This window comes from Hyperoodon ampullatus (assembly GCF_949752795.1).
Source record: "Hyperoodon ampullatus genome assembly, chromosome: 11".
In the NCBI taxonomy this organism is placed as follows: Eukaryota; Metazoa; Chordata; class Mammalia; order Artiodactyla; family Ziphiidae; genus Hyperoodon; species Hyperoodon ampullatus.
In genome coordinates this window covers 60197886-60336993 of record NC_136924.1, presented here as the reverse complement: position 1 = coordinate 60336993, position 139108 = coordinate 60197886, and the positions used below count along the sequence as shown (strand labels likewise).

The window sequence follows — 139108 nt, the reverse complement described above, 5'->3', positions numbered from 1 at the left end:
CTCCAAGTTTGTTTTCTTTTTCAAGATTGTTTCAGCTATTCAATGTCTCTTGAAATTTCATGTGAATTTTAGGATGGTTTTTCTGGTTTTGCAAAAAACATTACTGGGATTTTGGAAGAGATTGCATTAGATTTGTTAGTCTCTTTGGGTAGTATTGACATCTTAACAATGTTAAGTCTTCCAATCTATGGGTGTGATGTCTTTCCATTTATTTATGCCTTCTTTAATTTCTTTCAGCAATGTTTTGTAGTTTTCAATGTATAAGTCTTTTGCCACCTTGGTTAAGTTTATTCATAAGTATTTTATGCTTTTTGATGGTGTTGTAAAAAATTTTTCTTTCTTTATTTCTTTTTTCATATTTTTCACTGTTAGTGTATAGACATGCAGCTAATTTGGGGTGTTGATTTTTTATCCTGCAACTTTGCTTAATTTGTTTATTAATTCTAGCAGGTGTGTGTGTATGTGTGTGTATGTGTTGTGAATATTTAGGGTTTTCTACATATATGATCATGTCTTCTGCAAACAGAGATAATTTTGCTTTTTCCTTTCCAATTTGGATGTCTTTTTTCCTTTTTCTTGCCTAATTGCTCAACACTATGTTGAATAAAAGTGTTGAAAGCAAACATCTTTGTCTTGTTCCTGATCTTAGAGGAAAAGCTTTCAGTCTTTTACCATTGAATATGATGTTAGCTCTGGGTTTTTCATTTATGACCTTTATTATTAAGATAGCTTCTTCCTATTTCTATTTTGTTGATGTAAAATGCTTTTCTACATCAATTTAGATGATCATGTGATTTTTCTCTTTCATTCTGTTAATGTGGTGAATTACACTGATTGATTTTTCATATATTGAACCACTCTTACATTCTAGAAATAAATCCCACTATGCCATGGTGTATAATCCTTTTAATATGCTACCAAATTCAATTTGCTAGTATTTTGCATTAATATTCTCATGAGGTATAGGTCTGTAGTTTTCTTTCCTTGTAGGGTCATTGTCTAGCTTTGATATCAGGGTAATGCTGGTCTCGTAGAATTAGTTAGACATGTTCCTCCTCTTTGATATTTTAGAAGAGTCTGAGAAGGATTGGTATTAATTCTTCTTCAAATGTTTGGTAGGGAAAAAAAGAATATAAAAAATTAAAACAAAACTAAAAAAACCCACAAATATTTGGTAGAATTCACCAATAAGACCATTTTGTCCAGGGCTTTTCTTTATTGGGAAATTTTTGATTACTGACTCAATCTCCTTACTAATTATAGGTCTATTCATATTTTCTATTACTTCATGATTCAGTCTTGGTAGGTTGTATGTTTCTAAGAATTTGTCTATTTCATCTAGATTATCCAATTTATTGTCATACACCTATTCATAGTACTTTCAAAATCCTTTTTGTTTCTGTAAAACAAATAGTAATATCACTTTCATTTATTCTTTTTATTGAGATGTAATTGACATATTATATTAGTTTCCTTGGTGCAAATGTAAACTGGTGCAGCCACTGTAAAAAACAGTATGGAAGTTCCTCAAAAAATTAGGATTTTCTACATAAACAATCATGTTGTTTCTAAATAAATACCGTTCTAATTTCCTTTCTATTTTTTTATGCGATTAATTTTTTATTATTTCCTCATTACACTACTTAGGACTTCCAGTACAATGCTGAAAAAGTGATGAGTAGATATTCTTGCTTTTTGATAGATCTTAGGAAAAAAGGGTTAAATATTTTACCGTTTGTTATGTTACTACACAGAAATGGTATAGTCCTAGGTAGGGTTCTCTAGGGATTTAGCAACTATTAACTTCAGGTAGTGTTGGACCGCTTTGCACCTAGTTCTTGCTTCCTACGATTTTGGTAGTGCATCCTTACAGACCTACCCCTCTTCTTTCTTCTGTCTGCTGTTAGTTGTCAGGGGCCGCTGCTGGGAACTGAGGGAAGTGAAATAGAGGGAAGGACTCTGGGCCCCTCCCTCTGGCCTGTTCCTTTTGCTTGTCTGTCAGAAATGAGTGACAGTAACTATTGAGCCCATGCGCCACAACTACTGAAGCCGCGCACCTAGAGCCCATGCTCCTCAACAAGAGAAACCACTGCAATGAGAAGCCCTCGTACCAAAACAAAGAGTAGCCCCCGCTCGCCGCAACTAAAAGAAAGCCCGCGTGCAGCAACGAGGACCCAACGCAGCCCCCAAAAATTAATTAATTATTTATTTATTTTAAAAAAAGAAATGAGTGACAGCACCAAGGAAACTTTTTACCATAACAATATGTAGGTACCTGTAACAGTTTCAGAAGGCATCAGATATCTTCTTCCCCTAATTTTTGGACTGTAGTTATGCTAAACCCTAGATGAAGGCCAATGTTTGGAGTTTTGGTTAGATATGGAAAGAGTTACCACCCAGCTGATGAACACATTTTTTAAAAATAAATTTATTTATTTATTTATTTTTGGCTGCATTGGGTCTTCATTGCTGCGCGGGGGCTTTCTCTAGTTGCGGCGAGCGGGTGCTACTCTTCGTTGCGGTGCGTGGGCTTCTCATTGCGGTGGCTTCTCTTGTTGCAGAGCGCTGGCTCTAGGCGCGCAGGCTTCAGTTGTTGTGGCACGCGGGGTCAGTATTGTGGCTCACGGGCTCTAGAGCACAGGCTCAGTAGTTGTGGCACACGGGCTTAGTTGCTCTGCGGCATGTGGAATCTTCCCGGACCAGGGCTTGAACCGTGTCCCCTGCATTGGCAGGCGGATTCTTAACCACTATGCCACCAGGGAAGCCCCGAACACATTTTATTTGTGTTTTGCATTGGAATTAGAAAAGTGAGAAGTAGAAGTTGTACCGATTTCATTTAACTTACCAATATTTTCAGTTTCCCTGGACTTTCACCCAGTGTATACTTTTAATAAGAACTTATTAAACGTTTTGGGGGTCTCTTGCCAGAGGTCATCAGCCTTTTTGCCTTACCTCTTCTCCCTTTCAGAAGATGCAGGGGAACTTCTCCTCATCTCACGTATAGGTCCTGGGTAAAACCTTAGGACAATGGGGATATGGGGCAGGACTAGTAGGGTCAAAAAGGGAAAAGGCCTATTTGTCAGTATAGGACAAAGGTGAGGAGGACAAAGTCTGGGCTGGAGAGAGATGAATAAATATTTGCAAATGCTATGTCCTTCATTGTTTTGGACACTATCAGCATTCTGGCATCCTCGTGATTCTGGCTGGGGTAAAGGAGAAAGTGGGATACAACAAAAAAATCAAAACAGTCATTCCAGCCATGAAGATACCAAAGCAAAGGAGATGTTTGGATTTTCTTGTTCCTCTGGTTTGTTTCTTCCTCAAAACAGTGAGGATCTCCCATAGCCTTTAATAGTGGGCATGAGGTATGCCCAGGTAACCGAAGTTTCTAAGGGCCAAGACACTTCCTAGTTCTGACCAGTCTTAGTATCTCTTCATCCCAAGCCTTTCCCCACTTCCCAATCTGAGCACTGATTCTTTCCAGCAGGGCTGTTCTGCTGACCCACCATGATCCAGGCTGTGCTGCTCCTTTGCTGTGTCTTGCTGTCCCCAGTGGCTGCCTTCCCAAGAAATACCCAGGAAGGGGTTCTGACTTTCCAGCTGTTTTTCATAGAAACTGGGCATCCTCTGAACATGCTCTCCAACCAGATCCCTCTCCCAGATTCCAAGACCTGCCAGGTTCTCTTATGTACGGCCCCATCCTTAGCCCCTCTACTTGAGTACCTATCCAACTTAGCTCTGGAGGTGGCCCAGGAGGAGGATGTCAGCCCAGCTGAGGCCCACATTCTGTAGCTTCACCTTGTTAAGATAGGAGGAAAGGACACCACTGAAACCCTCATCCATGAGAGAGAGCAAAAAGCACAATGAGGAAGAAGGCATTGGCAATGCTAAAGCATTCTGAGGGATCTTGGGGGACCCACGGGGAGGCTTGGATAAATCCAAAACTCAGCTACTCACCCTGAGGAATGTATTAATGATGGCGAATATGCCCACTGGGGTGGTTGGTCTTCCAGTTAGCTTGGATGGTGATTGAGTTTGCTGAGAAGCCATCCCCCATGATGCTGGTGACACAATTCAGAGCTTTTGCTATCAACATCCCCTAGAACTGCAAGTATGAGTCTTGGGAACGTGTTGGAGAATTAGGTAAAAAGCTGAAGACACCCCCAAGTTAAGAGCCTCTCAGTGTCTATGGATGATGACAATATAATTTATCAAATGTTCCACAGTTATTCTGAAGTGCTTTATGGGGAAATTGATTCAGGAACTTGTCCAGATTCTTTACTTCAGATAGTCAGTGCCACCTAGGTGACAAGTCTGATTTCCCAGGACTGCTTTCTAGGATGGGACACAGTAAGTAGGCAGAAATGTTGGACACCACTTAGGATAGGTATAGGCTCTTCATTTCATCCCAGTGCTAAAAGACACAGGTGACTGGTGTTAGCCTTGCTTTTCTCCACTTAGTAGCTCTCAGTCCTTATTTCACATTCAATTTTCCACTTTTTCCTTCAGTTATCATATACTGTACCTGTAATATGTCTAAGCATGAGAAGCATTTTAACTTTCTTTTTCTGTTTTTATAATTTTTATTGACATATAGTTGATTTACAATGTTGTTAGTTTCAGGTGTACAGCAAACTGATTCAGTTATACTTATACATATAGCCATTTTTAGATTCTTTTCCATTGTAGGTTATTAAAATTTCTAATCATCTTATTTCTACTCTGCGCCCGCTAAGCTAATAGTCTCTTACAAGCTCTTATCAAACTCCACTCCACCCTTTCCTACTACCCTCTCTTTAAAAGTTCTCATTCTTCAAAGTCATTACAAAAAAGCATCAAAGTTATGAAAAGTAAACACAGGACTCAATGGTTCCTAACACTTTTTTTCCCGAACTTTGTCAATGTGTTGTAGAGCACAAAGTGTTACAAAGATCAAATGACTTAGAAGTTATTCTTTTGAAATCTTGAATTTCTTCTAAGAAGTATATGATTTCAATCCTCCAAGTGAACTTCCAGGCACCATTGAAGCTGACTTGCCCTAATGAAGTGTTAAAAACTAAATAGATAGGTTGCTTACACTTCTCTATGCCCATTTTGTTTCTTTGTTCATTCGTTTTTCTATTCTCCTCTTTTAAAAAATGATAATTTTATCTTTGGAATGCACGCAAAGAAACTTCATCATATTCTTTCTATTCTCCAGTCCCTCATATTTCCCTCCACATGTTGAAAAGTGTGCTATTGAAAACATTAGCTAGATAGAAAGACAGAGAAATAGATACATAGATAGACAGATTGATTTTTTTATTGATAATTACATTTATAATTCAAGGAAACTTCACATGTTCAGAACATTTACAATCTGATGAAAGCTTAAAGACACATATTGTTAACTAATAAAAATGGCTAAGCAATGATATCACAAATCTGTGATCCATTATTATATCCATTAGAATGACTGGATTAGTAAAAGAAACAAGTGGAAGTTGGGTGGATTATACTGGAGCTCAATCTCTCTCAGCATAGAGAACAGCTGATGGATAAACGATTGTTATCCACAATGGATGAGTCCAGCAGATTCTTACGGGCTGCATAATGTTATTTCTATCTTTGGAAAGGGAAGTTAGAAATAAGGCCAAAACTACAGAATAGAAACACGTAGAAGCATTTTAACTTTTTTCTCATTCATCTACCTTGTACTAAATCTCCAATGAGACACTGAAGCTTGCTAATTTAATTTTTAAACTGAAAAGAGAATCATAGACATCTAACCTCTTCTGATTCTGGGTTTCCCAGCTTCTATCACGAGCTAGAGTGTGAAAGTGACAGGGACCTGTAGGAAATGCCAAAGAACAGAGTTTTTAGGTATTGAGGTCGAGTGTGTGACAAGGGGACAAGGTTTGAGAAGCCAGTACAAATGGACAAATATTTGCAGAGATTACATCTCTTACTGATAATAGGGGAAAGCCAATATCTACTTTCTTCACCCGACAGAGGAGTAGGCAGAACAGGATTGAGGAGCTACCAAATCTATCAAAGTAGTCTTACTTCTTAATCACCAGACTTTGTGGTAATTTGGGGCTCCCTATTAAATAGGTGGAAATCAGGCAGAGGAAGACCTGAAGATGCAGAAGGCTGAGAGGGAACAATTGGGTTGCATTTCCTGTTTCTCAGTCCTTTAGCTAAAAAGAACAGAAGTTTGGAGGTGATAGATGAGGTTTGCCCTGAGTCCTGGGCTCCTTTTGGACAACAGTCCTTAGGGAAACGGTTTGTATGTTTCTGGTTTCTCCCGTCTCCAGTGCACTCTGCTCCGGACATGCGTGGTCTCAGACTCATCATGGTACCAGCCGAGTTACTTCTTTGCTGCTTCCTGCTGCACGCTGTGGATGCAATTTCATATGGAAATCAGACAGACGACTTGGTGCATCTTCGCTCATCCTTGGGATCCTGGCTACCTTCCTCAGCCCCCTTGTCTTGCCGGACCCTGCTCCCCAAATCCCTGCCTGGCTTCACCCACATGGCCCTTCTCCCCAAGTTCCTGGTAGGCCTGCCCCTGATGATTGCCTTGGAGAAAGCTGGCTGTCAAGCTGATGTACGGGTCCTGCAGCTTCAGCTCTACCGCCAGGGGAGTGTAAAGGCTACACAGATCCTCATCAGGTATCTTCAAGAGATCGAGAAAAGCAGAAGCACAGGGACGGGAGTGTCAGTGGATGCCCTGGCCTCTGCTCTGCAGCTGTTGGCCAGGGAGCACCCAGACCCAGAGAGGGCCCGACGATCCCTCTCCATCAAGGACTGCGAGCAGGAGCAGGAGCAGAGTGTGCACAATGTAGTCCAGCTGTTGCCAGGAGTGGGAACCTTCTACAACCTGGGCACAGCATTGTATTATGCTGTTCAGAACTGCTCGGACAAGGCCAAGGAACGAGGCCGAGACGGGGTCATAGATCTGGGTTATGAACTTCTGATGGCCATGGCTGGAGTGTCAGGGGGGCCCACGGGACTAATGATCAGTACTGCACTTAAACCTATAGTGAAGGCTGGGGTTCAGCAGGTGATCCAGTATTATAATGAGAGAGAGGTGAACAGCCCTCCACCAGAGACCAGCAAGGAGGTCTTGGGGGGCACCTCAAATTGAGTCACCTGGAAGAAACAGCTACCATGGCCCCTTTGGTATCAGAAGTAGTAAGTTCAGTTCCTTACTGGCAGTGGACCTTACTCTATGACTATGGCTTAGATCCTAGGGATGGGAATAGTACTGAGATATAAAAGAAGGCGGTACGGGGTGGGATGGGGAGGGTGGGAGGGGGGAGATGCGGGAGGGAGGGGATGTGGGAACAGATGTGTATGTATGACTGATTCACTTTGTTATAAAGCAGAAACTAATAAAAAAAAAAAAAAAAGAAGGTGGTATGGAATTCCTTGGCTGTCCAGTGGTTAGGACTCCACTCTTTCACTGCCAAAGGGGCCGGGTTCAATCCCTGGTCGGGGAACTAAGATCCCCGTAAGCTGCGCAGCAATCAATCAATCAAACAATCAATCAATTATAAAAGAAGGTGGTGGGACTTCCCTGGCGGCCCAGTGGTTAAGAATCCACGCTTCCACTGCAGGGGGTGTGGGTTTGATCGCTGGTGGGGAAACTAAGATCCTGCATGCCAGTGCAGTGCAGCCAAAAAAAAAAAAAAAAAAAAAAGGTGGTAAACATGATGACTAGATCTAATATTCTGACAAGTTGTACGTGTGTGTTCAAAATCCAAATCTCTGATTTTTTTATCAAGGAGGAAGGCAGTACTGTAAAATGTAGAAATTTTAAAGTTTGTGGTTTGGAATCAGAGGATTTGGCTTTGAATCCAGGCTCCACTTGTTAGAGCTTCAGCGACCACTGACTAGTACCTTCTTTCTCCAAACTCAGTTTTTTAAATTTCTAAAGAATAGTGATTTGCATCTCAGTGGGTTTCGTGGAAATTAAAAACGGTACATTGTCCTAATGCTTAGCACGGTACCAATAAAAAATAGGCTTTTGTTGTTTTTGTTGTTGTTGTTATTACTTAAGCCCTCCCCTTCCTGTCCCAATATGTCGAAATTCCGCCTCGCTTGTTAGCTCAGCGCCTTCAAGGTCCTGAGCCAGTCTCGGTTCCGCTGCGTAGGTGCGGGTTCTCGGAAATCAGCTGTTTCAGTCCTGAGCTCTTCTGTTCAGTGGATTCCTCCCTCCGCAGGCACGGGGCAGGGCTTACTTGAACTTTCCTACCAATCGCTGCAGCTAGAGGTGTGGTTTCGGCTCCGCTTATCCCGCCTCGCGGAGAAGGAGGAGTTGTGGTGGCGCCAATGAACTCACAGCCTGGGGAAGAGGTTGGCTGAATGGCAGCCAGTGTCGGGGCGCCTCTATGGGAATGGCGAGATCCGGGGTTCAGCCGCTCGCTCAAGCCTGTGGCAAGGGGGCGGGTTCGAGAGGCGGGCCGAAGCCGAGGGCGGTGCGGGAGGCCCTGGTGCTCGAGCTCTCTCTGGGGACCGGAAGCCTGGACCAGAGCTACTGCAGGGAGCTGGGCCTGAGACTCTAACCAGGTACCGGCCCTGAGAAGGCGCGGGGGCGGGTGTGGGTGGAGGCGCGAGTTTCTCTCTGAGAGGGCAGGCAGGCCCTGGGGGGTACGCCCCGGAGGGGTCAGACTCCGTCCCCAGGTTGAAACAGGAGCTGTCGCTTCCTTCATCCTCTTGTCCAACCTAGGTCCCCAACCGTAACGCCCCCCCCCTCCAGAAACACCCCTGCAACTTCCAAGACCCGAAACCTGGCATTGTTGCATTGGTTCAGTGTCTTGGACAACGCTCTTACCTTCCAGTCTGTTATTTTTGATCCTTACCAAAAAAAAAAAGAGAGAAAAAAATAGAGTTATTTTCAGAAAAGCTTATTGAGCACAAAATACGCGCTTAAAAGAGTGTTGGATAATTGGAGAAAAAAGAGTTTACAGCCCTTAACCTGCGTGCTTGCAATCTATTTAAGAAGGCCAGGTTTTTTGGTTTTGCTTTTCATATTTAAACCTCAGGGTTTACTTTGCCGCCTTGCTTTATTAATACCAGCCAATTAGTTCCTTAGGAACTGGGGCCTCGTCGTTTGTTTTTTAAAAGCAATACAAGTACATAGTGTAAAAAGTCAAGCACTACTAAAGGGTTAAAGTGAAAAGTAGGAGCCCCTGCCCAATTCTTTACTTCCCTTGTTCCTACTTCCCAGAGGTAGAAAGGCAGCTCGTGTACTGGTGGAGAAGAATCTTTCCCACCCCAAGCATTTGATTTGCAATAAAATCATGTGACCTTTTTTTAGACCACAGAAGTGGGTGTTAATTCTTTTTTGTTAGGCTCAGGCTGCAAGAAATTTTGATTTCCTAAGCAGACAGATGGCAGTGGGTGGGGAAAGGTAGGGAGAAGGGCTCCACCCAGCCTGCTTGGTGACAGGCAAAAACAAGTTTTGAGTGAATTTTCTCACAAACTTAGTAATCCACATGAAGAATCAGAGATTGACAGAGGTCATAAAAGTGTCACAATCTTAGGGATTGAGTGACCCCTTACACAGTATTTAAGTATCTTAAACATCTTCTAGAGAATGGAGCTCCTCTTTCCAACATGGAGAGCAGTTTATCTTCAAGGAGGTTCAGCCTCTGATAAAGCTTTGGGGCCAGCCGGGATAATGCTGAAATAAATACTTAAGACTGGGACTTCCCTGGTGGTCTAGTGGTTAAGACTCCACGCTTCCACTGCACTGGGTTCAATCCCTGGTGGGGGAACTAAAATCCTGCATGCCGTGCGGTGTGGCCAAAAATAAATAAATAATTTTAAAAAACCCCTTTTTTAAATACTTAAGACTGACCTTTAAATGCTCCAGCATAAGTGAATACAAACACAAACAAATAAATTTAAAATAAATTCATTGGGGGAGATAGATGAAATGAGATTGTGGAAGTATACACGTTTGTTGAAGCTGGATGATGGGTACATGGATGATCCTTGTACTACTCACTCTACTTTGTTGTGTGTTTGAAAATTACCATTGAAACAAAAAGGCCTACATATTGGAGCTCTTACATAGTACTCCCTGGAAGAATATATGCCAAACTGATAATATTGGTTACTTCTAGAGAGGAGGAAAAGGGACCAAGATTGGGAGTAGGGTCAATCTAGACTTTACTTTTTTTCTGTATTTTTTCTTACTTGTATAATTAAACATTTTTAAAAATTTGTACTAATAAACAATCACGAGACTGTGGATGGTTTAGTCCAGCAAAATTTCCAATTGGGAACCTGCATCCTTCAGGCTCAGACCCCAAATGGCGCAGTGGGAGATGCTGCAGAATCTTGACAGCCCATTTCAGGATCAGCTGCACCAGCTCTATTCAAATAGCCTCCTGCCGGTGGACATTCGACAGTACTTGTCTGTCTGGATTGAAGATCAGAACTGGTGAGGCCTTCAGGAAGTTGGGGGGATGAGGAAAATGATTTCTTTCTTCTGAGCCCCCAGGATCCTGGAGACACCAAGGGCAGGAAGGGGTTGGAAGGCCTCAAGATAGTAGCAACCCCACAGAGATACTAATCCTTGTCCTTCCTGGTCCCTAGGCAGGAAGCTGCACTGGGCAATGATGAGGCCAAGGCTAATATGCTGTTCTTCCACTTCTTGGACCAACTGAACTATGAGTGTAGCCGCTGCAGCCAGGACCCTGAGTGTTTGTTGCTACAGCACAACTTGCGAAAATTCTATCGGGACATTCAGGTACTTGGAGGAGCCAGGAATAACAAAGTAGGAACGGCAGCTGAGTGTAGAGGAGTACGTTTTAGGGTATGGAACATGGAACAGGACCTGGAGGTTCAAAGAACAGGGGAAGATCTGGGGAAAATGGGACAGAGTCTGGACTTGGGAGACCACTGGCAGAGAGAAGGACATAGATGACCTATTTGGAAAGAGGCTAGGTTTGGGGGACCAGTGGTGAAAAGGGGTAGGGCTTGGGACCCTGAAGAAGGGGAGAGAATACTGAGGTCACTGGTGGGGAGGGCCTGAGGTGGTAGTTCATTGATGGCAGTTAAGTTAAATCAATCCTTTCTCTTTTCCTACTGCAGGCCTTTCCCCAGGGTGCTACCCAGTTGGCTGAGATGATCTTTAATCTCCTTCTGGAAGAAAAAAGAATTCTGACCCAGGCTCAGAGGGCTCAGTCGGTGAGAACAATTTGGTGGTGATGTTGAAAGCTCCTGGAGTAGAGAGGGATCCTTCAAAGGACTCAGCAAATTTGCCTCAGAACAAGATTCCTCCACATCCTGTGGTTTCATTTCAGGCCTGGATTTCAGGGATGAAATGTCAGAGTTGAAATGTGCTCAGAGCCTCTTATTTCAGGAGCAAGGAGAACCAGCCCTTGCAGCACCTGGGGAGAGCCAGCAGCATGAGATTGAATCCCGGATCCTGGAATTAAAGGCTATGATGGAGGTTGGTAGATGGGGCAAGAGCCAGGGTGGGCAGGACTCAGCCTGCCTCCTCTCACAGAAGCAGCCTCATCAGGGTCTCATCTCCTCTGCAGAAGCTGGTGAAATCCATCAGCCAACTGAAAGACCAGCAGGATGTCTTCTGCTTCCGATATAAGATCCAGACCTCAGGTAGAAAGCACATTGAGGGGTGGGAGAAAGAAGCCTACTGGGAGGCCAAGGGTAGAATAGAGCAGAAGGGGAAAGCCCCAGTAAGCAATAATGACCTTCGGCTGCATCTTGCTGGTTACAGTCCTGCTGCCATTGCAAAGCTGGAGGTGCCAGGGTATGTTGTAGAGGTCAGGCTGGAGGTGTAGCTGAGGGACAGCTAGTGAATGTTGGAGGGGATGCTTGGGAAACTGCCTTAGCAGATTGAGTGGGCTTCTGGTTCTAGCAAGACCATTCAGAATTTGCATGAGGGCCCAGAGGTGCCTGTGCTTTGGTTGGTTCCCCTTCAGAACTCCCCACTCCTGACTCTGGCTGAGGTCTGGGCTGGGAAGGAGAGGGGGAGGAGCCCTAGGTCTGAGCATTTGTCTCACTCCTGCTCCTGCCATCCAGCAAGGACACCCTCTTTGGACCCCCATCAGACCAGACAGCAGGACATTCTGCAGGAAACGCTCAATGAACTGGACAGAAGGAGAAAGGTGGGTGGCAGAGGACAGAGGGAGTGGGCAGCAGGGAACTGGGGAAAATGAGGCATCAGGCGCCCTGGCCTCTAGCCTTGGCTTCTTTGTCTCTTCATCACTGGTTGAATGGTGGAGGGTGATGGTGAGAGGCTCTCAGCACTCACTTTATGTCTTTCATAGGAGGTGCTAGATGCCTCCAAAGCACTGCTAGGCCGATTAACTACCCTAATTGAGCTACTGCTGCCCAAGTTGGAGGAGTGGAAAGTTCAGCAGCAGAAAGCCTGCATTGGAGGCCCCCCGGCTGGAGGATTGGAGCAGTTGGAGAAGTGGTGAGAGGCACCTCCCACCCTCGTGCTCACCTGGCCCTAGTCCTAACTACCCACTGTGCTTTGTAGGTTATAATGCCCTGTGTATGACGAGATATTGCCCTCCTTAATCTCTGCTTCCCAGAATGATCCCAGCTCCCTTGTCTGACTGCAGCTATGCTCTGCTCTTCATTCTCACCACTCAGGGAGCCCAGAGCCCAGTCTTTGCTTTGGGGAAAGTAATGAATTGATCCACAATCCGATTTCTCCTTCCTGCTTAATCACCCGAGAAATATCGTTTTACCTTTTTTTAGTGCAATGAATATAATGCCAAAAAAAATTACCAGTTACCTTAATATCCAGATGTAGCTACTATAATATTATTAAACAAAAATTGAATCATACTGTTCATACTATTTTGAGGTCTGTGGGTTTGTTTTTTTTTTTTAACTTAGCAATATATCATATTTACCCATGCCCATGATACTTTTATTTTTTGCATCTTTTGGCCATGCCACATAGCATATGGGATGTGGGACTGTTCCCCAACTAGGGATCAGACCTGCACCCCCTACAGTGGAAGGGTGGAGTCTTAACCACTGGACCATGATGGAAGTCCCTACGCATGATACTTTTTTTTTTTTTCTTTTTTTGGCTGCCTTGGGTCTTCGTTGCTGAGTGCGGGCTTTTCTCTAGTTGTGGTGAACGGGGGCTACTCTTCATTGCGGTGCACAGGCTTCTCATTTTGGTGGCTTCTCTTGTTGCAGAGCACGGGCTCTAGGCGCACGGGCTTCAGTAGTTGTGGCACGTGGGCTCAGTAGTTGTGGCTCTTGGGCTCTAGAACGCAGGCTCAGCAGTTGTGGCTCACAGGCTTGGTTGCTCCACGGCATGTGGGATCTTCCCGGACCAGGGCTTGAACCTGTGTCCCCTGCATTTGCAGGCAGATTCTTAACCACTGCGCCACCAGGGAAGCCCTAAACAAATTTCTTTATGTGTTTTCCAGTAAGCTCCTTATTTTATATTAATTTTATTGTGATGTAGAAAAAAATAACTAATGTGTCCTTCAACATATTTGAAAGATACCTATTATTTAGATACTTTGTCATGAGAAAATTTATTATAATTTAAACTATTAAAAATATACCATGGTGGGGGCACCCGTGGAATGAACTGGGAGACTGGGATTGACATATATACACTATTGATACTATGTATAAAATAGATAACTAATGAGAACCTACTGTATAGCACAGGGAACTCTCTCCTCAGTGCTCTGTGGTGACCTAAATGGAAAGGAAATCCAAAAAATAGGGAATATATGTATACATGTAGCTGATTCACTTTGCTGTACAGCAGAAAGTAACACAACATTGTAAAGCAACTATTCTCCAATAAAAATTAATATAAAAAATTAAAAATATACCACTGTTCAGATAAATTGAAAACAGATATATAGGGCTTAGGGTACAGGGTAAGTATTTACATTACAGTTGCACGTGTATTCATCATTTTGTACAGGGGTTGGCAAATTATGGCCTGTGAGTGATTTCTTGCTATTTTAAACAGTGCTGCAGTAAATAACCTCATAGCTCCATCTTTATTTACATCTCCAATTATTTCTGTAATGTAAGTTATCAGAAATGATATTCCTGGGTTAAAGTATATATTGGGTTGGCCAGAAAGTTCGTTCGGTTAGTGAATGCGTTGTTTGATAAAATTCTTGGTGAAAATGAAAAATGTGTTTTTTGTTTTTACTTAAAACTGAACGAACTTTTTGGCCAACCCAATACCTTTTCTTGTTGGTGGTGCTGTTATTGTGTTGTTCTTTTGTTTCATTGTTTTTAATACAAAGAGCTTTATTTCTTTTTTTGATTGTAAATATAAAATATACTAATTGGAAAAATTTCAGAAAACTTAAAAGAGAAAAAAAGTAAAAATTACCCATGTGCATAATCTGATCGTTCAGAGGTAACCACTGTTAATGCATCAAAAAAAATTTTTTTTTTTTTTTTTTTTTTTTGCGGTACGCGGGCCTCTCACTGTTGTGGCCTCTCCCGTTGCGGAGCACAGGCTCCGGATGCGCAGGCTCAGCGGCCATGGCTCACGGGCCCAGCCGCTCCGCGGCATGTGGGATCTTCCCGGACCGGGGCACGAACCCATGTCCCCTGCATTGGCAGGCGGACTCTCAACCACTGCGCCACCAGGGAAGCCTAAAAAATTTTTTTGATGTGGACCATTTTTAAAGTTTTTATTGAATTTGTTACAGTATTGCTTCTGTTTTATGTTTTGGTTTTTTGGCCATGAGGCATGTGGGATCTTAGCTCCCCGACCAGGGATCGAACCTACACCCCCTGCATTGGAAGGTGAAGTCTTAACCATTGGACCACCAGGGAAGTCCCCTGTTAATGCTTTTGAATACATTTTTCCAGATTTTCCCTGTGCATATTCACAAATATACATCTATTTTAAACAGAACTCAGATTATATATATACTATCTTGTAATTTTTTAAATTTAATGTTTATGAAAATTTTTTCTTGTTAAAACTTTGTGTCTATATCATTATTTTTAATGGTTGCATAGTATTCCGTGATGTCAATATGCCATAATTTATATACCCAATACCAATTGTTTCTAATTTTTCTATTACAGAAAACAAAGCTACGAACTATGAACATCTGTCTTTGTCCATTTGTTTGTCTGATTATTTCCTTAGGATATATCTTAGAAATGGAATACTGTAAAATGTATATACATTTTTTGAAGCTTTTTATTTTTATTTTTTATATATTTTTTGGCCACACCACGCAACATGTGGGATCTTAGTTCCCCGACTAGGGATTGAACCCACGCCCCTTGCATTGGAAGCGTGGAGTCTTAACCACTGGACCACCAGGGAAGTACCCTGAAGCTTTTTAAAAAAATAGTTCCAAACTGCTATCCCAATGTTTGCTCTTATGTAGTGGATAATTGTTTTCCTGTTACCATATTGCCTTTTATTATTATTTCTTATTATATAGACAGTAAAACACATACAACTTCATCCCTTACTAGTTTTATGACCTTGAGCAAGTCACTTTACTCTTTCTATGCCTCAGCTTTACCATCTGTAAAATAGGGATAATAATAGTACCTACCTCATAGGGTTGTTGTAAGAATTAACCCTATGCATGAAGATGTATGAAGCACTTAGAACAAAAAGTACATATCAAGGGGGCTTCCCTGGTGGCGCAGTGGTTGAGAGTCCGCCTGCCGATGCAGGGGACATGGGTTCGTGCCCCAGTCCGGGAAGATCCCATATGCCGCGGAGCAGCTGGGCCCGTGAGCCATGGCCGCTGAGCCTGCACATCCAGAGCCTGTGCTCCGCAATGGGAGAGGCCACAACAGTGAGAGGCCCGCAAACCACAAAAAAAAAAAAAAAAAAGTACATATCAAGCATCATGTGAAAGTTAGCTTTATTATGTTAATAAATCTTTTATCAATTTTATATGTGAAAGTGGCTTTGATATTCATTCCTTAGGTTATGAAAAAAGTTGAAAAATCTTTCACATGCTTCCTGGATTCTTTTTTGTCCCAATCAGTTTCTGACTTTCCACATAGTTAAAGGGGAGCTCTTGGAGCCTGTTTGGGGATTCCAGGAAACTGATGGATTCTTTCTCCCTTGGATTCTGTCACCCAGGTTCACAGCTGGAGCAAAGCTGTTGTTTCATCTGCAGCAGCTGCTGAAGGAGCTAAAGGGATTGAGTCACATGGTCACCTATCAGGGGGACCCTCTGATCGAAGGGGTGGATCTGCGGAAGGCCCAGGTCACAGAGCTGCTACATCGCGTGCTCCACAGGTCTAGAGGCCAGGGAGGGACCTCGAGGGAGGCCAGAGGGAAGGGACAAGGGGAGCCATTCTTAGAGATACTGACCTCTATATATTCTCTCCACATCCCCCCAGAGCCTTTGTAGTAGAAACCCAGCCCTGCATGCCCCAAACTCCCCATCGACCCCTCATCCTCAAGACTGGGAGCAAGTTCACCGTCCGAACAAGGTTGGCATTTCAGAACTCATTCCTGCTTCCTTTTACCAGCCCTGGCACTGATGCTTTCTGGTTTTACAAATCTTCCCACTCTTGGCTGTTTCTTCTCTCTTTTCCCCTCAATCTCCTTACCTCTTCTAATCTCTTCCCTTGTTTTTTTTCAAACACCTGGTCTATCCAGGAGATTGGAGTTGACCACTTTCCCCCATCTGCCTCCCTCCCCTGCAGGCTGCTGGTGAGACTCCAGGAAGGCAATGAGTCACTGACTGTAGAAGTCTCCATTGACAGGTAAGTTGGGGCAGGTGAAGGGTGGGACCAAGGGGTGGCCAGGAAGTGGGGTGGTGGGGTGGAGGAGGCACCTACTCTTTACAACAGGGCCCTGGGACTGTGTTCTTTTCCCTTCCATTCCTACCTCATAGAAATGGCTCATCTCTTTTGTTGAGTGCTAACTATGTGACATGTAGCTTGTCAAGTACCCAATTTAAAATTGTCACAGGAACCCCATGAGTTAGATATTACCAATGCACTATTCAAATGAGGAAACAAGTTCAGATAATTTATGTCTCTAGTGCAAGGCCACATAGCTGGTGAGCTGCAGATTTGGGTTTGAACCCGGGTCTGTCTGATTCCACAGACCAAATTCCTAACTTCTACACTATTCTGCTTCCCAGTCATTTTTTTTTTTTCTTTACAGAAATCCTCCTGAATCACAAGGGTAGGTGCCTGACAAGGACACTGCAAACTTTTGTGCATTGCATCACCTGTATCATCACATGTGGCAGCCCTGATGGGGACACAAACAAGGAGGAGGTTGATTTGGGTGGTGTATGGACAGAGGGAGAAGGGGAGGTCTGAAATGAAGTGGAACTTTTGTTATTTTCCTGCTGAGTTTTTAGAATAACTCTGCTCCTGACCTGCATATATCTTCTTCCTCCTTGGAATAGCTTCCGGAAGTTCAACATTCTGACCTCAAACCAGAAAACTTTGACTCCTGAGAAAGGGCAGAGTCAGGGCTTAATTTGGGACTTCGGCTACCTGGTAAGAAGGGATGGTATCTTAAGGTTGTAGTCCAATCGAACAAGCTGGAGGAAGTTCCCAGGCCTTGGGAAGTCCTGAGGGCAAAGCAAGGGTTCCAGGGACCCTGGGGTCCTTGCTCTGGCATTCTCTCTCCCTCCCCTCAATTCACAGACACTGGTGGAGCAGCGTTCAGGTAGTTCAGGAAAGGGCAGCAATAAGGTGAGGCCTGGACAGGGGGTTGGGGGGCAGGAGGAACTTACCAAAGGGCACGCTGATCACTGTGTCTTCTGCTGTCCCAGGGGCTGCTAGCCGTGACAGAGGAACTGCATATTATCAGCTTCACAGTCAGATACACCTACCAGGGTCTGAAGCAGGAACTGAAAGTGAGTGAAAATGGAGTGCGTTTGTGGGAAGACCTAAGGAGGGGTTAAGCAGAAGCCTCTCAGGGTGGGATATTGTCTGGCCCTTACCAGATGTCTACAGCTGGAAACATCACATCCCTCTTCTGTGATTTCTGTCTCCTCCCCAGACGGACACCCTTCCTGTGGTGATTATTTCTAACATGAACCAACTCTCAATTGCCTGGGCCTCAGTTCTCTGGTTCAATCTGCTCAGCTCAGACCCCCAGGTAGAAGGTGGGGGCCAACAGGTGAAGGGTGGCAAGGAGGGGCGTGGAAGCTTGGTGGGAGGGCACTGCTTCTGAGGCACCCTGTCCCTTCCTACCTCTGCAGAATCAGCAGTTCTTCTCCAGCCCCGCCAAGGCCCCCTGGGACTTGCTGGGCCCTGCTCTCAGTTGGCAGTTCTCCTCCTACGTTGGCCGAGGCCTCGACTCAGCCCAGCTTGGCATGCTGCGGGACAAGCTGTTTGGTACAGACCTTCTTTTCTCTCAGCCTTTCCCTAGCCTTTGTCTGCCCCCGCCCTCCATCCTTACTGTCCCAGGACCCGTGGCCCTGCCTCTTCTGTCATCTGAACTGTCTGTCTGCCCACAGGGCAAAACTCCAAGACTGAGGGTGCCTTGTTGTCCTGGGCCCAGTTCATTAAGGTAACCCTCTGCATCCTGTGCAGCTAGACCTTGGCCCCCGTCCAATTACTAGTCCTTCCCCACACCCAGGGCAGCTCCACATCTCTTCCTGCCTTTCCATTCCTCCTTCAGCGAGAGAGCCCCCCTGGCAAGCTACCATTCTGGACATGGCTCGACAAAATTCTGGACCTGGTACATGACCACCTGAAGGATCTCTGGAACGATGGGTAAGGCCTTGGTCAGCCTCCCTCTCTTCCCTGCCGCCTTTCTGTGCTTGAGAGTGGACTCTGTGCGCCCTCATGTGGCAAATAGGGGGAGAGAGCAGAACCCGGTGCCAGGTCATACCCCCTCACGTTTGCAGTAATAGTCTCCTAGCCCGTATTTGTCTAGCATCCACTGTGTTCCAGAGCCTGCGGGGTGCTTTTTATGAATTCTCTCACGTAATCCTTATAACCCTGCTGGGCGATGGGTGTTGCCACCCTCAAGGGAGGAAATGAAAGCTCAAGAGAGGTTAAAGGACTTACACCAGGGGCAGAGTTGGGATTCAAACCGAGGCCTGTCTGACCTCACGCCTATGCTCTTTTCACCACACTGCCTGCCCATTTGTGTAGCACTTTGCCTTTTACAAGGTGCTTTTCATCTGTGTGACCTCACCGCAGCTTCACACCTCTTCCAACCCTGGCAGGTGGATATTGTCAGTAAAGTGAAATGACTTGGCCAACATGGAACAGTTTGTAACAAGGTGGCAGAGCCAGGGCCCAGACCTGGCAGTCTGTCCCTCTACAAGGGGAGCAGGAGGCGGGAGGGCCTCACAGTTGCTCTCTGTGCTGTAGACACATCATGGGCTTTGTAAGCCGGAGCCAGGAGCGCCGGCTGCTGAAGAAGACCATCTCCGGCACCTTTCTGCTGCGCTTCAGTGAAACGTTGGAAGGGGGCATTACCTGCTCCTGGGTGGAACACCAAGATGATGGTCAGCTGCCCTGCCCTCCTGTTTCCACAGCCTCTCTTGCTACCCCTCTGCCTGCCCTTGGCTTCCCTGGCTCTTTCCTGAATCCCTCAGCAGATTTGTGGTTGGGCAGCCAGGGTGGGGAGCTCCCAGGCCCAGCCTCTTCCCTCAAGCCTGCCTGTTCCTGCATCCACTCTCCAGATAAGGTGCTCATCTACTCTGTGCAGCCCTTCACCAAGGAGGTGCTGCAGTCACTCCCGCTGACCAAAATCATCAGCCAGTACCAGCTGCTCACTGAGGAGAACATACCTGAGAACCCACTGTGCTTCCTCTACCCACGAATCCCCCGGGATGAGGCTTTTGGATGCTACTCCCAGGAGAAAGGTGAGAAGCATTGATACACTTCACTGGTAGAGTGCAGGGATCCACAGGCATCCACAAATCCAACTCTTTCCTTTCAACGTGGGAAAACTGATATCCAAAGAAGTTAAGGGCTCTGTCTGTGGGACACTGCTAGTTAGTAGGGAGACATGACTGTCCGGACTCCTGCACTAGGGGACCCTGGGGCTCTGTGTCCAATCTATTGACCTCCCCTGCCTCCTGTGTCTGTCCCCCATAGTTAATCTCCAGGAACGGAAGAAATACCTGAAACGTAAGCTCATTGTGGTCTCTAACAGGTGAGATGTGAACTCTTTGCCCGTCTTCCCTAACTCTTTTTGGCTGATATAGTGACCCAAACCTGCCCAATTCCGGTCTCTCCAGCCTTCTTTTCTACTGACCCATACTCCCCAGCCCTCTAGGTTTGTTTCCTACTCTTTTAGTCTCTCTCCTCTCTGTTTAGGTTGTCTCCACAGGGGTTCCCTGATAATAATAGTCATAATCATTGATGTTAATGGACATCTACTTAATGCCAAGCATGGTACTAGATTTTTTTAGAACATTGTTTTGTTTGTTTGTTTGTTTGTTTTTGCTGTACGCGGGCCTCCCACCGCTGCGGCCCCTCCGGCTGCGGAGCACAGGCTCCGGACGCGCAGGCTCAGCGGCCATGGCTCACGGGCCCAGCTGCTCTGCGGCATGTGGGATCTTCCCGGACCGGGGCATGAACCCTGCATTGGCAGGCGGACTCTCAACCACTGCACCACCAGGGAAGCCCTAGAACATTTTTTAAATTTAATCCTTATGAGAACCCATTTGAGCCAGTAATGAATGATAACAGCCACATTTAATGAAAGTTTATTATGTTCCAGGCACTGGGCTAAATGCTTTGTGTTCATTTTCTCATTTATTGAATCTTCATAATTGTCCTATGAGGCAGAAGATACTGTTATTACTGTTTTCATCTGAGGAACCTGAGGTTTAGTGTGGTGAAGTGGCATGCCTAAGGTACATGGCTAATCAATGATCCGGGTCTGTCAAATTTCAAAGCCCTGCTTTTAACCATCTTACTGCCTCTCAAGTATTATGAGGTATTGTTGTTCCCTTTTTACAGATGATAAATCTGAGGCTCAGAGAGGTTAGGTCACTTTGCCTAAGGTCACCCAACTAGTAAATGATAGGATTTAAATCTCTGGTTAACCTTAAGCCCTCTGTTCTATTGCCTTTTAGACTAGAGAGATAGCCTCTGCTTTCTCTACCATTCCCCACTTTACCTAAACAACTGAGCCCTGCTCCTTTGTCTGTATTGGGGTATCCAGACAGGTGGATGAGCTGCAACAACTGCCGGAGCTTAAGCTGGAGCCAGAACTGGAGTCATTCGAGCTGGATCTGGGGCTGGCACCAGGGCCAGAGCCAGGGCCGGGCCTGGACTTAGAGCCACTGCTGGAGGCAGGGCTGGATCTGGGGCCAGCACTGGAGTCCACTCTGGAGCCCACTCTGGAGCCCGTGATGGAGTCTACTCTGGAGCCCGTGCTGGAGTCCACTCTGGAGCCTGTGCTGGAGTCCACTCTGGAGCCTGTGCTGGAGTCCACTCTGGAGTCCACTCTGGAGCCTGTGCTGGAGTCCACTCTGGAGCCCGTGCTGGAGCCCACACTAGGCGAGGTGTCACAGAGAGTCCCAGAGCCAAATCTGGGACCAGGACTGAAGCTGGAGCCTATTCCAGAGCCTATTTCACAGCCACTGCCAGAGCCGGATTTGCCCCATGATCTGAGACACTTGAACACTGAAGACATGGAAAGTAAGTGATGAGATGGGGCTAGGGAAGAGGGGACACATTCCCTTTCCCAGCTCCCCTCCCTCACCCACTACAGGAAAAGACTGAGTTCTGAGCTCCTCATTGGAGAAAGGCTTATTTCCCTGTGATTCCTTTTATTAGGAAATACACACGCCTCCCCCGCCCCACCTAAGTGCCCCCCTGAGGCCCTGTCTAGGCCTCTGCTGCCATCCTCTCTCACTTTACCTGCTGCTTTGGGAACTCCTTGCCTAAGATCAGGGCCTGACTTCTTTCTCTGGACTATCTAGTCTTCAGAAACAGCATGAAGATTGAAGAAATCATGCCAAATGGTGACCCACTGTTGGCTGGCCAGAACACCATGGATGAAGCTTACGTCTTCCCTTCCAGCCATTTCTACACAGATGGGCCCTTGATTCCTTCTGACTACTAGAAACTACATTTTCTCTGTTCTTTCCATATATTTTGCCCCTCCTACCTCTCACATCATGATGTTGCTCTCCAAGGATGGGAAATCAGGCATGTGCTTCTTCTAAACTGGGTTAACCGTGGGATTTGGAGTGAGAGATAGAAGCATAATATGGGTAAGGAACAGGCACCAATGAATCAGAACAGATGTTACCCATAGCTCCAGCTAGGAGCCTGGAGGCTGCCTGCTGTGCTGGGAGGTATAGGAACTTGAGAGCAGGCCAGAACAGTTAGGAGGTACTTGGAGGGCTCAGGGCAGTGGCTTCTTTCCAGTGTGGAAGGCTTTCAACATTTCAGTAGCTGATAAGACTAACCGGGTGCCTACTTCATGTTCCTGGAGTGCCCTTTCTGCTCAAAACAGCTCTGACTTCTGATCCTGCAGTGATTCAGAACTCCTGTCTTTGGCCAAATACACTCTTGGCCGGGAAAGCAGGGAAGGAAGCCCTGGGTCAGGGAGTAAGAGAGGGCCACACTTAGGACCCCCACTTCCTAATCACAGTCCCTTGTAATCTCATTCAGCTTGCTTAGCCATGTAGGGATTAAGGCCAAAAAGATCACGGTTACTCTATATACTAAGGGGTCAAGAGGAAAGATCCCTCTCCACTATAGCCCTGCAGAGTAGAAGGATGCATTTTGTAGTCCTTTGGCCCTACTTTTCCGTTCTGTTTCTTTTTACCAACAAGCCTAGAAATTAGACTTAGATATCCACATAAATAAGTCTTTATTGAAAAAAGTGCATAATTCAGTATAAATATAATAAATAATCCTCCTCCCCAAACTGCTGCCATGATGATAAATAATCCCAAAATTTCCCTTCCCATGTAATAAATATTCAACCTGTTCTAGGTCAGCATAAGTCAGTCAGTATTGGTAATTTTTCAACAGAGCAAGTCCTTTTAAAATTAATGGACTGATTAACTTGTTGGCTCACAGGTGTCTAGGCTGATAAATTCATCTTAGCATTGCTGAGCCGTGGAGGTCTGGGTGCCATCCTTAAGCTGCTGGCTTAGGGGCTCAGAGTTGCTGCTCCATGGGCAAAGACCCTGGCAGCTACAGCCACAAAGGCCTGGAGGCTGCGAAGGATCTTGAGGCGGAGAAGGAGGCGCTGCCACGGCTGGCTGGGACTGGGGCTTGGAGTCTGCTCAATCTCCCAGTGGTGACCCTCGGGCTGAAAGGACACAGGACACAATCAGAGAGGACTCTAGATCCTTCACTCCCCCGCCAGGCCCTGTCTCTGACACCTGCAAGCCCCACTTTTCCAGGCCCCTAGTTCATACCTGCAAGAGTTCCCTGAGGCCCAGTAGGGAGGCATGAAGCTGGCCCACAGGGCCATCGGGGAGTAGAGAAGGCTCCCCTGTGAAAATATCTGAGCCCAGCAGCTTCTCGTAAAAAACCAAGCCTTGGTGGATCCTTTGCAAGCAGGACTGGGGAGAAAAGAAAGCAGTGAAAGAAAACAGATACAGGGACTTCCCTGGTGGTCCAGTGGTTAAGACTCCATGCTTCCACTGTAGGGGGCATGGGTTTGATCCCAGGTTGGGGAACTAAGATCCCGCATGCCGCTCAGCGCAGCCAAAAAAAAACCACCAAAAACAAAAAAGAGGGAGAGGAAGAAAGAAAAAGAAAAAAGGAAGGAAAGAGAAAAAGAAGGGGAAAGAAAGGAAAGAGAAAAAAGGAAGGAAGGAAAGAAAAGAGAAAGGAAAAGAAAAGATACCTTCTAATTACTCCACCAAAGACCCACCTGATATTTGCCATTCTTAGAAACGGCTGTGATATGAATGTTTGCGTCCCCAGAAAATTCATATTTTGATACCCTGATCCCCATGTGACGGTATTAGGAAGTGGGACCCTTGGGAGGTTATTAGGTCATGAGGATGGAGCCCTCAAGAATGGGATTATTGCTCTTATAAAAGAGACCCACAGAACTCTGTAATCACTTCCACAATGTGAGGAGACAAGAAGTCTGCAACCTGAAGAGGGCCCTCACTCAACCATGCTGGCACCTTAATCTCAGACTTCCAGCCTCCAGAACTGTGAGAGAGAAATGTCTGTTGTGGGCTCCCTTGGTGGCACAGTGGTTAAGAATCCGCCTGCCAATGCAGGGGACACGGGTTCAAGCCCTGGTCCAGGAAGATCCCACATGCTGCGGAGCAGCTAAGCCTGTGTGCCACGACTACTGAAGCCCACGTGCCTAGAGCCCATACTCTGCAGCAAGAGAAGCCACCGCAATAGAGCCCACACACTGCAACGAAGAGTAGCCCCCGCTCACCGCAACTAGAGAAAGCCCACACGCAGCCACAAAGACCCAACACAGCCAAAAATAAATAAAACTTTTAAAAATAAATTTATTTTTTAAAATAAAAAATAAATGTCTGTTGTTTATAAGCTACTGAAGCTATGGTTTGTTGTTATAGCAGGCTGAATGGACAAGGACAGATAAACTTTTACTAATTCACCATGGTGTCCAGCTCTGTCCCCAGTGCCCTCTTCCTTGCGGCCCAGCCTCCTCTTAATACCTGACTGTTGTCCCTGAGTCCTTGTGGATCACAGCCATCCCCACACTGGATATGGGGGACATGATTTGTAGTCTCATCATCATCTTCTCTTGGTAAATCCTGGAATGGAGAAGGGGTGGGAAGAGTAAAGAAATAAGTACTTTCAAACCCCACCTGGATCCTCAGGCTGTGACTCTCCCTGGAACCCCACTCCCCTGTCCTCTCTTACCCTCTGATGGCTTTCAACCCTCCAGCTTCCACCCTAGGCCACAGAGTCTTCCACTGCAGCCTTGGAGGGCTTGGATAGGCTCCTGTTTGGTCCCAGAGGCTGCCACTCACCACATGTCCCATTGGTTGATGTGCACTCCAGGCCAGCATGCAGAGCTGCTGTGAGAGCTGCTGGCCCCGAGCCCAAGCAGGGCTGCTGCCCTCAGGCGCAGCCCGGCCCCCAGCAATCCAGGGCAGCAGCAGCAGCAGCAGCAGCAGCACAGCTCTGCTCCCCAGCATCTCGTTGCCTGCTTCTCAGATCTGGCTGGCTCTGTGCCTTGCAGTCCCTGTGGAATCTCTGTCCACTTCCCCTTGCTCTGAGCCTGATTCTCTCTGTTCTGTGCGTCTCTGGTTTGGTTCCCTCTGTCGTTCTCCGAGTTTCTGAGCTGCTTCCTGTAGATTTTCTCCCCTTGTCTCTGAGTCTCTTTTTAAGCTCCCTGCATTGTAAGACCCGCCCTTTATACTAGCAGGTGACTCACAGCAGGTGGGATTCCCCTCCCTGCATCATCTCCCTCCGTGGGGAGCCCAGGTAAGTAGCCTCAGTTCCAGGGGAAATGAGTCGTGTGGTTGCCGTGACTGGAGGCCTGGGATGGGACTTACGTGTAATGCTCTCCAGGAATCAAAGAGGCTGTAGAAGGGGGTGGGGTGGGAGTAACGAATATTTAAATGAATCTAGTCTCAAGTTCCTTCCTGCTTAACCTTTCCCTCATCTTTTTGCCTCTCTAAGCTATATCTTCCCTCCCTTCAAACCTAATTTCCTCACCCCCCACCGCCTGAGTAAAAATCAAAACAGAAGCATTCATTTATCTCCCAATAGGATGGCAAGCTCAGTTTGGAATGAAGTTTGGTTCCCACCTGATGCCCTCAGTCTAAGAATAAGGGGGCTTCTTAGTCTCTGTTGGGAACGGTGATATTTTCACTGGGAGACAATGGACATGAAGGCACTTTGTGAACTGGGAAACCACATAAGTTCGGTATAAGGTGTTATTGCTCCCTCACTTCAGGCCTCACTCTGGAGGCTAGGAGGGCTGTTAGAAGGAAAGAGCTGTTGCTAAGAACCATCTGATTCCTCAACCTTAGTGGCCCAAGTTTCTTGGGCTCTGTGAGTTTCAGGTGATTTGGGGGTGGGGGACACCAGTGTAAGCAAGGGCTAGAAATCCAACTGAGATATTCCAGCACCCAGCCCTTCACCATGGCTAGAAAGTCCAGGGTTCTGGGTAGTTGAAGGTGCACAGTGTCAATGACCCTGGCTGGTCCTTCAGCCTGTTGCATCCATGGGTAAAATCCGCTGACACTGATTTCATCACCATCCCTGATGCAACATTCAGTGAAACAGCTGAGACTGTGAAGTTGGGCGTGGGAGTGGAAGGTGGTCCAAATCTGGGACTGCCCCAACCCCAGTGGAGGGTCCCAGGACAATCTGGACGTCAGAATGAGGCCATGGATGACCACACAGATGGCTCCCAAAGCCTTTCCAAGAGGTTGACCCTTTTTCTCTGAGAAACACCCTCGATAGAGGTCTCCCTTCCCATAGGACTATTCAAAACTGCCCAATGAAACCTCTGATTCAAATATGACTCTACGGTAAATCCACCCTTTGGATAAAACATTTGCAGCATCAGAGAGGTTACCTCAGTTTGAGTGAGAAATGGTTTGCCTCTCCTTACACTGGTGAATACAAATGAAATAAGGAAATTGGGGGTGGGGTGGGGGTAGGGGAGCTCACCTCACTTTTGTATAATGTCTCCCATGCTTTTCCCGCCTCTGGTTCCCATTCTGGGAGCCCTTTAGGATAGGAGATGGAAGGTGAAAAGGAGGAGGAGGAAGTGGAACGCTGGGGGATGGGATGAGAGGGACAAGGGTGAGTTGGAGGCACGGGGCTTTGTTTCACTTCCTGGTGCTTCGGGAGTTGGGTAGGAAGCAAGGTTGTTGGGGCGATTGTGGGACTGTTGTGTGACAGGAACTACTTCCAGGACTAGATCTGACCTGGAGCTGCAAGGAGACCTTGACGTCAGCAGGACCTCAACCGTTAATGCAAATTATACTGACAAGCAGGCCTTTCCAGTTGGATGCCCAGACGCCAAATCCAGTTGAAGTTTCCCAAGGTGGTTAGTAATGATGGCTTATATCCAACTCTCACTTTACGCCAAGTACTTAGTTTAAGCACTTTTCATATATTAACCCATTTAATTCTCACAACAACACAATTAGATAGGTACTATCGTTATCACCATGTTACAGATGAGGAAACTGAGGTGCAGAGATAAGTAACTTGCCTAAGATCACTATTAAGTGGCCAGAATTACAGTGCAGACTCCAGATCCTGCATTCTCAGTCATTCCATTATATTGGACACTGAGGCAACACTAAGCATCTTAATAAAGTAGCTCATTTAGCCCAGGTATCTCTGGCATCTCAGGCCCTTTAATTCTCACTGTTAAGCCTTTCTTAGAGACCTCAATATGGAAATTTTTCAAGGGTAGGAACTGTCCCTGTCTCTCAGCACCCATCTTTTTACAAGATTTTAAATCTAGGGATCTCTGAAGTCAGATCAGTTTGAGAGACCCTCTGAGTTAAGGTGTTTTTCTCTCTGTCAATGACCTCTGACAAGTCTAGAACCCCTCTGAGTCCTGGAAAACTAAATTCTTGGGTTCTTTTATGAAGGTCTATTTACCAGTCTTTATTGAGAGAGAGAAACGCTTTAAAACTGTATCCTCTATGAGGAATTCCTTCCACCAGAGGCCCTCTATGTGGCCTTTAGAAACTGAGCTAAAATACCCCACAGACATCTAACAACCTGGATCTTTTCCAAAGCAGTTCAAGCTCAGAGTTGGACCCTAAGAATCCCTAAGTGCTGACGCTAAATCTGTAAGAGTTTGGGGAAGGCAAATGTCTCAATTTGCTATGCCCTGTCCCTCTGAGGAATAATGTCCAGCTCCACGAGCTAGGGGAATTTGATAGCTGAGGAGTCCTGTTCCCTGGAAATATTACCGGCGCCTCTGGGGAGAGAACAATCACAGATGGGAGTTTCAGACGGTTGCCTTTAGAATAGTAGAAGATGCAGCTACTTGGGCCGTGTTAGGAGGCTGCCTCCCGCTTCCTTTTTTCTCTCCCATGCCTGGAAATGATAGGAAATGCCAGCGAGTTTCGGGGGTAAAAGGGTCGGAGGTGGCGGAGTGCTCACAAGAGCACCACGGGAAGAGGGGGTGGACTGGGCCATACTGGGAATACCCAGCAATCGATTCCCAATGCTTTGCCTTGGGCGCCCCTTATTCTAGTTTCTGAAGCTATAGGGAGCATGAAGGTTCGATCTCCAAGCCTGGGGCTCTCTAATTTTGTTTAAAGAAGGCTTAAAAGAGGTTACTTTCTAACGACACCAAACAGGGACAAGGTCTGACTACGTTTGTCCCTACCCGCGCCCCGTAGCTCTTGCTTTTGCCCAGCTCCTGTGTCACACGTCTTATCGCGGGGCCGGCAGTACCTGGCTCCTTCCGATTGGCTGAGGTGAGCCCCTAGCCCTTCCTGATTGGAAGCGACGACTGGGAGTGCGCCGTCCTTTCCGTCGTGGAGTTTGGTTGAACCAGAGGCGCGGGGGAGAATTGGGGAAACTGGAATTTCCCGCGGAGCTGACGGCGCTTGTTCTCCCCCCTACTCGTTTTAATTCCACGCGCTCCAAAATATCCGCCATGGAGAAATCTTGGTAATGACCCAATCCCCGTAAGCATCCCGGGAACACATCTGACCCCTGCCCTAATCCCTCCCCTCCCCGCCGCCGGGGGAGAATTATGGGTAATTGATTTTTCTGGTTCCCCCAGAGAATTCTGGGTAACTAGTTATTTCCATCACGTACCCCTACCCCCGCCCCAATTGTGGGTAACTGGCCATTCTTATTTTCCCCTAGAGAATCCTGGGTAACATTGCAGAGGATTCTGGGAAATTGACTTCTCTTGTTCTCCCCTCTCAACCACCTACCCCCACCCCTAATTCTGGGAAACAAGCACGTTAGCCCCCTCTACCTAACCCCTACACCCGCAGTTGCTGCTCTTACCACTGATGGTTCAGAGATGAACCAGGCAAGTGAGCAGGCCTGAAGGGAGGTGAAAGGGAAGTCAGGGATTAAGTTAGTGGGGTGGTGGAGAGTACAGAGTGCCTAGAGGAGAAGAGGAAGGGACAGCACTTCTCCCACCTCTACCCCAGTGCCCATTCCCTTCCTGCTTGTTCATCCCATGCCTAGCATTCTCACATCTTCTGCCTGCATCATCTCCCTCCTGCCGGTAAAACTTGGAACACACTAAATACAAGTACCTGGGCCTACCCCTGACTCAGCTACCTCTTTCCCTTTGCAGGTCAGGTTGTCCATTCTAGGTCTACTGGTGTCATCCTGCTGAAGGCTGGGTCAGGCATCCAAAGGGGCTGTGGCAAGGGAGGGTGTGACACGGGTCTAATCTGCTGCCATCATCATCATCATCATCATGAACTTTGAGGTTCTGGACCCTGGACTGGCAGAGTATGCCCCAGCCATGCATTCTGCCCTGGATCCTGTCCTGGATGCCCACCTGAACCCAAGTCTGCTACAGAATGTGGAGCTCGACCCGGAGGGAGTGGCCTTAGAGGCTCTTCCCGTCCAGGAGTCAGTGCACATAATGGAAGGTGTCTACTCTGAGTTGCACAGTGTGGTGGCTGAAGTGGGTGTTCCTGTCTCCGTCTCCCACTTTGACTTGCACGAGGAGATGCTGTGGGTGGGAAGCCATGGGGTAAGAACTGTACTCCTTTGTAATGGCTGGATGGAGATGTTGGAGGTCTTTTATCTGGTTTTAACCCAAGAACAGATGCTTTGCAGGAAGCCAGAACTGAGTTGAGGTGATGAAAGTTAGCTGGGTCTCCAAGTCAAGCCAAGAGGAGGGGAGTGGAGGGAGAACGAAGGAGTCATAGGATCCAGAGATGGGTTACATAGGTGTTCTTTTTCAGAAGGCATCCCAATTCTACCACAATTTGCCCATTCCATGCTTTGATTAATCTTAATAACTGTACACATCAGTTAGCCTATAGCCATCTAAATATAGTCTCTAATGCTCCTTCTCTGTTTTCCATTTTTATAATTATAGAATATTTTCTTTTCTGGCCGTGCCACGTGGCTTGTGGGATCTTAGTACCCCCAACCAGGGATCAAACCCGGGCCCTGGCAGTGAAAGCGCCAAGTCCTAACCACTGGACCACCAGGGAATTCCCTAATTATAGAATGTTTAGTGCATGTTTCTGCATGTGTTACATGGAATCATTTTGTCTTTGGCTGATTTTAATCTCTCTGGGAGCAGTTATCATTGTTAATTTCTTAAAATGTATCCATATTGCCAATATGCTAGGGAGCCTAAGGATTTTTTAAGAAATAACATGGTATCCTTGGTTTACTAATTTACCTTCTATAGGGCGGGAATTGTTTTTCCATTGGAATGAGTGAATTTTTTTGGTAATACACTCATTTCAGTAGGCAGTGTCTACTGACAGGCTAGGCCCAGGGAATAAAGCTGAATAAAACATAATCCTTGCCCTGAAGGAGTTCACAGGACAACAAGGAAAACAAAAAAACATATGAACAGATAATTTTATGGCACTTTAAAAGAAACTAAAATATTTCACTTAATAATTATGAATTTAGGATATAAACTAATAAATGCCAGTGTGAAAATACGTACTGAGTGTTGGTGAGCAAAGAAGAGGATTAGAGGATCTCCAGAAGGAAGTGACACCTGCTCTGAGTCTTGAGAGATGAGTAGGAGTCAGGTGAAGAAGAGGGGGAAATGCTATCTTGGCAAAAGCAATGGGGTAAACAGTGATTCCCAAGATACTATATAGCATGATGATTGCAGAGTGCAGGAACTATAAGCAAGTAGGGTTTACTGGACTAGACGATGAAGCTGAAGAGTTAGACATTTCTTCAGCCAGTGTTTTTTGAGCACCTTTAAGGTGCCAGACCTTGCTCTGGGGTCTAAGTTTGGAATAAGCATTTTAAAAGGCAACATAAATATATTTATGACATATCAGGTGTTGCTTAGAATCCTTAAGAAAAATACAGTGGAATAAGGGAGTTGAGGTATCGAAGGGTGGGAGGTGTTGCTATTTTACATAGTTGGTCAAGAGAAGGGCTCTCTGATAAAGTCACATTTGAGTAGAGACCTGGATGCAGGCCAGGATGTCCATTCTAATCTCCCTAGAAGGGAGAGAGGGAGCCATGCAGATATCGGGGGGGAGAACATTCTAAAAAACCTCATATGCTATGTTAAAAGAGTTGGACTGATTCTTCAGTCCACTGAAGGTTTTTATCCAGAAAGACGAGGTCTGGTTTGCATCTAGGTGGAGTGCTGAGGTAGCAGTATAGAGTTTGATTTAAGGGGAATGGGGCAGGACTCAGTGAGGTCAGTGTGCAGTATGTTGTAGTAGTTCACATAAAATATCTTGAATGCCTGAATGAAGCACTGTAGAGATTTATACATGAGAACAGATTTGAGAAATATTTAGGAAGTAAAATAAATAAGATTTAAGTCAACTACCAGTGACTTACTCCACTGAGTAGATCATGGTACCATAGGGAATACAGTTAAGAGGAATTGAAATGGGGTAAAGATGGTGAATTTTTCTGATTAATTTATTTTTGGCTGCATTGGGTCTCCGTTGCTGCATGCGGGCTTTCTCTAGTTGTGGCCAGTGGGGGCTACTCTTTGTTGCGGTGTGCGGGCTTCTCACTGCTGTGGCTTCTCCTGTTGCAGAGCACGGGCTCTAGAGCGCAGGCTCAGTAGTTGTGTCGCACGGGCTTAGTTGCTCTGCGGCATGTGGGATCTTCCCGGACCAGGGCTCGAACCGATGTCCCCTGCATTGGCAGGTGGATTCTTAACCACTGCACCACCAGGGAAGCCCAAGGTGGTGAATTTGATTTAGGATGTAACAAGTTTGAGGTTCTTATGGGATATCTAAAGAGAGACATATAGTAGGTATTTGGGCATATAAGTCTGAAGCTTGAGGCAGTGGTCTGGGCTAGAGGAGAAAAGTAGGATTCAGCAACTTTAAAATGAATGGTTAAAACCTTAAGAGTGGGTGAGATTATCTAGGAAGAAAAGTAGAGTGAGAAGATAGTGGGCTGGGAATAGCCATGTTTCAAGAGTGGTCATAAGGGTTGCACATAAGGAGAAGATAGTGAGCTAAGAGTCAGGAGAGAAACCAGGAGTGGATGATGTCATAGGAGCCAAGGATGGCATGAGTTTCACATTCTCTCTATTCCAGCCTGTGACCCACAGTACACATTTCCCAGTTGGCTGGTAGAGATTATGACTTGACTGTGGGGACTTCCTTGGTGGCACAGTGATTAAGAATCCACCTGCCAATGCAGGGGACACAGGTTCGAGCCCTAGTCCGGGAAGATCCCACATCCCGCGGAGCAACTAAGCCCATGCGCCACAACTACTGAGCCTGCGCTCTAGAGCCCACGAGCCACAACTACTGAGCCCATGTGCTGCAACTACTGAAGCCCGTGAGCCTAGAGCCCATGCTCCACAACAAGAGAAGCCACCGCAGTGAGAAGGCCGTGCTCCACAATGAAGAGTAGCCCCCGTTCGCCACAACTAGAGAAAGCCCGCGCACATCAACGAAGACCCAAGGCAGGCAAAAATTAAATAAATAAATAAATAAATAAATGTATTTAAAAAAAAAAAAAAAGACTGTGGAACATAAGAAAGCCAGCTGGCCATTGGAGGATTAGACCCACGTCCCTGACCTTCTGAGCACTGTTCTAACCAACTGAGCCATTACCTATTCAGCAAGGACATTGTGAGTATAAAATTAGGTAGAGTTTATAGAACTACTTTGTAAAGCATTAAACAAACATAAGATAGTATTATCAGTGTTTTTATCACTAAGATTGGTGCTCAGCCTTATGCCTTAGTCACTGCTAGCCAGAAAGGCCAGGCAAGAATGGAGAAAAACTGAGCAATGTCCAGTCTCTGATTTGTATCTGGGATGGCCTTGTCCCTCCACTCAGGATGTTTCTCATCTTTTTGTCCATTACAGGGCCATGCCACGTCATTTTTCGGCCCAGCTTTGGAACGCTACTCATCATTTCAGGTCAATGGCAGTGATGACATTCGGCAGATCCAAAGCCTGGAGAATGGCATCCTTTTTCTTACCAAGAACAACCTGAAGTATATGGCCCGTGGAGGCCTCATTATATTTGATTACCTGTAAGTAGTTTCTCACCTCTGGACTGGGAAAGAGGGTCCCTCACAGAGTGGGAAGTCTAGAGAATTGGAAACTTTTGAGACCCTGGCCCCTTAGCTTTTCCTCTCTCACAGGCTGGATGAGAGTGAAGATATGCACAGTCTGCTGCTGACTGACAGCAGCACTCTGCTCGTTGGTGGGCTGCAGAACCACATATTGGAGATTGACCTTAACACTGTCCAGGAGACTCAGAAGGTACAAGCAGGACCTGAGGTTATTGGGGGGAGTATAAGCTGGAAATGCCTGTGATGTGTGCGACCTTTCTGTTCCTTTGGTCTGTGGGAAGAATCATTCTCACTGGTTTCTCCCGCTTCCCTCCACAGTATGCAGTTGAGACACCTGGAGTCACTATCATGAGACAGACGAATCGCTTCTTCTTCTGTGGCCACACATCTGGCAGGGTGACTGACTACGTTCCATTTTTCCTCCCACCATGGGGCCCTGTTTCACCAGATATGTGATTGGGCTCTGCCTTTTCCTCATTTCTGGGGCTGTAGTTGGAGGGTGGGAGGAATGGATTGAGTTCCTACTTAGCCGTGTTATACTATGAGATTATCTTTCAGCCTGATGTTTTCTGTTGTAAATGGGTATCTCAGAGGCAAAGGGGTAAACAAGAGCTCTCTTTGGGGTCCCATCCAACTCTTGGCGTCTCTTTTTGATTTTTTTTATGCTTTAATTGTCTGTATCCTAGAGCCGTAGTTCTTTGGGTAGGGGCCTCACAAGGTTGGGTAGGTGGCAGGTCCTCTTCCTGATAGCAGCGTTGGCAGATAACCAGGTTCTCTCTTCTTCAGGTTTCCCTGCGAGACCTCCGTACTTTTAAGGTGGAGCATGAGTTTGATGCCTTCTCAGGGAGTCTGTCGGATTTTGATGTGCACGGCAACCTGCTAGCCACTTGTGGTTTCTCCAGCCGCCTCACCGGCCTGGCCTGTGACCGTTTCCTCAAGGTGTATGATCTACGCATGATGCGTGCCATCACGCCACTTCAAGTTCATGTGGATCCTGCCTTCTTACGCTTCATCCCTACATATACTTCTCGTCTTGCTATCATCTCCCAGTCAGGTATGAAGGGGATGTAGGAGCGGGTAGGAGGAGTCGATGAGTGAAGGGGAACTAGGCACGAGAAGAAGTGTGCTCCCTGGAATTTCTTCGTTGGGGAAAAAGTAACCTTTCTGAGGGATCTCAGGGTCTCACTTAAGTTTGGTAAGAGATTAGAGCTTTTATTTTCTCCCTGAATGTGAAGAACACACATGCAAAAAATATAGGTAGAGCAGGCAAAACAACTTTAGAACTGTCCTTTGCTGGGTAGCAAACCTCCCTGTGGTTTATGGGAAGGCATCAGATGGTACTTTCTCTTATCTCTAGGAATGGATTTGGGGCCCATCTTTGCTTGATACCAGGGGAAGAGGGTGGGAAGGGCATAAAAGGATGGCTCCCTTTCATCTTCCAGGGCTCAGTGGGCTTCCTTCTCCCTCCTAGGGCAGTGCCAGTTTTGTGAGCCCACAGGCCTGGCCAACCCAGCAGACATCTTTCACGTGAATCCTGTGGGGCCTCTGCTAATGACGTTTGACGTGTCAGCCAGCAAGCAGGCCCTCGCCTTTGGGGATTCTGAGGGCTGTGTGCATCTCTGGACTGATTCCCCTGAGCCTTCCTTCAACCCCTACTCCCGTGAGACCGAGTTTGCTTTGCCCTGTCTCGTGGACTCACTGCCTCCTCTGGACTGGAGCCAGGACCTGCTGCCTCTTTCCCTCATCCCTGTCCCGCTCACCACTGACACGCTTCTCTCTGATTGGCCTGCTGCCAACTCCGCTCCAGCTCCCAGGTTGTATCTCACATCTGGGCCAAAAGGAGGGAGGGGGAAAGGGCCAATATACCAGGATTCTCTGCAAGCCCTGTTATTATTCTACTTCTTTTCTGATTTTTGTCTACTCTCAGTATTTTCTTTTTTTTTTCTGGTCCCTTGGGGATTGGGGCTGAATGGGCAGACACCAAAACCTTCAAGCCCTAGAACTATGCTACATTATAGGCGAGCACCCCCTGTGGATGCAGAGATTCTGCGCACCATGAAGAAGGTGGGCTTCATTGGCTATGCACCCAACCCCCGCACCAGGCTGCGCAATCAGGTATGTTCAGAGAGGAGAGGGTCAGCCCCCACCCCAGGCCATTGGTGTTTCTCCTGTCTTTTTCCTTTAGTAGTTCTCATTAGTTTTTTTAAAATAAAATTTATTTATTTATTTATTTTTGGCTGCGTTGGGTCTTCGTTGCCGCGTGCAGGCTTTCTCTAGTTGCACCGAGCAGGGGCTACTCTTCGTTGCGGTGTGCGGGCATCTCATTGCGGTGGCTTCTCGTTGTGGAGCGCAGGCTTCAGTAGTTGTGGCACGTGGGCTCAATAGTTGTGGCTCGCGGGCTCTAGAGCGCAGACTCAGTAGTTGTGGCGCACAGGCTTAGTTGCTCCGCGGCATGTGGGATCTTTCCGGACCAGGGCTCGAACCTGTGTCCCCTGCATTGGCAGGTGGATTCTTAACCACTGCACCACCAGGGAAGTCCCTTCTCATTAGTATTTGCTTTTAGTCAGTCAGTAAAGGTTTTTTGAAGCTTACTGAATTGAAGGTACTATACTAGGTGTTAGGGTTCAGAGACATAAAAGATAGGGTCCTTGCTCTTAAGAAGTTTAGTGTTCAGTTGGTGAAGGTAAGACCTGTGCATAGCAGAAATTATTTATGTTCTATCGTTAAATGCTAAAGGAATGTTAGAAGCATTCAGTGCGAAAGCTGTTTAGAGGGAAAACGGTACTCTGGCTAGAGTGGTCAGGGAAGGCAGTACTAAAAGAGGTGGATTTTGAGCTGGAAAGGTGAAAGACGGGCAAGTAGATGGTAACAGGGGAGGCTTTCAAGATGAGAGTACGGTGTTACTGAAGTCTCAGAAGGCCTGACAAGGACTATGCTGGAGCGGCTGTTAGTATTGGGAAACAGTGAGAGATGAAGTTTGGAAAGGGGCCAGTTGTGAAGCCTTGCATACCAGTGTATAGCAGAAGTGATGCACCGAAAGGGCCATTCTGGGTGGGGTAGTCTGGTGGCGGCATGCTGGACAGAGTGTACGTGGGGGAGGCCAGTGTGGAAGCCATCAGCATTGTCCAGCTGTGATGAGGTAGGGTGATAGCAGTGGGAATGAAAAGGAAGCAGTGGATGCTGAAAACCCCATGAAATTAGAAGGTTCAGGACTGGTGATGATAGCTTCAGTGTTGTAATAAAGGTAGGGGGAAACCAAAGATGATTATACACATCCAATGAGGCTACCTCTTTTTAAAAACCCTAGATTCCTTACCGACTCAAGGAGTCTGACAGTGAATTTGACAGCTTCAGCCAGGTCACCGAGTCACCAATAGGGCGGGAAGAGGAGCCACATCGCCACATGGTCTCTAAGAAATACCGCAAGGTGCTGGGGGATACCAAGGAAGGGGCCTTCTGGGATGTGGGGAAAGGTTCCCGGGGAAGGGGGTCATATGAGAAAGAATTGAAGGGTTCATTCAAGAAGCCTTCATCTATCACTCTGGACTCAGGAGGGAGGTTTTGGGGAAGGTTATGGCTACTGCAAAGATTTAGGGGACTCTGAGGGTGTCTTCCTCTTGCTCAGACTGTTTCTGCTTCAGGTGACCATCAAATACTCCAAGCTAGGGCTGGAGGACTTTGACTTCAAACACTACAATAAGACGCTGTTTGCTGGATTAGAGCCCCACATCCCCAATGCCTACTGTAACTGCATGATCCAGGTAAGGCTGGGTGTTCCTGCGATTTGAACATGGCTACTGCTTTTCTTTTTCTCTGTGGGCCCCCCAACCGCTCGTCTTTTTCCAGGTCTCCCCAGCCAAGTCCACTTTGACCTCCTCTACCATTCTTTCTTGCCCCTCAGCTTTCAGGTCTCCTCTGTGAGGTCTGCTTCTTCAGTGGACCCCAGCTCTGTATTCTCCACCATCTCTTAACCTTCCGATCTCTCTTCCTCCCTGTACCAGTTGTCTGCATCATATCTCCTGCTCTTCCCTCCAGGTGCTCTACTTCCTGGAGCCTGTTCGCTGTCTAATCCAGAACCACCTCTGCCAGAAGGAGTTCTGCCTAGCATGTGAGCTGGGCTTCCTCTTCCACATGTTGGACCTCTCCCGAGGTGACCCTTGTCAGGTCAGTGCCTGGAGACCTGGGACAATAAAAGGGGAAGGGAGGTGGACAGTAGGCAGGGTCATCACTCTGCAGATGGCCACAAAAGAGAAAGTAACCCTTTTCCACCAACACACTTCCTGGATTCCAGGGCAGTAATTTTCTTCGGGCGTTCCGCACCATTCCTGAGGCCTCGGCCCTTGGTCTGATTTTGGCTGACTCGGATGAGGCTTCAGGCAAGGGCAATCTGGCCAGGCTCATTCAGAGGTGGAATCGCTTCATTCTCACTCAATTGCATCAAGATTTGCAGGAGCTGGAAGTACCCCAGGCTTATCGAGGTGCTGGAGGCAGGTATGGAATTGGGACAGGAATAGTTAAAGCCCCCACGATAAGCCCCACTGACTTAAAGGGTCTCCTAACTCCCTCAGTGTGCATATATTGCCCTCCCCACTCTTAGCAGCTTTTGCTCATCGGGAGACTCTGTCATTGGGCAGCTGTTCAGCTGTGAGATGGAAAACTGCAGCCTCTGCCGCTGTGGCAGTGAGACCGTGCGAGCCTCATCCACCCTGCTCTTCACGCTCTCCTACCCTGAGGGTAGCAACAGTGGTATACCCTGCAGCTGGGTTGGGGAGGCTCTCCCAGATGTCCTGTAACATCAAGGAGAGGGTGTTGGGGGGCTAACAGTGGGTACAGGGAGGACCTGGAGTGAAGCATCCAGTTTCCCCGCAGATAAAACCGGGAAGAACTGTGACTTTGCTCAGGTGCTGAAGCGAAGCATCTGCCTGGAGCAGAATACACAGGCCTGGTGTGACAACTGTGAAAAGTACCAGCCCACGGTGAGTGGGCTGTTGCACAGGACTAGAGTCCTGCCATGTTGGGGACTTGGCCATGGTATCATCTGGGGCTGGCTGGGTCAGCACCACCATCCAGCGATCTATAGGGAGTGGGAAGAACCCCAACTGGAGGATGCAGATCCAGGCTTAACTGTTCATGTCCAGGTTTCTCTCCCTGTAGGCTGCCTGCCATTCCTTGTTTGTTTTATCCTCTCAGATTCAGACCCGCAACATCTGCCATCTCCCAGATATTCTTGTCATCAATTGTGAGGTGAACAGCTTGAAAGAAGCTGATTTCTGGAGAATGCAGGCTGAGGTAAGGACTGAGTCTGGAAACAGGACTTTAGGAGTACTTTTTAGTTCTTCCCTCTTTTGACTTCCATATATGATTAATGTTCCTGAGGAATTGGATATTTTCTCCTTTGTGTTCAGGTTGCCTTCAAGATAGCAATAAAGAAGCATGGTGGGGAAATCTCCAAGAATAAGGAGTTTGCTTTGGCTGATTGGTAGGTATTGTCTGTAGAGTGGTCAAAGGATTGATCTACTCAGGGGCTCCTCTTGTCACTGGTCAGATCTCCTCAGAACAAATTTCCAATTCTCCTGTCCTGATAGGAAGGAACTAGGAAGTCCAGAGGGCATGCTGATGTGTCCCTCCATTGAGGAGTTGAAGAATGTCTGGCTTCCTTTCTCCATTCAAATGAAGATGACCAAGAACAAAGGGCTGGATGTTTGCAATTGGACTGATGGGGATGAGATGCAGGTTGTTGAAAAACTGGGAAGAGGAGGGGGAATAAGGGAGAGAATGTCCGGGAATTCCCTGGCTGTCCAGTGGTTAGGACTCGGCGCTCTCACTGCTGGGGCCCCAAGTTTGATCCCTGGTTGGGAACTAGAATCCCATAAGCCGCGTGGCGCGGCCCAAAAAAAAAAAAAAAAAAAAAAGAGAAGGTCGGGGCAGAAGCAAGGCAAGGGGAAGGTGGAATTTAGCATAGGGGAAAAAAGGGAATAAGGCCTAGTATTCACCAGTTGTGGGCTTTTCCAGAGTGACTCAGTTCAGTGTTGGGAGTCATAGATGGGCTAGGATGGAAAGAACCCACCCTCGTCCCCCATCCCTATACCCCAAACTCCCTGTCCTCTATCCCCATTCCCCTTCCTTCCTCATCCTTAAACTTAGCTTAGCAGCCTGGGTACCCCCCTCACAGTGGGGCCCAGCCAGGGCAGAGGAGGAGCATGGTGTCTATGTGTATGACCTGATGGCTACTGTGGTACACATCCTGGACTCACGCACAGGGGGCAGCCTGGTGGCTCACATCAAAGTTGGAGAGACCTACCACCAGCGCAAGGAGGTGAGTGAGGTAATACAGGGCAGGGACACTCCTGGTGGTGGCCATAGTGGAGTCCCAGGTCTGTCCTTATCTTAAGTCTGAGCCAGAATGCTCCAGCCATCACTTTGGCATCACTGTGTCTCTATCTCCACAGGGTGTTACCCACCAGCAGTGGTATCTCTTCAACGACTTTCTCATTGAACCTATTGATAAGGTTAGTTGTAATACATTCCGTTCCCCCTTTCATCTCCCTTTTTCTTAGCATCCTCATCCTCAGTGCCTGAGAGAGTGCCAGGCAGATTCAGAGGGAGGGATGGGGCCTTAATAATAAAAAGCAGAGCTAAAAATAGCACCTGAGTCCTGTCTTCTCTCTAACTTGGGATAAAGGGAAAAGGGGCATATATATAGGCCATTAAGTGCTTTTTCTTTTATAGCATGAAGCTGTGCAGTTTGACATGAATTGGAAAGTGCCTGCTATCCTTTATTACATCAAAAGGAATCTTAATTCCAAATACAACCTGAACAGTAAGTGGTACAGTGTAGATCCAAGGGTGTGGGCAATTTAGATTGGTCTTCAGGAAGAGATCTGGGAAATAGCTTGTTAAGATTAGGATTGGCGACCAGTGTTAATATTTCCAGGGACAGTAGAGCAATTCCTGCTCATCAGGCCTTAAATTTAGAATCTGGAGATACTGAGGGTGTCTAGGAAAGAGGTGATGGGGGGAAGTCTGATCAAAATGGCTAAGGTTATGATTTTGAGCCTAACCATTCTTATCCCCAAGTGAAGATCTCTTTTTTTGGTGATGAACTCCTTATTAAGTCCCTTTTTGATGCCTTTAAACCATAGTTTCTCTGTAACTTTATTTTTCTGGATTTACTAAGGTAAAGTCTAAAGTGAGAATCTTATTCCTTCCTCTCTGTTAACTTTTTTGGGTTTTTTTAGCATAGTTCCTGATAATTTTCTGATTTGACCTGTTCCGTCTACCTGCTCTGTCCATCAGACATGATCTTTTTACTCACATGCTTTGATTATTGGGATAACAGTGTAGACCTGGTCTCTGGTAGCCACCCTGGCTTCCCTCCCCTTGTCACTTCCCTCTCCCCAGCCATCTGTCTTCTGGATTCTCCCTTCCAGTTAAGAACCCTATCGAGGCAAGTGTTCTGCTGGCTGAGGCCTCATTAGCACGGAAGCAGCGGAAAACACATACGACCTTTATTCCCCTGATGCTGAATGAGATGCCACAGGTTGGGGACTTGGTGGGCCTGGACGCTGAGTTTGTCACCCTTAATGAGGTAACCAAGACCAAAAAGGGTGGGGTGTTAGAACAGAACTCTGGGGATATTAGGAGTCATAAGCATTTCTCTCATTTCCTTATGAACTCTTCTCATATAGGAAGAAGCAGAGCTGCGCAGCGATGGCACCAAGTCTACCATCAAACCAAGCCAGATGTCAGTAGCGAGGATTACCTGCGTTAGGGGCCAGGGACCCAATGAGGGTGTCCCCTTCATTGATGACTACATCTCTACCCAGGAGCAGGTAATAGGATGTGGAGATGCAAGTGAGAGAGACCCTGTGCTTATATAGAGTGCCTTAGAACCCAGGGAAGTGTGGCAGGGGGAACTGTGCACCTCATTTCCTGGGTCGCTTGACCTTTTCTCTATCCCTAGGTGGTGGATTACTTGACTCAGTACTCAGGGATAAAGCCAGGAGACCTTGATGCCAAGATTTCCTCTAAGCACCTCACAACTCTGAAGTCTACTTACTTAAAGCTTCGTTTTCTCATAGACATTGGAGTCAAGTTTGTGGGTCACGGTCTGCAGAAGGACTTCCGGGTCATCAACCTCATGGTTCGGGCAGGGCTCTTTTAAGAGTCTTTCTTTGTGTGTGGGCCCCCCCAGGGTATACATTGTGCTTTTGGAAAATGGGAAATTATGGATCCTTTACCTTCAGTCTCTCACTCTTTTATCCCTGGCAGGTGCCCAAGGACCAAGTCCTTGACACTGTTTATCTATTTCACATGCCCCGAAAACGAATGATATCCCTGCGATTCCTTGCTTGGTACTTTCTGGGTGAGTTGCTCTGCCTTGTAGCCCTTGCTGTGGTCAGCAAGAGCATGAAAATGTGTGAGAGGCCAAGGGGAGTAGGTACGACCCTGGGTTAGTGGTAAGAGTTACTGATGGATTTAATTAGCTTCAGTGTCCCTTCTGTGCACTAGGGTTGGTGTTTGGCTCTTTCCCTTAAGGGTAGTCAGGTTTTTGTTGTTGTTGTTTATTGGGAGTTGGGGGTGTGAGTAGAGGACATGTCCTTACCTCCCTTTGCTAGGCCCCAAACTATTCCACCTCTACTTCCCCCCAGACCTGAAGATTCAAGGGGAGACCCATGACAGTATTGAGGATGCCCGCACAGCCCTTCAGCTTTACCGAAAGTATCTGGAGCTAAGCAAAAATGGCACTGAGCCTGAGTCCTTCCACAAAGTGCTCAAGGGCCTTTACGAGAAAGGCCGAAAGATGGACTGGAAGGTGCCTGAGCCCGAGGGCCAGACAAGTCCCAAGAGTAAGGCCTGGGATGGGACAGGGGAAACTGGACTGGGTGGGTTTTGGTTGTATATGTGAAGATTATACCCACCATAATAAGAATGATGATGATGTTAGCAACAGTACCACCCCAACAGGTTGTAATATAAAGCACTTAACAGTTTACAAAGCACTTAATCCTCAAAACATTCAGTGAAATTGATTTTATTATTGAAACTCTCTATTGGTCCTAACCTCTTCTTGCCCAGTTCTAAAATGTTTGGGGCAGGTCCATGCCCTCTTTCCTCTTGCATTTTTCCTTCATAAGAAGTGTCCCAGGTGCTTTTTCTCCACTCATCTTAAGAGTCAATGCTCTTCATTTTGTCTCTGACAGATGCAGCTGTCTTCTCTTCAGTGCTGGCGCTCTGACCTCACCCTCTCCCAATGAACAATTCCCTCTCCCTTCAGTTTTCTGTGGCCCTAGGAGTGGGAGATGGCTTCCCAAGTTGGCTATACCCTGTCTACTTCCAGAATTGGACTTGCTCAGGGTCTACAGATGGTGCTATTAATAGAACTGGAATGCAGCAGAACTGTTGCAAAGGGTCTAGGAGCCAGATTCCTTTTTCATCCTTTGCAAAATAGTGGGCCAGAAACAGAGTCTAGAATTGACCCAGATGGAAAGTAATTCATGTTCTTAATAAATATCCTGGGTAATTAATGCCCAGGCAAAGAAGCTCCTGGAACCAAAACTCTCAGTTTCTAGTTGGCTAAGTACTGAAGTCCCGGACAATGACAGGATACAACAATAGCTCAAGACCTAGCTTAAGTCTGACTGCTTGGGGGTTGCCTGGAGGGGCCAGCATTTAGAGTCTGGTGGTCCCAAGCAAACCAGTGTTGCCAACATTATTATTGCCGAAAGGGCCTTTGGGTCCTAGACAAAGCTTCGCTGCTGGCTTCACTCCTGTTGACAGCTGAGAAGCATCTGTCTTCCATCCACTCTCCTGTCCCAGGTTTTGTTTTCTTGTTATTTTTTTAAAAATTTTGTCTTAAATTGCATGTTTTATAAAATAAAAACAAAAATCTAATTGTCATCTATCTCATTAGAAATGTGTGCGTGTGGGGTTCTCTGACTTCAGCTCTCCTCTCCTTTGTGTTTCTATTACAACTGGAAAAAACTAAGGCTTTCAAATTTCCACCCAGAAATGAAGGTAAAACTCTGGAGTCCAAAATTTAGGATATTGGAGGAGAATGCCTTTCCTGGGCAGTGTTAGGTCTTTGCTGTGGCTGCTTAGAACCCTAAGGTCGGGTTCTTTTAAGACGTACAGTATGGTTTCCCTGTTACGTGTAAAAGGGGAGTTGGAGAAACTGACAAACTACAGGTCCCAGGACATCTTAAAATCTGTAGCTACTAATAAAGTATCTGTGTGGTGCCGCAGTGCTTCCTGGGAGATGTAGTTTTCTGGGTATTGAAACCAGGGCTTCTCACTGGCTAGCAACACACCTTTCTTTTTGAAGGTCCGAGCCCACCTAGATTGGCACGCGCGAGCCTGACCGCCTCCGTGCACTACGTCAGGTTCTGACTCTGCTTCAAGCCACTCCTGTTCTTCGGCTGACCACCCCCCCAACCCGGTGGTCACGTGGAACCGCTCGCCACGCAAGTCTGGGTCCTGCGATCCACAGGGGTCCTTGCCGCCTGGGAGCCGCTCCTACGCTGCCTGTTCGCGCGAGAGTTTGGAGGGGCGGGTTTGGGGTTGGTCTCTAGTGTGGGACTCGTACCGTAGCGCATCTGAGACCTGCTTAGGCGTCCACTTAGGGCTCGAGGAGCTGGCTCAGGCAGTCGCCGGGGCACCCCGTGTCTGGAAAGCGCAGGAGCGCTCTGGAGAAGCCTGGACAGACCCGCTTCCCCGCAGCCAGGTGCTAGGGTCGGGAGCTAAAGTGAGAGTCCGGCTGTCTTCCAGTGCCTGGGCCACGGCGGCGGCCCTGGGAGCAGAGGTGGGACGGATGCAAGTGGCAGTAAGGGTCGGGGTTGCACTGGATCGAAGGCAGTGGTGGGGTCTTTAGAAAGGGGGCTGGCCCGCACGGGGAATAGCTTATAGGCTGGAGGTGGGGATGCAGCAGTCTTCGGTGCTGGGTCCAAATAGGCCCTAGTTATCGAGTGCTCCTCTCGCCAGCCAGCCACCTCGCTACCTCCTGGCCAGAATCAGCTACTCTCCTTGCCAGCAGCTCCTCTGTGCTTGTCGTCCTTGCTTAATCCTAGCCACCAACCCATGGCTGCCACATAGCCCTGTGAATCCTAGGCAGCGGACGCTTAAGTACCAACATCTAAGGCCTCACCTGTCGACGTAGTGTCTGGGGCTAAGCCCCAAGTTCCGAGCTCAGCGCTCTCACCCACCGCCCCGGAGCCTCCGGAGCCTCCGGAGCCTCGAGCGCCGGAACACAGGAGCCCCTTTGTGTCCGGACCATTTCCTGGAAAGTAGAGCCAGATCACACTGAGGCCTTTGTAGGCCTTGGGATGAAGGATTGGGTGGGGATGGGGCGGGGGGGGGCGAGGTGCAGGGGAGAATGGAGCGGGCTCCTCACACCTATGCTTTATTCCAATCCAAACCCAGGTGGAGCAACCCCATTGCGCTAAAGATGAAGGGCTGGGGTTTGCTGGCCCTGCTTCTGGGGGCCCTGCTGGGAGCTGTCTGGGCCCGGAGGAGCCAGGATCTACACTGTGGAGGTAAAGGCACAAAAGAAGAAATGGGAGGAAGAGTGGGTGGGGAAGATAGAGCCTTGGAAGGCATGGGATCCAAGGCCTGGGAGAAGGATGAGTGGAAGCCCCTGGGTTGATTCCTTTCTCTCCCCACCCCCTGCCCCCCCTTGCACCAGCTTGCAGGGCTCTGGTGGATGAACTAGAGTGGGAAATTGCCCAGGTGGATCCCAAGAAGACCATTCAGATGGGCTCTTTCCGAATCAATCCAGATGGCAGCCAGTCAGTGGTGGAGGTAACTGACTGTTCCCCCAAATAAAATAGCTCACTCTAATTAAGAAGGACCTTAGTTTAATAGAAATGTAGAAAACATTGACCCACATAGGTATCTAAAAGATTGGGCTGTCTTATTTGGAAGAGGATGGAGGCTTATACCCTATGCATTTGCTTCCTTGGCTCCAAACCCTAATACTTTATATCTGTTGTAGAAGTTGTTAGCAGACAGGGAGCCCTGATCAGCCCCCTTCTCCACATCCTTAATCCACGTGACTTATGTTTTCACTATGGCAGTATGGTATACAAAGAAACATTCATTCGAAAAAAATAGGTCTTATCCTTACATTTAGGAAATTTATTTCAGGTGGAAACATAACACAGACAGAGAGCTGTATCCATTGGGCATTTGGGAGATGTTAAGGTTATGATGCTTGTGAAATGCTTTAATAGTTGTTATCTTCAAAGCCCAAACTGCCTCGCTAATGCTCTCCTCCTATTAAGGGCAGGTATTAGCCTCATTTTAATACAAAAAAGAAAATCATTACCTTACAGCCATAAGAATTAAAAGAATTCAAAGGAAGAGAACACATAGTTGACTAAGGTTAATCAAAGAGGTTGTTTATCTATAATTTGGAGCTAATGACACCTATTTTATTTTTTAGGCTTGTATAATGAGGTAAATAAGATCACATATTTGAAAGGACTTTGGAACTACACAAATCATACTGGTTTTAAATTAGGGAAGGCTTTTTAGAATAGGTTGGTTGAGCTAGATTTGGAAGGAAAAGTAAGGATATAAATTACTAATGTACAGAGGTAGAAAAATGTGACCCAAGGCTGAGGACATTTCTAGGTGCCTTATGCTCGCTCAGAGGCCCACCTCACAGAGCTGCTAGAGGAGGTATGCGACCGGATGAAGGAGTATGGGGAACAGATTGACCCTTCCACCCACCGCAAGAACTACGTACGTGTAGTGGGCCGGAATGGAGAATCCAATGAACTGGACCAACAGGGGATCCGAATTGATTCAGACATCAGTGGCACCCTCAAGTTCGCGGTGAGCTATGGGAGTGGGTAGCCAGTTCTTGGAAACTAGGGGAATTATTGGAGAGCCCAAGTGGAAAGTTGGATTAATGTCCTTGTCCTCCTCTGTGGAGGTGGAGACCAGAGGCTTCCCTTGCTGTCTTCTCTCACTCCTTTCTCCCTTGGGTTGACAGTGTGAGAGCATTGTGGAGGAATACGAGGATGAACTCATTGAATTCTTTTCCCGAGAGGCTGACAATGTTAAAGACAAACTTTGTAGTAAGCGAACAGGTAAGCTATTCCCACTTTACCTCCTGTCCTCACATCCCTGTGGAACCTGGCACATTCTGTAGGGTGTGTCCCACCCCCGCTCCTCCAACACCCCCCAAATACCCGCTACTCCAACACCCCCCAAATACCCCCTCCTCCAACCTCTGATGTTAGCTCAAGAGTTGGCTTCCATTACTTATGGCTTAGGGACTTGGGTTGTTCCTCTCCATTCTTTTCCTGTTGGCTTTCAGAATTTGTGGCTCCCTCACCTGAGTGAGATACTGGTGAGAGGATGGTGGGAATGTTTTGTCATTTAAAAGCATATGCTCCGGGGACTTCCCTGGCAGTCCAGTGGTTAAGACTTCATCTTCCAGTGCAGGGGGTGCGGGTTCGATCCCTGGTCAGGGAGCAAAGATTCCCACATGCCTCAAGGCCAAAGAACGAAAACATGAAACAGAAACAATATTGTAACAAATTCAATAAAGACTTTAAAAAAATGGTCCACATCAAAAAATCTTGGGAAAAAAAGCAAAAAAAAGCATATGCTCTGAAAAATGGTGGTCGGTGTGTGTGTCAGTTTGTTTTGGGATATTTTCTTGATAGTGGCACATATCAGTATGAGGGTGGCATTTTCTTTGAAACTGTCATGTGCTATTTGCAGATCTATGTGACCATGCCCTGCACATATCGCATGATGAGCTATGAACCACTGGAGCGGCCCAGACTGACAAGCTTGATGGATCACCCCCAGGAGGGGAGAGGGTGGCAATGCCTTTTATATTATGTTTTTACTGAAATGAACTGAAAAAATATGAAACCAAAAGTATGAACCGTGTTGTCTTTTCATGCCCAGAATCGGCCCTTAAATTATGCTTGAAAATAGGAGATTCCAGACAGGAAAGAAAAGGGAAGGGAAGGAAGAGCTTTGGGAATGGTATAGCGCTAAGGTAGGAGGAGCCTGAAGCTTTCATTCTTCTGTTATCTGAGATTCCTGCTGGACTCACAAACTAGATAAGCATTTATTCAGTGCTTATTCAATATGATGTGTTTAGAGTCTAATTATAGTGAGAAGAGGAACCTCTATGAATAAGCTAGGGAACATGAATAATTGTATGGTAGTATAGGGTTCTAGAAATTACTTGTATTCATACTGATGAAACATAAAGTAAGATAGAGCTCAGTCCTGAAGGAAATGGATTTTTCTACCCTCCCTACCCTTCCAGATGGAGGGATCGGCGAGAGCATACAGGAAAGGGCGAATGGATGTGATCAGCTCAGCTGAAAAGTAAGGGCTTTATCAGATAGGGAGAAATGAGGTAAGGAATGTTATTTAAGGAAAGGCCTCGCTTGCTGGCCTATGCTTTCAGATTTGATGCCAAAGCAACAGTAAAGTATACCTTTATCATCTCTGTCACTAGCCATTGTCAATGCGGACCATAAGTGGGTCCCCATTTGCTGTGTGTAGAGATTCTGTACTGGGGCATAGGGATGAAAATATAAAGGATACCTTCTTTGAAGAGATTCTTAAACACACTAATCCTGAGGTGTGGCTGTCTCAGGGTTTCGAATGGAACATTTGTCCCAGGAATGCCTCAAGGAGAGAACACCTGTTATTCAGGTTTATTACATTTCAAAGACTTTCAGCACTTTAGAATCTAAAGGCCCTTGGAAGTCATCTAGTTCACCTTTGCAGGTGAAGTAACTGATTTTACAGATAAAGAAACCGAGGCCCAGAGAAACCACAGGTCCTCAAGTCCTGTATGTAGTGGCAAAACTGGATCTATAAGCTAATGTTCCCAAGTGTCAATCTGATCTAATATAGCTGTGAAGTAGCTTCCGTTTTACGTCTTTTTTTTTCTCTTAATACCTTACACTAAGCCTGGCACACGGAATGAATGTGTTCAGCAAAGCTTTCTTGTACCACAAATCCCTATGAAATCTAACAATTAACTAGCTCAGAGCAAGCACCCTGATATTAGTTGACAACTAAATTCAGGGTCTAGTGCTAATTCCTTCTTCTCTTGTCAGTCATAAGAAATGCTGTATCCTGTCAACTCAGTTTTCCAGACCAGCTGTTACTAAGCTTTATTTCTTCTGTGATGCACGTGAATGATGTTCACTTGCTTCATTCCCCTATGAGTATACCCAGGATTCTGTCTATTGCTGCTTGGTGTCTGTAAGTTCTTACTCTTCCACCAGAAAGCTTATCAGAAATGTAAGTGAGAGTACTCTTTAGGGAACTTGAAACTGTTGTAATTTACAAAACAAGTTATTTGCAAGTTTTAATAAATAAAACAAATTTAATGTTGATCAGTAACAAGTTACTTGTGATGTTCCTCACTAGTTTGTCAACAGCTGGAGAACAGCCGTTAAGAATTGTCCAGCCCAAGAGTCTTTGCCATTGGGACACAGGCATGTGTCTTACATAGGGAAGAGTGGACATTATCATCCTTGACTTGATCTTCAGGAGGATATACTTTGCATATGTCTTAAGTCATATCACAGGCTAGCACAAGGAAACCATGAATTTATCTGAACCTTTCTGGAGGCTACTAAAATTATTCTAGCCTAGTATTTGGTAGAGCATATACTCAACCTTGCATATCTGGCTACACCTTAAATTTTAGATACCTCGTAAATGAGTTTATCAGAAAAAATGTTAGCTTTTAAAGAAATATTCCCAAAGACAGTGTGACAGTGTTTTTTGGGGGTTTTTTTTGTTTGTTTTTTTGCCACACCATGAGGCTTATGGGATCTTAGTTCCCCAACCAACCCCGGGCCCTTGGGAGTGAAGGTGCAGAGTCCTAACCACTGGACCGCCAGGGAATTCCCAAAGACAGTGTTAAATGAGATCCAGGTGTGACCAGGAAAATGTATTATGTGAAAATGTAGTCCTTAAAAACAAGTTTTAGAGGATTTTTTTTTTTGCTGTGGAAAGGACTCCGAGCAAGAACAAGATTCCTTTAAACATAGGACAGAGATGAATAGCAAGGGGAAAAGAACTAGTATATGTTAAATACTCATATAAAAAGCGCATACACACACTTATTTAATCTTTACAGCTCTAACAAATACTAGATGTTACTCCCATTTGCAGAGGAAGAAACCAAGCTCAAAGAGGGGTGGGGGAGCCAAGGCTTCAGCCCTAGCAATCATCTTATCCCTAGGCCGATGGAGTCTCCATGTAGTCCCCAGTGGCTCTGTAAAGTACTACTTCTTTTATTTGTTTGAAAACTACCTTCAAGTTTGAACACATGCCCTCTGAGTCTAATAATCTACAGTGAAAAAGCACTATATCCTCTTTTCAGCCATTTCCCCAGCCTGATTATTCCTTGTAAGAAGCCCATTCTATCCCCCTGGTCTTTTTAGGTGCTAAATGTTTATCTCTCCTTACCTGTATTCTGGGAAGGTCGTCATTTATCATGTATTTCAGGTATCTTTTTTTTTTGGCTGCATCCCACGGCTTGCGGGATCTTAGTTCCCAGATCAAGGATCGAACACATGCCCCCTGCATTGGAAGCGAGGAGTCTTAACCACTGGACCACCAGGGAATTCCCTATAGTTCCTTATCTTTTCACTGAGCTAATGTGCCCAAGAAACTGTTAACAATTACTCAAAGTCCCCTTCCTGAGTTGCAGCTGATAATTTACAGTCAGCACCATATAAACAATACAGCTTAGTAGTTAAAATACAGCCTCTGGAGTGAGGCCAACCTAGGTCTGAATTCTAGCAATGCCAATCACAAGCTATGGTCCTGAGTAGGATACTTTATCTAAACCTTGGTTTCCTCCTCTGTAAAGCTACTACTATTACCTACTATCCCTTAGAGTTGTGAGGATTAATTAAGGTAATGCACGTACCACATTTAGATAGTTTCTGGAAATAGGAAGTACTCAATAAATTTTAGCTGCTACCCATTAAAAAAAGGAGTTTGGTTTACTGATAAGAGTTTTAAGTTCCATCTTCATTCTCCCACTTATCCTTGGCCACCAGGGGGCACCATTGCCTCTGTCCATTTTAAAGAGGTCATTCCAAACGTCAAGATGACCTCGATGCTCAGCCTTCTCTCCCTTGTCCCCTCCAGTTCTCAGGCACTTAGTTGTATTTGGACCTAGAGTTCGCTTGGCTCCTTTATTCATGCTAATCCTTCTCCCTTAACTTTCTTCCCACCTCCCCAGGTCCCAACCATGTTCAGAGAAAGGCTCTAAGCCAGCTCCTGGGAGATACCATTTAGTCCCTTTGAGTCCTGGGCTTTCCCATTGGCCTTATAGCAGTGGATGTCAGGACTGAACAGCTTCAAAATAAGTCCATAAAGTCCTCATGACACTAGGCTCCAGGACACTGTGAGCATTATTGTTCCCCACCCTTCCTCCAATCACTAGAGCTCCAAAATAGGTTACCCTTATGGCCACTCCGTAATTATCCCTTTGGTAGCCTCACCCCGAGAATGCCTCCTGCCACTTGGGGCACTGGAGCTCAGTCCTCTGGCCTGCGGGCTAGTCTCTATGGATAATTAACCAGAGAGAAGAAACCAGGTCATACTATTCTAGGGTTAGGAGGAAATCCTCTGTGAGATGCTAAATTGGGAGCAAATATTGATCAGTGGAGCTTTGAAGTCACCGAGGAGATAGCTGAGGTCAGTGCTCCCCTGGGGCACTGCTTGGCTTCTCTTTATGAAGTTCTTTCCTAAGATCTACCCATCTGATCCCCAAGCCAGAGAAGCATTGGTTGGTAGGTGTAAAGCTGAGTATAAGGAAACCTGGGAAGAGAAAATTGCATTTTTCTTTCTCTTTTTCCAAGTCCAAGCTATAAACTAGGTTCTTTATAAACAGGATCTATCTAAACCCGGCTTAGATGGTACTGAGACCTTTGAACTTTGTTACTTCTATGTGAGGAGATAAAAGGGCTGTCCACTTGGGCCTTGGGTCATTCCTCTCTGCCCTTGGGTCAATGACAATATCTTAGGAAGGTAGAAAGGTCCTAAGTTCTTGTCTACACAAAAGAATGAGTCAAGAATGATGTAGAAGATCACTTCAGTGCCATGGTTCATTTAATGGTCTCTGGGGAGCAGAAGATAAGAGTGTATAGAAGATAGCCAAGCAGGTATAAAGGTCCAGAGGCCCTATGGGAATGACGGGAGTGATGTGACAAAAAGGGAAGTGATTTTGGATGAGGGGTTGGTCTGCAGCTCCTGATCTTTTGGCTAGATGTGGGGTGGACTGTTTGTGTGGGGCTATGTGACTGGAGTGGCAGTGAGACTAATACCCAGGACCCAGAGGCTCTGGACTGCGCTGGAAAGCTTCATTTTAAGGGGGCGTTTGTAAGACGGGTTTCCTGGCATTAGTCACGGAACTGACAGCTGGCAAAGACCACTGGATATTCAGGCTCCTGCCTTTGCTTTCCTTCTCCACATTCTGGGTCTGTTGGTATCTATAATACCATGGCTTACCTCAAATGGTTTCCACCAAGTAGCTAACTCGGGCATCATAGCCTGTGTCCACATGATGTCACCTCTATGGCCATTAAGTCATTGACCAAAGACGTTGTTCAAGAAAGCACACCAAGGGATTAGAATCAGTTGTCGTGATAGTGTATTAAGGGGTTGGTTTCCGAGGACCTTCAAAGGTCGAAGTCCTTGGGGCTTTTCTCTAATAGCCACCTCACAATTAACCCCAAAGGTGTTAAGGATAAGGGGAAAAGCCTAAGTAAAGTTAACTGAGTTCTCAGGCACATACTTAACCACCTACACGCTTACCCCCTCCCATCCACCGTTAATTATCTTACCCCGGACGGTCCAATCCTCCCAGCCACAACTGCTGTTAACGGCTTAGGACCCGCCCCCCATGCACACTGGACCAATGGCTGAGCCCGGGGCGAATCCCTTGAGAGGGGGGGGGCGGGAGCGGGTTCCGGGCGGTAGGCGGAGCCTCACTGAGGACCCCGGGCTGGGCGCCGCCGCCGGCTCGTTTACCCTTTTCCTCAGCCGCCTCCTTTCAACCTTGTTCCCCTCGTCGGCGCGGCCTCTGGTGCAGCGGCGGCGGCGGCTCCCGTTCCTACCGCAGTTCTCTTCCCTCCTTCCCTCCCCGCCAGATCCCCAAGTTCGCCCACCATGGCTTTACTCACTGCGGCCGCCCGGCTCTTCGGAGCTAAGGTGAGCAACTAGGAGAGAGCGCGCCGTCCCAGGGTGGGGCTGAGGCGACTGCAGGCCCTCTAGCGCCGGGGTCTCCCTCCCCTACCCAGGCGCACCCCAGCGCATCTTAAAGGGGCCCTGCGCTTGGCTGGCCGCCAGCCCTGCGTGGCGCTCACAGGGTCATGTGCTTCGCTGGCCTCCCGGCCCCTGGGGGTGTTGAGCTCTGCACGCCCCGGCCTGCGGTCTTGGGCCGGTGGGGAGGCCGGACCCAGCTGTCACCCTGCCTGTCTGGGGTGGAAGAGGCGGGGATGCTTGGCCTTGGAAAAAGAACGAGTGGAGAACATAGGTGTTGTGTTCCATTGGAGTTAGGGAAAGAGCCTGTTTGGAGGAAGGGGCGGGGTAAGAGAAGTGGCAGGGGTGAGCAGGTGTGCTCACTCTACCCCTGGGCCAAAGCTGGAGCCTTGGCTAATTTCGGCTTCTGCTTTTGTAGAGAGGGCCTTGTCAGTTTCTGAACTGCCTACTTCCATTTCTCCAACCCAGTTATTTAAGCCTTTAGTGACCAAGCATAGCAGTTCCTGCTAGAGGAGTGCTACTCGGGTCCTCTTTGTCCTTGGGACTGTTGCACTTACTCTTTATATAGGAGGAGCTTGGGTGGGGTAGAGTGCTTGTGTGAAATCTGCATGATTATCACATATGATTGGGGGAAAAACCTTTCTGTTTTTTTCTCCAAACTGCAGGCTGATAAGTGAAGATATTGGGCAGGAAATAGTAATTCCAAGGTTACATGACTGGTCCTACTAGTTGCTCACTCAGGTTTTGCTGTTGCTCTTAAGTCTGCTCTACCCAGGAGAGACTCCTCTTATTCTTTGGGGCCCCTTACTTGACTTTTGCTGCCGTTGGAATCATAGGAATATTGTTGCAGGTAATGGTGCTTTCAATTTCATATTGCCAAAATTACTTTTGTCTCTGGGCAACTTGGCTCCTTAAACAGAGAAACTGGTGTGCTGAGGGAGTCCCAGCCTTCTAATCCAAGCAGGGACAGTCCCACAAGTGACCTTGGCTCCTGCAAAGAACTTATACTTTCTCTTCTGCATACAGATTAAAGTTGCCAGCACCTGAGGGGAGGAAGGGAAACCTTAGAATTGTTTTGGCTTACTGTGTTATCTTGCATGGTTGGTGATAAGGTGAAGCATGTAGGATTTACAGGTTTTTCCAAGTACTCAGCAGCAAGGTGGAGGCTGATCATTTGGGAGATACTTGTCTTACCTGACGGTAGTTCCTTCTGCTGCCAGGGAACAGGGTAAGGAAACCTCTTGGGAAATGAAGCAAGTTCTAGATAGTGTTTTGGCAGAATAGGGGACACTATAATTAGCTCATTCCAGAGCTGCTAACGCAGACCAGATAATCTAACCCTACAGTTCGCAAAAGCCTTTAGAATTTACATTCGAATTTATTTTGCCTCTTAAACCTCTGAGGAAACTCAGAAAGCTTCTGGGTTGACAGGGCTACCTAACTGTAGTGATCATTACTGTTTTGTTTACTTTCCTGTTAGAGACGGACCTGAGGATCCCAAAACCCTGTATATTGGAAGCCATTAGAAGGCTTTCGACCCTTAAAACTAACAAAGCCTAACAGATTGAGGAGTAGAAACTTTCTGAGATCTAAGCAGTTAACAGCTAGGATACCAAGAAGCCTTTCAGTTTGTCAGTATTGCTAGCACCTGCCTGAGCTTTCCAGATTAGTCTGCAGTTTAATGGTACTCAATTTTACTTTTGCTAGTAAGGTAGGCTTTAGAAGGCAAAAATAGTCTTCTAGCCTGCTACTGTGATTCTCAAGGTCAGGTGTAGTTCGCGTTTCTGAGAAATGTTTTTAACCTTGCTAAGAGACACAAATACTAGTCATTGTTCTGTTGCTCCACCCTACCCACTGTCAGGTAATTTAATGAACACCTGAGTTGGAGAGACCACCTCATTCAGAGCCTTGAGATTATTTTGACTTCTTGTTTACCTGAATGAATTTCTACTAAGCAGTGGCTTTAGTATTAGCTGTGGGTGCCTTAGCTTTGTGCTGTAAATACTGTCTTTTCATAGGTGATCTGGGTTGGGAATTAGAGTAGGGCCACCAGTTAACTTTTGGATTCATGCCAAAGTGACTTAACCAACCCTAGTTGCTTCTTGTATCATTGAGAATTGCTCCTCCAAGCTAGGATGTTTGATAACTTTGCGTGAATCAATCCAGAAGTGTTTCTAGATTATTCCTAGACTTTCTCAAGACTCTTAATACCTGTGATTCCTCTACAGCAGACGTACACCACTGCACATCTCTTCTATAAACCCTAGTCTGAAATTGGGTTCTACAAAACTGAGTCAGTTTTGTCCTGTGAAGTGTTAGTTAGGCTTAAAGCCCCAAACTTTTAAGGGCAAGCACTCAAATCTCTTTGCCTTCATTTTGATTATCAGCCAACCCAAAGTAATGGCAATTCCTTGACGCTTACTAGATGGACCAAAGATGAAAAATGGAGAATAAATCCTCATCATGTGCTAATGGTGGTATGATTGCATTTGTTCTTCCTAGTGGTCTTTAGCTTGGTAGCAGGTGAATGCATGGGTGTGGGGAGGCATTGAGGTGAGCCGTGGTGAAGTGGATAATCAGAGAAGGGAAGGCTGGCATTCCTAGTTCTTAGAGTCCAAGTGGGCAGAAGGCAGGAAACCAGACTTGGTGGATCTCCCTAAAGCCACAGAGTAATTCCTTCTGCCCTCTTTTCAGTGTCCTATGTGATAGAGTTGAATAGGATTTGAGTGAAATTAAAAAACAGTAGTGAGGCAGCTTTAGCAATGGCTCTTAGGATCTGACTGTCTTTCACTTCTCCCTCAACTTGCCTCAATTCCTATATTTCTTTTAACATGTTACCATTTTTTAAAAAATTAATTTTACTTATTTATTTTTGGCTGCATTGGGTCTTCATTGCTGTGTGTGGGCTTTCTCTAGTTGCAGCAGGAGGGGGCTACTCTTTGTTGTGGTGCGCAGGCTTCTCATTGCAGCGGCTTTTCTTGTTGCAGAGCATGGCCTCTAGGTATGCGGGCTTCAGTAGTTGCAGCACGTGGGCTCAGTAGTTGTGGCATACGGGCTGAGTTGCTATGCAACATGTGAGATCTTCCTGGACCAGGGCTCGAACCTGTGTCTCCTGCATTGGCAGGCAGATTCTTAACCACTGCGCCCCAGGGAAGTCCTTAACATGTTATCATTTAAAAAGCTCTGGGCTTCCCTGGTGGCGCAGTGGTTGAGAGTCCGACTGCCGATGCAGGGGACACGGGTTCGTGCCCCTGTCCGGGAAGATCCCACATGCCGTGGAGCGCTGGGCCCGTGAGCCATGGCCGCTGAGGCTGTGCGTCCGGAGCCTGTGCTCCGCAACGGGAGAGGCCACAGCAGTGAGAGGCCTGCGTACCGCAAAAAAAAAAGGCTCCGTAAGTAAGTTCACAGTGGGCATCATCACCTGAGGTGCTTCTTCACATTGCACATTCATGAATCCTACCTTCAGATTCTGATTCAGCAAAGGTGGGATGGATCTGGAAACTTGTATTTTTTCAAGTGTCTCATTTGACTGCTTGGTGATCCCCTCCAGTTGGGCCAGTAAAGCCACCAACTGTGTTTAATGTATATATGAAGCTTTGAGTGTCTTGGCTTTTTTTTTTTTTTTTTTTTAGTGATTATTTTTAAATGACTTTAGAAATAACTATTCTAAGAAATAGTCTGATTTAGACTATTTCTCTGGGTTTGTCTTCCTAGGCTTTTTTTTCAAATGCCTTAGGAAAAGTTTCTTGTAAATCCCTGAAACAAAGCATTGTAAGAACTAGTAGAAGTGAGGGAACAGTTTCTAGTCCCTGAAAAAGTAGTACAGTGACAGATCCTATATACGTTATTCAGTAGGGTACGCTTAGTGTGCACATAATAAGTAGATGTTCAGCAACTATTTGTTAAAGAACAGTAAAAATTTCTCTGAAAGGAAAATTAGGACTCGATTCTTTTCTGAGTCTGAATTGGTGTCCTTTCCCGTCTTCTTCACTGAATAATCAGCAAACCTTTAGCAAAGGGTCTGTTAGACAATGAGAGTTCAGAATTATTAAGGAAACTCTTGTGAGTATGAAGGGCATCACAGTATGAAATCTGAAGATTGCTCAGGCTATTAAGTGGCCTGACCCAAGTAGTGCAGGCAGACTTCCAGTATCACCATTGTGAAACACAGATGTTAAATGGCTTTAGTTCTCTGACCTGGTTCTGGGGAGAGAGGAGCCTTTGTCCTATGTGTGTTCTTTTTCACTTAATGCAAGTTGTTTCTTCTGCATTGGAAGCCTTTGCAGCACAAGATTTTTCCTACAGTTATCAGTGAATTATATTTGCTTCATCAACCAGTTCTGCTGGCTTGGCAAGCTCTGATCTTTTGTTGATGAAGGACAAGGCTCTAATAAAAACAGGAGCATCTCTCACAAGATTTTTTTTAATTTTTAAATTGAGGTATAGTTGATTTACAATATTATATTAGTTTCAGGTATACAACATAGTGATTCAACATTTTTTAGATTATACTCCATTTATAGCTGTTATAACGTATTGGCTATGTTCCCTGTGCTGTACAATATATTCTTGTAGCCTATTAATTTTATACACAGTAGTTTGTAATCTCACAAGTTTGTTGTTAGAGCTCCTGGATATGTGGCAGGATATGTTCTGAATGTGCCTAGGATAGGGAATCAAAGGAAATTTGGCTTTTCCCATGTAGAGTAAGGGTCCTAGATGTGGATCAATGATGATAATAGGCTAGGAGGAATAAGAGAGAAATAACCACATTATTGAGTAAGTGCTTATCCAAATGGTATTCTACTGTTCCCAGAGTTTGGGGGAGAAGGGAGTAGTTTTTTGGGGGGGGGGCTGTGCTGGGTCTTCCTTGCAGTGCTTGGGCTTCTCTACAGGCTCCACAGTGCGTGGGCTTCTCTCTAGTTTGGCTCTCTATTTGGGGTGCGCGGGCTGCAGAGCGCACGGGCTCAGCAGTTGCAGCACACGGGTTTAGTTGCCCTGTGGCATGTGGGATCTTAGTTCCCCGGCCAGGGATTGAACCCGCGTCCCCTGCATTGGAAGGCAGATTCTTAACCACTGGACCACCAGGGAAGTCCCGAGAAGGGAGTAGTTTTAACTGATTTTTGTTAAGTGATTTCGCCAATACCCTGTTCCAGAAATACCCTAAGTATTTTAAGCAAGTCTTTCGCAGAATTTCCTGCATGTATTATTTGTCCTTTTCCTTCCTTGGCCCTTTAAGATAGAGGTTCCTTTAATTATATTTTTCCATCCTAACATAGCACATTTGAGAGCTACAGCCCATTTCTATCAATAATAGCCAGCTCACTAAAAGAGTTATTGCAAGGGGTGGCAGCATATGAGGTTTGAAAATCCTTTTAGTGATTGTGATACCCCCATCCTGTAGAGAATCCTGGCTGTCAGACATTGCGAGCCAGGCCCTTATCCTTGGAAGTAGCTCTCTCCATCTCTCACCATGAAGGAGCTGACCTATTGAGTGAGGTGACTGCCTGATTCACCTGACAGGTGCTGTTCCAGTAGGATGACTTCACACGTGGCATGCAACCAGAAGCCAAAAGCCCCGCTGCCACACCTCCAGAACTGGGGGAGGAGCTGGGAGGTGAAAGTTCAGGGATGACTCAGAGATTTGTAATCTGCTTGTTGCATCTGTGAGTATAGCTTGGATGTACTATACAAAGCCATTTAGCAGCTTTCCTTGGCAGCCAGGAGTAGATGCAATGAGGTATATAGCCTAGGATATGACAGTCCTCTAACATCTCCTGTCTAGATTTGCTTGCTGGTGAGGATTATGGTTAGTTAAATTTGTTTCCTATCCTTGAGACTCTTCTCTTGGTCAGGAGGCCCTTAGGAAATTAGGGCTTTATTTCCTGTTCTACAGCTAGAGGGAATTATCCATTCTCCCCTTCCTCAGGCTTGACTGCCTCTTTCCTGGAATCCAACTCCACGAGAGAGTTGTGACACGAGTTGGTAGGTAATAGGCCAGCACATTTCTAAGAAACAAATATTTATTGATCTCAGCTATACAGAAGGCACTGTTCTAGATGCCTTCATGCAAATGATTTCATATAGTCTACTTGTCTACCCTGCAGTTGGCTTTGTTGTTACCAGTTTAGAGGTGTGAAAATTGAAACTAGAAGTTAGGTCATACAGCCATGGTAGCACAGCAGGATAGTGGCAGAACCTGGATTTAGGACTTGACCCTTGATAACACCATATTCCAGGCTCTTTATATTCTACCTTTCTGCTTCCTTGCTTAATGCTTTAAACCATGGATGTTTCTTAAACTTTATTGTTCATAGGAATCACTTAGTGAGTTTGTTAAACTGGAGATTTGGATTCAGTAGGTCTGAGGTGAGGCCCAAGATTCTGCATGTCTGACAAGCTCCAAGTAATGCTTATATTGCAGGCTAGGCATTCATATTTTAAATAGCAAGGCTTTTGAGTACCTTTACGTATATGTCCTTGTTGGAGCCTTAGAATCAGACTTTGAGCTAAGTAGCTTGAGTATTATCCTAAATGTGGAGAGGGAAAGGGAAACAGTAGTTAGTTGTTTGCTTTGGATGTCTCAGTTATTTAGTAATGGAGCTGGGACTAGAACCCAAATTTCCTTTCCTAATTCCAAGGCATGTGCTTTGTGCTCTGTCTTCTACATCATTAGATAAAGTTGTCCTAACTTGAATTTTTCCTATTCTAGCCTTTTGGGTGGTCATATCAATGAATTGCTGCTTTAAAAATCCTTCATATTTCTTTAGTTTTTTCCCTAGGCTGCAGGGTGAGCTAAAATATGACTAAATTTGACATTGAAGGGTGCTAGAAAGTGGCCATACTATTTAATTTTCTACACTTGTTATATAACAAAAAGAGAGCACTTGCTGTGAGTCAGGCATGGTTTTAAGTAAATATTGACCTAATTAATTCTCATAGCAATGCTTTGAGGTAGGTACTATTATTGTTCCCATTTTACAAATATTTTCTCAGGTCCTTTCTCTCTCTCTCTCTCCTTCTGGGACCCGTATAATGCGAATGTTGGTGCGTTAATGTTGTCCCAGAGGTCTCTGAGACTGTCCTCATTTCTTTTCATTCTGTTTTCTTTATTCTGTTCTGCGGCAGTGATTTCCACCATTTTGTCTTCCAGCTTGCTTATCCGTTCTTCTGTCTCACTTATTTTGCTACTGATTCCTTCTAGTGCATTTTTTATTTCAGTTATTGTATTGTTTATCTCTGTTTGTTCTTTAGTTCTTCTAGGTCTTTGTTAAACATTTCTTGTATCTTCTTGATCTGTGCCTCTATTCTTTTCCAAGATCTTGGATCATCTTTACTATCATTACTCTGAATTCTTTTTGGGTAGATTGTTCTCATTTTACAGATAAGGAAATTGAAGCACAGAAAGATTAAAGGACTTGGCTAGGGTCACACAGCCAGAAATCTAGTAGGAACATAATATACTAGCTTTATTCTATAGCTACATAGCCACGCTCTCCACAAACTAGCATTGCTTTGCAAATTGGAGATCTGGCTAAGAAGTGTTGCTGATGGAGGTTAGGGACAGTTGAGATCAGCTCTCCTTAAGTTACTTTTGAGATGCCTCATTAAATGGCAAAGACACTCTCTACAAAGGAAATTAAGACTTTGCTGGTGGTAGAAGTGGGGTGATAGTTTAGTTCCAAGTTCCTCTTCCCTAACCATTCCTTTAAAGTAGCATGCATATAAAAAGATCTGAGAATTGAGTATAACTAAGCAGCAGTCATGACCTATCTGACGCCTTTAAATGATGTTTCATTCTTACAGCCTTGTTAGGTGACCTTCCACCCTTTTCTTTCCAATTTCTTTTTTTCTTTTTTTACCTTAAATGAAGTAAAAGGAGAAGGAGGCTCATTGATTCTAGTAGTTCTCTCTCACAAGGGGAAAAAACTATTTTTGTCTGGCTCTCATTCTGTCTGCTGAGCTTGGATAGATTTTTTTCTTTTGCCTAAGATGTAACTTTAAACTATTCTTATAATCCTTCCTCTTGCCAATGAAGCAGCCAGCCATTACAGAAACTTCAGCATGGTTTAGAAGTGGAAAAATTATCATTATGGAGAGATTTCAACTTCTTTTTTCTCTATGATGGTATGTTTCCCTATAGCCTCTTTAAAAACAAAACAGAACCACAACAACCAACTACCCACAATTAAAAGGCCTGTTGAGTGCTGATGTGGTCTCTGGGAGATAGGGCCTCTATTATAGGGAATCTGTGGGACCATGGAGCATGGAATAGCTTGAACATGGTTAGCACTGTAGAACAATAGTTTGAATTTATTCACAAGTTTTCCCTTGTTCACTTTTTGGTGACTAGTAAGAAAAAGCAAAGTTCTTTCTTTTTTTTTAAAATTAATTAATTTATTTGGCTGCCTTGGATCTTCGTTGCAGCACACAGGATCTTCGTTGAGGCATGCGGGATCTTTAGTTGTGGCATGCAGACTCTTTTAGTTGCGGCATATGGGATCTAGTTCCCTGACCAGGGATTGAACCCAGGCCCCCTGCATTGGGAGCGTGGAGTCTTAGCCACTGGACCACCAGGGAAGTCCCCAGGAACGTTATTTCTTGAGTGCTGTGTCTGGCTCCCATGCTCGCTGTGTAAGATGAACAGCATAAAGGGCTGTTTGTGCTGCGTGCTTTCTGCCCAAATGGTCCTCAGTGAGCTAGAGGAGATTGTTTAGGAAGTTAATGAAAGGAGTTGCAGGCAACCCTGGTTAACAAGTTGAGGTGTTCTCCCTTTGTTTTAGGGCCATATTAGCTTGTTTTCTGCTCTCTAAATTTAGCTTTGGATTGATTCTTTCTAAAATAACATTTTCTGAAGGGTCTCTTCCCTTTTCATTTCTCCCTCCTGCCCCAACAGAAAGAGGGGTACTAACTTCTAAAAAGCCTCAGGCCCTACTAACTCTCACCTTAGGCATGTAGTGTTTTGGAATTTATACAGTAGCACTAGTTCAAATGATTTTCAGCACAACCAGACAGCAATGCAATACAGTCAGCTCTTTGTGGGTTCTGCATCTGCGGGTTCTGCATCCACAGGTTCTGCGTCTGTGGGTACAACCAACTGTGGATCAAAAATATTAAAAAAAAAATATTCCAGAGAGGTTTCCCTGGTGGCGCAGTGGTTAAGAATCCACCTGCCAATGCAGGGGACACGGGTTTGAGCCCTGGTCAGGGAAGATCCCACGTGCCGTGGAGCAACTAAGCCCGTGCACAACAGCTACTGAGCCTGCGCTCTAGAGCCCATGAGCCACAACTACTGAGCCCACGTGCCACAACTACTGAAGCCCACATTCCTAGAGCCCGTGCTCCGCAACAAGAGAAGCCACTGCAATGAGAAGCCCGCGCATTGCAACAAAGAGTAGCCCCCACTCGCCACAGCTAGGGAAAGCCTGCACGCAGCAGCAAAGACCCAATGCAGTCAAAAATAAATAAATAAAATAAATAAATTTAAAATTCCAGAAAGTTCCAAGAAGTAAAACTTGAATTTGCCACGTGCTGACAATGATTTGCATAACATTTACTTTGTATTTACAACTATATAGCATTTATAGTGCATTAGATATTGTAAGTAACTTAGAGGTGATTTAAAGTATATGGAAGGGGGGCTCCCCTGGTGGCTCAGTGGTTAAGAATCTGCCTGCCAATGCAGGGGACACGGGTTCAAGCCCTGCTCTGGGAAGATCCCACATGCCGCAGAGCAACTGGGCCCGTGAGCCACAATTACTGAGCCTGCGTGTCTGGAGCCTGTGCTCCGCAACAAGAGAGGCTGCGATAGTGAGAGGCCCGCGCACTGCGATGAAGAGTGGCCCCCGCTTGCCACAACTAGAGAAAGCCCTCACACAGAAACGAAGACCCAACACAGCCATAAATTAATTAATTAATTTAAAAATAATAATTAAATAAATAAATTAAAAAAAAAGAAAAATAAAGTATATGGAAGGGGACTTCCCTGGTGGTGCAGTGGTTAAGAATCCGCCTGCCACAAGCATGTACCATGGAGAAAAGACAGCCTCTTCAATAAGTGGTGCTGGGAAAACTGGATAGCTACATGTAAAAGAATGAAATTAGAATACTCCCTAACACCATACACAAAAAGAAAACTCAAAATGGATTAAAGACCTAAATGTAAGGCCAGGCACTATAAAACTCTTAGAGGAAAACATAGGCAGAACACTCTATGACATACATCACAGCAAGATCCTTTTTGACCCACCTCCTAGAGAAATGGAAATAAAAACAAAAATAAACAAATGGGACCTAATGAAACTTAAATGCTTTTGCACAGCAAAGGAAACCATAAACAAGACGAAAGACAACCCCCAGAATGGGAGAAAATATTTGCAAATGAAGCAACTGACAAAGGATTAATCTCCAAAATTTACAAGCAGCTCATGCAGTTCAATATCAGAACAACAAACAACCCAATCCAAAAAATGGTCAGAAGACCTAAATAGACATTTCTCCAAAGAAGATACACAGATTGCCAACAAACACACGAAAGGATGCTCAACATCACTAATCATTAGAGAAATGCAAATCAAAACTACAATGAGGTATCACCTCACACCAGTCAGAATGGTCATCATCAAAAAATCTACAAACAGGGCTTCCCTGGTGGCGCAGTGGTTGAGAGTCCGCCTGCCGATGCAGGGGACACGGGTTCGTACCCCGGTCCGGGAAGATCCCACATGTCGCGGAGCAGCTAGGCCCGTGAGCCATGGCAGCTGAGCCTGCGTGTCCGGAGCCTGTGCTCCGCAACGGGAGAGGCCACAACAGTGAGAGGCCCGCGTACTGCAAAAAAAAAAAAAAAAAATCTACAAACAATAAATGGTGGAGAGGGTGTGGAGAAAAGGGAACCCTCTTGCACTGTTGGTGGGAATGTAAATTGATACAGCCACTATGGAGAACAGTATGGAGGTTCCTTAAAAAACTAAAAACGGAACTACCGTACGACCCAGCAATCCCACTACTGGGCATATACCCTGAGAAAACCATAATTCAAAAAGAGTCATGTACTACCAGGTTCATTGCAGCTCCATTTACAATAGCCAGGACATGGGAGCAACCTAAGTGTCCATCGACAGATAAATGGATAAAGAAGATGAGGCACAGGGCTTCCCTGGTGGCGCAGTGGTTGAGAGTCCGCCTGCCGATGCAGGGGACGCGGGTTCGTGCCCCGGTCTGGGAAGATCCCACATGCCGCGGAGCGGCTGGGCCCGTGAGCCATGGCCATTGAGCCTGCGCGTCCGGAGCCTGTGCTCCGCAACGGGAGAGGCCACAACAGTGAGAGGCCCATGTAACGCAAAAAAAAAAAAAAAAAAAAAAAAAAGAAGATGAGGCACATATCTACAATGGAATATTACTTGGCCATAAAAAGAAATGAAATTGAGTGATTTGTAGTGAGGTGGATGGACCTAGAGTCTGTCATACAGAGTGGGGTAAGTCAGAAAGAGAAAAACAAATCCTGTATGTATTCCATATATATGGAATCTAAAAAAAAAAAATGGTTCTGAAGAACCTAGGGGCAGGACAGGAATAAAGATGCAGATGTAGAGAATGGACATGGGGACACGGGGAGGGGGAGGGGTAAGCTGGGACAAAGTGAGAGAGTGGCGTGGACTTACATATACTGCCGAATGTAAAATAGCTAGTGGGAAGCAGCCACAGGGAGATCAGCTCAGTGCTCTGTGACCACCTAGAGGGGTGGGATAGGGAGGGTGAGAGGGAGATGCAAGAGGGAGGTGACATGGGGATATATGTATATGTATAGCTGACTCACTTTGTTATAAAGCAGAAACTAACACGCCATTGTAAAGCAATTATACTCCAATAAAGATGTTTAAAAAAAAAAAAAAGAATCCGCCTGCCAGTGCGGGGGACACAGGTTCGAGCCCTGGTCTGGGAGGATCCCACATGCCGCGGAGCAACTAAGCCCGTGCGCCACAACTACTGAGCCTCCGCTCTAGAGCCCACGAGCCACAACTACTGAGCCTGCGTGCCACAGCTACTGAAGCCCGTGCGCCTAGAGCCCTGCTCTGCAACAAGAGAAGCCATCACAATTAGAAGCCCGTGCACCGCAACGAAGAGTAGCCCCCACTCACCCGCCACTAGAGAAAGCCCATGTGCAGCAACGAAGTATATGGAAGGATGTGCTTATTAGGTTATATGCAAATACTACAACATTTTATATAAAGAACTTGAGCTTCCTCGGATTTTGGTTATCTGTTGGGGGTAGGGATCCTGGAACCAATTCCCCCTTGAATACTGAGGGATGACTGTAGTTACTAGAAAAGGTGTCTCTGACCTTTTGGTGAAAGGAGGAGAGGTGTAGACTTTATTCACAGTGTGTGTGTGTGTGTGTGTGTGTGTGTGTGTGTAATCTTTAGTTTGCATGGTGCTTCCATATCCATTGTAATTTAATCATCACAAGGCAACCCTGTGAGATGTGTGGTAGATATCAGCACCATTTTATAGATGAGGACACTGGGGCTTATTTTGACAATCTCATTTTATCTTCAAAATAATCTTGTGGGGACTTCCCTGGTGGTCCAGTGCTTAAGACTCCGTGCTCTAATGCAGGGGGCACGGGTTCGATCCCTGGTCTGGGAACTAAGATCCCACGTGCCGTGCACAGCGAAAAAAGAAAAAAAATCTTGTGAAGAAAAGTCAACCTCCTTGCCTCAGTCCTTACAACTTGATAGTAGTATAACTGGTTGTCTTTTTCTTTTTTTTTAAACACTACAAGTTAGGTATTATTTTTATTTTTGTTTATTTATTTGGCTGTGCTCGGTCTTCATTACGGTGTGCAGGCTTCTCTAGTTGTGGTACATGGGCTCAGTAGTTGTGGTGTGCAGGCTCTCTAGTTGTGGCCTGAGGTCTTAGTTGCCCTGCAGCATGTGGGATCTTAGTTCCCCAACCAGGGATCGAACCCGTGTCCCCTGCATTGGAAGGTGGATTCTGGACCACCAGGGAAGTCCCTGGTTGTCTTTTTCAAAGGCAATGTTGAACTTTCTGTTGCAACTGAGCAATCTTCATAGAAAGGTGTTTTTCTTGTGGGGAAAAATTCATCTCTAAACATAGCCTAGCTACACTATTTATATTTACAATTGCCAAGATATGGAAGCAACCTAAGTGTCCATCAAGAGGTGAATGGATAGGGCTTCCCTGGTGGCGCAGTGGTTGAGAGTCCGCCTGCCGATGCAGGGGACACGGGTTCGTGCCCCGGTCCGGGAAGATCCCACGTGCTGCGGAGTGGTTAGGCCCGTGAGCCATGGCCGCGGAGCCGGTGCTCTGCAATGGGAGAGGCCACAACAGTGAGAGGCCTGCGTACCGCAAAAAAAAAAAAAAAAAAAAAAAAGAAGATGAATGGATAAAGAAGCTGTGTTGTATATATACAATGGAATACTACTCAGCCATAAAAAAGAGTGAAATTTTGCCATTTGCAGCAACGTGGATGGACTTGGAGTATATTATGTGAGTGAAATAAGTCAGAGAAAGACAGATACTAATTACTTATATGTGGAATCTAAAAAAGAAAACTAGTGACTATAACAAAAAAGTAAAAGACACTGATATAAAGAATAAACTATAGTGGTACAGTGTGGGGAGGGGAAAGATGGGGTAGGGGGTTAAGAGATCCAAACTACGTATAAAATAAACCATAAGGATATATTGTACAGCACAGGGAATATAGCCAGTATTGTATAATAACTATAAATGGAATATAACCTTTAAAAATTGTGAATCAAAAAAAAAAAATTGTGAATCAGGGCACTTCCCTGGTGGTCAGTGGTAAAGAATCCACCTCCAGTGCAGGGGACGTGGGTTCGATCCCTGGTCAGGGAACTAAGATCCCACATGCCGTGGGGCAACTAAGCCCACATGCCACAACTACTGAGCTCGCACGCCACAACTACTGAGCTCGCGCACCTCAACTAGAGCCCATGTGCCTCAAACTACAGAGCCCACGCGCCCTGGAGCCTGCGTGCCACAACTAGAGAAGAGAAAACCCACAGGCCACAGCTAGAGAGAAGCCCGCGCACCACAACAAAGAGCTCTGACGCCACAACGGAAGATCCTGGGTGCCACATCTAAGACCCAGTGCAGCCAAAAATAAATAAAATAAATAATAAATCTTTTAAAAAAATTGTGAATCACTATGTTGTATACCTGAAACTTATATAATACAGTACATCAACTATAGCTCAATTTAAAAAAAAATTCCTTTGGTACAGGTGTGTAGGTGATAAACTCTCAGCTTTTGTTTACCTGAAATGTCTTTATTTCACCCCCTTTAAGATTTCTTCCTCACCTGGGTACACAACTCTAGCTTAGTAATTATTTTCTCTCAATATTTTAAAGATAATTTACTAGTTTTCTAGTTTCCATTGCTGTTGTTGAGCAGTCTGTTGGTTGTTACTTTGTAGATATTCTGTTTTCTCTGTGCTTTTTCCAGGAGCATATCAGGTAGTGTTGTAAAAGGCTGCTTCCACCTGTGGGCTCTCCGAGACTGGAGAGGTTGAAGTGTTGCCAAAAGGCTAGGTGCTGAAGAAACCTTACCAGCTGGGTTAAGTAATTGATCAGTTTCCTCATTTGCTTTTCTCAGAGCTGTTGTCGACTAGAGTGGGATGGACTGGGTACTTTAACAACTGCCTCTCTGACGTTTCTTCTGTGCCTAACAAAGCCCAGCCATAGAACCCAGGTGATTGGAGAGTCTCTTCAGGGAATGCTAATGAAGCTGTTGCTTCCAGACTGGTAACTCTTTCCAGGTTGCTCAAGGCTTTATAGCTTTCTTATATCAAACTGTCCTTAGAGGCTAAAATGAAGAGAGGTTGAGTCACTGTAACTCCTTTCTAATACATAGGAGGGAGGACAACTGCATAAGGTTTTGTGTTTTCTTTGCAGAATGCATCCTGTCTTGTTCTTGCTGCCCGGCATGCCAGTGCTTCTTCCACGGTAAGGTTTGGAAAAGAGGACTGAGAATCATTGAGGCAGCTTGACCCTGGGATGGGGAGGGGTGGTGGGCTACTACCCAGCCTCTTATCATTATCCTGAGTATCTCCTGGAGGTTTCCAGTTGTTATTATTGTTACAAGTATTATCACTACTACTACTTTAAGATAGCTAAAGCACTGTGGACATGATAAGGACTGTGGGGTTTTGGCTGGGAAAAGTAGCTCTGTAATGTACTTCAACAAAAGTACCATTCTCTTCAGTGACTATCTTTCCCATACAACGAAATGTTGGAGCTTATGGTATTGGTTGGAAATTAGACTATTCTTAAGTTTATAATTTAATGGCAGTAAGTAATTCACATTATTGGGCAACCATCATCACTATTCATGGCCAAAAGTTTTTCATCTTCCCGAATTGAAACTGTACCCGTTAAACAACTCCCCATTCCCTTCTTGCTCTGCCTAATTCTTTTACCCTCATCTGTATAGAGAAGTTGACCAGACTTCGCTGGCAGGTAGAGAAAGCCAAATTCTAAAAAGCAGTCTTAACATACCTACTTTGCAGAAATCTAATCAATATTTTGATCATCACTTAGCCTCTCTACTTCTCATTTTAGAATTTGAAAGACATATTGGCTGATCTGATACCTAAGGAGCAGGCCAGAGTTAAGACCTTCAAGCAGCAACATGGCAAGACGGTGGTGGGCCAAATCACTGTGGACATGGTAAGGGTTGTAGTGTTTTGCCTGCAAAAAGTAGCTCTGTAATATGCTTCAACAAAAGTACCATCCTCTTCACTGATTGTTCAAAGCAGTCTGTCCCATATAAGGAAATGTTGAAGCTTATGGCGTTTGTTAGAAATTAGACTATTCTTTTCTATAAATTTAATAGTTGAGGCTAACCTAATTCATGTATGGGAGGGATAAATGAAGTTTTTATTCCTTTTCCCAACCCCTTAGCTTTTGGGCCCAAGGCTCTCTGTCTTTGAGTTGATGCTGTGCTGATCATCCAGTTAAACCACAGCTCTAGCAGGCCTTCTAGAACAGCTTTAGGATGGTTTCTTCTTCAGTCCTAAGAGTCTAAGCAGCTCAGATGATAATTTCACAGCAGTGTTTAGCCATTGGTCTCCATCTCCTTTCCCTACAGTCAATCCCATTCTGTTTACTTCGGTTGGTGGGAATGAGAGGATAAAAGTGGGCAGGAGAAAAAAAATAAGAAAAGGGAGCAGAGGCAAAAATACTAACTAAAGGTAGTGATTTCTCAACTTAAAAAATTCATTTCTAGTGTTAGCAGTCTTCCTTTCAAAGTTCCATTCTATAGTAAGTTAACTCCTCAGAAATCTTCCCCCAAATGAAGTCTAGCAAGTCAGAGAATAAATTTCCTCTCCCAGATCCCATGAAGCACTAACAAGCTCTAGCCTGAATTATTCAGACAACTGGTTACATCCTCTTCTTTTCTTTAGATGTATGGTGGCATGAGAGGCATGAAGGGATTGGTATATGAAACATCAGTTCTTGATCCTGATGAGGTAAGAGACCCTCATATCAATCACTAATAATCACTGATTTTACTGACCATTGTGCACACCATGGATTAGACCAGCGGTCCCCAACCTTTTTTTGCACCAGGGACCAGTTTTTTGGAAGACAGTTTTTCTGCGGATGGGTCAGGGGTGATGGTTTCTGGATGATTCACATGCATTACATTTATTGTGCACTTTATTTCTATTATTATTACATTGTAATATATAATGAAATAATTATTCAACTCACCATAATGCTGACAGGAGGCGGAGCTCAGGCAGTAATGCCAGTGATGGGGAGTGGCTGGAAATACCGGTGAAGCTTCACTCGCTCGCCTGCCGCTCACCCCCTGCTGTGCAACCTGGTTCCTAACAGGCCACAGACCAGAACCGGGGTTCCGGGGACCTCTGGCTTAGAGCACTAAGGGTGAGGAGAACAAAATTAAGCACCTACCTGTATATTTTGGAAGGTGAAAATAGGTATATATGGAATAACTGAAGAGCGAGTTTACCTTTTTAATATATCAACTAGTAAAACTAAAAGTACAAAGCAGGAGTAAGTTACCTAAAGATTTGCTCTTTAAAAGTTCTAACTTGTTGACAGGTCTGATGAAAGTGGGATCAGTCAATTATGTGACTTTGAGGCTAACAAACTTAAGATTTGTAATCCTTACTCTTCTCCCTCAAGGGCATCCGTTTTCGAGGCTACAGTATCCCTGAATGCCAGAAACTGCTGCCCAAGGCTAAGGGTGGGGAAGAACCCCTACCAGAGGGCTTATTTTGGCTGCTGGTAACTGGACAAATCCCAACAGAGGAACAGGTAAGCAGAAGGACACTAGCGCGTCTCATTCGCCTCCTTCTTTGCCTTTTTCTGATCTCAGACACTGAATCCTCATCTGGTTATTGGTGGTAGTTTATAGAGGGGAAGGAATCAGAGCAGAGTTCTGCTGTATAAGTGGACTGTATTGAATTCTCTTGGATTTTCTTTACTCAGAGGTCACTGTCTTTTTATTTTTTTATTTTTAATTTTGGCTGCACTGCACAGCTTGCAAGATCTTGTTTCCCCAGAATTGAACCTGGGCCCCCATCAGTGAGAGTGCCGAGTCCTAACCACCAGACCGCCAGGGAATTCCCATTGTTTTCTTATTTCTCTTCTTTTTCTTTTTTTCTTGCCTAGTGTTTTGAGCAATGTCTCCCTTTCACAGGTATCTTGGCTCTCAGAAGAGTGGGCAAAGAGGGCAGCTCTGCCTTCCCATGTGGTCACCATGCTGGACAACTTTCCCACTAATCTACACCCCATGTCTCAGCTCAGTGCAGCTATTACAGCTCTCAACAGTGAAAGCAACTTTGCCCGAGCATATGCAGAGGGTATCAACCGAGCCAAGTACTGGGAGGTAGGAAACTTTGCTGTGATGATTGATGTTTGATGGAGATTCAAAGGACTTGAGTGTGAAGGAAGAAAAAGGAATGTAGAGTCCTTAGGAAAATTACTACCCTGAGTTATGACAGAAACTCATTTAACAAAATTTTACTGTAGGCTTGCTTTTTATCCGTCTTTGGAATTACAAAGATAAATGAAGCATGCTTTCTATCACCAAGGTTATTGATTTAGTTAGGGTGATATACACATAAAAAAGAAACTACGGGCTTCCCTGGTGGCACAGTGGTTGAGAATCCGCCTGCCAATGCAGGGGACATGGGTTCGAGCCCTGGTCCAGGAGGATCCCACATGCCACGGAGCAACTGGGCCTGTGTGCCACAACTACTGAGTTGCGCACCACAGCTGCTGAGCCTGCATGTCACAACTACCGAGGCCCACGTGCCTAGAACCCATGCTCCACAACCGGAGAGGCTGCTGCAGAGAAGCCCGCACACCACAATGAAGAGTAGCCCCCGCTCGCCGCAGCTAGAGAGAGCCTGTGCACAGCGGTGAAGACCCAGTGCAGCCAAAAATAAATATAAATAAAATAAATCAATTTATTATAAAAAAAAAAAAAGAAACTACAATTCAGTAATCTTGCTGGAATAGAGGTGTGTACACTGTGCTGTTGGAACATTGAAAAAGATGTGACTTAACTGCAGAGCCCCCGAGGAAGGTTTTGCAGAGTAGTCTCACTCTGGCCCCAAAGGGTCCCTTCTTCTCTTCAAATAAGGAGAACCATTTATTTATGTATGTATGTATGTGTGTATGTATGTATTTATTTATTTATAGCTGCGTTGGGTCTTTGTTGCTGTGCACAGGGTTTCTCTAGTTGCAGTGAGCAGGGGCTACTCTTTGTTGTGGTGCACAGGCTTCTCATTGTGGTGACTTCTTGTTGCAGAGTACAGGGTCTAGGCGCTCGGGCTTCAGTACTTGTGGCATGCAGGCTCAGTAGTTGTGGCACATGGGCTTAGTTGCTCCGCAGCATGTGGGATCTTCCCAGACCAGAGCTCAAACCCGTGTCCCCTGCATTGGCAGGTGGATTCTTAACCACTGTGCCACCAGGGAAGTCCCCAGATAAGGAGAACCTTGAGAATTTAGAAGAATGGCAGCTAAGGCAACTCTGGAGGTTAGGAGGACTAATGCCAGTCAGCCACAGTTTGGACTAACCCACTCAAGATACCTGTCAGGAGTGGAAGGGTGGTTAGTATCCTGGAAGTAGGATCCAAAAAGCAAATGAGCTTTATTCTCTGAAAATGAAATGTGATCTTAATAGTTTGAACTCTGTGGTTAGAGTATGAGAAGATTGTTGGCCTTGTCCTAGCGCATAGGACATAATTCCTTCCATCCTCTTTCCAATACCCCACATACTCATAAACACTGGGTAAAGTACAATTTATCTGGCTAGGTTTACAGAAGGACATCTCATTTTCTTTTGTTTCTTATTTAGAGACAGGTAGTATAGGAACAGAAAAGTTCCTTTCTGCAAAGCAGATACACTAAAGGATTTTTGACCAGGAGAAGGTCCCCAAAGAGTTCACTATGAGGCAAGGCACAGAGTAGCATGGCCCACTGGTCTGATGAAATCTCCTTGGGGTTTTGGCAAATCCCACTTCACTGGATTGATCAATATTTATTCAGTGCCAACTGTGTATAGAGAATTGTGTTTGCTGTTGGGGGAAAGAGGGAAAGTTTGCAATTGATACTAGTCTGGTTGGCTTTGAGGAGGAAGGTATAGGAATGATGCAAACTAAACCTATTCACAAGCATTTATAAAGTCACACATCAGCAGGTTCAGAAGGTTGTATAACCTGAATATGTTGCTTTTCATTTTCTTTTTAAAATACTGTTCAAGTAATTGTTATCTGTGTAGGTCACCATAACAGAAAAGGTTAAATCAGGGCTTCCCTGGTGGCGCAGTAGTTGAGAGTCCGCCTGCCGATGCAGGGGACATGGGTTCATGCCCCGGTCTGGGAAGATCCCACATGCCGCGGAGCGGCTGGGCCCGTGAGCCATGGCCTCTGAGCCTGTGCGTCTGGAGCCTGTGCTCCGCAACGGGAGAGGCCACAACAGTGAGAGGCCCACATACCGCAAAAAAAAAAAAAAAAAAAGGTTAAATCAAGGCCAACAGTTCTTCTATTTTAAAACTTGTCTTTTAGAAATTGACCACTCAGAAGTGCCTGTTACTTCTTACAGTGCTGTTGTGTTGACTGTTGTAGAGTTCTTCATACTTTGCAATAAATACCTATATTTCCCAGGTATCCAAACATGCTGCATTGCTTCACACTGTCCTTTATTGAATCAGGAAAATGCATCTTGTTCTTCTCTGCTTGCTATGCCTCCATTTCAGTGTACAGCCATTGACTGGTTGTCCTGCCACCTCTTTGTGAGATATCATCTGAGGGTGGCTATCTTGAGGTGAACATTGTATTTCAGGACTTTGCCAACCTGGAGAGTGTTTCTAAGCAATACCGATATATCTGTCAGCCTCAGGATGTGCGTCTAATAAGTTCACACTGAACAAAAATTAGCACCAGTAACTGCTTTAGTGGAGCTTGGTGCTCTTTTGCTGCCATATCCTATCTCTCTCAAAGATCAGACATGCTATTTCAGTTTAGTTCTCTGTCTTGGTTAATTTAACCATGCTACTTTAGTAGAATTACCTGATAGCATTCAGCTGGTTATTTCTGTTTAAAATTTTATGTTAAGGAGTATATGTGATCTAATTCTCTACTAGAATCATCAGTTCATGCTGTTTTTTACATATACCTCAAGAGGATGATCTTCCTACAACTTTTCTTCCATAACAGTTTACATGACTTTAGATAAATAGTGTAATCTATTGAGGTGAAAAAGTTAGGTCTTTTACTAATTGACTTAACTTCACTCGTGACTAGGAGATTACTCTGATGAACCAGCGGTTTAATTTTGAAGTAGCCTTAAGATATTGTTGAATTGGGTAAAATTTGCAAAGTAGCTGACAGATGAGGTTTTTCTAGTAAGGCATATGAACAGTATATGTAGGTTTTGAAGCTGTTTAATCTATAATAAAATCATCATCCCAACACCTAACAACTCTTGAAAACATGCCAAATATTAGCTTAAATGTTTTATATTCATTATCTGATTTAATCATCAGAACAACCCAATGAGGTAGATGTCACTGATGTCATTTTACTGAATGGGAAAGCTGAAGATTAGAGAAAATAAGTAGCTTGCCCAGGGTCATGCAGCTAGTAACTGGTAGAGACCAGATTGAGACTTGAGTTTGCTTCACTCTAGGGTCTCTTCACCATTAATACTGGCTCTCCTCTTTTTCTGTGTCTTCTTTATAATGACTGATAGCTAACACAACATTGTAAATCAACTATACTACAATAAAAAAAATTTTTTTAAATGACTGATAGCTAAATACTTGGCCAGAATTTCTCTAGCACTAGAGATGCTAGCTCACAATGATGATTATGGTCAGTTTTGTTACCTTTATTCCAGGCAGTTGTGATGGTGGCGTGTTTTGTCTTTTTTTTTCTGAGAGTTTAAAGATGAAGAATGAGTTGGTACCAGTAGCTAAATAGCACCTCAGTCTTAGTTTATTAAAGAAGAAATAAGGAGGCGTTCTCTGTCAGTGTGTTTGTTTGTTTATTTAACCTCTTGACTGTACAGCTTTACCACTACAAAAAGCAGGGTAAAGATCCCACACTGTCATACCTGGTCTGATACTTGCTGCTTTATAAACTTCATCCTCAGTGGTAGAAGTTGAAACAGTCCTCTTTTTGTAGTTTCTTTATGTTGTGGTCATTCATACTTTACAAATGATTTTGAAAGTTAGTACATACTCCACAGATACCAGTTTGCCTGGCCCAGGATCTTGTTCTTGGCATTCTGCTAATGAATCCAGGTCCCTTAGAACTGCATATCCTTGATGCAGGCTTCTGGAAATAACCTACTTCCTTGGGGGATGTAAATCTGCAAGGAGGTATGGTTAATAGTATGATTATCATGTAAGTAATCTGAGAACTTGCAAGTGTTAGCTAAGTACTTCTTGCTTCAAGTAGCTTTTTAATTTTGGCAGTATTCTCATTGAATCTTGGTGGCATTGACAAAATTCACTGAGTACTCAAGTAACAGATGACTTCACAGAGATTATCTCATTTAGGCTAGTTATTATAGATTTTGTTCTTTGTTCCAAAAAAACTACCAAAACCTCATGACTTCTTACAGGAACATTTAGCCAGTTAGCTTGATAGGACAGCACTATGTAATGTCACTCAGCAAGTATTTTCTCCACACTTTCAATGTACTATGACTGAAAGTAGAAAATTTTTTTATTATTTTGTTTTGTTTTGTGTTTTTATTTTGGCCGCATTGCATGGCTTGCAGGATCTTTCCCAACCAGGAATTGAATCCAGGCCCTGGCAGTGAAAGCACCGAGTCCTAACCACTGGACCGCCAGGGAATTCCTGAATTTTTTTGTTATTAAAAGAAAAAACTTGGGGGGCTTCCCTGGTGGCGCAGTGGTTGAGAGTCCGCCTGCTGATGCAGGCAACACGGGTTCGTGCCCCGGTCCGGGAAGATCCCACATACCGCGGAACGGCTGGGCCCGTGAGCCATGGCCGCTGAGCTTGCGCGTCCGGAGCCTGTGCTCCACAACGGGAGAGGCCACAACAGTGAGAGGCCCGCGTACCGCAAAAAAAAAAAAAAAAAAAGTCTTGCTAAAGAAATTGAACATGAATCTGCTCAAACCTCTAGCTCTATCAGTCTGTCAGAAATACAGTGGACAGAGGAACATGTTAAATAACATCACAGGTATATAACTAGCAAAATCTAAACTGTGGGAAATTCTACAGGACAAATGATCTGATTTTCCACAAATAAACTGCAAAGTAAAAAAAGGACAGCATAAGAGGGAACTTAAATTAATTAAAAAGACTTCAGAGACATGTCAGACAATTGCAATGTGGGCTATTTTCAGTGAAATAGAAAATGAGGGGGAGCTTTATAATAAATGAATGAGGTAGGGGGGGACTTGAATACTGAGTAGATAGTTAATGATATTGAAGAATTGTTAAATTCTTTTCAGTAGGATAATGGTTTTGTGATTTTGATTATGAAGGACCTTTATCTTTTAGAGATACATGCTTAAATACTTACATGTTATATATGATATCTGGGATTCACTCAAAATAATTTGGGAGATGAGAGGGGAAAGTAAGGGTATAGATGAAACAAGCATGGCCATGAGTTAATAATTATTTAAGCTAGATGATGCTTATTAGCTGAGTGGGTAACCTTGTGCCCCCGTTTTTACAAATGAAGGCTATGTTACCTTACAGGACTATTGTAAGAAAAGAAAAAAATGAAAATAATATATCTAGCACAGTACCTGTTATATAGTAAGTGCTTAAAAAAATGGAAGCCTTTGTTAATAACTCACAATTGAATGCCACTGTTTGACCCTTGGCATATATGGTGAATTTTCCTTGAAAGATGGAACATAGAATTATTAAAACCTAGTGTCTTAGCACATTCTTTGAGTGCAAAGTCATGTAGTGGAAAAGATCATGGTTAAACATATAAGGGTTCAAAATCGGACTTTGGCATTTAACTGAATGCTCTGAGCCTCAGTTCCCTTTTCTGTAAAATGGAGGTCATTATATACTTTGTAGAATGGGAAAAAATTGGGAATAATGTTTTAATATACATGAGATAGTTTGTATAAATCCCTTAATGCGGTGCCTGGGTCATAAGTTATTCAGTTAAATGGTCATTGTTGTTATACTCCATTTATAATCACCCAGCATAGAATCATCAATCCAAATAGCCCAGTCCATAGAGAACAAACACCATCCCTGCCTAATTCTTCCTTGTTGATAATTCCTCTTCTTTTTTTCTCCATTTTCCTCTTCTCCCCATCAGTTGATTTATGAAGACTGTATGGATCTGATTGCAAAGCTACCTTGTGTTGCAGCAAAGATCTACCGGAATCTCTATCGAGAGGGCAGCAGTATTGGGGCCATTGATTCTAAGCTGGACTGGTCCCACAATTTCACCAACATGTTAGGCTATACTGACGCTCGGTTCACGGAGCTCATGCGCTTGTACCTCACCATCCACAGGTGAGGGAGACCCAGCAACCATAGCCACCAGGTGCCTGGATTGGTGGTGAATATTAAGAAAAACTCCTTGGGACTTCCCTGGCAGTCCAGTGGTTAAGACTCTGCGCTTCCACTGCAGGGGGGCATGGGTTCCATCCCTGGTCGGGGAATTAAGATCCTGTATGCCATGCAGCATGCCAAAAAAAACCCAAACTCCTTAACAGGTGGTAGGCAGCAAGGAGGTGGAAAAACAGCATATGGGATGGTACAAGGCAAGAACGGGGTCTGGTAAAGAAGGTCAGGAGGTCTAGAAAAATTACCATAACCACGCTAAGAGTAAGATAGTGCTTCTGGCTAGGAAAAGGTACTAGCTGCTCACGTTAGACAGGTCCTTTGGCTTTCCAGGAGCTCCCTCTTCTGGCCATTGCTGCAGTGAGAGTCAGGGAGCTTGGCACGCAGGCCAGGCATCATCAAGCAGTAACCTCTCCAGCCCTGTGGATTAGTGAACAAAGGCTGATAGTAAGATTGGGACATCTCTTACAAGAGCTTATGTATAAGTGACTAGCTATAGGCTGGTGTGAATCCATAGCTAGGCTAGTATGTGACAATAAGAGAACAGCAAGGACTGTGTTTCAATAATCTGCCCCTTTTTTCTCCTTTCTCTTGGCCTTGATTCTCCTTTCTTACTTCCCCACAGTGACCATGAGGGTGGCAATGTAAGTGCCCATACCAGCCACTTGGTGGGCAGTGCCCTTTCAGACCCCTACTTGTCCTTCGCAGCAGCCATGAATGGGCTGGCAGGGCCCCTGCATGGACTGGCAAATCAGGTAAGACTGTTTTTTTTCTTCTCCTGCTCCGTGTTTTTCTTACTCCTATGCTTTGTTTCTGATCCTGGCGTTCTCTCCTAGCATATGCATTGACACTCTTTTATTCTCCAAACCTTACCCACAGGAAGTACTTGTTTGGCTGACACAACTACAGAAGGAAGTTGGCAAAGATGTGTCAGATGAGAAGTTACGAGACTATATCTGGAACACACTCAACTCAGGACGGGTAAGCAGAGATGCTTAGCAACTAGGAAAGAAGCCAAGACTCAAGTTCTATAATTTGGAAGAATGAAGGAGAAAAGAATGAGATAACTCCCTAAATTAGAGGCGATTTTTTTCCCATTTGTCTACCCTAAAGAATTCAGAAGAGACAAAAATTTCTACCTGAGAATACAACTGGTTTTCCCCCCCTATCCTTTGCAGGTTGTCCCAGGCTATGGCCATGCAGTACTAAGGAAGACTGATCCACGATATACCTGTCAACGAGAGTTTGCTCTGAAACACCTGCCTCAGGACCCCATGTTTAAGCTGGTTGCTCAGCTGTACAAGATTGTGCCCAATGTCCTCCTAGAGCAAGGCAAGGCCAAGAATCCTTGGCCCAATGTAGATGCTCATAGTGGAGTACTGCTCCAGGTGAGTCCTTCTTTCCCTGCTTTCCTCTAATTTATACCAAACCTTACTGTTCTCTGCCATGCACAAAATCAACTCCCTAGTCAGAGCAAGGACTCTCACACCTCCTTCCTTACCCTTTTGTTAAAGTTGCCTATGGTGGGGGAGGTGTGGGCTGGAGGAAAGGGGTGCTTTCCTTTCAGAATCCAGTTGCTATACTTTTCCCAGTCATTTCTATTTAAGGCTAACTGGGTTAAGGTTTTTAATCAATCTGGACTTGTACATGCCACTACCTGTGGGCCTTTAACAAAACCTGTTTCTCTTTTACCTTACAGTACTATGGCATGACGGAGATGAATTACTACACAGTCCTGTTTGGGGTATCACGGGCACTGGGTGTATTAGCACAGCTTATCTGGAGCCGAGCCCTGGGCTTCCCTCTAGAGAGGCCCAAGTCCATGAGCACAGACGGTCTGATGAAGTTTGTGGACTCTAAGTCAGGGTGAAACTGAAGACTGGGAGGAAACTAGTTACCAGAAAGTGAGGGATCTTAAAGGAAAAAAAAGTATAATTTTGTTTCAGGGGGCTTTTAAAGACTTAAGATTAAATTGTATCTGAGGCACTGATGATAAGTTTGAGGTTAAGATATTAATTAAGATTTTAAAAGATGAAAAGTAACCCCTTCTTCCCTAACAAGCTCCTTTACCCGGCCTGGTATGAGTTGCCCATCAACTGTAGGATGACCAGGACTAATGCATGTGGTACGGGTTAGGTTTACCCGTGCCCCCACCCAATCTCCAGAGAGAGAATCTGGTTCCTCTTTCCCTAGGTCAAAGCTGGTTGCAGAGAATCTGCAGTCACTTCAGCCGAGCTTTTGGTTCTACTCTGCCCACCCCTTAATAGGCCAGCAAACCAGGACCCTGCCCCTTCTGTTTCCATAGGAATCATGTTGGATTGTCACCTGTACCAAGCCCCAGTAACCTCTCCCATGCACACAGACACTTCCTAGCAAGACCGATTGGTTATGCTTTGGCTTTTTTTGTTTGTTTTTAATGATACCAGGTGATCATAAAGGCCATGGTATTTGTTGTGACTGGCACCCAGTGTTTGATTTTTATTTCTCTTTTTTAAATTATCCCATTAAAATTAAGATCTGGGAGTGTTCTATTCCCTATTACTTGAATACTCACCTCTTTCCAGATTTTCTATACCTGCTGCACCTCAAGCCAAAGTTGCTCTGGACCTTCCCCTCTTGGTCCTACTAGAGACCTCTTTCAGCAGGTTGTATACAGCACTGTATGATACTGTGGTCTTTCCCATTATTTGGCTTTATCAGTGCTTAATATGAACTAAGCTTTTTACTTCCCTGGAACACAAGCCACTACCCTCTGACCTTTTTTCTTTCCCCTTTAATATGCTGTGGGCTATAGAACAGGGACTTGGGAATTACCAGCATGATATCTTCATGGCCTGATCCCAGGGGTACTAGCACCTCTTTCTGAACAGGGAAATGAGATTGGACATGGTCTCCTTTGAATATGAGGTACTGGGGCTGAGGGCATTAAAAATAGTAACCCTCCCTCTTCATCCCCTGCCACAAGCAAATATCCCTTTATTTATCAGGGTTCTTATCCTGCCCCTTCCCCAAGAACTCACAGTACAGTGTTTGTTTTAGAAGCCCCATATGCACAGGTTTCCAGTGACTCAGAATGCTCTACTGCCTTTTCTTTTCAAGAAAGGATTAAAAATACACTCCTGCTATGCCCCCTTCCTCCCTCGCAACTCCTGCCTGTGTTTGTGTGGATCCCAAATCCCCAGAACCACGCTGTTGAGATGGATAATACTGTCTGTAAACCCCTGGGTAACTGTCAAGTCATGATGCAGACTTCAGGTTGTTCTGTATAAAATGCAAAATAAATGTTTTTATTAACAATGCTTGAGCCTATTAAATAAGGCCTGGGAGAATCTCTGTTATGAGGTAAGGATTCTGGCTAGCAAGATCCTGGACTTGGTGGGTTATGTTATCCTGTGCATCTTTTTTATCTTGAGGTAGGTTTGGCATTCATTTACCCTAATCAGAAGACAGGTTCCCTATGAGATTTCCAAAGGAGATTGCCATCTGTCTTCATGGTTAGAAGTCTTTGATCTTCAGCCCCTGTCCTTCCTAAATTTGCCGTAAGGTAGAACACTCAAGGACTGTAGCTGAGACCTCACAACTGCTTATGTGACTAATCCAAGGAAGCTGGTCCAGCCCTTTGGGTGAAAGGAACAAACTATACCAAGGGCAGTTAAGGTAGGACTGCTGACTCAGGATCTGAGCCTCTAGAGGGCTCTGGTAGTTCGTGAAACGCCAGTTCTTTACAGCTTCCCTTAAGGATCCCCCAGAATAAGAGGTGGTCTGGAGGGCATCAGTTATATGGGAGGTCTGAGACCAGATTCCTCTGTCCTGAGACTCCTGCTGCAACTGACCTTCTGGAAAAGTCTATAAATAGGCAAGGGAGTGGGTACTAGGTCCTGGCTTGTAGAATGTGCTACTATAGTTAGCAGGGACACTGTGTCCAAGAGGACTTCTTGCACCTTCACTCCCCTAGGGAAGGAAGCCATGACTTTCTATTACTCTACTATATCTACATTATTCCCCTGAGAAGCAATATATAAAAGCCAAATTCATACTGTCACAATTTATTGAAATTTTATAAAAACTCAGGCCAAGTGGAAGAATAAGGTACAACCCAAGAGTATAACTGTTCAGTGCTCTTTTGCTCCTTTCCCCCTGTGGCAATGATGGGGAGAAAGCCCCTTGCTCTCCACTAGCCAGGTAGCATGGAACTATTCTTAAAGTGAGGTCATACAGATTTCAAGCTGGGGCGAGATCTCAGGCATCTCCTGAGGGGCTGAGGACATTAAAAATAGTAAACCTCCCTCCTCATCCCCTGCCACAAGCAAATATCCCTTTATTTATCAGGGTTCTTATCCTACCCCTTCCCCAAGAGCAGGCAAAGTTACTGACTACCCAGTAGCTCTGTGTCAGAGAAAGGAGTTCAATTTATTCAATCCTAAGAAAAGTTGCTGTCTTCCTCTGGTCAGACACTAAGGCACCTTGACAAGAGCTCAGAGACAACCATACAGTCCTGATCATAATTCAGTGTGAGAAGGTTGCAGGCATCAGGCATATGGGCTCTCAAGATGAGCCTGACCCTTTCCTAAGCATGTCTCCTTTCCATACCTCCCTGCCTTTTCTTTCCCCCAGCATTTCCAGCCAGCTTAGAGCCCAATTTGAGTGGGAGAACAGTATTATGAACATAGACTCTTCTCTCAGATTGGAGCAGGAGCTAAATGAAATAAATAAGAGAATTGGGTGAGGAGGGAGAGGAGAGGTGAGGCTAGGGAACAATCCTTTGCCTCAAGTTTGGTGCACCTCATGGAACATCAGTTCACGGGGGATGGCTGTTTCTGGACCAAACTTGGTTGCTGCCCGGCGCTCGAAGGCAGTGACATTCCGTTTGACAACCTCATCAAAAAACATGGTGGCCAGCTGGGAGTGCAGCAGAGAACGAAATTCAAAGGAAATCTGGGAATGGGTAAGAAACAGAAACTCTTCAAGACCATGTTGGATAGTCCCTGGCCAAACGCAAGGATACTATCCAGTGCCTTTTCCTCCCGCTCCAGTTCATTAGATCCCCTCAAAGGCCCTGAGACTGAGTATAAAGGACAAGTTTGATACAAGCTCAGACCTGTGAAGAGTGTCATTGACTTGTGAAATAACTGTCACAGTACCTCAGCTCAGCCCCCCACAACCCAGTTGTAGCCCTATGCTATACAGCCTCCTGACTCACCCAGAAGTCCACAGTGCAAGTTCGGGGATAGGCAGGAATACCAGGACTGAACCGCCAAATGGTCTCTAAGTGGTTGAAGAGCTTGCCGTCGGTGCAAACAGCCTAGAATAGGACAATCAGGTAGTTAAAACAACATTATGATGGAATTAAACCTGTATCAGGTATAGGATGCTATAAGAAGGAATTGAAAGCCATTTTCCTCTCCTAATATTTTATTAGGGAAATATTTGGCACATGGAGATAAAAAATCATTACAAGGAAAGCCACAATAGCCCTTAAACGTAAAAATGCCAGAGAACACAAAAAACTTCCTGATCAATCCCTCCCAGACAGGCCTCACCTTGACCATGTGAGGTTTGACCATGGAAACAGCAGAAGTATAACGTTCCATAACAGGTGGAAAGCCAACCTCCAACTGGGCCTTCAGGTGACCTTTGCGGCTGTATACCACCAAAGACTTCTTACACCAGGGCACAAACTCACGATACTCCTGGACATTGGCTACCACCTCGTACATCTCCTGCATTGAGTACCTAGGGGAAGGAATCAGAGAGAGACCAAGGAACTGCCAGATGGGTGACGTTCCTCCTTGCCCTGGGCACCCTCCCCCCATGCCCACTAATCATGCACCTTCAGGAACTAGAGATGCCAAATAAGCCTGGATGAATGACTGCGAAAGCAAATGTGCAAATTTCCATGACGTTAGTGTTACCTTAAGTTTTGCAGTTTACAGAGTGCTTTTGCATTTACTATTTTGATGCTAAGACCATCTAGGGAGAACAGAAGTCGATTTTACTGATGATTCACAAAAGGACTCAAATCCCAGCTCTACGACTTTTTGACAGTGTGGCCCTAGGTAAATTATTACTGTCTCCGTATCACCTCTGTGGATCATAGATAATAGTAATTGATTCATAAGTTTGTGGAAAGGATCAAATGAGAAAATCTATGGTAAAACACCTAAGCAGCCTAACTGCTAGCAGTAGTAAGTGCTCAGTAAGTGTTAACTCATATTGTGCTCAGAATACCTAAAGTCAGGTCAGCAGAGAAATAATATCCTGTTGTCTTATGTTATTGTCCAACTCTAGTCACGTTTCACAATGCACATGCACAGCAACCAGGAAGGGGGGAATTAAGGTTGGAAGGCTGGCAGAGGAGGATAAAGGATCAGTAATATAGCTGGGAAGCATGGGACGGCCAGGGATGAGTCTTGCCCACTATGGCTACCCTTACGTTCCAGCCTGTACATGCTTTTTGTTTGGCGAGAAAGTGAATGTGGAGGGCTGCTGGACAGGAGGGGATGCTCACCCTATGATCCTACGCTCGGAGTAAGACTTTCGCTTGTTGGTGAAGGGGGCAGCTAAGCCCATGAAGGAACGGCTGGGAGGTAAGCCAGCCTCAGCCGCTAAGACCTGGGCAGCCCGGGGCAAGAAGAGGCTGCAGGAGATCAGAAATCTAAGGCCAAAAGGAAAGAAGAGACACGTTATGATTCTTTCCTTGTGTTCCTCAACCATTCCCAGGTGAAGGGGAAGAGGGGCGCATCCCAGAGGAAGGTCGTCCAAATAAGTTTTTCGCCTAGCACCTGCTGCAGCCCGCCAGGCTCCCTTGGCCAGGCAGTCACGAGTGCGAAAGGTCGAGGGCGGCGGAGGACAGTGCCGGGGGAGGAGTTGGGGAAAAGCGGGATGCACGTGATGCGCCAGGTGCCTTTGACTGGAGGCTACCCTACTGCTGAAAGCGAGGACTCTCAGGAAGCATCATAGTCCCCGGGACCCCGCCAAGCCCACTGTTGCCAGGGCACCCGCGAGGGGCAAGAAGTGGTTGGGCACCCACCTCGAGGACTTTGCCTCGCGAATAACTTGCAAAAGCATTCCCTAAATCTCTACATTAGACCCCAAGGTATGACCGGAGCCGCCCTCCCGCCGTGCCTGCAGCCAGAGCTGCAACTTCGGGGTCCTGGGCGACCCCTTTAGCTCCAGCCCCGACGCCCGCATCTCCCACTCACCTCATTGGTCCCGGCGGTCGCGGAGGGACCGGGGGCGGGGCCGGGCGCAGCGAGAGGCCGCTGCAGCCCCTGGCCGCCGCGCGCGTCCCGGCCGGGAGTCGCCGCGCGCCTGCCGAGGCCATGCGCGCTGCCCTCCCTTGCCCTCTCGGCTCTGATACCAGCTGCGCACTCCTCACTCCAGAGGAAGAGCGGAGGTTAGCGGCAGCCGGGCGGGTTCAGGGCCCCCGAGCGTAGGGGCGGCGTGGGACGGTAGCTCCTCTCCCTCTGTTCCTGCCCGGGCGGCCGGGTAGCCTAGAACTGAAGCCGCTACCGCTGCTGCCACGGCTCCCAGTACCCCCACGTGACGCCGTTGCCATGGCTCGGGACCTGGAGAGGGGGGAAGGGAGGGGACCACGCGGCCTGTCGGGAGATGTAGTTTCACACCTCTGGCGAGAAAGGGCGCTGGAGGGGGTGTTTGAGAAGCTGCAGAGATGGCTCCGTGGAGCGAGCTCACCGGGCAAGCTACTTGCCGAGTCTGTAGTCACGGACCTGGTGCATAAGCACAGAAGCGACTTCTTGGTCATGTCAACAGCATATGCCGTTGGTCTTCTGAACGTCTCTCTTAGAGACTTTACTATATTCTGCCTTGTTTATAGTTAGAAGTTCCATTCGTCTTTGTAGCACATAGTACCTAGTGCTGTGCTTTGCATCTTTGAGAAAGGAAATTAATGTTCCAAGATCTGGGCTAAGACTTTGCATAGTTTCCCCTTTTAATATTTATAGAAAGAAGTCGGGGTGAGAAGAACCAGACTTACTTTTATGGTAGAGAACCATCTTTGCCTGGAAAATTGTGCACTTGACAGAGGTGAGACCTCATGGGCAGGAACCCGGACAAGGAAATGTCACTACACTGCTTTCAATCATGATACAAGGAGAAAAAAAGTGCCCTTGATAAAAGTGGGGAGAACAGAAGAGAGAGAGAGAGAGAGAGAAGAGAGAGAAATCAGCAATCAGAGACTGGATCTAGGTGGGTACAAGAGCTCTTGAAATTCTCCCACAGTGGAGTAGAGGAAGGACATTTTAAGAATGGTGGTGTCTGCTGTTGCATTTAAAGATGATTTTGTTATTACAGTGCAAGCCCCTCCTCCGCTTTAGTCTTTAGAGCATGCTCTCCACATTCAGGAAAGTTTTATCTGAGTAGTGTTGTGGGGGTTAGGGTGGGAGGATGAAATAATTTTTTGCCTTTAGGGTCTAATTGGTAGGGAAGAGAGACATCTTGTCCAGAAACAGGGGCCTGAAAACAGATGTAAACCTTCCAACTCTCCCCACTCCTTGAGGTTGGCATTCATTTGCAGAATTCCACTGGATATGGATTGATTTTTTTTTTTTTTTTTTTTTTTTGTGCGGTACGCAGGCCTCTCACTGTTGTGCCCTCTCCCGTTGCGGAGCACAGGCTCCGGACGCGCAGGCTCAGCGGCAATGGCTCACGGGCCCAGCTGCTCTGCGGCATGTGGGATGTGGGATCTTCCCGGACCGGGGCACGAACACGTGTCCCCTGCATCGGCAGGCGGACTCTCAACCACTGTGCCACCAGGGAAGCCCTATGGATTGATTTTTAAAGTTTGAGCCCATTTTGGGACTTCCCTGGTGGTCCAGTGGGTAAGACTCAGCTGTGCTCCTAATGCAGGGGGCCCGGGTTCAATCCCTGGTCGGGGAACTAGGTCCCGCATGCATGCTGCTACTAAGAGTCCACATGCTGCAACTAAGAAGTCTGTATGCTGCAGCTAAGACCCGGCGCAGCCAAAATAAACAAACAAATTAATAAATAAATAAAGTTTGAGCCCATTTTATCTGGATTTCAAGGAGCAAAACCCTCCCTTGAACTCTGGTTTACATTTGACATTTTTCAAGGAAGGCATTTCAATCCTTATGTTAAATTATTTATACATGAAGTCCCAGATTGGGGAATGATCTCACTTCTTTTTCTCTTTTAACATTTCTTCTTTTTCCCTCAGAACCCTCCCCTCAACAAGATACAGTATCTCCTTCCAGTTCGAAGATGATAATTGGGAGCCACTCTCAGAAGGGCGTATGATCTTGAGGGACAGATTTACTCTTTCCAACCCCACTCTCTTGTCCAGCCTCTCTGACCAAGTGCTTACACATGTGAGACAGCTGCTTAGAGTGAGGAGTAAGGATCTGACCAGATAAAAGACGGAAATTAAGACAGAAATTAACTGGGATACATAACTAAACTGTGACCTCATTAACACTATGCCTTAACCGAGTTAACTGCTGCAGAATCTCCAAGGTACAATAGGCCTGCCAAGCCAGTTTGCTTGTTGTCCCCCCCCACTAATTAGATTAGGTAATTATTGCCATTTAAGCTTTTCCTAGTTCATTCCCTGTACTTGAAACAACCAATTTCCTGCCATTTCCCTGTCATTCTACATCGATAACTTCCTTCAAGTACTGACTCAAAACACACCTCCTCCAGGAAGACCCTCTTGACTGAACCCGTCTCTCGACATTATTCTGAACACATAATGCCGCATAAAGTAGCATGAATCCTATATTCTCTAGTTGTTTCATGTGCATGTGGATGTTCTCCTAGGTTATAAAAATAGACACTATTACTTTTTTTTTAACCTACCATTATATATATATATATATATATTTTTTTTCTTTTTCTTTTTTTTGGCTGCACCTCGTGGCTTGTGGGCTCTTAGTTCCCGCCCTTGGCAGTGAAAGCACAGAGTCCCAACCACTGGACCACCAGGGAATTCCCGACACCATTACTTCTAAGTTTCTACCTCCAAACCAGTTAGTATAGGGCTGAATACAATGGTGAATCCTCAGTAGACATTTGTTAGAAGAATGAAAACTGAGGCTTAAAGACAGGCAGGCATCTGCCTAGAGTTATCCAAATATGAATTCAGTAGTGAAATCCAGAAGGACTATTTACATAAGAGGGCTTTGCCACCACTTCCGGCCTCCTCCTCCCCCACACTGTGCATCTCCCTGAGCCCTGGAAGTAACTGTGTTACCTATATCATATCCCTTTTTTCCCTCCTGGGAAATCCTCTTTCTGTGCTCTGAATAATATTAAAAATAACTCTTCTAGCCCTTCTTCCTCCTTCCAGCTGCCCAGAGAACCCGGCTGGCAAACTTCCTTGTTCACCTCCACCCAGGAGCCAGAACCAGGCACGTGACCCCAGCTCAACCCCTGACTCCAATTCCTCAGGTTACCAAAAGCTATTTCGGGCATTGGAGGCCATGTAGTCCTCTTCTCCCCATCCTCTGGGCCATATACTAGCTTAGCCCTTCCTGGAAGGTCCATCATACCCAATAGCCAAGTCAGCATATCCCAACACCCATATCCATCAGATCCCCAACTACCTTCAGTTTCTACTTCTTCAGCCTCCTCCTCATCATCATCAAATATTGTGTCTGTTCCCATGTGCTGCTCTGCTTGAGCATCCTTTTTTTTTTTCCATAGAAAACAAAACCAATAGGGGGCTTCCCTGATGTTGCAGTGGTTAAGAATCTGCCTGCCAATGCAGCGGACACGGACGGGTTCGAGCCCTGGTACTAGAAGATCCCACATGCCACGGAGCAACTAAGCCCATGGACCACAACTACTGAGCCTGCACTCTAGAGCCTGCGAGCCACAACTACTGAAGCCTGCGTGCCTAGAGCCCGTGCTCTGCAACAAGAGAAGCCACCAAGATGAGAAGCCCGCGCACCGCAACGAAGAGTAGCCCCCGCTCTCCACAACTAGAGAAAAGCCTGCACTCAGCAATGAAGACCCAACGCAGCCAAAAATAAATAAATAAATTTATAAAAAAACGCAAAAATCAAAAAACCAATAAACAGTCCTGTGTTGGAGGACTCTGACTAACAAAGGAGTTTAAAATCCCTTCTGCAACATTGGACTCCTGTATGTCAAAGATGTAAGGTGAAATGAACAACAAAGATGTGCAATTTAAACCTGATTGTGTCCACAACACAGAGAATATAGCCAGTATTTTATAATAACTATAAATGAAGTATAACCTTTAAAAATGTGAATCACTGTTGTACATCTGTAACATATAATATTGTACATCAACTATATCTCAATTTAAAAAAGTTAAAAAACAAACCCCAAAAAGAGCAACCTGATTGTGATAGTGTAAACTAAGTATGGAAGTGGTAAGGAGACCTAACAAAAGGGAAAGAACCTGTTAACCATGGAAGACTTCCTGGAAGAGGTAAGTTTTCAGTAAAACTGTGAATTTTATTTTCAAAATGGTAAAAATTCAAAAAATTTACAGGTATATAGTGATAGGTAATTTTTCCTCTCATTCCTTATTCCCTGTTCCCCAGTTTCTCTCTCCAAGAAAAACCACTGACACTTGTCTTGTGTATCTTTCCAGGGATCAAGATCCTGAAGGTAACGAGGGGCATAGATTGTTGACAGCAAAGGAGGGGGCTTTTATACCTCTGCCTTGAGAGGGGGCCATCCTGCTGTGCTCTTTCCTAAATGTGTTCCTTTCTTAGAACGCATATATTGAGTTGCTGAGCTCTGAACAGGACCCTGAATCACCTTGTATAAACTGTACCAATTTTTCAATATCCACTTTTCTTCTCTCTTTTTCCCTTTTTGGGATGGGATGAACTCCATCCAGATCTTGCCTGACTGGCCGCTCTCTGGCCTCTCCAATGGAGGAGGGGAAACACCCCGACCGTTTTCGGGGGAGAAACCCGATTGAGCCTTTTGAAGTGTAGCCACCCTACCACCTTAACCTGGCAATGGAGTAATTAGGGAATCGAAAAGCCCGCTTCTGTTGGCTTTGGAGTCCTCCTTCAACTACCAGCTAGCCTGTCCTCTCTGTGGGGTTTTTCTGCAGGTAAGAGTCCTTGTTTTTTTGTTTTGTTTTTTTTCTCCGCAGCTTGGGCACTTTTGCTCTTTCCTTTCTCCCCAGCTCTTGTCACCGCCAGTGGAGATACGCGCCTTCCCTCCCCTGGGGCTATTGCCATATATAACCCCCAGATCTCCACGCCCTGCTTCCCCAAGTCTGTGGGGGATTCTGAGGTGTGTAATCGTGGACGGGAGGCGTTAGCTCGGAGGAGGCATTTTGGGCTGGGTGAGATCTGGCTAGCCATTTGGTCCTCAGGTTGGAAGGCACCGCAGCAGGGCCAAGGCCTGAGTTGCCGCTAGGGTTTTGAGGAGAATCCCCCGGGTCGCCAGACTGGAGCGGAGAGCACGGCGCCGCTGGCCTGGGGAGCCGGGGAACCAGCGGCTGAGGTTGGGGGCACCCGAGCCGCTGGGACCGCCAAGGCGGGGCGGAGGGCGCCGCGGCCTGGGGCAGCCTGCGCCGCAAGCGCCCTGCGGCCGGGCCCAGAACGGCCGCCAGGGAGCGCTGCGGGCTCCCGCTCCCGCCCCCTGGTAGGCGGGGCTGCGCTCTCCCCGCAGCCGCCGCCGCAGCCGCCGCCTGGGCCGCCCCGTGTCCCCGGTGGAGCCGCCGCCGCCGCCGCCGGGAGCTCGATGCGGACGGAGCCCGGGCCGGGCCATGGGGATCCTCAGCATCACGGACCAGGTCAGCCCTCCCGCCCTTGCTCGCTTCCTCCTTCCAGGGCCCGACGCCGCCGCCACGCGAGCCCGGGGATGTGCGGCCTAGGCTGGGCCCGAGCCCGGGGCTCCCGCCCCGCCCCACGCCGCGCTCCCCTCAACCAAGCCGGTGTCCTTGGGGGCCTGGTGACCGGCGGAGACACCGCGGAAGCCCCCTGCGGCCAGGACCCCAGAGCGGAGCCCCTCCAGCGTCTCCCCCCGCCCAAACCCGGTGTCCCCCACCTCACTCCCCGGTTCCGCTCCGGCCCGCTCCCTGAAAACCGGTTCTCCCTGCAGCCGCCCCTGGTCCAGGCCATCTTTAGCCGAGATGTGGAGGAAGTGCGTTCCCTCCTCTCACAGAAGGAGAACATCAATGTGCTGGTGAGTTGAGACCAGGGAGGATGGCGAGCCGGTAATCTGGGCCCTGGTGTTCAGGACCCCTCCCCACCAATGGGGCGGCTCCGTGTTTCCTCGGCTCGGGTGAGGCCGCAGCTCTTTCCACCCTGGGATGGGCGACTGCTCTACATTTGGGGATGGAGAGCAGGTCAGGCTTAGAGCAGAGACCAGTAGGGCTGAGGATGCCCAGAAACGGTGTTCTCTTCTGAACCATCCGTGTCTGCAGCGCCTCCACCCCTCCTGGCAGAAGGAGACTGCTTCGCGGGCCCGTGGCGCCCACCCCCTGACTCCACCCTCCCTCGGTGCTTGCTTTGACCTAGGACTGGGGTTTAGGAGGCCGCAGAACCTGTGGGAAGAGGTTGTGGGGAGAGGCCTGGAGCACGAAGACTTGGGCTTGGGTCCTGGATCGTTCACCCCTACAGCTGCTCCTCTTCTCTGCCTTCCTAGGACCAAGAGAGGCGAACCCCACTTCATGCTGCTGCCTACGTAGGCGATGTCCCCATCCTCCAGTTGCTACTGATGTCAGGTGAAAGTGGGGAGCTGGAAGGTGTGGCAGCTAGGGAGGGGACCTGAGGGAGGAGCCTTTTTGTCGTATCCAAGGATTGTCCTCTGGTGCTTGGTCCAGGCAAGCTTCCGTCTCCATCCAGATTCTCTGGCCTGATTACTGGCTTTCTTCCCCACCTGCTCTCCACCTCCCACCAAAAGAGCATATTATATCCCCACAGGTGCTAACGTCAATGCTAAGGACACACTGTGGCTGACCCCTCTTCATCGTGCTGCTGCCTCCCGAAATGAGGTACTGGCCTCCCACCTCTTTTCTCCCTTCCAAAGAGGATGACTTGGTTAAAGGTTGGAAGATAAGGGTTGGAGAGCCTTAGTCCTCTGCGCTACAAGTTGGTCTATCCCCAGGCCCGGAGGAGACCAGACCTTGGCCCCTCCCTCCTACCCCTAGAACTGTCTGGTAAGGGGGGGCTGAGTGTTGGTAGCTGATGTGACGTCAGGGGAGAGCTTAACACTGGGCTGGCAGACTGCAGGGGCCCTGCTGCCAGGCCTTAGTGACTCATCCCTCCCTGGGGGGCCACCATGGAGTCTGATCCCCCTCTGGGCACTGAGATTTCTTTCCTTGTGATGGAGGGATGGGGGTAGTGATTTGTTGCATCCCTGCCCCTCAAGCAGCATGAAAGTTGACACCACGAGAATCAAACATGCCCCATCAGTTGGGTCCTTCAACCCTGAAGAGCGGGAAGAGATGACCTTCTTCTTGGCTTGGCAGTCACTTCCCTGGCTCCAGCCACCAGGGGGAGGGACTGAGGCCAATGGGAATGGGGTGGGTGGTGAATAGGAGGGGCGTTTTAGCCTGGGTTTTGGAGAGGAGCCAGTATCTGTTTGCTTACCTAGATAATGGAAATGATTCTGATGCATATGGAGGGGCTGAAGGGGGGTATCTGGGGAGCATTTATCTTTCCTAAAAATGGTGGGGGATTGGGATCCTCTACATGTGTGGATTTGCTTAGTAGTGGCTGTATATATGGGTGAAGATTTTCAGGGTTTGGGCTATGAACGATACCAGGTGGCTTGAGGAGATCCACGTTTTCCTCAGCAAGGGAGGGAAAATTTTAAGCTCTAAGAAGTTCCAGAAGATGGAAAGTAGGTACTGAAAGGCTAGGTATGTTGGAAAAAATGAGGAGAGACTCTGTGCTGGGGGAGTGGGGAGATGGGGTCACAGGTGCTGTGCTGACCTATTCGCCCCTCCATTTCCTGTTGGTTTACCTCCTGCTCCCCCTCTGTCTTCTCTCTTATCCCCTGCCCCTCAACAGAAGGTGCTGGGATTGCTGCTGGCACATTCAGCAGATGTGAATGCCCGGGACAAGCTGTGGCAGACACCATTGCATGTGGCTGCCGCCAACCGGGCCACCAAGTGTGCTGAGGCTCTGGCACCATTATTGAGCAGCCTCAACGTGGCTGACAGGAGCGGGCGCAGTGCCCTGCACCACGCAGTGCATAGTGGGCATCTGGAGGTGAGGACCGCTCCAGTCCACGCCCAGCCTCGTGCCTTCTTCCTTCCCTTCCTGCTCACCTTCTCCTGCCTCCAGGCCATTAGGCCTGGGGAGCAGCAGCCCAGATGATTATGTAAACACTTGGGCTCAAGCGCCAAATGAATGGTTGGGTTAGATGGAAATTCTTGACTTGGACCTCAGGAGGGTGATAAAGCCTCTGAAGTTGCATGGAAAATGTTTGCATACATGGTTTTTTCTGAAGTGAGAGTCCGTGTCTTTCGGCACATTTAGAAGACTTCAAAAGAGTTTAAAAACCACTGAATTACCTGAAGAGATTCCCTTAAGTTTACCTCAAACTTCCAGATGTATCTGGGATCTCCTTAGTGCCTGCTTTCTCTGTTCCCTCTAGTTCTCCAGATTGTTCTGCCCAAGAACAGAGACATTAGGCTGCCTCAGCCTTTTCAGGTGCTAAGGGCTCTGCTCTTAGGTATGTTGAAGGCATGAACCTGGCTCTAAACAGGTGTCTTTCATGTCCTGAAACAGACGGTGAACCTGCTTCTCAGTAAGGGAGCCAGCCTGAATGTCTGTGACAAAAAGGAGCGGCAGCCTCTGCACTGGGCGGCTTTTCTAGGTGAGAAGAGAATCACGGGGAGAGCAGGACTTGGGATTCCTAGGGCAGGGATGGAGAGAGGGGTGCTCGGGGCCCTAGAGTTCACCCTCCACCTCCTTGAGAGCATACTCTCTTTTCCCAGGGCATTTGGAGGTCCTGAAACTGCTGGTGGCACGGGGAGCAGACCTTGGCTGCAAGGACCGCAAGGGCTATGGGCTGCTCCATACAGCTGCTGCCAGTGGCCAGATTGAAGTGGTGAAGTACCTGCTACGGATGGGGGCTGAGGTCAGGGTGCTGAGCACGGGGGGGCGGCCTGGGGGTAAGGGCAGGGAGCTGGAGGTCGCAGTCTGTTAGGGAGATAGGAAGGCGCTGGGATTTTGGTGTGGTTTGGGGAGGTCGGGAAGATGTGGTGAGAGGATCTGAACAATGCTTATCTTAAGCAGTAGTGCCCCCAGTCTTTGGGTCCGGAACCTGAGGGGTCTGAGGCAGTCGTTGGATTTCTGGGATTCTCTAGGCTATCTGTGCTGGCTTCCACTTTGTTTAAACTGATGTCTCCCTTATCCCCTTACCCTCACCCCTGGAAATCCAGATTGATGAGCCCAACGCTTTTGGAAACACAGCTTTGCACATCGCCTGCTACCTGGGCCAGGATGCTGTGGCTATCGAGCTGGTGAACGCAGGAGCCAATGTCAACCAGCCAAATGACAAGGGCTTTACACCACTGCATGTGGCTGCGGTCTCCACCAATGGCGCGCTCTGCTTGGAGCTGTTGGTCAATAACGGGGCTGATGTCAACTACCAGGTGCCTGAAGGGATGAGTATGAGACCAGTGGGGAGAGGGGCCTGGCTCTGGGGGTGCTGACCGTACCTTTTGCTCTGGATAACTCTATGGGGAATGGTCTGCTTGCATCCTGGGTTGATCAGTCCTTCCCAGGGGCCCAGGAAAATGTGGGCTGAGAAGATGTCCATATGATCACCCCGTCCTCAGAGACGTGTCCTTTGGAAGGGGGAACAGGGCACTCTCCGTGCTTTGCACTAGGGGAAAAAAAAATGCCATGTTTCCACAGAGCAAAGAAGGGAAAAGTCCTCTGCACATGGCTGCCATCCATGGCCGTTTCACCCGCTCCCAGATCCTCATCCAGAATGGTATGGACCTGGAAGACGTTGTGATCTCTTCTCCCCCCTCAGAGAACTCATCCCTAGAAACACCTTTTCTTCCTCATTCCACCCCCCACCCCATCTTCCAATCAGGATGGGCACCTGAAGCTCTGAGCAAGGCACCTGTGGAAATGGCCCTGCTCTGCCTGCCCAGCCCCCTCAGGCTGACAAAAGAGATAACACGTGTAGAAGGCTTAGCCTGGCCCCTGGCACGTAACAAAGACTCAGACGGTAGCTAACTAGTGTGAGTGGTCTGAAGCCAAAGGTCTGAGTGTGTGGGTGTGCGTCCCCCCTTTCAGGCAGCGAGATTGATTGTGCCGACAAATTTGGGAACACGCCACTGCACGTGGCCGCTCGCTACGGACACGAGCTGCTCATCAGCACCCTCATGACCAACGGCGCGGATACCGCCCGGTGAGTCCGGACCCCTGACCCCACTTCCAGGCTGCCTCAGATCTAGGCTGGTGGTAGGCCACAGAAAAGAGGTCTGCATCTGGTCCCTCCTTGACCCGAGGACTGAGCCCCTCTCCTTCTCCCCAGGCGTGGCATCCACGACATGTTCCCCTTGCACTTAGCTGTTCTCTTTGGATTCTCTGACTGTTGTCGTAAGCTTCTTTCCTCAGGTATGAGCTGACTGGTTCGGGGGTTGGGCAGGTGGGCAGGAGAGCAGAGGCCTTTCCCGGCTCTGCTCAGAGCCCTCAGATGGGATCTGTGGCTGTTCTGCCCCTTCAGGTCAGCTGTACAGCATTGTATCCTCACTCAGCAATGAGCACGTGCTTTCAGCTGGGTTTGACATCAATACACCTGACAACCTTGGCCGTACCTGTCTTCATGCTGCTGCTTCTGGAGGGTGAGTTTTCTTCCCTCTGTCTCAGGCCTTGAGAAGGAGGCTGGGCCGGGGTCTGGGCCCCTTCTTCTTTCCTGCCCAGAGCTCCCCACCTCACAGTGAGAGCAGTGGCAGCAGAAAGGGCTGTCCAGTTCCATCCTCCTTCAGCCCCTCCCTGGGGAGAATCCTGTGGCTTCTCCTTGAGCCCTCTTTCTCCCCTTAACCTGCATCCTCCTTCCTTTTAGGAATGTTGAATGTCTTAATTTGCTGTTGAGCAGTGGAGCTGACTTGAGGAGGAGAGACAAATTTGGAAGGTGTGTTAATGTGCAGGAGTATATATACATAAGGAATATCCGATCAGAGAGACAAGTGATGGAGGGCGGGGTGGGGAGTTGGAGACTAAGTGAGGAGAATATTACCAAGCAGCTTTTGGCTGCACATCTGGTTGCATTTGGATCTGCCCCTGATTCTTTTACCCACCCTCCTTCACTTCTCCCCAGGACCCCACTGCACTATGCAGCCGCCAATGGCAGCTACCAGTGCGCCGTCACACTGGTGACCGCTGGGGCAGGCGTCAACGAGGCCGACTGTAAAGGCTGCTCTCCCCTCCATTACGCTGCCGCCTCCGACACCTACAGGAGGTGAGGCGCCCACTTTGCTCTTCTCAGCCCCACTCTCCTCCCTGAGCGCCCCCTAGACTTCTTCAATCTCCTCCCCCAGGGCGGAGCCCCACTCATCTTCCAGCCACGATGCTGAAGAGGACGAGCCACTGAAGGAGTCCCGCAGGAAGGAGGCCTTCTTGTGAGTAGTCGAGGAGACCCCCGGGGTGCGCTTTCCCAGCAGTGTCGACTCTGGTCCTGTTATTCTCCCACCATCACCCTGCTGCTGCTTTGCACCCTGAGTTTAGTCCTGGACCAAGCACTGTGGGTACAGACAGAAGCAGGAGACATAGTTCCTTCAAGGAATGGATGGTCTTCTTGAGGGAATCAGAAAAGCTAAACACAAATTCATTTGTTTATTCCACAAGCATTAATTGAGTATTTACTTAATAGGTACCAAGTAATGTGCTGGGTGGTAAGGATAAAAGATGAATTACCCCAAATTTCTGTATGTGTACATACATACATACATAACATCTAGTGTAAGATGTTAATAATAGGGGAAACTGGGTGAGGAATATATGGAAACTCTGTATTATCCTCACAATTTTTCTGTAAGTCTAATAAGACTGTTATAAATAAAGGGTTTATTTATTTATTTATTTATTTATTTTTGCGGTACGCGGGCCTCTCACTGTTGTGGCCTCTCCCGTTGCGGAGCACAGGCTCCGGACGTGCAGGCTCAGCGGCCATGGCTCACGGGCCCAGCTGCTCCGCGGCATGTGGGATGTTCCCGGACCGGGGCATGAACCCGTGTCCCCTGCATCAGCAGGCGGACCCTCAACCACTGTGCCACCAGGGAAGCCCAAGGGTTTATTTTTTTTAAAAAAAGATATTTAAAATCCAAGAGGCTCAACTGTGTGACCTTTGGCAAGTAACTTAACCTCTCTGTGCCTCAGTTTCCTCAACCATAGTAGGATAATAATAGCTATCTCAAAGGATCAGTATGAAGATTAAGTGATTTAATACACATGAAATGCTTAGAATAGTGTTTGACACGTTGTAAGTGTTAAATGCTGTATTAATATTTCTACTAGTACAACTACTACTGAGCTGTAAGAGTGGTGCCGGGGAATAGAGGGGAGGAGGCACCTAACTGGGAAGTTTGGGGAAGGCCTCCCAGAGAAGAGGATTCTGGGAGCGAGTATGAGATGAGTAGGCCTTTTCAGGTGGGCTGGGAGGAGAAGGCAGGGGTCAGTATGCCTGGAGGTGGGGTGAGAGTGTGTCGATCACAGGTTGGTAACTGATAACTGTGCTCCAGGTTCTCTAGGAGAGCATTCAGAGGATAGAGGAGGGCGTTGAAGCAAGAGTGGTTCAGGGCAGACCTGGAGGTGGTAGGTCTGGGTCTGGGCTTGAATGGTCAGGAGTTAGCCTACCAAGAGTGGGGGATGGGTGTTGGCCAGCTAGGCCTGGAGGGGCTCCCTTGCCCTCTCCTCTGCTCCTCCCGAACTGTGCCCTCCCTGGCTGGGCCTGTCCCCTCCTCACAGTCTACTCCTGTCCCCCAGCTGTTTGGAATTCTTACTGGATAACGGTGCAGACCCCTCCCTGCGGGACAGGCAGGGCTACACAGCCGTGCACTATGCAGCCGCCTATGGCAATAGACAGAACCTTGAACTGGTACGTGTGGGACCTGGCCTGGGGGAGAGGAGCAGGGCAGGGCGCAGCACACAGTCTACTTTTGTGTCTGTGGATTCTCAAACCACGGGGTGGTTGAATCAAATGTGGTCTCTAGATCCAGGGGCTTTGGGGGTTGCTGTGGGTGGGGTCAAGGGGTAATATCTTGGGAATACCAGAACCTCAGCACCTACTATTCTGTCCATTGCAGCTCTTAGAAATGTCCTTTAACTGCCTGGAGGATGTAGAGAGCACCATTCCAGTCAGCCCTTTGCACTTAGCTGTGAGTCCCAGGTCTTTTCCTCTTGCCTTCCTTGTCCCTACCTGCCCCAGGCTGGCACACAGGTATAAGCACGTGTGAATCCGTCCTTGCTTCTGCCTTCTTGTGGGGATGTCGCAAGCAGGCAGTGGTCTGGAGAGGGGCCCAAGGAGCTCACGGGGAGGCCTGTTGCCTGGAGTCTCCCTGTGGGCCCCAAGAACAGAGTGGGGACAGTGTCCCGAGCTGTATCCATTGGTTGCCTGCACCCCTCCAGGCCTACAACGGTCACTGTGAAGCCCTGAAGACACTGGCTGAGACGCTGGTGAATCTGGATGTAAGGGACCACAAGGGCCGGACCGCGCTCTTCCTGGCCACTGAGCGAGGCTCCACTGAGTGTGTGGAGGTGCTAACAGCCCATGGCGCCTCTGCCCTCATCAAGGAGCGCAAGCGCAAGTGGACACCCCTGCACGCTGCTGGTGGGTGCACCCTTTGGGCTGCTCCCTCCCCTTGCCACGCCAGGCCTCCTCCAAGACTGGTCCCCAGATCCCTCCTGAACCCTGCGGGGACTGGGGTTGGGATGGAGTAGGACGAGGAGGATGGAAACTGCAAGTCCTGATTCATAGCCTCCTATCCCCCAAGATTTCTCCCTGCCCCAGGTCTTCCCATAACCTCCACCCTTCACCTGGCCTTCTTGCCCCGACCATGCCCTGACACAGACCCCCTTTTCTTCTAGCTGCCTCTGGCCACACTGATTCCCTGCACTTGCTGATCGACAGTGGGGAGAGAGCTGACATCACGGATGTCATGGATGCCTATGGACAGTGAGTGTTGGCCAGGGGTGGGGTGCAGGGTTCCCATCCCTGCCAGGCCCTCACCCTTTTCTTGCCCCCTCTGTAGAACCCCACTGATGCTGGCCATCATGAATGGCCATGTGGACTGTGTACATCTGCTGCTAGAGAAAGGATCCACAGCTGATGCTGCTGACCTCCGGGGCCGCACTGCCCTCCACCGTGGGGTGAGTGAGCTCCTGGGTAGGGTCGCTCACAGAAGGGCCTGGACATGGGAGCACAACAGTAGGACATCAGATTGTCTAGCACGTGGGCCAGGATCTTGTGCCCAGGGTCTTAGTGGGCCTTACTGTATTTGCTCCAGGATGAGTATCTGACGTCCGCAGCTGATCTCCCTGATTACCTTGCTCTGTAATCACATACAGCCACCTGCTCACCACCCACGCTCTGCCCCAGGGTACCCAGCTGGCCCTGTCCTGTTGGATAATGATGCCACGACCTGGTCCTTCTCCACCATCACCTGTCTTAAAGCTGCCTCCTCCTCATCCCACGGGATTCTTTGACTCAGTGTCCCACTATAGAAGGCCAGGATTAACTCTCACCATCCTGATTGTCAGTTGGCATAGAGTCAGGGAAGGAGATGCTCATCCCTAACACTTAGAATCATTGTTGTAAAGACGAGGATTGGAGCCCTGGAATTGGTTCCTACTCCTGGGCCAGCCCCAGTGACTGGCCATTGGAAAGGGAGTTTCAGCTACACCCCCATGTCACCCACAGGCAGTGACTGGCTGTGAGGACTGCCTGGCTGCCCTGCTGGACCACGATGCGTTTGTGCTGTGCCGAGACTTCAAGGGCCGCACACCCATTCATCTGGCCTCAGCCTGTGGCCACACTGCAGTACTGCGGACCCTGCTGCAGGCTGCCCTTTCCACAGACCCCCTGGATACCGGGGTGGATTACAGCGGATACTCGCCCATGCACTGGGCCTCCTACACTGGTGTGGCTCTGGGGCCTTTGTAGGCACAGCTATGTGTGTGGGGTGTAGGGGAGGGCAGACAAGGACTAGTGGGTTGAGGGAGGGACCTGGGTTGCTCTGCATCTGGAAGTAGAATGGAGTGTTGAGAGATGGGACAGGACAGATGGAGGGGACCTTGTTGTCATTTCTCTCCATCACCACTCTTCCTTCCTCATACCCAGGACATGAAGATTGTCTGGAGTTGTTACTTGAACACAGCCCGTTTTCATACCTGGAAGGAAACCCCTTCACTCCTTTGCACTGTGCAGTGTAAGTCCCTTCCTACACCACAGCCCCACTCAGGGGTCTGTGACCTGGGCTTAGGACAGGCAGTCTATTTCCCCTGCCCCTCTTGCTGACCCTTCCTCTTCCCCCAGAATTAATAACCAGGACAGCACCACAGAGATGCTGCTGGGAGCTCTGGGTGCCAAGATTGTGAACAGCCGAGATGCCAAAGGACGGTGAGTGGCGGGAGGCTTGGGGAGAAGCCTCTGTTGCCTCTGGCTTCCTCTTGCTGCTCAGGAGAAAGGGCCTTCCCTGTTTCACTCTGCCCTGACCCCCTCCCCACAGGACCCCTCTTCACGCCGCTGCCTTCGCGGACAACGTCTCTGGGCTCCGGATGCTGCTGCAGCATCAAGCCGAGGTGAACGCCACTGACCACACTGGCCGCACTGCGCTCATGACGGCGGCTGAGAATGGGCAGACCGCTGCTGTGGGTGTGTAGGGGCCGCGTGTGGAAGGGAGGTGCTCCCCTGGGTTTTCGCAAGATGGGTCAGCCCTGCCTGTGGGGTTTAGGAGGCAGGAGGCATGTCTTTGGATGTTTCACCCTCTGCAGATGGGGTGCAAAGGGTATGCAGATAGGAGGGTGCAGAGCCAGGCCGGCACGGCTCTGGAAGGGAGCGCCAGCCCCCTCTGTCTCCTTTCTCTTGTAGAATTTCTGCTGTATCGAGGGAAGGCAGACCTTACTGTGCTGGATGAGAACAAGAACACTGCCCTCCACTTGGCCTGTAGCAAGGTACCGCCGGCAGTGCAGCTGGGGCTGTGTAAGGGGCAGGGCCTGATGAAGGGGCTGGGCCTGGTGATTGGAGAGAGGGCCCGGTGGAAGTCAGGATTGTCCAGACTGTCTGACTGGTGGGATAGCTTTCTGTCCTCCTGCTACCCACTCAGCTCCTATTGTCATGCTTCCACTTCACAAGTCTTCACTCTCTGTCCCTCTCCCTCAGGGCCACGAGAAATGTGCCCTCATGATCCTGGCAGAAACCCAAGACCTTGGCCTTATCAATGCTACCAACAGTGCGCTGCAGATGTGAGTGCCCTGGGGAGGGGGCTCTTGGCTGGGGGGCAGGGGGTGGGAGAGGTGGGTGAGGAAGTTGCGGCCCATGTTCCAGGGGCCCTCTGGAACTCACAGTGTTTGCTCAGCAGCACTGCGACTCTGGCTGAGGGTGGAAGTGCAGCTTGCCATTGCCCTGACTTCATGCTCCTTCTTCCTTTCTTCCAAGGCCCCTACACATTGCCGCCCGGAATGGTCTAGCTTCTGTGGTGCAGGCCCTGCTGAGTCGTGGGGCCACAGTGCTGGCTGTGGATGAAGAAGGTGGGTGGGGTCCAGAGGCCCCTGCCCCTCCGGGCTTTGGGATCAGGGACGTTCGTTCTTCCGGAGGTGACTTCTTAAGCTTGCTGGTTAATAAACTGGATTTTCTTCCCAAGGGAACTCTTCAGAGCAGGGACCCAACACCGATAAGCTAGAGTCTCTGAGGGGAGTCTGACGGAACTAGGTGGAGCCAGCAGGGTCCTCAGGAAGACCTCCTGCACACCTCAGCCTCCCAGCCTCCTGTCCCCCAGGCTGGCTCTGCTCTTTACCCCACACTGGGACAGTCTGCCTGTCAGCCTCCCTGGGCCTTTACAGCCCTTGAGTTCTGACCATGCTGGGTGCTTGCCTGCCTTGGCTCCCCTCCACAGATAAGAGAGCTCAGGGCCCAGGGGCAGGTGGATGGGGAGCCAGGGGTACAGGACCCTGGGGCTCAGTTCTCCCCTTTGCTCTGCAGGTCACACCCCGGCATTGGCCTGCGCCCCCAACAAAGATGTGGCAGACTGCCTGGCCTTGATCCTTTCCACCATGAAGCCTTTCCCACCCAAGGACGCTGTCAGTCCTTTCAGCTTCAGCCTGCTCAAGAACTGCGGCATCGCAGCAGCCAAGACGGTGGGTGGCTGCGGTGCCCTGCCCCACGGAGCCTCCTGCCCCTACAGCCAGGAGCGGCATGGCGCCATTGGGTTAGATGGTTGCTACTCCGAGTAGCCCCCTCCCGTGTCCCTCCCCCTGCCGGTGGCTTGATATCTTATTCTATTTATTTAGAAAAAGTCTATACATTTAGGGCACTTTAAAGGAGAACACGACTGGGTTGGGGGGCGGAGGGGGGAAAAAGCACTGGGGAGCAGCTGCTCACCCCTTTGCCACACTATCCTGGCCTGGCAGGGGTCTGGGACCAACAGGGAGCACCCCAGGCCCTTGGTACCCCCAGGGCAACCCCTTCTGCCAAGTGTCCCAAAATGATCGCTCGATGCCTGGCTCCCCCTCTCTTTTATCCCCTCTCTCCGTTCTCCCTTTCTGCTGCCAGCTGCCCCCACTCTTCCCGTTGACTCTCCTCTCTGTCCCCTTCCCCATGCTCCTGCCAGGCAGATCCCCAACTCTTCTTCCATACCCATCACTGCCTCCCTGCTTGGCCGGCCCCTCCATCCCCCCTCCATCCCCGCAGCAGTGAGAAGCCTTAATTTCTGGTACTGTGTGAGCACTCTGGGGGTGTCCCCCTCCCCCTTCAGGGGCAGCTAGCGGACGAGGGGGGAGGGTATTTAGCACTGGGGCCTGGAGCTTTTCCCCCACTTCTGTATCCCATCACCCCTAAAGTTCAAATGCAAAACACTTGAAGCAGCAACTACTGTACCTGGGCCCCAGTCCTGCACGCTCCCTGGCTCCTCATATGCAAATCAAGGGCTGGTTCTGCCCCCACAGCCTGCCCCGCCCTGCTTCCCTCCCCCTCCTGGCCTGGCCCCCTGACCACGCACTTTAACCTTGCTTCTTTCTTTTAACTTCTTTCCGGAGGGCAGAGCCTGTGGCCATTCCCTCTCTGGCTCTCCTCTCCCTTAACTTTGAGGCTTGTCATGAATTTTTAAGTAAGCATTTTATCCTTTAGGGGAAGAAACAAATTAATTTCCTGCCCATTTCAAAACCACAGCCCTAGTATGTCCTCTGTGTTTCAGGCATGTGTTTGCATGTGTGTGGAGGGAGGGACTGTGTTCTTCCTCCTGTGCCCCCCCATCCCACAGTTCCTCTGTGCCCCGCGTCTGCTGCCACCTTCTGTTATGTCCAAGAGTACCCACTGCCCCCAGTCACTCCTGATCTGAAGCCAAAGAGGGAGGGGCAGGGCAGACTAGGGACCGTGGCTACTCGGGGACCTAGGCTTCCCCTCCGGTGTGAGGATGAAGTTCTGATCTAGGGAGCGACAAGTAGATACTGAGGCTTGGTTCCTGCCTTCCCAGCAGCAGGGAGAGAAGGGATTGAGCTAAGGGCTGCACTGAGAAGATTCCGAGAAGTCGTACCCCAAAAGCCAAACTGGGCTGGAGTGAGGAGGGGGCAGTTTTCTCTCTAAATGTAGCATTGAATTTGGCCCTGGTCCCTTCAGACGCCCTGTCCATCCATCTCCTAGCTAAGCCTCCTGGACAGCTGGACCCACTCCCTCAGCCCAGTGTTCCCTTCCTCACACTCAATACCTCAGCCAGGGGCCAAGACACAGAACTTGAATAGAGGTCATGCTCCCTCCACCCCCCCAGCCCCCCACCCCCCAGTGCATCCTTGCCCAGTTTGGCTGCCATCAGTATTGTCCCCTGAGAACTGGACAGGCTTCGTTTACACAGTACAGGGCCTCCCCCTTGGGGGTCCCTCGGTCTCCTTCCCCCACCCGTGCTTGCTTTATTCATGATCTTACCCCCTTTTCAGTTGTGTCCGCTGCACGTCTTGCCACCCTTGCCAAGGGTGGGCTGAGGGGAGAGGGGCATCCCAGGGACTTCTCCCTCCCTAACAGATACCCTTAACCATACCTCATGCTGGTTTCCTGAAGCCTGGGGTGTTTGTCTAAGTCCTTATTCTTTTTGTCATGGTCCCATTTTTATCCCCTCCCTCTCTGTGTCTTGCTTCTCCCAACGCTCAGTTCCTAAACCATTTCAAAGCTTCCAGATGACCATTATTGATGAGAAGGATTGTGCAGCTTTTAGTTTTTAGTTTTGTTTTCAAAGCCAAAGGGCCTTGCAACGCCCCTCGCCCACCTCCCTTCGCACCCTGCCCTCCCCTGTACGACAATCAATGTGACCTCTCTTAAGGGCTGCAGCCCCCCACCGCCAGTCCTGCTGGTTCTGCAGAGCTTGCCCCCAACTTCAGTTGTCTCTCATAAAATCTTCCTGTTCCACCCCCTCCCTCTCATTTTGGTGCTGGGAATTAGGTGGCGGGGGGCAGAGGGAGCAGGGAGACGTGTCCTCCAGAGAAAACTCTTGGGGTTTCAGTCGTGTTCTCCTTTATCAATGTTCGGTGATGACAGGAAGAATCTGAGTATTTTGTCAGGAGCCCCATCGTTTTGCTAGATGAGATTTCTGGTGGCTGCCCATCCCCTGCGGCGCCTTCAGCACACCGTCAGCAGTGCTGGGGCAGGTTGCGGGGAGTCCTCTGTCCCTCCTCATGTGGCTGTGAGGAGGCCGGCAGGACGAGCAGCCTCCTCTCCTTATGCCAAAGGAAACCCCACACCCCACCCTGGGCTCCCCAGCCCCTAGTTTTTTTTTGAAGCATTTTGACCATTCTCATGGCCACTGCATATTTATTTTAATGTTAAGTTGTTGTTGTTGTTGTTTTTAAAAAGACCTCTTTGACTTAAACGGGTGTGGAGAAGTAAAGCAGGCAGAATGCCCCCGAATCTTAAGGGGGTAGGGTGGGGAGGAATCATCTCCTTCCCTTCGCCCTCCCTCTCCCCCTCCCCCTCTCCCCACTGCAGCTCTAAAGCACTTGCTTCAAGTAATAAGCACTTTTGAGAAAAGGCCTATTTTAAGTGAGGACCCTGGGAGCAGCCCCAGGTCCCAGCAAAGGAGACAGAGCGAGGGCTACATAGGAGACAGGGAAACAGATGTGTGAATCAGAGGGCGAGATGAAAAAGAGCCAGTTTTTAGTTTCTGATTTTGGGGGAGATGTTTCTGCTTGGCCGGTGGCTTTGGTAGGGTTGTGTACTATCCTTCAGAAAGACAAATGGCACAAACTGTGGGTCCCAGCACGGACCAACAGGCCCGGGTCACTGCCACTGTCCAGCGGAGACTGACGGGCCACCTCCCCACCCCGCGGCCCCCTGAGCCATAGGACTGCTGAGAACCACTGAATGTACAGCCCAGGTTGGGGTAGGGAGCAGCCCCTGGGGGAGGGGGCTTCTCCTTTTGTTTGGTGCTGTGGGGGTGGGAGAGGTGAGACTGAGGGACTGCCACCCACCTAGACATGTGTTCCTTGGGGTGGAGGGGCTGAGGAGGGCCTACCTCCCTCTCCATCCCCAGCCGTGGCCCCTCTTCCTTCCTCATCCCTATCCGTTTTGACTGTAAGTCCAGCTCACCTTTGCCTTCAATATGTAACCAAAGGAAAACTCAATACTGTTTCCACCGCTGTCTGCCCACCCAAGCACCTTCCGACTCCCTGGACCTAGAAGGGGAGAGGAGGCGGGGCTGGGCCGGGGGTCGTGGGGCCAGAGCGAACGGTTCTGCAGCTGTGTGCCCCCAAAACCTCCTCTGGGGTCTTGGAGGGCATCCTGGGAGGGGGCGTGGGGGCCAGGCAGGAGGGGCTGGGAGCAGGCGTGCTCGGGACCTCGTGCACATGAGTGTGACTTTGTCCGAGTGACGCTGCTGACTGCCCCAGGGGGAGGCCCCTTCCTCCTTCCCTCTCCGCCATTTCTCACCTCTCCCCACACCCAGCGTTCATTCCCCACCTCCCCTTCCTGCCGCAAAGGAAAATAGCCTTACAGACCCTAGCCCAGAACCCCTCCTCCTGGGGCACCCCAGTATGGGGCCCCAGCCCACCTAGTCTGAACCCCACCTTTTAAGAGGGAGGGATGAGGAGCAAAGCAGCCCCTTCCCCTCTAACCATGGTGGCTCCAGCCCTCCTCGGCCTTGACCCAGATTGGGCAAGGCCCGAGGTGAGGAATCTTTGAGGACCAAGCCCAGTGGTCTGGGAAGAGGGAGGTAGAGAGGGAAGGGCCTGACTTGGGGACCCCCTCCTCCCGACCCAACCCCTAGAGAAGCGACCAAATCCCAGAGATGGGAGGAAGCTGGGGTGGGGAGGGTCTGCTCCATGAATTACTTGAAGGTACTGACTCCGAGGCTGCTGTTGCCCACTGAGGTGTGAGGGGGACACTGTCACTGCGTTGGGGAGGGCAGAGGGTGGTGGCGACGAGAGGGTCCACCCTTGGCCCTCGCTCACCCCTGCTAGGCCGTTTCCCTGGGGAGCCTAGCCTGGCCCTCCTGCCTCCACCCCTCACTCTGGGCACCCTCTCCAATTGCACTAAAGTAGCTGTGTGCCAGTCTTACCCCACGCCAGGGTGGGGTCTCTGCTTCCAGTCCTTTCTCCCCACGGCCTCTGCTCCCATCCCGGACAATCTCCTTGTTCCCCTGTATTCCTGGATAGCTCAGCTTTGTGTGTGTGTGTTTGGGGGGTGGGGGTGGGTTCTGGCTGGAGTGGGTTTGGTAGGGGTTTGGGAAGGGCCGGGGGAAAGATGGCGGATGAAAGTCTCCTACCCCCTTCCTCCACTCCAAGCCACAGAAGCCTGGGAGGGAGGGTGCCTACTCTCGCTGCCGTGTGTCTTGCAGATGTGCCAAAACGGGGGTGGGTGGGAGGGGAGGGTGCCTGGCAGAGCAACCCCCAGGGTGGCTCTCTCAAAGCAATACAGTTCCTCCTGCCTGGGGGACGGCAAGACAGGGGAGAGGGTTGGGTTGGGGACCTGGGGGTTCCCTGTGTACAGCTGTGTATATTCAGGGGTGTTCTCTGTCTGGTACCCGCTGTGGGCGTCTACGTGTGTGTGAACCTCCCCTTCCCCGTGCCCTGCATGACCTGTGATGCTGCAGACACCACCATCCTGTGTGCAAGGGTGCGTTGGGGGCACTGAGGGGCATGTCCCATGTCCTGTTGCTCCCTCCACCTTGTGACCCATGTACTCGGTTGTAGGAAGTAAAGAGAACTGAGCACAATTCACTGGATTCTAGTTGAATCTTTCTCTAAGCAATGTTCCCCTTCCTGCCCTTCTCCCTGCCCTGGACTCACCTGTGGTGCTAGCGTTGGGGTCGGGGTGTGTTTCATGCTGGTGGGCAGCAATAAAGGGCAGACCTGCCCAGATGCCTGTACCCCCAGGGTGCTGAGGGCAGCAGGAAAAAGTGGGGACCTTGGTGCATTTGCCTCACCCCTCCCCTTCCTCTCTGGGCTAAAGCACAATGCTCTCCCTGCAGATGGATGCATCCTGCACCCTCCAGGCCCCTCCTCCCCATACCTGCTTTGAGCCCTCCTCCTGCCACATCCTGGTTTTCTATGCTGTTTTGGTGCAAGTACAACTGTCGTAGTCATGGCTTTGGGATGGGTTCTGTTTATTAAAATCCTGTTGCTCCTACTGGCCCTGTGTCCCGCCTCCATTCCTGTGGTTGGGGGGAAGGAAGGGCAACCTGGACGCCTTTCCACTGGCCCCCATCAGCCATCAGAGACCAGAGGCCACAGCTGCTCCTCCAGCAGGGCTATGGTGAGCATGAGGCCGCCCCCCAGCAGCAGCCCCAGCCCCTGCAGTAGCACACTGAGCGTAGGGAGGGGCCCAGGTGGACGAAGCAGGGCTGGTAGCTGAAAGAAAATAACAACATCAGGATGCTGGCCCTGTCTCTGCTCCTAAAACAGGAGGGGGAGATGTCAGCAGCTCTCCCCCACCCAAGCTCTTCCACACCCCTGTTTCTCAGACATAGTCCAGCCACCCTTCTGGGGGGCCACAGGGGGAAGCAGAGGGACTGATACTTCCCTCTCCTCTACACCCACCCCACTTCCCTTGGTTTCTCCGCACTACCCCACACCTCACCATGTCCACAAGGGCCACGTAGAGGAAGACCCCGGCAGTGACCCCAAACACCCAGGGAGTGAGGGGGACAGGGCCCAAACTGAGCCCCACCCCCAGGGCTGCACCCCCTAGTCCCAGGGCTCCAGACACCAGGCTCAGCAGCAGCAGCCGCCGGAAGGGCAGCCCTGCCTGGAGCAGCATCGCGAAGTCACCTGTGGGGAGAGAGGACAGGGTAGGAGGGAGTACGCCAGGGCTGCCCCTCACCCATGTCACCGCCAGCCTCCAAGTTCCACCCCTTGGAGGTCTCTCCTTTCTGGAGTCGACCCCACTCCACTCCTGCCACTCCTACCCAGTTCATGGGGCAGCTCGTGGCAGAAGACTGCTACGGTGGTGCTGAGGCCACTGGAGAAGCCATCAGAGAAGGCAGCGCCTGGGTGGGCAGGATGGGAGGTGGTCAGTCTGGAAGAAAGCTCTCCCCAGAGGAGGCTGGGGCCTGCATTCCCTCTGTGATCCTCCCATTCCCCGCCCCGCCCCCCTCCGCTTCCTGGTAGCTCTCTCCCTGCCCCATCCAGTAACTAGGAGGCCTACCCTCTCCCTCCCTCCCTCCCTCCCTCCTCCCTCCCCCCCTCACACCTATGGCCAGCCCATCAGTGAGGTTGTGCAGACCATCCCCCAGGAGGACCATCCACGTGATATTGGTGCCACCGCCACCCTGACATCCATGACTGTGGCCTTGGCACCCAGGTGGGGCCAGGACTGCTGGGGGCTGGCTGTCCTGCTCCCTCTGGCCCTGAGCCCCTGGCTCTGTGGGAAGGAGGAAAAGAGCAGTGTCGGTGGCTGCGAGTGAGAGCTGAGAGCCAGCGCCCGCTCTTCATGTCCTCCGGTCACCTGGAACTGCCTGCAGGGGACGAAGCGCCATCCCACTGCCATCCTCCGGGTCCAGGTTTGGAGTTCTGAGATCCTTTCTTTTTCGCCGGCAGCATCTCTGAAATGGCAGGGTGTCCCTCCTGAGGGAGGAGGCAGCAGAGCTGGGGGCTAAGGAGCGGCCAGGCTGCCAGCAGGGAAAGTGAACACCTGGTCCCCCCTCTGCCACTTGGGGATGTTCTCTGGCCTCTGCTCTCTTCCCAGGCTGGCACCTCTCTGTTTCTTGTTGACTTGAACTCAGGAGAGGAGGCCGTTGGGCCGGAAGTCCTGGGTCTATGCTGAGGAGCCCCAACCCACTCCCTGTTAGCTGTCAGGTCCTGCACAGTCAGGCAAACGTCAGAGCCAGGAGCGCACTTGGCCCCTCACCTCCTGGCTTGAGTGGCCAGTTCTTGGCTAGGGCTCTGTTCTCGGCAGGAAGAGGACAAAAGGGTGTCACTCACTGGCTTGAGCCCTCGGCGCCGCAAAAGCCCTAGCATGTTCTCCAGGACGAAGAGAAGAAAGAGACCGCCAAGCACCGACAGTCCTGGTCCCAGGTCCTCCTCTGGCTGCCCACCAGGTCCAGCATGCTGCCCTCCTTGCGCCTGACAGAGAGGCGGTCAGGGCAGACTCTGGAAGCCCCTGCACCCGACAGCATCCCCCTCCTGAGATGGCGGAGAGAGGTGGTGAGCCTTCACTCATACGCTCTACTAGAAGGCAGCTGTGGGCTGAAGCTGGGGTGGGAGAGAGGATGTCCTTTGACTGGGAACACACTGGCTCCATGGAGGCTCTCCACCCCTGGGGCAGGGGGACAGGAAAGGGGCTTCACGTACATGTGGCAGCAGGTGTAGCAGGGCGTCCCCACAAAGAGTGCCCACGGCCAGGGCCCCCAGAAAGCCCAGCAGGGGCTGCAACAGATGAGGTCCCAGGAGCCGCAGCAGCAGCAAGGAGAGGGGAGCAGGCAGGCTGAGCAGCAGGACTGCCAGGGCACTATGAACCAGGGCTGGGGAGAATCAGGGGCTGAAGTTAGGCACGGCTGAAAGGGAGGCCTTAAAGGAAATGCTGCAAGGGGAGGAGGGATCCCAACGAACCCCCTTCCTTGGCTTGGGCCCCACTCCCTACAGGATTCAGGTGCCCCACCACTTGCTCTCCCCCACTGACCAGATAGCAGATCCCGTGGGGGGGTTGGAGCTGGGGCCCGGATGCAGACACGGCTGTCAATCTGATAAAGCAGGGCTGGACACAGCAGAGCAAACTGACGAGGGGTCAGAGGAGCAGCAGGGCTCAAGCCAAAATTGACCAGCAGCTGGGAGCCATTCAGACACTAGGGAAGTGGAGTTGGAGGTCACACATTGGGGAATTGCTGAGAACTGTGACTCAGACCTTTAGTGTCCGCCCTTCCATTGCATGGGCTCCTGGGTCTCTCCCAGGGTCCCCTTTGCCCACACTGGCAGGTGCATCAGGGACTCGGGACAGTTAGGTATAACCAGTGTGTGTTAATTATTAGTGAATATTCAAACCAATGCAAATATTCAGTTCAGTACAGACTGGGCGCTAGTGAACATCGCCATCATCTCCCTCCCTCCCAAGCCCCTGACATCTCATTGATTTGGTGATGGAATTGGTTGGACAACTAGAGCCCTCCACTGCAGAATCTTAGAAGGGAAAAGAACCTAAAATGCCATCCAACCGTCCTCTCAGCAGCCCTGTCACTTGTTCAACCAGCCTTGGCTTGAATGCTTCCTGGGATGGGGTGCTCACCTCACCAGGCCTGTTTCAGGTTGGCTTTGGCTGCCCTCTGGTGTACATGGAACCAGTTCACCGACTTTCTGGATGAAGACAGCCATCTGCTGCCTGCAGGCCTCATTCTCCAGATAACCAGCCCCAGAGGCTACCCTGGGCTGCTTCTCTGAATTCTCTGCTTTGCCAAGTGTGGCCCCTAAACCAAGTCTTGGAGCTTGGGGTATGGGTTTATCTACTCTGAGTCCAGAGGGGACATATTTCACTACTGGAATAACATACCCTAAGATCACACCTGGATTTTTTTCTAAGTAACCATTTTAAATGACTGACTTTTTAAACATTTCAGGCCATCTAAATCCCATGGCTCCTTTCCCCTCGCTACAGATCATCAGACTCACATCCTCATTCAGATGGTCAGCCAGTGAATGGTCCAGCAGCAGAAGCCTGTGAAAGAGGCCCAGGCCCGATGGGGCTGGCCCATGGGGTGGTGCTGGGGCCTCGGTCTCCTCCAGGTCACCCCGCCCAGACGGGTGCAGAGGCAGCCCTGCCCAGACGTCCACACTCAGCTCGGGGTCCTGGGGCCTAGAGTGGATGGATAGCAAAGTCAGACTTACTCATGTTCTCTCAGAAAGGGGCCTTGAAAGGATATAATGAGTCAGGTTCTGAAAAATCGGTAATTCCAGGAATCTGATTTTAGGAAGCCAGAGCCGGAGGGGACTGATCCAAGTACTGAGAAGAGCTGGGGTGTGACGTTTTGGGGCGGGGAGAGGGGTTAGTACCTGTGCGTGGAATTGTCTCCAGCTGGGGGTGTAGCCCGACCAGCTGGAGGCCCAGCTGGAGGCCCGTGGTGTCCCAGGTGGAGGGCCTGAACTCGGCCTAGCCCCAGGCTGTGGAGAAGCCTCGCTAGGCCCCCTGCAGTCAGCGTCCCATTCTCCCCATACAGGCCAAACAGCTGGGCCAGGTAATGGTTCTGCTCCTGCTCAGCAGGGCCCAGGTAGGGGGCTGAGCCCCCTACCCAGCCCAAGGCCACCCACACACACAGGCCAGCCAGCAGATGACTCACTGGGGGCCCCATTATTGGGGGGACAGGGTTAGAGGCTCTGGTTCCGGCTTCTACTCCCCCAGGAACATCCTGAGGACCGTGCCCTGGAAGAACAAGGAGGAGGGGCTGGGGTTCCTGCCCTGCTGTCCAGCCCAGGGCCTGGGGAGCCTGCACCCCTCACACCACCCCCTCCTTGAATGCTGCAGCGGCAGCCTCCTTCCTTCCTCCCCACTGCCTCCTTCTGAGCAGCCTCTTGCTTCCCAGTTCCTAGAGCACCTTCCCTGAACCAGAACACTCCCCTCACCTGATCCAGAGCTGACCTGTCACTGTCCCTCCCCTATCCCCCAGACCCCACCCCTCAACCTCACCCCACCTCTCTATCCCCCCTCAATCCCCCCGGGCCTCACCCCCACTGGCAGTGTGAGAGCCGTCACCTCAGGTCCCCATGAGGCCTCGTTGTGGACACTTAGAGGTTCCTGGGTCGTGGAGGGGAGCCAGGCTCAGCCTCCAGCTGCCCAGGTAGATCGGAGGCCATGTCAGATAGAGGGCTGGGATGGACAAGCCCCCCTCCTAGCCCACCTGCCTGAGGGTGGGGCCAGGGAGGTGCCAGTGTGGGAAGGCTTACATCAGAGAGGAGTTAATGGTTCACTGATCTCTGGGGTGGGGGTCAAAGGTCAGTCTTGGCTGGGCCCCTGAGTAGGGAGGGGCCACCCTCTGCCCCTGGAAAAGCCACATGGCCAAGGAGAACCAGGGCCTGGGCTTTTCTTCTAAATAATTTACACCCCAACCCAGGTGGTACCGTCTCAGCCTCTCCCTGCCTATACTCCCACCTCACCTACCTTACATATGGCATCGGGCTTCATTCATCTCCAACCCCCATCCCCACATTCCCTGGGAAAGTTGGACCCAGGTGTCCCTAAGCTGGAGAGGAGGGTAAAGAGGCAGATAAGTGGCAACCCCAGATGCATGGGGAAGAAATTGTTTTTAGCACTTCCTCATCCCAGAAGAGTAAGAGCCAGAACTCTGGGAATCTATGACCACGAGAGGGGACGCTCTGGTGGGAAGAGAAAAAGAGTATCTGGGCCTCCTCAGATGTCTGACCTGGCTTAAGGTTGGGGAGCACAGTCTGACTGGGGTGACTGGTCCAGGGGGTCGAGGTCAGCGTTACCTGACAGCAGGAAACAGGAAGGACGCCCAGAGGAAGGGGGACACAGTCTTCTTGGCTCCAGCTGTGGGGGGTAGGCAGGCTGGCGGACAAGGGTCACCAGCAGGGAGGGGGCAGGGGAGGGGCACTACCTTAAAGGGGCAGGCCTCCTTTGCCCAGGCCTTGCCTGTAACCTATCTCCCCTCCACCTCCTAGGGACACCCCACTCTCCCAAATGCCCAGCTGCCGACCTCTTCATTTTCCCACAAAGAGCAAAGGAGTCCAGTACAGAGTGGTCACATTTATTAGGAAGGAGGGATTCAATTAAACTTCCACATCACACACCCAAGAAACAGACTGTAACCGTCGTTTCTAAAGAGGAAAGAGGGGAGGCAGCGGGCCTGGACTCCCAGGGGACAGGCCGCTTCAGCTGACAAGGAGGGGACTATGGGCTGAGGGTGGATAAGGCCACTGCTCACCACCCCTCCAGTGAAGTTTAGTGGCTAAAATACTCCTACACACCCCCTGCCCCCCAAAGCCAGCAGCCCAGTAGAAAGCTGTGTTCTCTAGCAGAAACCTGGGTCGTGGCTGGTGGCGGGGAGGAAGAATGTCTTGCTATCTCTTGCTGCTCCTCCGGGTTTCTTTGCCATTACTGACAGGGCTGCTGGAGGGGCCAGGAGGGCCGGCAGGCGTGTGGTTGGGCTGGCTTCGGGTAATTCGGGGGGTGGGGGGGTGGGGGGGAGTGTGAGGGGGGTGTGGGCCACCACCAGGACCTGGTGGGGTGCTCAGTCCATTCCCGTTCTGGCTCTCAGAGGCTAGTTGTGGGAGAAGGGGAAGAAAAACCGGAATTAGAGAACTAAGGTAGGCAGGCATCCATCCCCAAGGGCTCCCTCCAACCCCAGCAGGCAGCACAGTCTCCACCAAGCACAACTGCACATTGATGCTGTGGGACCAAGTGCAAAGAATGTGAGTTGTAGGAATGGGGCCCCAGAGAAGATGCAATCATCATTTTGGCAGTTGCTACATGAACTGTCGTGTGATATTTTTTCTTTCTTTTTTTTGTAATTGTTTTTTTTTTTGGCTGCGCCACGCAGCTTTTAAGATCTTAGTTCCCCAAACCAGAGACTGAACCTGGGCCCTCGGCCGTGAAAGTGTGGAGTCCTGACCACTGGACTGTGGGGAATTCCCGATATTTTTTTTTCTCTTTTATCCACCTCTGTATCATTAGGAGTCAGATCTAGAATTAGCTGTTTAGTTCTAGGCTCAAGGACCACCGACAAAAGATCCCTTGACCAAAAGTGACTGTAAGACTGGAGAAGCATTGGAAAAGGAAGGGCCTGAAGTTTCTATCTCAAAATGTAAGAAGGATCTTAAAAGAAAGAAAGAAAAAAGTGTGGTGGTTTGTATCACAATGATACATGTTCACTTGGGAAAACAGAAATAAGAATAAGCAAAAAAACTACTATACATACTCTCACAGAGTAAGCAAAAAAACTATTATACATACTCTCACGCCCCCAAAATAATAGACAACATTTTTGTGTATATTTTCAGTGTTGGATGGTTTCCTTGAACTACTTTAGCTGTGCAAATCATTATCACCACACTTACCACAGTGTGTTACAACTGTTGTCTGTGGGACTATTTCCTTCATGGACTGCAAGCTCCTCAAGGCAAGTGCTATGTTTTTTCTTTGGCATTCCTCATCTATAAATGCTTGTTAAATGAAGGCAGAGGCCTGCCTCTCACATACATAGGGCGTCATGAACCCTAACCATATCCCTGCTGAATCCTTCTGCTCCATCAGACTAAGATATCTGCAGCCAAAATGGAAGAATAAAGCCCTTTCCTTAATTCACAGAAAAAATGAGGAGTATGTAGAAAGTCATCATTTTTATGCCACATGTTTTTTTAAAACCTTCTGTACCTGTTAGCAGATGACAAAGCGAATAAACATCTGGCAAATGAATATTAGGGACAAACAGGCTTAAGTGTACCTTATTTAAAATATTTTTATAAATTATGGAGTTATGGAGACCTGAGAATACGTAATAGTCATATTTTCAGTTGAAAACATGGATGCTACTTTTTTGTGGTGGAATTAAATGTTGTTATTTCACGGTGTTTCTAAAAAACACCGTGACCCTGAGTGGTTCTGACACAGACAATTTTGGAAACCATGGTAACTGGGGATGCAGACACAGACTGAGGAAGGGTAGAGGAAGCCTGAAGCCTAGTGTCACAGGGAGAAAAGTAAGGCATGGATCAGAGGCAAGAGAGAGACAAACACCCAGGAGTGGTAGGGTCAGCTGCGAGATGACCCAGAAGGAGAAAAGAGCAATAAAAACCAGGTTCCTAAGGAGAAGCCAGGAGACGAAGGAAATGATGTTGGTGAGTGATTCTAATCAAAAGCTGATGATCTGCAGTAAGCCAAATTCCTCAAGAGACCAAAAGCAGGGGCTTCTGAGTTGGAAGAACCATAATCCTGAGGGCCAAGGCCTAGAAGCAGGGCCTTTAGTTTTCAAGAAAGTGGCAACCCTAAAGGGGAACTATTTAGTGCTTAAAGTTGTGCAGTGTGGATTCCATGCTGAGTCCTGTAAGTAACAGTGTATCAGAACTGATAATGAATCAAAATAGGCAAGGGGAAAAAAAGCAAGGTTCTGCCAGAGAAGAAGCAGAGAGGAACAAGCTAGAATGAAAGAGGGCAGTCTTTGTGGAGAAACTGCTCTCATTTTTGCCTTTGAGTGGCGGTGGCAAAAGGGAGCTCTATCAGTGATAGAAACATGGCCCCAAATCTTTTCACCCCAGGGACCTGCAAAAGAACTGAGAAGAGAGATTTGGAAAAGGGATGAGGGCAATGCATCTTTCCAGGCTGGGGAGATTAGAACTAGGAGGACCAGTGGATGGAAGGAACAGGTTTACCTGGAGAAGTGGCAGGGGGTCCGGTGGTAGGCTGGGGAGCCGTAGGGCTGCTGTCGTTCTGCACCTGAAGGCACAAATGACACATTCAGACCTCACTCCCTACCGTGCTTCTTGGCCTGACCTGCCCTCCTTCCGCACAGCACAGCCATGGGACTCACCGTCTTGTTGGGTGCCTGCTGGGTGCTGTATTCTGGATTTGGCTCACTGAAGTTAGGAACCTCAGAATAAACCATACAGAATCTGCAAGGGGAGAAAGTGGCAAAGCCTCAGGCCCAACCTCTGGGCTACTCTGGAAACCTCAGAAAGGTCCAGGTACAGGACAGGGAATGCACACCCTTATGCTGTCTCCTTGCAAACCTCAAACTTCTCTCCTTGGCCTGGTGCTTCTACATCCCCAGCTCCAAGACAGCACTTACTCTCCAATCTTCTGAAGATCACCCCCACGGCCAGTGTACAATGTCAGACAACCTTTGAACACTGAAGCGTACCTGTGGGGTCACAAAAAGCAGGATTCAGAGTTACAGGGACTGTTAATCCCCCCCACCCCGCCCCGTTACTGCCCTTGAATAGCCAGAAGTCACCTGATGGCTTACCCTTTGGTGAGCCGGATAATATCCCCAGGCTGGATCAGGTTGCCCACGTCGTCCCAGACGGAGATATTGATGCTGCCAGTTTTGTCTGCCACTTTGCAGGTCCGAACCTCGTGCCCGTCCTTTGTCTTGGTCACTCGGCCTGGAGGGAACAGAACAATGGGGTTGGGGGGTGGATGGTCAAATAAATGGGGGTGGTGGTGATCAGAGGGATGAGGTCTAGATATTGGTGGAGTGAGGAAAAAGGTGTACAAACAGGGCAAAGTCAAATCCCTGGGGCAGGTGAGGGAGGGCCCAGCACCATGGAGAGGGCCCTGAGTGGGAAGAGGCCCAAGAGGCACTGGAGGCTTGGATCTGGCAAGAGTTCCATCCATCTACCCTACACTGCAACTCTCCAGGTGGGGGCGAGGAGAGAGACTGGGCGTGAGCAGTGCTGTGGTGCGCCCTGCCATGCCGGGTGCAAGTTAAGAACGGAGGTGATGTTTCCCCCCTCCTGGCCCCCAACCCCGAGAATGCGCGCAGGGGGCCCACCGCGCCAGCAGAGCCACCTGTCTCCAGCACAATGAAGATGAGGTTCAGGTTCTTGAGCCCGGGCTTGATATCCTTCACGAAGGTCTCCGTCGTCATGCTGCCTGAGCCTCAGCACCCCACTAGAAGGGGGAAAAGGGGACGAAGGCTCAACGCTTGGAGCCTTTGCCCCCATGTCCACTTCGCAAGGCCTACCTATCACACTAGGCTGGGGTCAGGCAGCCTCAAACCCTCTAACTCTTCTAAAAGGGTAGAAACGAACTTCCCCAGGGGCTTCCAACTTCAAGATCAGAATTCGGGGGGTCTCTGGATAGACTGCTTCTGGGCTGGAAGCCCCCCTCCCGGGATGCTCTTTCAGTATCAAGCCCCGAAGTAGGGAAGCCGACGGAGACGGGGGCAGGGAACCTGGTGCGGAGCCAAGGAATGGAATCTCACTCGCCAAACCCTCCCGAACCCTCATCTGGACAACCGGGGGACTCGGTGCATCCTCTCCCCGACCCGCAGCCCACTACCCACCCAGCCAGCCCGCCGTACAGTGCACGCCACTGAACCGCCCGCAGGGGGAGCCAAAGGCCCCGCCGCCGCCGGATGTGGACCAATGGAACGCTGGAGAGCGAACATTCCCGGAAGTTTCCCCCGGCGGGCCTCCTCCAGCCAATCAGCACCGCCCCGGCCTCCCACCACCACCGGCATCCCGCCTCCAGTCCCCACCCGGCCAATCGCGATCCGAGATTAACGCGCCGCGAAGCGGGTGGGACTTAAGGTATTAAAGGAGCCCGGGAAAGGGTTGGCTGCGCAAGAAAACACGTAGACCACCAGGGGGCGTCTCAGGTACCAATTTTCCTCCACTTGACTAGGAGAATGCACTAAGATTTGTTTCTCCTAGACGTGACCCAGTGGAAAAAGGACCAAAGGTTTTTGGAATCCGGCGGACAAAAGTATGAAACCCGGCTCATCACTTCTTTTCTTGCAAGTTCTTCAGTATGTGATCCCATTTTGCAGACGAGAAAACGAAGTTATATAACAAGCTGTGTCTAGCACACAGCAGGCAGTTTCCTCCTCTTCTCCAACTGCTTTAACTCTCATCTTTATTCCTGATTTGGGGTCCTCGACTTTAATGCACTATCCAGCTTGGTCAAGATCTCTGGAAAACGCAGCATTCACAGTAGAGACAGACAACAGGCCGACTCACCCCCTCCCCCTTTGGAAGTAATGGAATCTGGGGCACCGAAAGCAACATTTGCATTAGACTCTCACAGTTTGAAAGGCACCTACCAGTTCCTAATGCACTTATCTCACTAGATCTCAGGGTCCCCTCAGAGACTGAAAAGAGGCCCGAACCTTTAGTTCCCTTTGAGACTTGTTACATAGTCAACAAAAAGCAGCTAGCTCTGTAACGTTGCCTATAGACCAATTATATATAAACAATATACGTACATGTGCATTACCATTTGCTTAGCGAATATCCATATCAAATACTGCTTACTATCAGATTAGCCTAAGAGGCCATGTAATTGTAATGCCTTGGTTTGCTTAATCAATCCCTTACCTTCTCCTAGAGGGCTTTAGGCTCCACCTTGACTTTCCTCGGAGCTCAAGTTCTCTCCCGCCCACACCCCCGGCCATGGTGCTGTACCCTAAGGAAATCAAACCACAACCCGGGAAGAGGGACATTTTATCTCCCTCCTCTCCCCTTAGGTGTTTCAGGGAACTGTACAAGTGTTTGGAAGGCCGACTTAAAGACGTCAGGAGTGCGACTGGGAGAGAGGCGGGCAACCCTAGATCAAAGTTGTCCGGTCAGACACTCCCCCATTCCCCACCCCGTGGTCGCCTTGTTGACTACATATCCACTCCCATGACCATGAGTCATAAGATCGGGAGGCTCCGGGATGCTGACCACGGCTCTGGAAACGGGAGAGGGACCGGGGAGACGGCAGGTCACTGCAGGCCAGCCTCCTAGAGACGATCTCGCAGCAAGCCGCATCAGCTTTAGGGCACGAACACGTGCACCCCTCCAAAGCGAAGTCTCGCGCTCCGGGAGAGTCGGCCTCCAGCTCTGCCGCTGACGCTCACGCTGGGAAGAACATAGAGCTCTCCCTCCCAAATGGCTATCTAGCTCTCGCTGGGACCATAAAGACTTCCGGTCTAGAGCGGAGGCCTGGCTAGCCTTCCACTCTCCTCGTTGGCCGCTTGTGGCTTCTAGTTCGGGGCTGAGTTAAACAAAGAGGCGGAGTTTGGTGACGAGCTTCCGCCAGGTTGCGTAGCAGCGGTGGGCGGGGCAAGGGATCCGTCCCACACCGCGAAGAGTGGTCGGAACCATCTCTCGTCTTCTTCCCCTTCCCCTTCCCCTCCCAGGAAAGCCTGGGACCCGGCACCCGGGCTATCCCTTGGCCGCTGCGGCCTCAGCTCCAGCCAGGCCTGGGTACGGAGAGTCCAGACCGCTTCCAGGGCGGTGCGTACGGCGCCTGCGCGAGCTCCCACCTAAAAGAGGGTGTGGGAGGGGAGGGGGCAAGGTCCCAGGGGGGTTGGGGCCGGGGTTCGAGCTATTGGAGGTCAGCAGGAGAGATGGGAGTAAAGATGAAAAATGGAGGAAGGGAGCAGTAATAGGGAGGAGTCTAGAGGTGATAAAGGGGCGCTGATGGGTGGGTTGTTGGGGAGGTCCATTGGAGTGGGGGAGCCTTAAGAAGTGCGGGAGGGGGCCTGGGCTGGCTGGAGGACGGGGGGGGGGCGAATTGGGGGAACAACGTGGTGTTTAAATGGGCAATGATTGACGGGCCGGAAGGGGAGGCAGGGAACATACTGGGGGTCAGTGTGGGTAGGGGCGGCGGAACCTGAACCCCCGCCCTCGAAGCGCTATAGCTTGGCTCCTCTCCCATGCCTTGTCTTTGACAGCCTTGTCTTCCTCCTCCATTCCTTACCCCTCTCCCTCCCACCCCTCCATGAAGGAATCTCACATTCCTTACATCCCTGCCCTGGATTGCCAGTCCCTCTTCACACACTTCACACACCGGAAAGCCTTCTCCAAACCAGAACGCAGAGGAAATTGAGGATTGGGAAGGAGGGGGCCGGAGAAGGAGCAGAAAGCTGAGAGGGGTGAGGGTGTTTTGCCTGAGGGCCTGACAGACATCTCCATTCAGAAACTGACTTCATTCTACGTAGTAGCAAATGTGGCTGTTAGAGACCACTGAATCACTGTTCTTGGGGACTGGGCTGTGGTAGTGATAGTCTAATCCCTTCCTATACAGGTGGTTTTAGTCTGACAATAGAGCAAGAAGCTGATAATGTTGCAGGCTGATAGTTGTCCCCAGATAGGAATGGTAGGGAATCTGAGTGATGCAATAATGTTACTGCCCTGTGTGTCCAGCCGACTTTGTGGCTGTGCCTGGTTCCCAGTAATGGGAAAGAAAGAACAGGCTTCTTTCAAGCATTTCCTCATGGGCCCTCAGTACTCTAAATTTATTTTGCAGTCTTTTACTACAAATACCTTACCTATGAATAGCGGTATTCAGTATGCTTTCACATTTATTATGTCGTTTGATTTTCCTGGACAATATGTAAGGTAGATAAGGCAGTTATCATTTTCCCTACTTGACAGGTGAAGAAATTGAAAATTACAGAAGGGATACATGGCTTGTTAAAAGTCATACAGTTGGTAGAGCTGCGACCAGAACCCAAGTCTCCTGACTCCTGGTCCTCCTCTCAGTTGAAAAATCCTGTTTTGTTCTGGTCAAGGGAGCAGTGAAGGAGGATTGGTTTTCCCAGGCTACATAACTGTTTGCTTTCTGAGTCTGAAACTTGTCACTGGAAGACTGAACATAGCCAACAGCACTGGCTCCTGGAAGCATTTCTTTTTTTTTTTTTTTTTTTTTTTGCGGTACGCGGGCCTCTCACTGTTGTGGCCTCTCCCGTTGCGGAGCACAGGCTCCGGAAGCGCAGGCTCAGCGGCCCTGGCTCACGGGCCCAGCCACTCCGCTGCATGTGGGATCTTCCCGGACCGGGGCACGAACCCGTGTGCCCTGCATCGGCAGGCGGACTCTCAACCACTGCGCCACCAGGGAAGCCCCTGGAAGCATTTCTTGAGGTGCAGGTGCAGGTGCTTGTGCCAGGCTGTTGCTGTTGTCAAAATGGAAGAAGCATTATACCCTCCTCTGTATTATGGATGGGAGAGACAGATCAACTTCCCCCAACCTCCAACTACAGGGAAGAGAAAGTGGATCTGGCCTTGCACTTTTATCTTCTGATTAGTTTTAAAATACCACACTAATGTGTTATGGCTGATGAACATAGTAAACTAATGAGCACGTATAGTATACCAGACTCAGGATGAAATGGTCTCTGTTTTATGACTAAAAATCGTCATCCTTTCTAACACAGCCGTTAACATTGATAGATGTGAAGGTGAGGAAAGGAATTTGAATAGTTTCTATTCTGCTTTGAAGCCTTGTCTCCCTCTACTTAGTTTCATCCTTTTAGTAATGAGAGTCTGGTCAGCTTAATCATACTGCTACCTCTAGTCTTTCCAGTTTCCTACCCTAGAATAATTTCCTGATTCACTGCCTCTTCATTTTTTTTTTTTTAAAGCCTGATCCCCTCAGGAATATTTCTGGACTTGGAAGTAGAATTGCACCTGTACCAACATTCTTGAGCATCTTCTTCTGAAACAGTATTTTCCAAGTGGAGAGTAGGACAGAATTCTTTTTATATGAAATAATTTATGTGAAAGCACTCTGGAAACATTAAAGCAGCATACTGTGCGTGTAAGCTGTCATGGCTCTCTGCATTGTATAGCCACAGATTTAGACTCATTGACATTACTTTTCGTTGTATGCACTGAATAAAAGGACCTCTTTCTATCTCAAACAGCTCTGCTTCGCTACCTTTCTTCTTGTCCATTTCTCTCCCCCTCTCAGCTACGTTTGAATCACCTGGTCCGCGTGTGTGATTCCTTAGCTGATGATCTCACTCCTTAGAGGGTAGCCTGGATGCCTAGCCTTGAAACCTGTAGTTCTTAGTGGAGTTGTCTCGTCCTCCTCAACCAAGCACCAGATCCCAGTCTGTCTAGTTTCACTGCGAAGTGCAGGTAGTTCTCCTGACTCACCTTTTTCTTCCTTGTTCCTATTAATAGAGTGCTCCTGATTGTGACATCACATCCATCCCCTTGGCAATGGCGCTTGTCCCTAGGAAGGAAGACTCAGTCGGAGAATAGCCAACAAGATGGGTTACTGGGAACGTCTCCTGAGTGGCACTGAGTGGAAGCATCAGGGGGTTGGAGCCTTGTGAACAGGGAACCTGCCCCCAACACTTGGAAGGTAAAGAGCCTTGATTCAGAATCCCATTCTGGGCTAGAACCCTCTTCTCTGCCAATTTGGGTTCCTTCTGCTCTTGAAAACCTGATTCTCAAAACTCTTTTATGCATAAAACTTTCTGTGATTAACCCACATCAATCTGTTCTTCTTTACATACTTATGTCTTACATGAACTATTAACTTTTGTTTGTTGGTAAATTGCTTAGTAAATTTTACTCTTTTTATGTGTTTTATATCCTGTGTACTCAGCCATTGGGCTCAAGCCTGCACCTTAGTTTGAGGACAAGGATGCGTTTTCCGTTTCTTTTACATGTCTGTACTGGCAAGGGGGCTGTGTATATAAGATGAAGATGAGGTTTGGGGTAACCACACAAATAGTGCTTGGTGCTGGTGACCAAGGGGGAGGTCCTTGCTGGTCTTTGAGGCCGGTAAGCCTCACTTTAGGTGTGAGAGTTGTTAGTTGGGAGTTCTGGAAGAATTGTGTGCCCTCTGGATTCTTTTTTAAATTGAACCAATTAAAACGTGCTGAAGAAGCCTAACTTTAAAAATCTCCTGTGCTAAATCTAGTCTGGATCACAGCATTCTGGAATTAAATGGAACTTTAGAGGCAATGAGGAATCTGAGTTCCTAAGAGCTCAGTTCTCTAAGAGGGGGAGTAACTTCACTCTAAGGATTCTACTGCTTAAATGAAAAAGACCACTTTTTTCACTTAGAAAATGAAGAGAGTTGCCAAAAGAGAGCAAGGCCAGACTTTGCTCTCATAAAGCCAGGGCACCTTTTGTAATATAATTATCCCCTAATTTAGCCTATTCTTGTACTTATGTAGAATTTATGTAGTTTCGGATGTTTCATTTTATGTGGAGTAGAGGGAACTGAGGCTCAGAGAGGTTAAGTAACTTACCCAAGGTTACACATTGGTCGGTAATATAGCTAGAACTAGGACTCAGGTTTCTAGATTCTCAACTCAGTTTTCTTTTTTTCCAGATCTGTTTCTTTATTGCGAGACAGGGAGATAAGATGAAATGTTTTAGGGACACCTGTGAGACACCCTCCACCAGCTACTTTCTTCACTAGGGTGAAGTTTCTAGGAGTCACCTGTTTCATTACACTGGGGCAGGTTATGGGGCCCTTTTCCTTTGTGTCTGGTGATTTGTAGTAATTGGGCTGAATCCTCAGCCCTCTGCACCTTTGCTGTATTTAGGGCATGGAGGAGAGAGAATTAGAAGGAGACTATAGCACATGTACTTGGCTTTTACCTGTATGCTTTTGCCACGAATTGGTGACAGCATGCCCAGTTACTCTAAAATGGGTTGGAGTGGTTGCTGTAATGTTTCTCTTCATGTGTGTATGCGTGTGTGTGTGTGTGTGTGTGAATGTGCATGGTTTGTACACCTGTACATGGGTTCAAGAAACCCTGAATAAGGGAGGATAAATGTTCAGGTTCCATTAGAAACAATCTGTTTGTGTTTTTTTTTTTTAATTAATTTAATTTATTTATTTTTGGCTGCATTGGGTCTTTGTTGAAGCACGTGGGCTTTCTCTAGTTGCAGCGAGTGGGGGCTACTCTTCGTTGCAGTGCATGGGCTTCTCATTGCGGTGGCTTCTCTTGTTGCGGAGCACGGGCTCTAGGCGCACGGGCTTCAGTAGTTGTGCCATGCGGGCTCAATAGTTGTGGCTTGTGGGCTCTAGAGCGCAGGCTCAGTAGTTGTGGCACATGGGCTTAGTTGCTCCGCGGCATGTGGGATCTTCCCGGACCAGGGCTGGAACCTGTGTCCCCTGCATTGGCAGGCGTATTCTTAACCACTCTACCACCAGGGAAGCCCAGAAACAATCTGTTTTGAATTCCTAGCTCTCTCTAGGGGTAGAACAGTGAAAACAAATGCAACAGTAAGTTAAAAGGGTATAGGAAGGGGTCTAATAAAGTTCTCGCATTTTTAAAATTAATGCTGACCAGGAATATAGAGAGACATCCCAGTGTAACAGTGAGGAAGTATAGCAACATAATTACCTGGTTTGGTTCTGGCCTGTTGGGAATGCAGTTTTCAATTTGGGTTCAGGATGTTCAAATCAAGGAAGTTGGCAGAACTCCTATAAGTCTAAAGGGACACCTCAGTGCTACTTTAGTTCAGCTCCCCAACTTGAGTAAAACCTTCCAAGGCCTTTTCCTATTCCATAACTCAAGGAGAAGATCTAGGAAACTGTGCTTCCAGTGGATGTGGTCACTGGCTGTGACTCTTGAGGTTCCCGTGGTTTCAGTTTTATTGAGGCTTCTGTCCCTAGGGCAGTGAGTGGTTGAGTTCTTGTACTGCATCCCCCTTGAAATGATAACGCACCCCAGTGACAGCCCTACAGCAGTGTTGAGAGTCCCCGAGAGTAGAAGGAATAGTCAAGGAGCCTAGCCTGTCAGCTTGACTGTCTACTTAGGGGCAAGACAAGACAAGGCAAGGAGCTAGATTCCAAGGTTGTGTATAACGACTTCAACATTTGTTTCCCATAGATGACAAATAGGAAATGCCCTAATCAGAATCGAAATCTAAATTTCCCCTTAATTCTCGAGGCCACACCTCTGAAAGGATATAGTTATAGGAGGGTAGATAAAACAGGAGCATCTCCAAGCAGATAAAGTGGAGGTTTCTATTTAGAAAGAACAATACCCAGCATCTTTGCAGAGTTTTGTAAACCTTGACTTTATGGTAGGAACTTTGCAACTCCTAAGCCTGGCTGGTGGCTTCCCACACCCTCTGGCCATCTCTGCACCAACTGAGGCTGTTTCTTTGGGGAAGTTCTCTGCTGTTTCTTTTGGCGATGTAGGATCCCCTGAGACCCCGTTATGATAACTCTTCAGAATTTGTATTCCCCCTTAAGATAACATTGTTAGCACTGTTATAAAATGAAAGCACAGTGAAGCACAATACAGGCTCTCAGCCTGCTTTCTGCATTGCCCCATAGCAACAAGGGAGAAAAGGGTATTGTTTTAACTTTTGCCCCTTGCTCTAAAGTAACTGATTTTTAAAAATAATTAAATCTTGCAGGAATATATAACATAGATCAAAAGTATAATCTCAGGGCTTCCCTGGTGGCGCAGTGGTTGAGAGTCCGCCTGCCAATGCAGGGGACACGGGTTCGTGCCCCAGTCCAGGAAGATCCCACATGCCGCGGAGCGGCTGGGCCCGTGAGCCGTGGCCGCTGAGCCTGCGCGACCGGAGCCTGTGCTCCACAACGGGAGAGGCCACAACAGTGAGAGGCCCGCATACCGCCAAAAAAAAAAAAAAAAAGTATAATCTCAGCATCTAGATTTTTTAAATGTGTACACTACATATACCACTTAAAAAAAAAGTTTTTATAAAAATGGAACCATACCATACAAAATGGGACCATACTATTTTTGCAACTTTCATTTTTCAGTTTGAGAGGCAGTTTAGCATTGCAGTTAAAGGCTTGAGCTCTGGGGCCAGTCTGCCAGGGTTGGAATCTGTCTCCACCACCTGTTAGCTATATGATTTTGGAGAAGCTTTTTAACCTTTGTGCATCTGTTTCTCATCTGTAAAATGTGGATCATGGTAATGCCGACCTCACAGAGTAAGTCATAGAGTTATTTTAATAATTAGTTGAGTTAATATACGAGAAATGCTTAGAATTGTGGCTAGCATATAGAAATAATAAATATTGATTTAATTATCATTTAATTGTATAAGTAAAACATGATCCCTGTTTAAAAAGAAAATAAAAGAGAAGGAAAAACTAAGAAAGCAAAACTGTGAGGGATTTCCCTGGTGGCACAGTGGTTAAAAACCTGCCTGCCAATGAAATTGAGCTATTTGTAATGAGGTGGATAGACTTAGAGTCTGTCATACAGAGTGAAGTAAGTCAGAAAGAGAAAGACAAATACCGTATGCTAACACATATATATGGAATTTAAGAAAAAAAATGTCATGAAGAATCTAGGGGTAAGACAGGAATAAAGACACAGACCTACTAGAGAATGGACTTGAGGATATGGGGAGGGGGAAGGGTAAGCTGTGATAAAGCGAGAGAGAGTCATGGACATATGTACACTACCAAACGTAAGGTAGGTAGCTAGTGAGAAGCAGCCGCATAGCACAGGGAGATCCACTTGGTGCTTTGTGACTGCCTGGAGGGGTGGGATAGGGAGGGTGGGAGGGAGGGGGACCCAAGAGGGAAGAGATATGGGAACATATGTATATGTATAACTGATTCACTTTGTTATAAAGCAGAAACTAACACACCATTGTAAAGCAATTATACTCCAATAAAGATGTAAAAAAAAAAAATTAAAAAAAAAGAACACCTGCCTGCCAATGCAGGGGACACGGGTTCAAGCCCCGGTGCAGGAAGATCCCACATGCCGCAGAGCAGCTAAGCCCGTGTGCCACAGCTACTGAAGCCCAAGTGCCTAGAGCCCGTGCCCGTGCTCTGCAACAAAGAATAGCCCCTGCTCACCACACCTAGAGAAAACCTGCGCACAGCAATGAAGACCCAATGCAGCCAAAAATAAATAAATTAAATTTAAAAAAAAAAAAAAAAAAACTGAGTGAAATTAAAGTACTGATAACATGGGGAATATAGCCAATATATTATTATAACTCTAAATGGAGTAGAACCTTTAAAAATTGTGAATCACTTTATTATACACCTGTCATTTATATAATATTGAACATCAACTATACTTCAATTTTTTAAAAGTATGGAGAAAAAAAATAAAAATAAAAAATAAAAGTACTGCGGCTTCCCTGGTGGCACAGTGGTTGAGAGTCCGCCTGCCGTCGCAGGGGACACGGGTTTGTGCCCCTGTCCGGGAAGATCCCACATGCCGCGGAGCGGCTAGGTCCGTGAGCCACGGCCTCTGAGCCTGCGCGTCCGGAGCCTGTGCTCCGCAATGGGAGAGGCCACAACAGTGAGAGGCCCGCGTACCGCAAAAAATAAATAAATAAATAAAATAAAAGTACTGAAATTGTACACTTAGAGACAGCTTCTCTAATATATATCCTTCTAGATGCTCTCCAATATAAGTGTGTACACACATAAAACTTTTTAACAAACATGGCACCATAGTATATATAATATGTATAAATGTTATTTTACTTATATATAAATAATGAATAAATTTAAATAATCTAAATAAATATTAATAAAAACAAATATATCTAAGTTATATTAATGCTACATTGTATCCCATTTTATGGCTGTAAGGAATTATACTGGATATTTGTGTCATTTCTGATTTTTTTTTTTTTGCTATTATAAACAATGTTTAGATAAACAACCTAGTATATTGTTTTGTACACTTGTGTAATTATTTCCTTAGGCTAAGTTACTGGAATTAGGATTGCTAGGTAAAAGGTAAAAAATATACTTTTTTAGGACATTGGTTTTTTGTTATGATTCACTTTGATTAACTTTTTCTTGCAAGAGTACATTTTTTCCAGACCTTGCTATAGTATATTACATGTTATATGTGTATGTTGTATATGTTATATGACATAAATGACATACATAGTATATGTGACATTGAGTATTTTGGACATGTTTTTTGATTTAATCTTAATATTGATACTTCCACAATTTAGGATAATTATAAATTTATTTCTTTATTTGAATATTGAGTACACACACAGAGAAAATCTTTTTCAAAGGTACAAAGGGATAACTGAGGAAATTAAAATTTTCTCCCTGTTCCTGTTCCTTAATGACCCTTCCTCAGAAGCAACCACTGTTGGCAGTTTCCTATGTATCCTTGTGGAGAGTTCCATGCATATGAAAGCATAGTCACATACATATTATTTTTGGCACATTTATGTGGCACATCATGGTGGCACATTTACATATACTATTATATACCGTAGTTTTTTTCTCTTAGCAGTGTATCTTGGAAGACTTCATACCTGGTTCATTTTAAGGCAGCAATAATTTTTTTTTCCTCTGATTGATTTAATAGCTATTGTAGAGAAACCAGATTACAATTTGTTTATTTGAGGTGGATACTGTAAAGTTAGCAGTTCAATAGGTGAATTATGGATATTTGGTGATAGTTTTGCTATCATGTAGAGGCTGTCTCAGGTAGCACCTATTCTTGACTCTTTCTCTTGGGCCTTCCTTTCATCCCAACTCTGTGTGTTTGTCTCAACTATGAGAGTGGCGGTAGCTATCATCCAGAATAGCACTAACCAGTGTCAGGTTGCATTAATTGAAGTAAAGAGGAAAGGTGGTAATAGTCCCATTGTGTTCATATTGGTCAGTCCACAGGTGAAGCTCCGGGTACCCTGTTTTAGAGGGACGTAGGCATTCTAGAATGCCATGGGACATTTGAGTTTAGTCTAGATATTTCTCATCTGTGCTCCTGCTCCACCCTATCTTGACCTTTCCCTGGACTGTCAAAGCACAGGGTGACTGTTGGGTACTGTGGAGAGGATTCCAGCCCTGGGATGTCAAACCAGATGGTCTCTTATGGTCCATTTTAACTCTCAATGCAAAAATAAGACTGTCTGAATCAAGTCAATAGGGAAAACTTCTGGGTGTGATCAAATTCTGTCATCTTTTATTCCTGAACTTCAAAAGTAAAAGCATTCCTATACTTTTTACTCTTAAGTAATTTCTAAATTTAAAAAAATATTTTTCCATATTTGTGGAAGACTGTTTAAAGTTCAATTATGACCAAAAAAAGTATGCTCAATAAAACGTTTGATAGTTAAAAATAGAAGAAAAACATTATTCTTAGTCCTACACCTAAATAAAACAATTGTTATTTTGATAATTCTTTCTGGTCTCTTTGTACATGGATTATTTATAAATATATATATATATTTTTGTTGTTGTTGTTGTTGTTGTTTTTTTGCGGTACGCGGGCCTCTCACTGCTCTGGCCTCTCCCATTGCGGAGCACAGGCTCCGGACGCGCAGGCTCAGCGGCCATGGCTCACAGGCACAGCCGCTCCGCGGCATGTGGGATCTTCCCGGACCGGGGCACGAACCCGTGTCCCCTGCATCGGCAGGCGGACTCTCAACCACTGCACCACCAGGGAAGCCCAATATATACGTTTTTAAACAGATCTGTATTCAAATTTGTGTCCTACTTTTTTCATCTATTATTGTATCATGTTACTGTATATTCCTCATAAGCATCATTTAAAAATAGATATGCTATTCCATCAGATGGGCTTACATTACCATAATTAAGCATAACTATACCTTCACTGTTCACTTTAATGAATAAGTGATTATCTGATTTTTTAAAGTTTACGGGTGTGATTTTTGAAAAACTATCTGGACCTCTTTTGGTACCATCCTTTCTTTTTTCCTGCTTTAAGTGTGTCTCTCTTCCTGTTTAACATAGTTCCAGATCTCCTTCCTACCTTTTCCCCAGTGACCAGATTCTCTCCCATCTTTACTTGTCCTTCTTCACTAGTGCTTTCCTCTCAGTACATAAACATCCTCAAGCCTTTCTCATCATAAGGAAAAACACCCCTACACAACCCACTTCCTCAGCCTCCAGTGCTCCTCTAGCTGGTTCTCTCTCTTTTCCTTCCTTGGAAATCAAGCTTTTGACAGGGTTGTCTTCAGTCCCCATCTCTCTGTCTCACCTGTTCACTGTGAGCCCCTGCAGTCTGTCTTCCACTGCCAATGCCTCACTGAAACTGCTCGCCACCCAACTCCATGGAACCGCCTTCTGCTGTGGTGTCCACAGTCCCACATCCTGGCAGTTTTTGCTTTTTTTAATCTGACTTGTGTTTGCAGTTTTTGACATTTCTTTCCCCTCTAAGCATTCCACTTCCTTAGCTTTGGGGGGTGTGTGTGTGTGTGTGTGTTTGTGTGTGTGGTAAAAAACACATAACATAAAATTTACCACCTTAACCATTTTTGAGTGTATAGTTCAGTAATGTTAAGTATATTCACATTGTTGTGAAACAGATCTCTGGAACTTTTTCATCTTGCAAAACTGAAACTCCACTCATGAAACAAGCGTTCCCCTTTCCCTCCCCCTCCCTACACCCCCAACTCCCTTAACTTTTGTGACCATCTTCTCTCCAGGATTTTCTCTTATCTCTGGCCAATCTTTCTCAGTCTTTTTTTGCAGGCTCCTTTTTGTCCCCCTTTTTAAATGTCACTGATAAAGTATTTTCATGCACTGTTGTTGGTAGTGTACATTGAAAAGGCCTTTCCAGAGTATCGTATGGAAGTGTCTAGGAAAACAAATAGCAGGCACACCATTCAGTGCAGCAATTCCACCTCTCAGTGGAATCTGTCCTAGGAGAGAGATTTGTTCTCCTGCTCCAAAAAATCTTGTTAAAAGGCGTGTTAATTGCAACATGATTTGTTTCAGGGGAGAAATTGGCAATCAGGCAAACTTCAGTCATGAGAGGGTAATGGCAGAATATGTTGTAATCAAGGCTTAGACTGGTGGATTGGAAATCCTTACCACTAGAATATGAACTACATGAGAGAAAGAACCTTATCTGTCTTACTCATACGTGAATATGTGGAACTTCCCTGGAGGTCCAGTGGTTAAGACTCCATGCTTCCACTGCAGGGGGCGCGGGTTCGATCCCTGGGGAACTAAGATCCCCCATGCAGTGCAGCACAGCCGAAAAAAGAATCTGTATAGCAAAGAAAGGCAATTGAAAGAATGTTCACCAAGCAATGGATGGGGAGAGGAAGGTGGGAAGAGAGGCTATATTCTTTTTTTTTTTAAATATAGATTTATTTATTTATTTTTGGCTGCCTTGGGTCTTCGTTGCTGCTCGTGGGCTTTCTCTAGTTGTGGTGAGCGGGGGCTACTCTTCGTTGTGGTGCGCGGGCTTCTCATTGCAGTGGCTTCTCTTGTTGCAGAGCACAGGCTCTAGGTGTTCGGGCTTCAGCAGTTGTGACTCGCGGGCTCTAGAGCGCAGGCTCAGTAGTTGTGGCTCACAGGCTTAGTTGCTCCGCGGCATGTGGGATCTTCCCGGACCAGGGCTCAAACCCGTGTTCCCTGCATTGGCAGGCGGATTCTTAACCACTGCGCCACCAGGGAAGTCCCCAGAGGCTGTATATTTTTTAAATGAAAATATAGTCATATATACTTGTGAAAAAAGAAAAACTAAAAACTAAAGCAAAGAGTCAGTGCTCCCCAGGGTTCTGTAGTCTTCAGACCAACCCTCATTTTCTGTTTTCATTCTGTATACTTTCCCTGTGTGGCCTCTGAAAACCTATCAGCTACTACCTTCAGGATTTCTACTTGGACTCTCAAACTCTACGTGTCTAAAACTAGGATCATTATTTTTTTACCCCATCCAGATCTTTTTTTTTTTTTTAATTCTTATATTGGTAAATAAGAATTCACCACTACTTATCCAAGGCAGAAACAAAAGAGTCATCTTTTTATTACTTCCTGAACCAATATAGATTCAGATTCCTTCTTTTTAAATTTTTATTTGTTTATGTTATTATTATTATTATTATTATTTTTTGGCCACGTTGCCTGGCTTGTGGGATCCTAGTTCCCTGACCAGGGATCGAACCCGGGCCCCCCCACAGTAGAAGCACAGAGTCCCAACCACTGGACTGCTTGATTCCTGATTCCTTCTCAGAAATGTCTTGGTTTGAGCCTTTATACTTTTCCTTAATCTGAATTTTTACAATAAACTCCTACAAAGGTCTCACTTTCTCTAATCTTCCCTACCCCCTATCTATACAGCTACCAGAATCTGCCAGTCTAAAACAGAAAGCTGATCATGTCAGTTTCTTAAAAATCTTTCAGGTGTACACACACTTAAAGAATCTCACCTACAACATTTATACTAATTACAAAGGAAAAAATAATAACTCTTACAGTAGAGAAAGCTGACAGACAGCACTTAACCAAAGGGTCAAAGTTAGTATCACCAGGAACAGTACAAATCAACATTATGTGCTCCTGATATGATGCATTGAGAACACAATGCCACTTCCTTGGTATTTTTGCCCAAAATGAAACCTGAATTTAATAATGAGGAAACATCAGACAAATCCAAATTGAGAGACATTCTCATATACCTGGTGTGTATTCTTAAAAATGTCAAATTTATGAAAGACAAAAAAGATTTAGTAACTTTTTCAGTTAAACGATTAAAGAAGCTTGACAATTCAGTGCATAACGTAATTCAACATAATCTTGAATGTTCTTTTGATAAAGGAGATTATTGGGACAGTTGGAAAAATTGGAAAAAAGGTTTGTAAATATAGTATTACATCAATGTTAATTTCCTGATTTTCATAATCTTACTATCAATATATAAAATAATGTTCTTTTTAGGAAATACAGTACACAGTAAAGTTATTTAGGGTTAAACATCAAGTCTACAGTTTACTCTTAAGCAGTTCAGAAAATTTTTATCCATCTATCAATATATATATATATATATAGCAATGATAAAATAAATGCGGTTAAATGTTAACATTTAAGGATTCTGTATGAAGGATATATGGGATCTTTGTAAGTCTGAAATTGTCAGGATAAAAAATTAAACCCTGTAAATTTATGTCAACAAAAATCCTTCAGGTGCTCCCATAGCTTTCAGATGAATTCTAATCCTAATGTCCTAGCGTCTTCATTATTCCTAATTTAAACCATCCCTCTCCAAACTTCTAATGCTGTATGCTGTCTCTTTGTTGTTGTTTGAGCCAGGATTCTTTTGGCTGTAAGATACAGAAGTGCAGGGACTTCCCCGCTGGTCCAGTGGTTAAGGCTCCGTGCGCCCAATGCAGGGGGCCTGGGTTCGATCCCCGGTCAAGGAACTAGATCCCGCGTGCCGCAACTGAGAGTCCGCATGCTGCAACCAAAAGATCCTGCATGCCGTAACTAAAGATAATGCATGTGGCAACGAAGATCCTGCTTGCCACAACTAAGACCCGGTGCAGCCAAATAAATAAATAAATAAATTTTAAAAAGGTACAGAAGCCCAACTCAAAGCTTAAGCAAAAAGAGCATACACAGGGTGTCTCGCAGAAGCCAAAGATAGGAAGGCAACTGGGTCTTGGGAACAAACCAGTCACTCTGAAGCCTCAGGACTTTCCAGCTCTCATCCAGGCCTTTCTCACTGTGTCTGTTTCAGTCTTTTCTTTCCCTCTGTAGATTTGTCTTCCTCAGTCCACATGACAGGCAAAGAAAGACCAACTCATCTTTCTTGGTATCAAGCTCAAATTCTCAGAGATAGGATCCGTTGGCCCTGCTTGGGTTGCATGCTCACCCTTGTCCCAGTCAGCTGCTGCCTAGGTTAAAGTCTCACAGTACTAGTGAGGCAGCTTCTCCTCGAGCCATGTGGATGAGAGAGAAAGGGAGTAGAATTCCTAAAGTGAACAATGCCATGGTCTGCACTACAGCTTTCAAAAGTGGAGGTCCACCGGACAGTGACACTGGACTGCTCTTGGCTCTCTTACCACTGTCCTCGTTATTCAGTTCAGTGAGTTGCAACAAGGAGAATCACAAGGGACCTTAGTTCTGGGTTTCACATTTCACTTTATGATGTCTTTAATATTACCCTTCATGTACTCACTCTAATCCATTACTGTGGATGGATTATTCAAGGGAATGTTGGCATAGGAACAGAAGGTCAAAGGTCTGAGGAGATGGATATCTCTATTTTAGAGGAAGATAGCGAGACCAAGGTGGTTTAGAGTGACAATTTCAGAGGGATTGTTAGTAAGCCCAAGGCCCTGAACTTAGGCCCTAGAGGTGGAGGAACAAGAATACAGAGAAATGGTGGTGATGGAGGTCAGTGTAATTGTAGCAGTGTCATTGGGTATCGTTGTTCCTATATAAAATGGGTAAAGAAAGATAAGTGGTTCCAAAGTGAGCCTTGTGATTTCTTGTCTCCACTAGCCTATATTAGGATTTTTGTCAGTTTAAAGAGATAAAAACCCAGCTCAAACCAGCCTAAACATAATAGGGAGTTTACTGACTCATGTAACTTATGTTCAGAAAGTGATTGTGACTTCAGGCATGGCTGAATCCAGGCCGTCAAATGATTTCACCTGAATTTGATTTCTCAGCTCTGCTTTCTTCATTATGGCGTCAGTTGTTGTTTTTTTTTTTTTGGCCATGCTCTGTGACATGTGGGATTTTAGTTCCCCGACCAGGGATTGAACCCGTGCCCCCTGTAGTGGAAGTGCAGAGCCCTAACCACTGGACCACCAGGGAATTCCCAATTATGGCGTCATTCTGTAAGTAGGCTGTCCTCATTAATGGCAGAGATGGTCACTGACCACTCTGAATTGTACATCCTACCAGCTATGCAAACCCCATGAGAGCTCCAATAGAAGTCCCAGGCATCTCTCTCACTGTCCTAGGTTGGGTCACATGTCCAGTAGGAAACAGGTTCTGATTCCTGAAGGAAAATTGTGATGCTGTTTACAGAAAATGGGATGTTAGGTAGACAAAATACATGTCCACTGTACTCTGCTGGGAAGCTCCCAGTTAAAGCAACATTTAATCACACCAAACATTTTACTGTTTTGTAAAGAACTGTACTTGGTGCTAAATTGGATGTAGCACTTGAGTTCCTACTCTTAAGGAATTTTTAATCAAGTAGTAGAAATTAGATATGTACATAATATGTACATAAATAGGGAATTCCCCGGGGGTCCAGTGGTTAGGACTCCGCACTTCCACTGCAGGCGGCATGGGTTGGGGAACAAAGATGCCGTGTGGCTTGGCCAAAAAAAAAAAAAAAATGTATACCTAAATAACGGTTACTCTTGTGTATTGAGTGCCTAGTATGTGCCAGCAGGCATTGTGCTAAATGTTTTATATGTACTGTTTCTTTGAGGGCAACTCTGTGAGAGTCACTTCTATTGTTACTTATACCAATTTTATCTGTTTAAAAAGCCATGCAGGCTTAGGAAGTATACGTAGGCCTGCCCAAGGTCACACAGCTAATGAGTAGTAGAACCGGGCATCTAAATCCAGTCAGTCTTGACTCAGTCCAGTACTGTACTTTAGCTTGCACTTGACCTATCAAGGCCTCTCTGCATCCATCCCATTCCCCGCCCTTTTATTTATTTATTTATAAATTTTATTTATTTATTTTTAATGTTTGGCGTGCCACGAAGCTTGTGGGATCTTAGTTCCCTGACCAAGGATCAAACCTGGGCCATTGCAGTGAAAGCGCGGAGTCCTAACCACTGGACTGCCAGGGGAATCCCCCACTCCCCACCTTTTTAAATTGAACAGCCTGATTCTAAATTCCTGAGAACTACATGATTGACTCAGCTCATTTTTTTCAGGACATCACAGCTGATGGCTGGTCTGCAGATTGCCTGCCCTTATATTAGGTGCCCATCCTTGCTCCAATTAGCCCACTGGCTGGATGTCCACAGGGGAGTTTCAGTTACTGTTCAGTGATGTCTTGTTGGGTTTGACCCTTAGGAGCCCAAAGAAGGGGCATGGCAGCCTTGCTGCTCTTTGAGTCTTTGTTCTCCTGAACTGCCCTCCCATCACCACCACCCAAATTCAGACTCTCACTACTTCTCTCCTGCCTAGATGTTCTTCCTGTCTCTAATCTCACCCCTGTTTACAGAGTGATTCTAAAAAAGAACTTTTATCACATCATTCCTTTTAAGTCTTTCAGTGGCTCCCCATAGCCTTCAGGGTAAAGTCCAAACTCCTTACATAAGACTTCTCATGGCCTGGCCCTTACTTTCCTTTCCAGCCCTGTATTTTGACACTCCCTCTCTTGCACCCTTCAGATCGAACTTTTTCTGAACCACTTACAGTTGCCTGAACTCATCATATCCCCTCTTACTTTTTCTCTTTAATATTTATTTTAATTAATTTATTTATTTTTGGCTACGTCGAGTCTTAGTTGCAGCACATGAACTCTTTAGTTGTGGCACGCGGGCTCCTCCTTGCAGCGTGCAGGCTTCTCTCTAGTTGTGGCGCGTGGACTTCAGAGCACATGGGCTCTCTAGTCGTGGCACGTGGGCTCAGTAGTTGCGGCATGGGGTTAGTTTGCCCCAGGGCACGTGGGATCTTAGTTCCCCAACCAGGGATTGAACCTGTGTCCCCTGCATTGAAAGGCGGATTCCTAAGCACTGGACCGCCAGGGAAGTCCCCTTCTGGGCTCTTAAATGTGCTTTTTCATGTGCCTAAAACCCTGATGCCCCACCCTGCCCTGGCTCCCCCCGCCCCCACACACAACCTAGCTAACTTCTTGCTCGTCCCACTGGTGTCCTGGAAAACTTCTCAGCCTCCCTCTCCTTTCGGCCTGGGTCAGGTATCCACATCTCTTGGCCTCATAGTGCCCTGTGCTCACCCTAAAAGCATTTATCACTTCATATTTTAAGTGTATATTTATATAAAATCTTTTCCCGTTAGAATTAAATTTCTTGAGTCAGCTTCCCCCCCCACCCCCCGCCCCCCCGCCAAATGACTGTCACATAGTAAGCTCTCAGTAAATATTTATTGGACAAATGAACGAATCTTGGCAATGAGATCAAGTTGGCACATATCTGTAATCTTCTGAACTGGCCTCTTTTTCCTCTGTTGTTCATTCCAGGACCTGGGTTTCAGTGATGAGACATGGGGTATGATGTAACCCGTTTCCAGGGGGATGTTGACGAAGACCTTATCTGTCCTATTTGCAGTGGAGTCTTGGAGGAGCCAGTCCAGGTGAGTCGGTCTGATGGCAGGTTTGGTGGGGCAATAGATGGCAGTGGAGCTAGTACAAAATATTCAGGGACTTCCCTGGTGGTGCAGTGGTTAAGAATCCGCCTGCCAATGCAGGGGACACGGGTTTGATCCCTGGTCTGGGAAGATCCCACATGCTGCAGAGCAACTAAGCCCGTGCGCCACAACTACTGAGCCTGCGCTCTGGAGCCCGCGAGCCACAACTACTGAGCCCACATGCTGCAACTACTGAAGCCCACGCGCCTAGAGCCCGTGCTCCACAACAAGACAAGCCACCGCAATGGGGAGCCCGTGCACACAACCAAGAGTAGCCCCTGCTGTCTGCAACTAGAGAAAGCCTGTGCACAGCAACGGAGACCCAACGCAGCCAAAATTAGATAAATAAATAAATTTATATATATGAAAAGAAAAACATAATCGGAACATTTGGAAATTAAAAATATATATATTCATAGGAAATGGGGCCAGTGGGGAAGTCACTGTGTTCAGGCCCCCATTCCCCAACTCCCCGCACTCCTGACACACACAGAATAGAGGTTTGATGCAAAGGAGCAGTGGCAGCTACAAGAGGAATAGCTCCTTCCAGAGTCTGTCTAGAGGTGGACACCACAGAAGTACAGTGGTTCAGATTTTCTTCAGAGGTCACTATGAGACTTCTGTGCTGTAAAATGGTCAGCTATTTGTTTCTGTCCTCTTGACAGTAGTTTGGTAGCTGCTTTTTCTCTTCAGGGGCTCTGACTAGGTTCCATCTTCCTACCCATGACTGAACTTCTGGACTCTTCTAATAAGTTCTCTCTTCATTTTCATGATACAGTGTTTCAGGTAATCAGCCAGTCTTCCTGCAGGCCTGCCTACTGTTTAAAAAATAGGAAGTGGGGAAATTACTGGAAAAAAAAAAAAGTTTTTGATGCAGCCATGTACTCTGCATTTTGATATGAAAGCTGCCACCTTCACTAGGTCATTTCTCTACCAGCTTTGCCAGACCAGAGATAATTGTATCTTCCTGGGGCAAGTATGAGGAGAAGCTCATGATTACCAGGCAAGTATAATGAGTGAGATGAATTCTTAACCGTTGTATTCATGGGACACCATTCTGCATGGTCCTTATTGCCTATACTCTGTAAATACCAATTAATCCTCTGCCGCTCCTGGCTAGCTGGAGATAATCCCATTTTCCAAACCAGGACACCAGTCAGTGAGGTCGCATGACCCTTCCCCCACTCACTGCTAATACAACTCCCTGGGGCTCCCCTTGATTCTTGGAGTTTATTCTTACTCTCCAGTTTTCAACTACCCAAAGGAGAACAGATGCCTGAGCTGAATGAAAATCAGACTGCATTCCAGTGGCAGCTAGCCCTGGACCATTAGAAGCAGATTGGCTGGGTGTGGAGCAAGCTCTCCTGGTGGTGTCAAGAGGTCATGGGGTATGTCAGTTCCCTCCCCACCCTGGCTGGGCCTTGTCTGTTTTCTAGCACTATCATTTGAGGTGAGTCACATGTGGAGAAGTCAGTGGCAGTTGATGACTAAGGCAGAACCTCTCCCACCCCCGACTCAGGCTTTACCTTCTGAGGAGCAGGCCAGGTTCCAGACACATTTCCAAGGGTAGAAAGCGTCTGCTAGGGATGCTGATTTCCCTACATCATATTTATTTATTTTTTGAATAGATAATAAATTCATATGGTTCAGAAATCAAAACAGTATAAAAAGATGTATGGTGAAAATTCTTGCATCCATCTTTGTCCCAGTCCACCTGATCCCCCCATAGATAACCATTTTTACTAGTTTATTTGGTATCCTTCCAGTGTGTATGTGGGCAGATACAAGCAAGTATGAATGTATATGTATATTTGCCTACCTTTCTTACGCAAAAGGTACCGCATTCTGTATACTTCTGCAGGGGTGGCAGGTTTAGATAGGAAGGTCACAAAAGAGGTTCAGTTGAGCTGAGATCTGAATGATAAGGGGCCATTCTGGCAAAGGGAAGCAGCAAAAGCAAGAGACAGGAATGAGCAGGGTGTGGACAGGGAACAGAGAGAAAGCCAGAATGGCCTGAAGTCAGTCCTGGGAGCATGATGTGAGGTGAGGAGAGGCCAGAGGCACAGGGCCAGATCAAACAGAATTTTATAAATCCTGAGCAGGAGTTTGGATTTATTTTAAGTGTAATCGGAAACCATTGTAAAATTTTAAGCAGGCGAGGAATATGATCTAGTTTGCCTTTTTAAATGATCACAGCTGCTGAATGTAGGATGGATTATAAAGAGGCAAGGTAGAAGTAGGAAAACCAGTTAGAAGACATAATAATATAGATGAGAGATGATCGTTTGAACTGGGTTAGTGGCAGCACAGATGGGGAAAAGTAGACAAACAGGATTTTTTTTTGGAGAGAGGGCCTATAAGATTTTGAAAAGAATCAAATATTATGTCTTTAAGTGAAAAATAAAAATGTACTGACAGTTGGATTAATGATACTGAGAATGACTTCTTTCCTTATGAAGCCTTCCTGTGTTACAGTCTGTGGTGTCTGTGAGCATCTTGAAGGCAGAAACTGTCTTTTTTTATCTTAAGCACGTAGCAAAATGTTTGGGACATAATAAGTGCTCGAGTCATTCATCGATTCATCAGCATCTAGTGAGTGCCTACTGTGTTTGTCCCATGCTGGAGGCCAGATTGTATCTCCACAGAGGCCAGAGAGTCCTTTCTCTTTGCATTATCAAGGAAGTAGGCTGAAATATGATCTTTATGAAACTGAAAAGAATGTGATTCTACAAAAATCTAGTCCTGTTTTGGAGGGTAGCCCTGGTCATTGGGGCTCAGGGCAACGCCTCAGGTTGGGCCTCATAAAATAAGAGCTTGGGGGAGTTCCCTGGTGGTCTAGTGGTTAAGGAATCAGCACTTCCACTGCTGTGGCTCGCGTTCAATCCCTGGTCGGGGAACTAATATCCCGCAAGCCCACTTGGTGTGGCCAAAAAAAAAATTTTTTTTGAACTTTTGCCAGTAAATCTCTGCCCCCGCCTCCTCTCTACTTATCCCTCAAGACCCATATCAAATTCTGTCCTGTCCATAAATACCTGCCCTGATTGACCTAGACTGGAAAGATCTCACCCTCCTCTGGATTTCTTTGGCAATTATTGAGTATGTAATCCAGTTGGCAATTAATAATTGACTACCGGGCTTCCCTGGTGGCGCAATGGTTGAGAATCCGCCTGCCAACGCAGGGGACACGGGTTCGTGCCCCGGTCCGGGAAGATCCCACATGCTGCGGAGCGGCTGGGCCCGTGAGCCATGGCCGCTGAGCCTGCGCGTCCGGAGCCTGTGCTCCGCAACAGGAGAGGCCACAACAGTGAGAGGCCCGCGTACCGCAAAAAAAAAAAAAAAAAAATTGACTACCTTATGTCCTCTCTCTCATTGTCCTGGAATATTATTTATATCTCTTACTGTTATATAACTTTTTACTTGTTTGTCTTATGTCACAATCCATTTGGAATATTGGGCACAGGAAACATATCTGAAGCCTGTCCCCCATAATGCCTTGCCCATAGTAGATCTATACTTTGCTGTGACCCCAGGGACCTCTGGTCCTAGAAGCTGCGCAGAGGCTTGATTGGCTTTGTGGAGTTAATCGTACCCAGGC

At 47.5% G+C, this 139108-nt stretch overlaps 11 protein-coding genes across 23 annotated transcripts in view; 7 read left to right on the top strand and 4 right to left on the bottom strand.

The window, feature by feature from the left end:
- Positions 1-6313: 6313 nt before the first annotated feature.
- On the top strand, positions 6314-7129 carry APOF (apolipoprotein F; the record flags this gene model as incomplete). Its single annotated transcript, XM_079715570.1, has 1 exon — positions 6314-7129. One exon carries the CDS (start codon positions 6314-6316, stop codon positions 7127-7129), a length of 816 nt encoding a protein of 271 aa, XP_079571696.1.
- Positions 7130-10289: 3160 nt separating this feature from the next.
- On the top strand, positions 10290-22021 carry STAT2 (signal transducer and activator of transcription 2; the record flags this gene model as incomplete). Of its 4 annotated transcripts, none has more annotated exons than XM_079714657.1 (24): positions 10290-10435; positions 10591-10744; positions 11089-11184; positions 11360-11449; positions 11541-11616; positions 12043-12128; positions 12291-12439; positions 16094-16252; positions 16357-16449; positions 16666-16725; positions 17132-17152; positions 17382-17475; positions 17626-17673; positions 17754-17837; positions 17984-18082; positions 18186-18321; positions 18444-18496; positions 18608-18702; positions 19309-19445; positions 19623-19805; positions 20041-20098; positions 21116-21302; positions 21459-21594; positions 21879-22021. In XM_079714657.1, 24 exons carry the CDS (start codon positions 10305-10307, stop codon positions 22019-22021), a joined length of 2568 nt encoding a protein of 855 aa, XP_079570783.1. The 4 variants fall into 4 exon arrangements, with proteins under 4 accessions (XP_079570783.1, XP_079570782.1, XP_079570780.1 ...); XM_079714656.1 differs by having other exon boundaries at positions 10305-10435; positions 21116-21299; positions 21468-21594; XM_079714654.1 differs by having other exon boundaries at positions 10305-10435; positions 21116-21299; positions 21444-21594.
- A 703-nt stretch (positions 22022-22724) lies between these two features.
- On the bottom strand, positions 22725-25055 carry IL23A (interleukin 23 subunit alpha; the record flags this gene model as incomplete). The annotated part of the gene is made up of 4 exons (XM_079715838.1): positions 22725-23224; positions 23334-23480; positions 24570-24668; positions 24888-25055. The coding sequence occupies 4 exons, from the start codon at positions 25053-25055 to the stop codon at positions 23063-23065; spliced, it is 576 nt and encodes a 191-aa protein (XP_079571964.1). The 3' UTR covers positions 22725-23062.
- A 4232-nt stretch (positions 25056-29287) lies between these two features.
- On the top strand, positions 29288-42323 carry PAN2 (poly(A) specific ribonuclease subunit PAN2; the record flags this gene model as incomplete). Of its 9 annotated transcripts, none has more annotated exons than XM_079715524.1 (25): positions 29288-29569; positions 32928-33043; positions 33155-33275; positions 33404-33481; positions 33872-34139; positions 34557-34899; positions 35104-35200; positions 36393-36512; positions 36727-36846; positions 37121-37249; positions 37377-37576; positions 37686-37819; positions 37955-38061; positions 38276-38374; positions 38491-38564; positions 38671-38818; positions 39258-39401; positions 39535-39594; positions 39815-39905; positions 40516-40673; positions 40774-40917; positions 41049-41228; positions 41357-41450; positions 41737-41934; positions 42289-42323. In XM_079715524.1, 25 exons carry the CDS (start codon positions 29288-29290, stop codon positions 42321-42323), a joined length of 3540 nt encoding a protein of 1179 aa, XP_079571650.1. The 9 variants fall into 9 exon arrangements, with proteins under 9 accessions (XP_079571650.1, XP_079571649.1, XP_079571647.1 ...); XM_079715523.1 differs by having other exon boundaries at positions 32874-33043; XM_079715521.1 differs by having other exon boundaries at positions 32874-33043; positions 37686-37831.
- Positions 42324-43772: 1449 nt separating this feature from the next.
- CNPY2 (canopy FGF signaling regulator 2) lies at positions 43773-46978 on the top strand. The gene is made up of 6 exons (XM_079715405.1): positions 43773-43886; positions 44504-44616; positions 44766-44881; positions 45716-45919; positions 46080-46176; positions 46817-46978. Exons 2-6 carry the CDS (start codon positions 44529-44531, stop codon positions 46858-46860), a joined length of 549 nt encoding a protein of 182 aa, XP_079571531.1. The 5' UTR covers positions 43773-43886; positions 44504-44528; the 3' UTR covers positions 46861-46978.
- A 5286-nt stretch (positions 46979-52264) lies between these two features.
- On the top strand, positions 52265-78361 carry CS (citrate synthase; the record flags this gene model as incomplete). Its single annotated transcript, XM_079715404.1, has 11 exons — positions 52265-52306; positions 67298-67348; positions 67964-68071; positions 68809-68874; positions 69557-69688; positions 70074-70262; positions 76205-76404; positions 77081-77210; positions 77335-77436; positions 77634-77843; positions 78155-78361. The coding sequence occupies 11 exons, from the start codon at positions 52265-52267 to the stop codon at positions 78323-78325; spliced, it is 1401 nt and encodes a 466-aa protein (XP_079571530.1). The 3' UTR covers positions 78326-78361.
- Positions 78362-81222: 2861 nt separating this feature from the next.
- On the bottom strand, positions 81223-83779 carry COQ10A (coenzyme Q10A; the record flags this gene model as incomplete). Of its 2 annotated transcripts, none has more annotated exons than XM_079714652.1 (5): positions 81223-81390; positions 81656-81757; positions 81996-82188; positions 82964-83110; positions 83658-83779. In XM_079714652.1, the coding sequence occupies 5 exons, from the start codon at positions 83777-83779 to the stop codon at positions 81223-81225; spliced, it is 732 nt and encodes a 243-aa protein (XP_079570778.1). The 2 variants fall into 2 exon arrangements, with proteins under 2 accessions (XP_079570778.1, XP_079570779.1); XM_079714653.1 differs by lacking the exon at positions 83658-83779 and adding an exon at positions 83486-83523.
- Positions 83780-89191: 5412 nt separating this feature from the next.
- On the top strand, positions 89192-100844 carry ANKRD52 (ankyrin repeat domain 52; the record flags this gene model as incomplete). Its single annotated transcript, XM_079715930.1, has 28 exons — positions 89192-89218; positions 89527-89610; positions 90073-90151; positions 90351-90421; positions 91443-91643; positions 92166-92253; positions 92375-92517; positions 92822-93034; positions 93300-93378; positions 93690-93804; positions 93931-94013; positions 94123-94240; positions 94462-94530; positions 94717-94857; positions 94937-95017; positions 96381-96492; positions 96701-96772; positions 97023-97224; positions 97482-97569; positions 97646-97763; positions 98314-98533; positions 98734-98821; positions 98929-99012; positions 99122-99267; positions 99484-99566; positions 99775-99857; positions 100051-100142; positions 100594-100844. 28 exons carry the CDS (start codon positions 89192-89194, stop codon positions 100842-100844), a joined length of 3231 nt encoding a protein of 1076 aa, XP_079572056.1.
- Positions 100845-106295: 5451 nt separating this feature from the next.
- SLC39A5 (solute carrier family 39 member 5) lies at positions 106296-110365 on the bottom strand (the record flags this gene model as incomplete). The annotated part of the gene is made up of 10 exons (XM_079715519.1): positions 106296-106439; positions 106669-106859; positions 106997-107077; positions 107281-107451; positions 107536-107632; positions 108012-108152; positions 108381-108550; positions 108709-108871; positions 109689-109872; positions 110070-110365. The coding sequence occupies 10 exons, from the start codon at positions 110363-110365 to the stop codon at positions 106296-106298; spliced, it is 1638 nt and encodes a 545-aa protein (XP_079571645.1).
- A 1412-nt stretch (positions 110366-111777) lies between these two features.
- On the bottom strand, positions 111778-115621 carry NABP2 (nucleic acid binding protein 2). Its single transcript, XM_079715403.1, has 6 exons — positions 115537-115621; positions 114992-115130; positions 114815-114886; positions 114557-114638; positions 114399-114462; positions 111778-112291 (listed from the first exon to the last, which is right to left on the bottom strand). Exons 1-6 carry the CDS (start codon positions 115613-115615, stop codon positions 112092-112094), a joined length of 636 nt encoding a protein of 211 aa, XP_079571529.1. The 5' UTR covers positions 115616-115621; the 3' UTR covers positions 111778-112091.
- A 19748-nt stretch (positions 115622-135369) lies between these two features.
- Positions 135370-139108, top strand: part of RNF41 (ring finger protein 41) — a gene marked incomplete at both ends in the record, with an annotated part of 6556 nt that continues 2817 nt past the window's right edge. Inside the window, one exon of the mRNA XM_079714369.1 lies at positions 135370-135459. Coding sequence (XP_079570495.1) covers positions 135370-135459 — 90 coding nt within the window. The remainder of the gene's footprint in view (positions 135460-139108) is intronic.

Excerpts from the sequence above, each read along its gene's own strand:
- CNPY2 (XM_079715405.1), top strand. The coding sequence starts at position 44,529 with ATGAAGGGCTGGGGTTTGCTGGCCCTGCTTCTGGGGGCCCTGCTGGGA. Across the intron at positions 44,617-44,765 it reads CCAGGATCTACACTGTGGAG|CTTGCAGGGCTCTGGTGGAT; the intron begins GTAAAGGCACAA and ends CCCTTGCACCAG. Across the intron at positions 44,882-45,715 it reads GCAGCCAGTCAGTGGTGGAG|GTGCCTTATGCTCGCTCAGA; the intron begins GTAACTGACTGT and ends GGACATTTCTAG.
- NABP2 (XM_079715403.1), bottom strand. The coding sequence starts at position 115,615 with ATGACGACGGAGACCTTCGTGAAGGATATCAAGCCCGGGCTCAAGAAC. Across the intron at positions 114,887-114,991 it reads ATTATCCGGCTCACCAAAGG|GTACGCTTCAGTGTTCAAAG; the intron begins GTAAGCCATCAG and ends GTGACCCCACAG. Across the intron at positions 114,463-114,556 it reads AGCAGGCACCCAACAAGACG|GTGCAGAACGACAGCAGCCC; the intron begins GTGAGTCCCATG and ends TTGTGCCTTCAG.